We start from the raw sequence: 141,363 nt of genomic DNA, 5'->3' as shown, positions 1-141,363 counted from the left end.
GATCAATGAATTGGGCATGCAACTGAAAAAGCTAGAAAAACAACAAATTGAAAATCCCCAATTAAATACCAAATTAGAAATACTGAAAATCAAAGGAGAGACTAATAAAACCGAAACCAAGAAAACAACTTAATTAATAAATAAAACAAAGAGCTGAAACAACCAATACAATTGATAAATCTTTGGTCAATTGGATTAAATAAAAGAAAGGGGGCAGAGCCAAGATGGTGGCTGGAAAGCAGGGACTAGCGTGAGCTCCCCACCAAGTCCCTCCAAAAACCTAGGAAAAAATGGCTCTGAACCAGTTCTAGAACTACAGAACCCACAAAACAGCAGAGGGAAGCAGGGCTCTAGCCCAGGACAGCCTGGATGGTCTCTGGGTAAGGTCTATTACACACAGAGCTGGGAGGGGAGCGGATCAGAGCCCAGCGTGAGCCGCACGGACCAACTAGATGAGGAGCTGGGCAGAGCTGGCCCTAGCACCCTGAATCAGTGAGCTGCGGCAGTTACCAGACTTCTCAACCCACAAACACCAAAGACAACAGAGAAGGTTAGAGGGAAAAGCTGCTGGGGACAGGGTGATAGAGTTGGCAGTTCAGCCACCACCCTGGGGACAGCGGAGGTGAGGCAGCTACGGAACTACAGCTGCAGTTGCTTCCGGCCCCAGGCCCACCTGGTGGGAGGAATTAAGTGGTGAATCAGAGCAGGAGTGCAGAGCCTGCTGAAGATCTGAGTCCAGTCCAGGTTGGGGGTTCTTGGGGGAGGAGGAATGCTGACATGGCAGAGCTGGCTGTAATAGCTCTGAAAACAACAGCGCATCCCCTCAAGCTTGGAACAAAGTACTCTTTACTCTTCAAGCAGTCATACCCCACTGAAAAACTCAAGGGTCAAGTAAGTTGGCTGGGAACATGGCCAGGTAGCGAAAACACACCCAGATTCAGTCTCAGACTTTGGAATCTTTCTTTGGTAACAAAACAGACCAAAACATACAGCCCGAAGAAGTCAACAAAGTCAAAGAGCCTACAACAAAAGCCTCCCAAGAAAAATATGAATTGGTCTCAGGCCATGGAAGAGCTCAAAAAGGATCTGGAAAAGCAAGTTAGAGAAGTAGAGGAAAAATTGGGAAGAGAAATGAGAAGGATGCAAGCAAACCATGAAAAACAAGTCAATGACTTGCTAAAGAAAACCCCAAAAATACTTCAGTAAAATAACACCTTAAAAAATAGACTAACTCAAATGGCAAAAGAGCTCCAAAAAGCCAATGAGTAGAGGAATGCCTTGAAAGGCAGAATTACCCAAATGGAAAAGGAGGTCCTAAAAGACCACTGAAGAAAATACTACCTTAAAAATGAGATTGGAGCAAGTGGAAGCTAGTGACTTGATGAGAAATCAAGATATTATAAAACAGAACCAAAGGAATGAAAAAGTAGAAGACAACGTCAAATATTTCATTAGAAAAACCACTGACCTAGAAAATAGATCCAGGAGAGATAATTTAAAAATTATTGGACTACCTGAAAGCCATGATCAAAAAAAGAGCCTAGATATCATCTTTCAAGAAATTATCAAGGAGAACTGCCCTGATATTCTAGAGCCACAGGGCAAAATAGAAATTGAAAGAATCCACAGATCACCTCCTCAAATAGATCCCAAAAAGAAATCTCCTAGGAATATTGTCACCAAATTCCAGAGCTCCCAGATCAAGGAGAAAATACTGCAAGCAGCCAGAAAGAAACAAATTCAGTATTGTGGAAACACAATCAGAATAACCCAAGATCTAGCAGCTTCTACATTAAGAGATTGAAGGGCAGTGAGTAGAGCACCGGCCCTGGAGTTAGGAGGACCTGAGTTCAAATCCAGCCTCAGACACTTGACACATGTACTAGCTGTACCTTGGGTAAGTCACTTAACCCTGACTGACCTGCCAAAAGAAAAGAGAGAGATCGAAGGGCTTGGAATACGATATTCTGGAGGTCAGTGGAGCTAGGATTAAAACCAAGAATCACCTACCCAGCAAAACTGAGTATCATGCTCCAAGGCAAAATATGGACTTTCAATAAAATAGAGGACTTTCAAGCTTTCTCAGTGAAAAGACCAGAGCTGAATAGAAAATCTGACTTTCAAACACAAGAATCAAGAGAAGCATGAAAAGGTATTCAGGAAAAAGAACAAGAAAAAGAAATCACAAGGGACTTACTAAAGTTGAATTGTTTTGTTTACATTCCTACATGGAAAGATGATGTGTATGATTGATGAGACCACAGTATTAGGGTAGCTGAAGGGAATATGCATATGTGTGTGTGTGTGTGTGTGTGTGTGTGTGTATGAGTGTGTATACACACACACACACACACACATATATATATATAGAGAGAGAGCGAGAGAGCGCAGGGTGAGTAGAAGATGAAGGGATGATATCTAAAAGAAATAAAATCAAATTAAGGGATGAGAGAGGAATACACTGAGAGAGGGAGAAAGGGAGAGATAGAATGGGGTATATTATCTCGCATAAAAATGGCAAGAAAAAGCAGTTCTGTAGGAAGAGAAGGCAGGTGAGGGGGAATGAGTGAATCTTGCTCACATAAGATTTGACCTGAGGAGGGAATACCATACACACTCAATTGGGTATCTTACCCCACAGGAAAGAAGGAGGAAGAAGATAAAAAAAAAGTGGGGGATGATAGAAGGGAGGGTAGATGGGAGAGGAGGTAACCAAAAACAAACACTTTCAAAAAGGGACAGGGTCAAGGGAGAAAATTGGATAAAGGGGGATAGGTTAGGAAGGAGCAAAATATAGTTAGTCTTTCACAACATGAGTATTGTGGAAGGGTTTTACATAATGATATGCATGTGACTTCTTAGGGAGGATGGGTGGGAAGAGAAGAGGGGAGAGAATTTGGGACTCAAAGTTTTAAAAACAGATGTTCAAAAACAAAAAAAAAAAAAAAAGTTTTTGCATGCAACTAGAAAATAAGATACACAGGCAATGGGGCATAGAAATTTATCTTGCCCTACCAGAAAGGAAGGGAAAAGGGGATTGGAGCGGAGTGGGGTGACAGAAAGGAGGGCTGACTGGGGAACAGGGCAACCAGAATATATGCCATCTTGGAGTGGGGGGAAGGGTAGAAATGGGGAGAAAATTTGTAATTCAAACTCTTGTGAAAATCAGTGCTGAAAACTAAACATATTAAATTAAATAAACTAAACATCTTGACATTCTAAAAAAAAAAAAAAAAAAGAAAATCAAATTACCAGTATCAAAAATGAACGGGTGAATTCACCTCTAAAGAAGAGGAAATCAAAACAATAATTAGGAATTATTTTGCCCAGTTGTATGCCCATAAATTTGACAACCTTAGGGATATGGACAAATGTCTGCAAAAACATAAACTGCCCAGGTTAACAGAAAAGGAAGTAAAATTTCTAAATAACTCCATCTCAGAAAAAGAAATTGAGCAAGTCATCAATGAACTCCCTAGGAAAAAATCTCCAAGGCCAGATGGTTTTACATGTGAATTTTATCAAACATTTAAAGAACAATTAATTCCTATACCTTGTATAGGAATGGGAAAATAGATGAAGGAGTCCTACCAAATTCTTTTTATGACACAAATATGGTACTAATACCCAAACCAGGTAGAGTCAAAACAGAGAAAGAAAATTATAGACCAATTTCCCTAATGAATACTGATGCAAAAATTTTAAATAAAATATTAGCAAAAAGACTGCAGCAACTTATCACGAGGATAATACACTATGACCAGGTAGGATTTATTCCAGGAATGCAAGGCTGGTTCAATATTAGGAAAACTATTAGCATAATTGACCATATCAACAACAAAACTAGGAGAAAGCATATGATCATCTCAATAGATGCAGAAAAAACCTTTGACAAAATACAACACCCATTCATATTAAAAACAGTAGAAAGCATAGGTATAATTGGAGCCTTCCTTAAAATTATAAATAGCATCCACCTAAAACCATCAACAAGCATTATTTGTAATGGGGATAAGCTAGATGCATTCCCAATAAGATCAGGGGTGAAACAAAGATGTCCATTATCACCCCTACTATTCAATTTGGTATTAAAAATGTTAGCTGTAGCAATAAGAGAAGAAAAACAAATTGAAGGAATTAGAATAGGCAAAGGAAAAACTGAATTATCACTTTCTGCAGATGATTTACTTACAGTATCCTAGAGAATCAAGTAAAAAACTACTTGAAATAATAAACAACTTCAGCAAAGTTGCAGGACATAAAATAAACCCACACAAATCCTTGGCATTCCTATACACTACTAACAAAGCCCAACAGCAACAAATAGAAAAAGAAATTCCATTCAAAGTTACAGTAGACACTATAAAATATTTGGGAGTTCATCTGCCAAGACACAGGGACTATATGAGCATAATTCCAAAACACTTTTCACGCAAATAAAGTCAGATCTAAATAAATGGAAAAATATCAGGTGCTCATGGTTAGGCCGAGCTAATATAATAAAAATGCCAATTTTACCTAAATTAGTTTATCTATTCAGTGCCATACCAACTGAACTACCAAAAAATTATTTTACAGAGCTGGATAAAATAATAACAAAATTCATCTGGAAGAACAAGAGGTCTAGAATATCTAGGGTATTAATGAAAAGAAATGCTAGAGAAGGTGGCCTAGCCATACCAGATATTAAACTGTACTATAAAGCAGCAATCATCAAACTACCTGGTACTGGCTAAGAAACAGAGTCATGGATCAGTAGAACAGGATATGTACATAAGATGGAGAAGTCAATGACTATAGCAATCTACTCTTTGATAAACCCAAAGAATCCAGCTTCCGGGATAAGAATTCACTATTTCACAAAAACTGCTGGGAAATTAGAAGATGGTAGGGCAGAAACTGGGCATAGACCAATATCTTACGCCATATATCAAAATAAAGTCAAAATGAGTTCATGATTTAGGAATAAAGGCTGATAATATAAGCAATTTGAGAGAGCAAGGAATAGTTTACCTATCAGATTTATGGAAAAAGAAAAGAATTCGTGACACAACAAGAGATAGACAGCATTACAAAATACAAAATGGATAATCTTGACTATGTTAAATTGAAATGTTTTTGTATAAAAAAAGCCAATGCAACAAAGAATAGGAGGGAAGCAGAAAATTGGGAGAAAATCTTTACAACCAGTGTCTCTGATAAGGGCCTCATCTCTACAATATACAGGGAACTGAGCCAAATACAATACACAGGAATACAAGTCATTCCCCAAATGAGAAATGGTCAAAGGATACGAACAGGCAGTTTTCAGAGGAAGAAATTAAGATATCTACAGACATATGAAAAAATGCTCTAAATCACTACTGATTAGAGAAATGCAAATCAAAACAATTCTTAGGTATTGCATCTCTCCTGTCAGATTGGCTAAAATGATAAAACAGGAAAATGATAAATGCTGGAGAGGATGTGGGAAAATTGGAACATTGTTACATTGCTGGTGGAGTTGTGAACTGATCCAGCCATTCTGGTGAGCAGTTTGGAACTATGCCCAAAGGGCTATAAAAATGTTCATATCCTTTGACCCAGTAATACCACTTCTAGGGTTGTATCCCAAAGAGATCACACAAGTAGGAAAAGGATCCAAATATAAAAATATTTATAGCAGCTCTTTTTGTAGCAGCTAAGAACTGGAAATCAAGGGGATATCCCTCAATTGGGGTATGATTGAACAAGTTGTGGTATATGAAGGCAATGGAATACTATTGTGCTATAAGAAATGGGGAAGATACGGACTTCATAACAACCTGGAAAAACCTATATGATATAATACTGAGTGAGTGGAGCAGAACCAGAACAACATTACACACAACCACAGACATATGGATTCTGTGAGGACTAACCCTGACAGACTGTGCTCTTCTCAGCACCACAAGGTGAAACAATTCCAAAGGATTCACGATGGAGAATGCTATCTACATCCAGAGAAAGAATGCAGATTGAGGCACACTTTATGCTCGCCTTTTTTTTCACTTTTTTTCTCTTTTGTTTTTGTTTTAGGGGGTTTTTTTTGGTTCTATTTCTTCTTTCTCATGATTCATTCCACTGGTCATAATTCTTCATCACAACTTGACAAGTGTGTAAATAAGTTCAATGCAAAGTTATACGTAGAAGATATATCAGATTCCATGCCGTCTTGGGGAGGGAGAGAGGAAGGGAGGAAGAAAATCTGGAACTCAAAATTATGTAGAACCAAGTGTTGTAAACTAAAAATAAAAGAAAATAAATAAAAAATTAGATTGGAGCAAGTGAAAGCTAGTGACTTTATGAGAAATCAAGATATTATAAAACAGAACCAAAGGAATGAAAAAATGGAAGACAATGTGAAATATCTCATTGGAAAAACCACTGACCTGGAGAATAGATCCAGGAGAGACAATTTAAAAATTATTGGACTACCTGAAAGCCATGATCAAAAAAAGAGCCTAGATATCATCTTTCAAGAAATTATCTCATGGTTGACAAGACCTGAAATGAATGCACCTAATACACCTTTAAAAGTTAGCTTCCTCACTTTGAAGTCCCTCCAATCAGGTGTTTTTCTGCCTCTCCTACTTTCATTTTAGCCATTACTCTAAAGATGAGTGAGGAAGTATTAGATTTTAACATTCACTACAACTCCCACTAAAGAGATCTTCTTGATCAGCAACAGAAAATTGTATTGTAAAGAGTTAAAAAAGAAGCACCATAGCATGATGGTTAATGATAAATGCATTTAATGCCAACTACATGATTGTGTAAGTTTTATAGGAAAACTTAAACTGATTACAAAACAAAAAGTAAAGTTGATGCTAATTGGTTAGGCACTCTGTGCATGTCAAGTACCATTATTAATATTCCTTTCCACACATATTAAGCAGTAAAGATGGTGTGTCCTACCAGAAGGAATGTAACACTTGAAATAAATATTTTTAAATAAATAATTTTAGTGTAAAATAAAAAAAAAATAAGAAATTATCAAGGAAAACTACCCTGATATTCTAGGGCCAGAGGGTAAAATAGAAATTGAAAGAATTCACCAATCACCTCCTGAAAAAGATCCCAAAAAGAAAACTCCTAGGAATATTGTCACCAAATTCCAGAGCTCCCAGATCAAGGAGAAAATACTTCAAGCAGCCAGAAAGAAACAATTTCAATATTGTGGAAACACAGTCAGGATAACACAAGATCTAGCAGCTTCTACATTAAGGGATCAAAGGGCTTGGAATATGATATTCCAGAGGATTAAAACCAAGAATCACCTACCCAGCAAAACTGAGTATCATGCTCCAAGGCAAAATATGGATTTTCAATAAAATAGAGGACTTTCAAGCTTTCTCAGTGAAAAGACCAGAGCTGAATAGAGAATCTGACTTCCAAACACAAGAATCAAGAGAAGCATGAAAAGGTAAACAAGAAAGAGAAATCATAAGGGACTTACTAAAATTGAACTGTTCTGTTTACATTCCTACATGGAAAGATGATGTGTATAATTCATGAGACCTCAGTATTAGAGTAGCTGAAGGGAATATACACATATATATAGACAGAGGACACAGGGTGAGTTGAATATGAAGGGATGATATCTAAAAAAATAAAATCAAATTAAGGGATGAGAAAGGAATATACTGAGAGAGGGACAAAGGGAGAGATAGAATAGGGTAAATTATCTCGCATGAAAGTAGCAAGAAAAAGCAGTTCATTGGAAGGGAAGAGGGGCAGGTGAGAGGGAATGAGTGAATCTTGCACTCATTGGATTTGACCCAAGGACAGAATAACATACACACTCAATTGGGGATCTTATCCCACAGGAAAGAAGGCGGAAGGATATAAAAAAGGGGGGACAATAGAAGGGAGGGCAGATAGGGGGAGGAGGCAATCAAAAACAAACACTTTCCAAAAGGGACAGGGTCAAGGGAGAAAATTGAATAAAGGGGGATAGGATAGGAAGGAGCAAAATATTGTTAGTCTTTCACAACATGAGTATTGTGGAAGGGTTTTGCATAATGATTCACGTGTGGCCTATGTTGAATTGTTTGCCTTCTTAGGGAGGGTGGGTGGGGAGGGAAGAGGGGAGAGAATTTGGAACTCAAAGTTTTAAAAGCAGATGTTCAAAATAGGAAATAAGATATTCAGGCAATGGGGCATAGAAATCTATCTTGCCCTACAAGAAAGTAAGGGAAAGGGGGATGGGGGGGGGAGTGGGGTAACAGGAGAGGGCTGACTGGGAAATGGGGCAATCAGAATATATGACATCTGCGGTGGGGGGGAGGGAAGAAATAGGGAGAAAATTTGTAATTCAAACTCTTGTGGAAATCAATGCTGTAAACTAAAAACACTAAATAAATAAATAAAAATAGTTTTGGGGAAAAAAAACCAGATTGGTTTAGAATGGTGATAACACCTCTCTGAGCTGCAATCTCTTCTTCAACCTCTGATTAGAGGAATTCCACATCCTCTGACTCACTTTCCTGAAGCTAGTCCATCCAGGTGAGTGACCTAGTCAGACCAAAAGAAGGGGTGATCCAGGAAGAACAGAACAGTCAAAGAAGGTCCCATCAAAGAAATGGGACTCATGCAGGACCTTGAAGAAGTCAGGCTTAGTCTAAGGGGAGGACAGAGGGCTACTCCAAGGGGGTGGTGTTTCAATCAGTAGAAACAGGAGGAATAAAGGCAAGAATTCATCCAGAAAGTATTTATTGAACAGCTATAATGTTTAAGGCTTTGTACTGGGCACATAAAGGAGTGCCCATGGTAGGTGCAAAGTATAATAAACTAGTCTGGGCTGGATGTGGAGGGTACATGTGGTGACATGGTATTTGATAAGGCAGGAAGTAGATTGAGACAGACTGGCAAGGGCCTGGAATGCCAGGTTGAAGAGTTTGGACTTCCTCCTACAGGGAGCTAGAAAAGAAGGAAGGTTCTTAGCAGGGATGAGTGAGAGGGGATGGCCTGATGGCAAAGTAGTGCTGCTGAATGATAGGCCTCTCAAGTCAGTGAAAGGCAGGTCAAGGGCAAGAAAAAAGACTGCCAATGGGTGTCAAAAGGAAGCTCAAATAAGGGATAGTTGCTTGGAGAAGATGGGTAATGATAACAAAAAGCAAGACAGCAGATTTACTCGCTACAGACATTGCTTCACTTCTTTTCCTCTATCAAAAAGAACCATATTTAGACTGTGAAGGGTAAAACAAAAAGAGTAAACATGGAGTTGAAATCTAGGCAAAAAGATGGTAAGAAAATACACACTGGAACTTGACAAAATTCACACCACTATTTCCTAGAGTAAAAGAACCTGGCTTCAGCTTCCTCACCTATAAAATCACTGGGATACCCCTAACTGATCACTATGGGTCTCTCAATATTTAAGTCTAAAGATTCTTACATAATTGTAAGAAACAGCTGTCTAAGTCCTCGAGGAAATAAGATGGAAAAAAGCTAGGGAGTATAAGACTGCACTATGCAACTGTGAAGAAAAATTATTTGGTGGGGGGTGGGGGGTATGTATGAAGTTTGGGTGTGAAGTGCTTGAATCTGGCAGGGTGCAAGAAAGGCGCCAGGGGTGGGGAACCTGTGGCCTTCTAGGTCCTTGGGTGCAGCCATATGACTGAGTCCTAGTTTTACAGAACAAATCCACCTGAGGCCACCACATATGGCCTCGAGGACTGAGCTAGGCCAACAGAAATGAAGTAAAGAGTGTGACTGTGTTCTAAGTGGAAGCATATGACGGATGTAGAAATCATACAAGAGAAGGGGCAGAGTTGTCCAGTGTAAAGAACACTGGATTTGGAATTGAATGTCTGGCCTTTGAAGCCCAGCTTTTCCCAAATGCCTGTGTGACCCTGGGCAAATCATTCTACTTCTCTGAGCCCCACTTACCTCTAGAGGAAATTACACCAAAAGACCTTTAAGCTTCCTTCCAGCTACATATCTATGCTCCTGTATGGTTGCTGAGAGGCCCTCAATGCTGTCTATAAATCCTAAATAAGAGAGGGTAGGGCTGCTGACAGGGAAATAAATGTTAACCCAATTCTCAAAAAAAAAGGAAAGAGGGTAGAGCCTCAAAACTCTAGGTCTGTGAGCCTAACTTCATTTCTTAGCAAAGGTGTGCAGGCGCAGGTAGGGATGGTGGGAGGTGGGGGGAGGGGTGTGGGGGTATGTGTGTGTTTGTGTGTGTGTCTGTGTCTGTGTGTGTGTGTGCACGAGTGTGTGTATTGTATGAGTCTAACTTCTTAGCAAAGTTAGTGAATGTATTGTGAAAGGGACGGTGGGGCTCACCAAAAACTAACATAGCTCTTTTAAGAAGAGGTCATGACAGATTAAACTAAATTTCTTTTCTAGAAAGGTTTCTATACCCTTGATCAGGAAATTCTCTCTCTCTAGAACACCTTTATTTCAGCAAAGCAATTGGGAAAAATCTTTCATGCTACCCACATGGACCAGATGAAGAGAGGACTACAGTTAGGATTCTGGAGCTGGTTTAATGACCAGAGTCAAAAAGTAATCATTAATTGATTGTGGTTAACCTGGATGGAGTCTCTACAGCAGTGCCCTAGGGATCTGTCCTTGGTTCTATGTTGTTGAGCATTTTTATCAATGCCTTGGATAAAATCTCAGATAGTTAACTTCCCAAATTTGAAGACAACACCAAAGGAGGGACAGTTAATATGCTGGGTGACTGAGTCAGAATGCAAAAAGCCCTCAAAAGTCTAGAACAATGGGACAAATCTAATAACACAGAATTGCGGAGAAAGAAATTTAAAGTTATAAACTTAAGTTAAAAAAAATCAACTCCAGGAAAAATATGACAGGGAAGGTGTGGTTAGACAAAGAGTTCATATGAAAAAGATCTGAGACTTTTGGTGCACAGCTAGGTAGCACAATGGATAGGGAGCTGCGCCTGGATCAGGAAGATTCATCTCCCTGAGTTCAAGTCTGGCCACAGACACTTAACTAACTGCATAACCCTGGGCAAGTCACTTCACCCTGTTTGTCCCAGTTCCCCATCTGTAAAATGAGCTGGAGGGGCAGTATTCTATGTGGTTGTCTTCCTAAGAAAACTTGAGAGAACCCCAGGAAAGATTTGACCTTAAGGGGCACAGGTCTGGCCTGAGTAAAGCAAAAGCCTCCAGGGCAGCTCCATCGAACCAATGAACAAGCAGCTCAGGGGACAGTTGGGTCTGGAAGGCAGCCTCTGCCTCAGGAACTCTAACAGCACAGACACTATGGGAGTGAGACAGTTGGGGGGGGAGGGGGAGAGATGGGACAGGACTGAAGGACCCTCTGCTGTCAAGGGGTGCTATGCACAGGTGTGCTGACTAGATATGGTCTGCTTGGCGTGGACCTTGCTGGCTGTGGGCACTTGCAGGACAGTAGAGTCCCTGGTTTCAGCACCAGGGCAGAGGGAAGAGCTAAAGTTTGTAGCCACTGGAGGGACTGCTGGGAACAAGAGTATTTATCTAGCAAAGCATGGCTGGGAGCCCTAGCTGTGGCTTAGGGGTAGAGAGAAGTGCCCAACGTTGGACCCTAGAGACAGCTCAGAAAATAACAGTAAGAAGGATCTGAGGCCTGGGGCACCATTACTCACACCCTAGGACTATAGCCAATTACAATAATAAGCTGCTAAAAATAAAATAAAACAAAATAAAAAGGAATAAGCAAAGGAGAAAGAACCCAATCACAGACAGCTACTATGGGAGTAAAGAAAAACTGGGTTCATAATTCAGATAGTAAAGTCAAAAAAGCCACTCCTAATTCAAAGAGAAAAGCCAAATGGTCACAAGCCCAAGAGAGTTCTTGGAGGAACTAAAAAAGAATTCAAAAAATCAAAATAGAGAGATTGGGGGGAAATAAGAAAAAAAATAAGAGCAATCTGAGAAAATTATGAAAAGAAAGTTATCCAATCGGAAAAAGAGATCCAAAAACTTAAGGAAGAAAATGACTCTTGGAAAACTAGAATTAGACAAGGGGAAGCTAATGGCATTACAAGACACCAAGAAATAAAATAAAATCAAAAGAATGAAAAAATAGAAGAGAATATGAAACAATCTTATTAGAAAAACAACGAATCTGGAAAACAGATTGAGGAGAAATAATATAAGAATTACTGGATCACCTGAACGTTACAACCAAAAAAAGAATCTTGATATAATATTACAAGAAATTAAGGAAAATTGCCCTGAAGTTTCAGAATGAGAGGGTAAAGTAGAAATAGAAAAAATCCAATCATCACCTGAAAGAGATCCCAGAAAGTAAACTTACAGGAATATCATAGCCAAGTTTCAAAGTTCCCAGGTGGAGAAAATACTATAAACAACAAGAAAAAAACAATTTATATACTGCAGAGCTACAATCAGGATTACCCAAGACAGATCTGGCAGCTTCTACACTGAAAGACCATGGGTCTTAGAATATAATATTTTAAAGAGCAAAAGAGCTGTGGTTGCAAACCAAAATAACTTACCCAGCAAAGTTGAGCATAATCCTGAATGAAAAAATCGGTATTCAATGAAGTGAAAAACTTTCAGGTATTTATGATGAAAAGACCAGAATTTAATGGAAAATCTGATGTATAAGATTAAGGATAAACATAAGATAAACATTTAAGCCCAACTATAAGGGATTCAATAAGCTCAAACTGTTTACTTCTTATAGGTGAAAACATTGTCAGTACTCTTACAACCATCATCAGTACTTGGGTAGTTTGAAAACAAGGCTTAGGTTAAGCTGAGTATGATAAGGTGTTTCTGAAAAAAAAAAACTGAGTAGAGAGAGAGAAAAAGGAGCAATTATCTCAAACAAATGAGACACAAATATGATATAAAAGATGCAAGTGCGGGTGGAGGGCTGGTAATGCTGGAACCATACTCTTATCAGAACTGTAGGAACAACATATACATCTAAGAGGCTCTAAATGTCTTCTAAATTTATAAAGAAATAAGAAGGTGAGTGCATAGGATAAGGGAGGGACTTTTAGAAGGGTGGGTAAGTTAAGGAATAGGAGGGCAAGATAGTGGTTAGAAAGGAAGAGGGAGAGGGGATAGGGTAAACAGACGGAGAAAGATAAACAGTGAGGAAAAATAGGATGGAGAGAAATATAAAGCTAGTAATTATAACTCTGAATGTGAATGATACGAATTTATCCATAAAACAGAAATGGACAGAATGGATTAAAAATCAGAAACTAACAATATGCTGTCTATAAGAAACACAATTAAAAATGAGTGATACAGCGTTAAGATAACATACCTCAGCTGATGTAAAAAAAGCAGGGGTAGCAACTGTGATTTCAAAGTTAAAGCTAAAATATATTTAATTAAAAGAGATAAAAAGGGAAACTACACTATGTGTCACCAATATTATTTGGAAACGCTAGCAATAGAATAAGAGAAGAAAAACTGAAGGAATCAAAATGGGAAATGAGGCAAATAAAGTATTTCTTTTGGCAGACAATATGATGATATGTTTGGAAAATCCTAAAGATGCAACTAAAAAATTAGTTGAAACAACAATGTAGCGAAGTAGTAGGATGTAAAATAAATCCATATATATATCACCAGCATTTTTATATATCACCAAAAAAACCCTGCAAGAAGAGATAGGAAGAGACACCCCATTTAAATGAACTGTAGACAGTACAAAACACCTGAGAGTATGCCTACAAAAACAGACCCAAGAACTGCATGAACATAATTATAAAACACTTTTTATACAAATAAAGTCAGATTTAAATACCTGGAGAAATTATTTGTGGTTAGGCAAAACCAATATAATAAAAATGACTATCTTACCTGATATATTCAATACCATACCAATTAAATTACTAAAAAAAATTATTTTACTGCATTAGAAAAAATAAAAACAAAATTCATTTGCAAGAACAAAAGGTCAAGAATTTCAAAGGGGGAAAAATGTAAAGGAAGGAGATTCATCAGTACCAGACCTATATTAAAAGGGAGTAAATATCAAAACTATTTGGTACTGGCTAAGAAACAGAAAGGTAGATCACTAGAACACAGTACATATACAATACACAGTAGTAAAGGATTATAGTAACCCTGTGCTTGACAAATATAAGATTTAAGTTTTTGGGATAAGAATTCATTATTTGCTAAAAATCGTTGGGAAAGCTGGAAAACAGTCTGGCAGAAATTGAGCATAGACTAATATCTTAAACCATGTACCAAGATAAGATTAAAACAGATACATAAGCTAGACATAAAGGGAGATAGCACAATAAAGTTAGAAGAACATGGAACACATTACTTATCAGCCTCATGAATAGGAGAACAATTTATGAACAAACAAGAGATAGCACTGTAAGGTGTAAAATGGATAATTTCAATTATATTAAATTTAAAAGCTTTTGTACAAATAAAACCAATGTAGCCAAGATTATAAAGAAAGCAGAAATTTGGGGGAAATTTTTCATAGGCGGGTCTCTCAGATAAAGGTTTCATTTCTCAAATACATAAAGAACTTTGCGAAATTTACAAGCATAAGACTCATTTCCCCAGCTGATAAATGGTCAAAGGACATGGACAAGCACTTTTTTGATAAGCAAATCAAAACTATATACAGTCATATTAAAAAAATGCTCTAAATCATTATTGATTAGAAAAATGAAAATTAACACAGCTTGGAGAAATATGTTATACCCATTAGACTGGCTAAAATGATAGATGCCCTTTAATTGGGGAATGGCTAAACAAGTTGTGGTATATGACTGTGATGGACTACTACTGCATTACAAGAAAGGAGGAGCTGACTGACTTGCATGAAAAAGTGCAACGAGCAGTACCAAGAGAACAATGTACACAGAAATAGAGACGCTGTCCTAAGGACAACTTCGAGTGATTGCCTAATTCATCTTGAGTATCATCAGCACTCAAACCAACTCCAAAGGACCATGAAGGAAGATGCTACATACACCTCCAGAGAAAAAACTAACAGATGTATAGTACAGTTTTGCATATATGTATATGTGTATGTATGTGTATATATACATTTATATGAATATGTAAACATATATATTCATGTTTAAATTATAGCCTTCTCTAGGGTGGGGTGGGGAGGGAGGAAGGAAAAACAATTAAAAGTGCCCAGCAGAGAACAAAAAAGTTAGAGGGAAGCACAGAAAAGCTGGGTAGCTTTGAAACCAATGTGTAGTACGTATTTCATAATTTTTTGAAAACAACAACAAAAAAACCCCCCAAAACAACCAAAAAAAATTAAGTGAGCTGGAGAAGGAAATGGCAAACCACTGCAAGTATCTTTGCCAAGAAAATCCCAAAAGGGTCACAAAGAGTAGGAATGACTGAACAAGAATAGCCACATGCACAATGAGTCACCAAAGGGACTCGGCAGCTCCCCCCAACAAGTAATGCAAGATTAAACTGCACGAATAGAGACTTAGCATCTAGAATTAAGTGATTAGTCCCAATGCACGGTGCCCTGGTTAACTATGCTCAATCCATTTTGGAAAGAACTCTGATAAATGGAAGCACATCCAAAAAAGGGTGACCAGGATGGTGAGTAGCATGGAAACTATGCCGTGACAACTGGCCGAAGAAACTAAAGTCATGTGGCTAGGTGAAGGGGAGACTTGAAGGAAGACTACATCGCTACATTAAAATATTTTAAGGGTCATTATGGCAAACTGCTGCTTAAGCAGAAAACGCAGAGCTATGAACAAAGGGTAGAAGGTACAGAGAAACAGATTTCAATTCAATGTAAGAAAAAACTTCCTAACATTGAAAACTCTCACCAAAGAGAACAGGCTGCTCTGGGAGGCAGTGGGTTCCCCATTGCAGGAATCTTCAAGTAGAGGCTAGACAACCTTTGATCGTTTGGTATGCGTTAGAGAGGACTCCTGCCAATGTAATGGATTAGGATCTGAGATTCTGGCATGCAGCAATCTAGACATGAGGGGGTAAGTGCTAAAGATGGCAGAGACGGCAGAAATGGAAAAAGATGCCCAGTTGAACTGGGAGGCTAAGAGGGTAGCAATGCCAGCCCTGAGATGTGCTTTTGAGGAGCCCTGAGAAGAGTTTCCATCTAGTTCACATTGACTCTATCTTCTCTTCTCTTTCTCCTTTGCTCTAGCCAGGCCTCTCCTCCCCCCTCTACTGTGATGTGCATCCTGGGAATGGGATGATATCTTGAAAGGTTTTCCTGAAATTTTCTAGGTCCCTTTTCTCTCTTTTCTCTGGAGTCAGAGATGCCTGTACTCTCCTCTCTTGCCTCTGGGCTTCTCCATAGCATTAGCCAAGCATGTGGCTCCAATACACCCAAGGCCATTCCTCTTAACCAACCTGGGGAAAGCTCAAGACACTAGACCCACCTCTAGAGGGAGAAGAAAAGAGCAGACAACTGACAAGTGTGTGTGAGCTTCCTAGAAGGGCAGGAGGCTTTCCTGGAGCTCGACAGTGACTGCAACCCCCAGATCAAATGTAGGCTAGTGACAGGACAGAGCCTGAGGTCAGAGACGGCAAGAAAAGAAAGGACTCACTGCATGATGATTCTGGTTTGTTAGTGGTTTCTTTTCCACTGAGTCAATAGTGATCGTCATGGCTGACTCCAACTTTAGCTGCTGCTGGAAGCGTTTCTGCAGCTCGAGCAGAGACAGTGGCAGCTTTGGGTAAGATGCGGGCTCTTCCTACAAACCCAAAACAGTAACACCAATTACACATCACAGAAGTTAACTCTCAACTACCCGCACCAATGGGGGAGAGGCACAGATGAGACAAGAAGGCAGCCAATTGAAGCCAGAGGTGGTTTTATATGACATAGAAACAAAGGGTCAGCCTGCAGCAGACCAAGACTCTCTCCTTCTGGAAGGAGCCCACCTATGACAACAAACACCAAGAAGCAAAGCTGTCTTTCGTAACAGTACCCTTGAAAACTTCAGCTGTTCCTCAAACACTCCAGATTTCTCTTACGACAACCTTTTACAGCTCTGTCATCCATACCCTTTATCCTAACCCTTTCTGAGTCTCTGTGGTATTGATCAGCATGACCCTGAAATGACCACCAAACAGCTTCTCCTCTTTATTCATATGCTCTGACAGTCTAAAAGGACCACAGAGATAATCTGATCCAACCCCTTGTTTTAAAGGGGAGGAAACAGGCTCAGAAAGAGGAACGAGCTTGCTCACGATGATAGTGCTAGTAACAGGAAGAAGCTGGACTCGAGCCTAGGTCTTGAATCCAAGCCTGAGGCCAGAGCCCTTCAGCTTCTCCAAAAGGAACAGCCTCTAGACAAGGCCCATTCAAAACATGGATTCACTGTAGAATGAGCTAAGTGCCTTCATAGTCCTGAGTGAAGTGAGTCAAAGGGACACCCATAGTCACCTTGGAATAGAAGTCTCTAAGGAGAGGAGATATGGCGATCTTGCGGGAGGATGCTGGGGGGGGTGAGAATCCGGGCTCCACCTTCTGGATGGCTTTCAGCACCATCATCCTCTCCTGCCTGTGGAGCGCCACCTCGTGGAAAAGGTTCTTCAGGTGCAGGCCATCCTTCGCCATCTGATTCAGACAGCTGTGTGCAAAGGCAGACAAATGTTAAGCCTGGGCCAGTGGTTCCCTCCTTTATAAATTTCATGTTCCCTTACGACAACTTAATTCAGCAAATAGTAATGAAACTCCTACTATGTGCCATAGGCACTTTGCTTTACACTGCAAATAAAAAGCCAAAGGCAGAATAATCCTTGCCAGTCCCATAAGGAGCTCACAACATAAAGATTCCTAGACAGAGAAGTATAGGATAGGGAGTGAAGCGAAGACATCCGAGTACTTTCAGAATATCTGAGGAGGAAGAGCACTATTTGCTAGGGAAATAGATGGGAGAGGGGAAGAACTTGAAACAAAAACTTTATTTTGTTAAAGGTACAGAAAAAAAAGACACTTTCCAGTGTGGCCTGGTGGACAGGGTACTGACCACAAATTAGGAACACTGAGGCTCAACTCCCTCCAGTGACAATTAGCCAAACGATCACCCCCAAGTTAGTTAACTTTTCTAGGTCTCAGTGTCCTCCCCTGCGAAATGCAGCACCTACTTCACAAGAAAATCATAAGGCTCCAACAGCACTTTGCAAAAATGTCAAGTGCTGGGATGGGGAAGGGGCTCAAAGAACTACTGTGTCCCAGAGAGGGCGGGGTCAGGACAAGATAGGGAGAGAATCTGGCAAAGGCTTCCACTGGCAGAAAGAACAAGGGCAAGCAGGTGAGAGAGGACCCCAGTCAAGTCACCCAGAAGACTTCCTACCACCTGCTCTACCTTGAATGTGCTCCCCAACAGCAAGAGCTTTTGACCCTAGTGTCTGGTACTGACCCAAGCGCCCACCAGCAGGCAGAAGCCCACCCCACACCTGAGGCTCCTGGGAACCACTGTCCCTCCTGTCAGCTATTCTTGCTACTGCCACAATTAGGGCAATCCCAAACAGTTCCCAGCAAAGTCCTTTCCCTTCCCTCCTTCCTCAAAACTCTCTCTACCCTGGGATCCCAGGCCCCTCAAGGTATAAAGGAACAGGACCAGAGGACACTGAAGCTGGAAAGAGAGGCCCCATGCAGCAAGTCTAGCCCCTGACATCAGTCTTTGGGGAGAACATTAAAAGGGCCCTTTGAGGAGGGAGAGAGCACCAGATAGTAAATGACCAAAGAATAGAGACTCAGATTACCTGCAAGACTTGTGGACTGTAGACCCGAGCCTAGGCAGGACTAAAGAAATGCTCAGAGGGGGTGACAGGGCCAAGTAAGCCACCACCCAGGCCCAACATGTGTGCCCAGTGAGTAAGTTGCTGGTAAGTTCAGATCAGAACTAAGAGCAGCCATTAAAGTCTGGATGGGAGTTGTGGAAATCTGGGACCCCTGGAGGACTGGGGAAGTAGTACTTCAGTCTAATTCCAAGGTCCTTCTGTGGAGAACCACTGGCTTTGGAATCAGACGACCTGGGCTCAAATATTGGCTTTTCTATTTGTGTGATCTGGGCTCAGTCACTTCATTTTGCGCTTCCTCACCTCTAAAGAGAAGGGACTGGCCCAGGTGACCACCTCCAGATCTCAGCACAGAGGGAGTAGAGAGCAGGATGGCATAGGGGTGTCATGCACACACTGCACTGATTCCCAGGGAGATACAAGACATGCTTGACCAGAGAGGGAACCCTCACTAGGCCCAGGGGCAGCTTTACCTCTTGATGATCTTGAAGTCTGCATTTGCTCGACACATACACTCCAGAACCGAAGCATAGGAAACTAGGTCAGGAGTCAGCCCTGACTTGTTCATCATGGAAAACAAGGTGCTTATTTGATGCAAGGAGCCCTGAGAGAAGGGAAATCAACAAAAGCCCTGAGCTCTTGGTCACAGAAGACTTACCCAGGCCCTTGGTGGAACCATCCCTTTCCAACAATCCCCCCAACATTGTCCACTGCCCCTCACTCAAGTGATCTCTGTGCTCTGCCCCTCTCCTTAACCAAATTTGTAAAGTCACCTGGGTTCACACTTGTCTTAATGACTCCCCTCCCCTAAACACTACCTGCCCCACTCTCCTGCCAAAAACAGAGAAGGCAACATGCTGTCAGTTAGAGAGCCCAATCTACGCCGCAACTTTATTTGCTTCCATAAAGGATGTGGACATGGGCACAATGGAGGTAGAAGCAAGAGGAGGTCACTGTGGGGAAAATGGGCTGGATGGAGGGGAGTGGGCTACCCAGGCAGGAACATCCTCCACCTGCACTGGGCAAGGACTGAGGAGGCCTCTTGGTGCAGTTATGGGCAAAGGTCGAGGAGGCCTCCTGGTGCAGTGCTGGGCAGGGGCCGAGGAGGCCTCCTGGTGCAGTGCTAGCCAAGGGCTGAGGAGGCCTCCTGGTGCAGTGCTGGGCAAGGGCTGGTTAATTTTTCTGAACTTTAGTTTCCTCATTTGTGAAATGGGGATATCTACCTCATAGGGTTGCTGTAAGTCTTAAATGAGAAGGAAAAAACAAGGGCTTGGGGAAGCAAAGACTTAGATATACATTAAGAAGCTACTGTTACTTTTGGGGGATGACATGAGAGCATTCTAAAAATGTACCCAGTAACAGCATGCTAAGGAGATTTAGTAACACGGAGGGGGGGGAGCAGCAAGGGGAGACTTCGGCGAAGCTTTGAGTACAAGGTGATGCCAAAGGGCTGCCCTGTCCTCAGGGAATACACTATCCACTGACCCCAGGAGGATGCCCAAGCTACCCAAACATGCAGCCCAGATTCCAGGGCAGGATTTAATAGGTACCAGTGGCAACCTGGGCAAAGAGAAAGGGAGAGCCTACCCACTGCCAGTCTCCTGGGGAAGGAGCCCTGGCAGACAGTCTTACCTGCTTGGCCCAAGCTTTCAAGACGCTGTTGTACATGGGCAGAGTCAGCAACTTCTGGCTACCGGGGCGATGAAAGTATGACAGAAGCAGATGATTGGCTTGTGTCACAAGGTCCTGAGAGAGCAAGCACTCCAAATAGTCCAGAATTAAAAGCTGTTTCTTGGAATGTCTAGACACTTCAGGCATCAGCCTGGAGGAGTCCAAGTCATCAACAGAAGTTTTATTTTCCTTCTGAACTTTCAAGGCCTTAAAAGACTCCTGTTTCTTACTGTGATGTGGAGTCTCCCGCCCCACTACGGCTTTCTCTTTCCCAATATTAGGCGTCTGTTTGTTTCCTTTCAGTTTTCTGGCAAGAAACTCTTTCTCTCTCCTCTTGATCTGGGATTCACAAAAGGTCACCTTCTTGAGCTTGCTCTCCAGGATCTGCTGTCTCCTGTGCATTTCATTCCTTTCCTCAGTAAGCCTCTCCATCCACCGGAGGGAGGCCTTCCCCGCTTCGGTGGCTGCACTGCTGGCATCTCCCTTGACTCTGTCCTCCACCAGTTCAAGGGCCTGCAAGTCCTTCTGACTTACTGGTTTCCGTGGCGCCACTTCCACTCGATTTACTGTCACTTCAGATACATACTCGTTCTGGAGTTGTCTTACTCGGGCCTCTAGCACTGGGTTGGAGAGAGAAGAGAAGACACAATCACAACAGTGCACCTGAAGCTCGGGGCTTTGCCCATAGCACCTAACCCTTCATCCACAGGACATGTCTTTTAAGTTGCTCCCCATACCTAGGGCTGAGATGTTTCCTCAGGTTCAATTCTATTTTGGATGGCCTTGACAGCCTAGTGACTTAGAAAGCACCTGAGCTGAACTCAATCTGCCAGGGCTCAGGCCTAGCCCTCTATTCCTACCCTAAATTGAAGCCAAAGCCAATTAGGTCCTGGAGGCAATATGAAATAGGTACAAAGTCATTCACCTCCTAGAATTCTAATCTTATCTGATTCATTTCAAGAACCAGCTTGTGACTTGGTCCATGCTTAGCATTATAGGAAACACTTCAGGGAGAATACAAAAAAAGAGGAAAAGGCAAAGTCCCTGCCCTGGCTGGACATCTGATCTAGTTAGTGTGTCAACCTCACTTATACACAACCTTATACTCCCCTTTCTGGTCCTTCTCCTTTCCTCCCTTGACTTCTGTGATGACACTGTTCTCTCTTAGTTCTCCTCCTTCCCGTCCGACCACTTCTTCGCTGAATTATTGCCCATCTTCTGCCCCCAAACAAAAGTATCCCCCAAAGCTCTGTCCTGGGCCATGTTTTCTCTCTGTGATCTCATCAGCTCCCATGAATTCAGTGATCTATTCAATACAGATGATGTCAGACCTATATATCCAGTCCTAGTCTCTCTCCTGACTGGGGGCCATCTCCAGTCACCCGGTCACTGGCCCCAGATGGCTCTGGAGAAGAAAGCAAGGCTGCTGACTTTGCACAGCCCTCCTTCATTTAAATCCAATTCACTTGCAAGTCATGGCATCACCTCCCTGATGGTGCTCTTCAAGAAACAAAGGTCAAACAACAAAACAACTTCTCCTGACCTCCAGTCTCACATCACCAACTGCCAGCCGGGAACCTAGACTTCTACGTCTTTCAATGTGTCCAAAACGGAAGTCCTGATCTTTCCCTCGTACCTTCCCACCCTCTGCTGAGGGCCCTGCCATCTTTCCAGGGACTCAGGTTCCTAGCTTAGGGGGGAGTCCTCTTCTAGACTGTCAGTCCCATTCTTTCCCCTCACACCACAGCTACCCTAGTACAGGCTCTCATCGGCTTTCCCCTGCACACGTACAACGGCCTCCTGACCGGGCTTCCCGTTTTCAGTCTTTCTCCTTTCCAAACTATCTTCTATCCTGGGCCACAACAGTTTTCCAAAAGCACAGGACTGACCTTGTCACCTCCCTCTTACAAAATCCCCACCAGCTTCTATTACCACTGAAATGTCCTGCTTTGGCATCAAAGGCCCTTGACAACCCGGAGCCATCCTGTCTCCCCAGACATAGTTAACACTTTCGCTTCACGTACTCCACGCAGGGGCCAAAGTGGTCGCTTGTTGTCATCTTTCCCCTCCATCCCTTTGCACGCCCCATCTCCTCAGTCCCACCACTTAGAATTCTTAGCTTCCCTCAAGGCTCAGCTCCAGAGCTCCCCCCTCCGTCGGGCTTGTTGGTGCTCCCTCCCTCCCTCTCAAATTAGCTTGTATTTCCTCTTCTATTAACATGTTACATACCCCAAGAAAATGCGAACTCCTTGAAGACAGGTTTAGGCCAGGGCCTGGCACACAGGAGGCGTTTACTATATGCTTGTTGAACTGCACTGTACAGTGGAGATAAGGCAGCTCAATACTCCAAAGAGGCACGATTTTCTCATTGTAGGTCCTCTCTCCACTGATACACACAGCCCCTTGGCAAAAGGTCTTTGAGAATGTCTTGGCTCTAGCCGACACCTCTCTGAACTTAGCAGGGGCAGGTCCTTGAACAACAGACATACAGGCTATCACTGTGGGTGCTAAGCCCATGAGGGAAACCTTTTCCACCTGGAAGGCTCTGCTGGCCCAGCCTAGGGGAATGAGGAGAGTCCCTATGTCCAAAGACACATCAGCCAAGCCCTTATTAAAGCTAAAATGTGCAAGAAACAATCACAGAGGCTATACAGCAGTTCATACGCTATAGAGCATTTATCTCACAGAAGCACTGATATGAAGAGAGTACTTTACAGATAAAAAATTCAAAGAAGCTGAGGGGTTCCTCTGTTCATAAGGCCCAGAGGGAGGCTCCAAGTTCTGTTTAAAAGCAGACAGCAAGAAGCAAGTATGAGACTGTATGGGAAGGATGAGAAAGGCTACAGAGCCCAGGAGAAGGGAAAGACTGCTCTGGGCAGTCAGAAAAAGGTCTGGAAAGAAGACAGGAGGTGCCCTTGAGCAAAGGAGGAGGAGGAAGGGGACCTTCTGAGCACCTCCAACTTATTCCTTCCTTCCTTCCTTCCTTCATGTATTCAGCAAATGTTAAAAAAAGTGCTTATGTGCAAGGCTCTGGGATACAAAGAAAAAAGGAAATCATTCCTGCCCACCAGGAGTTAACATTCTAATGTGGGGAAAAAATAGAAACACATATCAGTGTAAAATAATTTGTGGGGGGCGGGGAAGGGGGAGGAGAGACGCTAGCAACTGGGGGGATCTAGAAGTTGAGCCTTGAAGGAGTCAGGGAACCTGTGAAATCTAAGTGAGGGGTCAGTATGCTGTGAGCATGGGGGAGACAGCTCATGCAGACAGAGGCCAGTTCAGAATATAAGACTGTGTGAAGGAAGGCCTGGCTGAGGCCAGACTGTGAAGGGCTTATCCTAGAGGCAGTAACTGGGAGTCACCGGAATGACATGGTCCAGGCATATTTATGTATTAGGAATGCCAACTGGGCAGCACTACAGAAGATGCGTTGAAGTGGAAAGAGTCCAGGAGCAGAGAAGCCACCTTCATTTGCCATTAATTATGCATGGCCTGTATGGTGGTGGTTGTTTTCTCTGCCACCATAAGTGTGAGTATGTTATGTGTGTGATATCTCTCCAACAAGAAATCTCGAGAGGATCCCATAATACTCCGATCCCATACAATACCATGCACAGAGTTTACAATGAAAAGTAATGAACTAGTGTTTGGCCAATCCAAGGACCTTGACTACTAGGGTAAAGACATGTCATCCAACAAAAACTTCTAGAAAACTGGAAAGCAGTTTGGCAAAAACTAAGTTTAGAATAACATTTTATGCCATGTACCATAGTAAGTTCTAATATATATGTCTAAAAATATAAAAGGTCATACAGAAAATGGAAGGAGGTACCTTTGTACAACTATACCTAGCAGAAGAATTCTTTAATCAACAAAGGATAGAGGTGTTCCCAGGAGATACAATAGACGGTTTTGACTGATTTCAACAAAATTGCAAAGTTTCTCTAAGAACAAAATCAATGCAGCTGAATTAGAAGAGAAGTAATTCATTGGGGAAAAAATCTTTACAGTAAACACATACAGTTGATCATCAGTGGTCACACATTTAGCTTTCTCCACTTCAAGCAGTCATGTGGCTGTATTAGTAACCTCATTTTCACTTTTGCATGGGCAACTTTGCACATTCATGGCTATGCACAGTAGAAAAAAAAAATGAGCAGTGCGAAGCACCCTCTCACCAAAAGCGCCAGCATCTGCCCTGGCACGTGCTTTTCATCCTGGAACAGTTCAACCACAGAGCCAAAAGGGGGAATAGAAATGGCAGGATGCTCCTTTGCCTTTTTCACCTTGGGGTTCTTCTGACATTGTACTACCCCTGCCCTTCCCCAACCAGGATGGAGTTGCCTCTCCTGTCCCCTGCATTTTATGGGTTATTTCATGGTTGCTGTGTTAGGAAAAGTGCATGTTATCAGAACTGATGTTTTGTTATAAAGAACTGTATGCAGAAAGTGTATCTTCAGCAATCTCTAGTGAAAGATAACACTTTTTGGTGGTCATGGGTACCCAAACCCCCATTTCCCAGAGTTTGATGCAACATTCACATTTTTTACTTTTGTGCTATTTTCTAGGAATATTACCACCTGAAAAAGTTGAGGGCTGACTGTGTATTAAAGGTCTGATGTTCAAGATGCACCTGGAACTGGTACAAATCCATAAGAACAAGAGCTATTCCCAGCAGTTAAGTGGTCAAAGGATATGAATAGGCAGTTTTCAAAAGGAGTCATATAAGCTGTCAACAATCATATGAAAAAAATTCTCCAAGTCATTAATAAAAAAGAGAAATGGAAATTAAAACTGTGATTTTTTACAAATTGTATACAGTACTTAGTATGGTGCCTTGCACACAGCAGTTGTTTAATAAATGTTTACTGGAGCAGCAGCACTGTGTGATGACCAACTTTGATAGACTTAGCTCTTCTCAACAACACAACGGTCTAAGGCAATTCCAAAAGACTCGTGATGGAAAATGCTATCCACATCCACAAGAAGAACCATGGAGTCTGAATGCAGACCAAAGAGTACTATTCTTTTTTCTTCCTCGTGGTTTTTCTCTTTTGTTCTCATGCTTCCTTCACAACATGACTAATGTGGAAATCTGCTTAATATGATCATGTATGTGTAGCCCATACCAGTTTGCATGCTGTTTTGGGAAGGGGAAGGGAGGGAAAAAATTTAGAACTCAAAATCTTATAAAAGTGAATCCTGGATACTAAAAACAAATATTTTTTTAAAAGGAGATTAAAAAAATAAAAAATAAATGCTTACTGGATGTTTTATGTTTCAGTTCATATTCGTCAGATTAACAGAAGACTGAAGTAGTAAATGTTGGTGTGGCTATGGAAAGATAGGCTCAGTAATATACCATTGGTGGAACTATGAATTGGTTTTAAATTGATGTGACTATTCTAGAAAACACCTGTGGAATTATACTAAAAAAGTCATTAAACCATAAAAAAGAGAGGCAAATATTCTATATGTACAAAAATATTCACAGCAGTAGTTTTTGTAGTAGTGAAAGCTGGAAGGAAACTGTGTACCTGGAGACTAGGAATGGCTGACAAGTTGTGGTATATGAGTATTATTGTGCTATAAGAAATGAGCATAATGAATTCAGAGAAACTTAGGAAGGCTTGCATGAATGGATGCAGAACAAAGTAAGCAGAACCAGGAAAAAGTTCATGGAATAACCACGATAATGTAAAGGAAAACCACACTCAAAGACTTGAAACTCCAACTAATGCAGTGACCAGTCATGACTTCAAAAGACTGACAGTAAAGCAGGCCAGTGATGCGAGCACTCCTCAAATCCATCATCAGTATGAAAGAAATCTATTTTGAGCTTGTCTCTAGAGGCAAATGGGCTACCCTGAACTAAGCCTTCCCAAGGAATAATGAGGCCTGGAGCCATGAAATATTGTCTGTTCAGTATCATCAGTTGTAAAAGTAGGGGGACAGACTAGCTGGCCTCCAGCTCTGGGGCTATAATCCTGTGATCTCCATCTTTCCTGGGAGGCACCTTCTCCAGACACCTCTAAAATGGCTCCTTAGCCAGAACTCTCCCCTCCTTTCTGCTTCTCTCACTTTCCTTTAGAGTTCTGTGTGTATGTGTTTTTCCTTGATTAATCAAAACCTGCCTGAAAGGAAACTTTGTGCCTCATCTTTCTGTCTTCAACATCTGATTCAGGACCTGGTACATAGGAGGCACTTAAGCAAATAGCTGAAGTGAATGAACAAATGAAATCAATAAATAATTAAGTGCCTACTATTTGCTTGGAACTGGGGATACAAACAGAGGATTGAGACACTCTGCCCTCAAGAAGCATCCCTTTAGGGGATAAAACAGCTAGTTAACACAGCAGAGAGAGTCAGGAAATCTGAGTTCAAACCCAGCCCCAGACACTAGCTGAGCGATCCTGAGTTAACTTGTTTGCTTTGGTTTCATCTGTAAAAATGGGGATGGTAACAGCACTTCCCCCTCAGAGTTGTGAGGATCAGCCGAGATGTTTGCAAAACTTTAAAGCACTCCATAAATGCCAGTGCTTTAGAAACCTTGTCCTTCCTTTTCGAAGAGGACCATGACACATCAAGTATATGAACTATCTATAACTACATAAATGTTGGCTATTATTATGTTCACAGATTATCCGGACATATGCAAAATAAATACACAGGGAAGGAGGATTGGATGGGGCCAGCCCAATCAGAGGAATGGAAAAAAAGCCTTTTGGAGGAGAGGAAGATCTATCTGTGCCAAGGAGGAAGCCAAGAGGTTCTCCAAGGTAGGAGTGAGGACATGGGAGAAAACCCACAGAACGGGAATGGGAATGCTGCCTAGGGGGAACAGCAAGCACACCAGCCCGGCAAACACTCAGCACGTGTGAGGGGTGAGGGGAATGATGTGCAGTCAGCTTGGAAACAGACGCAGAAGCCTGACTGTGAAGTCTGCACCTTATCCTAAAGGTAATGGGGAGGCTTTCAGGCTCCCACATCTGCACTTTGAGACTAGTGATCAATGAATGGTGACATGTTTCCATGAAAACTGTTTTCCCTCGGGAGCCTCTCCCAACTCCCAGGGTCCCAAACTTACCTTCCAATAGTTCTACCTGCCCCGCATCCCTCCTCCTATCCCGTTCGGGAACGTTGACTGAGTACCTTCTGCCCCGAGTCCACCAGGCTCCTATAGGAAAAATGACTATTAACTCCAGAGCCTCAAAGAGGGCAGACTGAGTCCTTTTCTGCCTCCAGGCTCCTTAATATTTGTAAAGTGCTTAGCACACTGCCCGGCATATAGTAGGCACTTAATAAATGCTTGCTCCCTTTCCTCCTCCCTCCTCATCTGGGCCCTGGCATCACCAGGCAAGGGCAATGCCACACAACAGACAGGATGTGGTCCAACGCCGACATCCAAGACCTGATTCTTACTGCTCATGTGATCTTGGAGAAGTCACTTCTCCTCACTTGGCTTCAAGTCTCTTCAGCATGGTCAGCCAAAGGGGGAGGGACTAAACCGTTACACCTCAAAGGCTCTAGACCTGTGGTTCTACGACCTGGTCCCTGGTTCCCGAGGCTGACGGGCAGACTGGGGAAGAGTTCAGGGCCCAGGGCCCAGACTGGGAGCTTAGGTGACCCTGGGGTCAGCTCCAGCGATGTCGGAGGCTGTGCACATGGAAGGAAACAATCACAGCCCCGACCTCCCCGGGCTGCTGGGTGGATCAGATGAGAAGGCAGGGTTTGCAAAGCGCTTAGCTCAGCTTTTAAATGCTTGCTTCCCTCCTCACTGAGTACCTACTATGCGCAGGGCACTGTGCTAAGCGCTTTGCAAATTCTAGCTCATCTGATTCCCCACAGCAACTCTTGGAAGCAGAGGCTATTATCAGCATCATCGCCACTTTACAGCTGGGGAAACTGAGGTAATCAGACGCGAAGTGACTCGTCCCCAGAACCATACAACTAGTAAGTGTCCGGGGCGGAATTTGAACCCAGGTCTTCCTGTCCACTCTAACCTTGCTGCCATGGGGTCAAAGGTAACAGGCTTCCCAGAAGGTGACGGACATCGGGGAGAGAATAAAAGTAGGGGCCAGTTTTAGAAAATGGGGGTTAAAGTTCAGAGGCTAGAAAAGTCCGTGCCGAAGTCAAAGGTCAAGGCTCCTCGAACCTGAGGGTCCTGAAGGGCTGGGAGTTCTTGAACTTTAGGGCCGAAAGATCTGGGATCACCAGACACCTGACCCGCAGGGTCGGGGGTGGGTGAGGGGTCAAACGGAAGCTGGGGACGAGACTGAAAGGCTTTTCCTAAGGGTCAGAGGTCACGGACCCAGCGTCCTGACAGGAATTCGCGGGGCTCCCATTTACCTTTCTCGGGACTGGGACAGGAGCTGCCCTCGGGCCGCAGGGCTCCGCCGAGCCCCGCCGCGCCCCGGCTCAGCAGAGAAGCCCTCAGCCGAAGCACCGACATGCCGGCGGCCCGGGGAACCCCGGAACAGCACGAGGCTCGGCCAGACCGCCCTCCCCGCCGCGAGCCCCGGACCGGACCGGCCTCTAACGCGCAGGCGCGCGATTCGCGCTGGCTGCTGGGAGTTGTGGTCTCCGCTTCCTCGGGGAAGTGCGACCCCAGGCGCACCGGGTGGGGCACCAACACTACAAATCCCATAGAACCATGCGGAGGGCTGGGTGGGGCGGAGGGCGTCCAGAATATGACTTCTGATTGGCTGTGCTGCTCATCCGTCTTCCGCTAGGAGAGCTATGGAGTGGAGAAGTCTGTGTGAGGAAGGCCGGCTTCCAGGCCTTTGCCTACTTCCGGGCCTGGGGGAGGCGCTGTTTCAGTCCTCCAAGTGGTCTCCCTGCTTCAAGCACACTCCTTCACGAGATTGCCCTGAAGCCCTGATGATAACAGTGCTTGAAGTTTACGTACATGCTACCTCATATATGCAAGCCCCAGTCTTCCTAGGGAACTTTGGGTCTCTCCACCCCCACCCATCCGTGTGCCCTATTCCACTTGGCTGAGTTGATGTTGATTAAACTGAAATGTCCTTAAACAGTCACTTTTCCACCTCTATATCGCTAGAACTGAGCATGGTTCCTAGTACACAGTAGGTGCTTACTAAATGCAGGATGAGTGAGTGAGCCACAGTAACCCAGGTGCTTTTGGTGGGGACAGGGATTGTTGTTTACCCTTCCTTCTCAAAGAGGACATTGACATGCAAATGAATTTGGATTTAAGTGAGGGAGGGCTGTGCAAAGTCACCAGCCTCACTTTCTCCTCCAGCGCCATCTGGGTCCAATGGCCAGGACAACTGGAGATGGCCCTGGATGCAGGGGGAGATCTTGGCCTTTTCAAGCTGAAGTCTTTTCCATGTCTCAGTTTGACTAGGGGAACAGTGATTAAGGCTGGATAACAAATGAGGCAGAGAATGACCTCTTCACCTGGTGAGAAAAAAAAATCAATCTGGGAGGGCAAGACCCTCAAGGTTTCTGGCTAAAACAGAAACAATTGTAGTTTACATTCACTCTGGGCCAATGTGGGCCCAAACACTGACCAGGTAGTGAGGGGGTTTAGACCGTGGGAGCCCCCTTGAACTCCCCTTGAATCTTGCCACTAGATGAGGCTTCTTGTCTGAGATCATAAGCCTTTGATTATTGCTAGGCCCAAATCTCTAGGCTAGGTTACTGAAACCTAGCCTAGCCCTCCACTGTCTGGCTAATTTCCACTCTTGATCCTATCAAAGTGTCCATGCCCAAATCTGTTACCCTTAAACTAGCCAGACAATGGAGGGCCAGGCTAGGTTAAGAGTAACCCAGCCTAGAGATTTGGGCCTAGCAATAATGAATCAAGGTTTATGGCCTCAGGCAAACGTCTCATCTGGTGGGAAGATTCAAGGGGAGTTCAAGGGGGCTCCCACAGTCTAAACTCCATCATTAGGGCTTGGCCAAGGACCTATTGCCACAGTGATTTGGCTTTAAGGAGAGGTCCTTAAAGAAGAAAATAAGGTTTCAGGGATCAAAATTTTCCTTTGGGCAGAGAACCTGCAGGTAACAGTATGATGCCCTATGTGAACTGAAGGGGAGAGGGAGAGGGGGGGAGAGAGAGAGAGAGAGAGAAGAAGAAGAAGAAGAAGAAGAAGAAGAAGAAGAAGAAGAAGAAGAAGAAGAAGAAGAAGAAGAAACAGAGGAAGGAAGGAAGGAAGGAAGGAAGGAAGGAAGGAAGGAAGGAAGGAAGGAAGGAAGGAAGGAAGGAAGGGAAGGAGGGAGGGAGGGAGGGAGAGACAGGGAGGGAAAAAGAGGGATTCCATGATTTTGAAAATGAAGCCCTCTACTGTCCTGCCCTCAGATAATCCTGGGTGGGAGGGGGAGACAGGGAACTCCCTTCAGGGGATAATAGGAGATTTAAACTAGTTAACAGTGTTTCCCCCAAGGCTATATGGGACGGGGCTCCAACCTGCCTGGATTTAGATATCCTGGCTCATCACACAATAGCCTGAGGTCTTCCCCAGTTAGACTTATGTTAATGTCCCTCCCCCCACTCCTTCCCCCCTACTTCTTTCCCCTGGAGAACAAGGAAAATCCAAGAGACACCCTGTTTTATAGATGGGGAAACTGAGACCAGAGGAATAAGCCACAGCAGAGTGGGATCCAGACCATAAGCCTCCTGGTTTTTAGACCTGAGCTTTGCCTCTCATTCCACCTAGACTCACCCTCATTTCCATCTCTGGGTCTGGTACCAAACTGTCTTGAGCCTTGGGCACCAAAGCAGAGAGCTGCTGAGACGCAATCCTGCCATCCCACTCTGCCGGTTGGGCTACTCATGGGTGTCACCAAAGCTACTGCCAGGGTATCACCCATGCCTTCACCTCTTTGCTATTTAAAGAGCCTCCCCCAAGGTGGGGGGAGGGGACAGCTCAGACCTTTCACCCTTCCCTGGCCACTTGCCCCACCCCAGAGCCAGCCTGTGTGAATCACAGACTTATAGGTAATTGATACGTGTATTCAGGGAGCTTAGAAACCTGATCCTCAAATTTTACAAAAATGGAAACTGAGATCTAGAGAATTGAAGTGCTGTCCATGGCCGTACTGGAAGGTGCAGAATCAGGATTCAGACCATGCCTCTTATCCCAAATCCGGAGCTCTTTCCACCATGCTACAATATCGTCTTCTAACCTAATGACTCGCACCCATTTATAAACAATGATCTTGAGGGAGGCCCAACCCCACCTTCTTCCAGGCTCGGAGGATCTGGACCTATAAAAGTCCCACAGGTATCACCTCGTCCATTTTATAAATGAGGGCACCGAGGCCAGAGAGCAGAAGAGACTCTTCTAAGGTCACAGAAAGCCACTGAGCCAGGATTCCATTTCCCCATCGGTGAGATAAGGAAGCTGGCGGGTCCTTGTTGGAAAGCCCAGATCTGAAATGCTGGAGAGCTGGGGTCTAGCTCCCCCTCTGCCACTGATTCACTTAGGTGACCCTGGCCAAGACCCCTCCATTTTCAGGCCTTAGCTTCCCCCCTCTGCAAAATGAGGTATGAGGTCTTAGCACTCTGAAGTCCTGTGAGGACCTTCCTGACTCTAGCCCAAGGGGACAAGTACACGTGAGATCCCTCCATCTAGTCACTGATGTAACAAACACCCACAGACACAGACACACACAGACACACAGACACACACACACACACACACACACACATACCTGTACACATGCGTGACTTGCTTCCTGACAGATTCGGCCTTTGACACACATGGCCCAACAGACAGACGGACAAACACACCTCCACCTCCGCCACAGGATCACATCACACCTTCATAACTGCTGAGCTGCCACATCTGCTGCTGGGCACACGCATGCAAACACACACCCCCACACAAAAACACATAAACATGGCACAGTCAGAGACACCCACGCTAATAGAAGTCCACTCTCCTGCATCATGACCCTTATGGCCTGGGGGTCTCTCTCTCTCCCTCCTCCCCTCTCTCTCCTCTCCCTCCTCCTCTCTCTCCCTCCTCTATTTCTCCTTCTCTCTCTCTCCTCCCTTCCTCTCTTCTCTCTTTCTCTCTCCTCTCTCTCCCCCTTTCTTCTTCTCCCCCCCTCTTCTCTTTCTCCCTCTCTCCTCTTCTCTCTTTCTCTCCCCCTTCTCCTTTCTCCCTCCATCCCTCCCTATTCTCTCTCTCCCTCTCCTCTGCCTCCTCTCCACCCTCCCTCCTCTCTCCTTCTCCTCCTCTCCTCTTCTCTCTTTCTCTCCCCCTTCTCCTTTCTCCCTCCATCCCTCCCTATTCTCTCTCTCCCTCTCCTCTGCCTCCTCTCCACCCTCCCTCCTCTCTCCTTCTCCTCCTCTCCTCTCTCTCTCTCCCCCTCTCTCCTCCCTCTCTTTTCTCTTTCTCCCTCCTCTCTTTCTTTTCCCTCTCTCTCCTCTTCCCTCTTTCTCTCCTCTCTCTCTCCTTTCTCCCTCCATCCCTCCCTCTTCTCTCTCTCCCTCTCCTGTCTCCTCTCCTCCTCCCTCCTCTCTCCTCCTTCTCTCCTCTCCTCCCCTCCCTCTCTCTTCTCTTTTTCCCTCCTCTCTTTCTCTCCTCTCTCTCTCTTCTTCCCTCTTTCTCCCCCTCCCTCTCATTTCTCTCTCCCTCCCTCTTCTGTCTCTCCTTCTCCTCTGTCTCCTCCCTTTCCCCCCTCTCCTCTTCTCCTCTCTTCTCTGCCTCTCTCCCTTCTCTCTCTATCCTCTCTCACTCTCTCTGGTTTTGTACCTGTTCCTGTCTTGGTCCCTTTCTCGATCCCGTTCCTGATCCTGCTTCTGATTTTATTCTGTCCCTATCTCTGTCTCTGCCTTGGTCTCTCTGAATCTCTCAATCTCGGTCTCTCATTCTCACACACTCCCATCCACGCTCCCTTACCCCACCTCCCCCCTTCACTAGGACCCTCAGGGCAGAAACACAGGCCAGTAAAGCCCAAAGAATTTTGTGAATGAGCCCCCACCCCTGACTCTAGCCTGGCATGGCTCGTCCCCCTTCCCCTCCATTTGTTCAGTGGGGAAAGCCCCACCCTAGTGGGAGGGGCTGGTTTGAATCAAGCCTCCAAGATTACAAGCCTTCGGTAGAAGCCAGTGGAGGCTAGAGCCAAGAGCCAAGAGCCAAGAGCCAAGAGCCGCCTGGCTGAGGGGACTGCGAAAGCCAGGGAACCAGAGACACCTCTCTTGCTTTCCTTTCCTTGTAGCTGCCCGGGACAAGGGGATTCTGGTGGGACCTCCCAGGAAATGTCTATCTAGATTTTCTGAGCCAGAAGGTACCTCCTGGCGTGTCCAACCTGCCCATTTCACAGAGGAAGAAACTGAGGCCCGGAGCTAGAGAAGTGACTTGCCTATGGTCACACAGTGAGTCGGGGATAGAACACCATCTTTCTGGATGTGAAGTCTTTAGGGAATCAGGAGCTGTGAGGAGGCTGAGAGGCTGAACAAGGACTACCAAGACCTGATCTCCATCCTGTCTTGAGCTTGACATCCTCCCCAACTGGCTGGGACATGGAGCACCAGGGAAGACCAGCCTGGTCCTGCGGCCTGGTCATCGAGAGAGAGTGAGCCAACCACCTCTCTACCATGCCCCCCGGGCCCTGGCTTTGCTTGGCCTTGCTCCTTGCAGCCCGGGCCCAGAGCTCCTGGGGTCTCCGGCCCAGCAGGCCCCAACCCCTGTGGCCGAGTGACCTCAGCATTAGCATCAGCGGTGCCCGTCATGCTCGGAGCTACCATCACCTGGAAGGTGACGTCCGATGGCGAAGGCTCTACTCATCCACCCACTTCTTCTTGCACATTGGGCCCAGTGGCAGGGTCGAAGGCACACGGCAGCCCCACTGCCCCAACAGTGAGTAGGGCAGCCTGGAGATGGAGGCCTGGCCTGGATGGGGTAGTCAGTCCCAAATTACAGGGGGGCCAGCGGTTTCCAGGGATGCTGGAGAATCCTAGAAAAAGGATGAATAAGAGGGACCAAGTCCAGAAGGGAAGAGAGAATTGGAGGAGGAGAACCAAGGAAAATCAGTGTTTGGCCTGAGGAGGGGGGTGGGGGGGTTCCACCAAGAGCAGGACCACAGAAGCCCGGGGTGGGGGCAGTGAGAAGAGAGCCCAAGTCAAAGGATGGAGGCACTTTTTTCTAAGTCATTAGTGGATAGATGCCCTTCCACCATCATATATTTTTAGACTGTCCAATCTAGAAAGAGACCTTTTCATGGAAGAGGAAACAGGCTGAGAGGAGAAAGAATTTTTCCAAGGTTAAACAGACAGCTGTGGGCTAGAACTCAGCTCTCCTGGATCCCAGTCTTTCCCTGTTGCTGTGGGGCAGAGGAGGCAAGGTGTCCTTGTTCTCAGTGACGGTGACCTTGCTGCTATCCTGATCTTATCTGTAGACCTCAGAGGGTAGAAGGACCAGTCCCTGAAGTATGAGCTGGAGAAAGGAAGAAGGAAGCCCTTAGGGACCCAACTGTCTTTGGGACGGATGGGGTAGGGGAGACACCCAGAACCGATAGTCCTAGATTGGGGGATCTGACTACCCCCAACACTGGACTCCAGGCTAATCACCTGCTGCTGTCTTTAATGAGAACCCAGTGAGTAATCACCGTAATTAAGGAGGATAATAACCCTCTGCCCTTCCCCAGCCCCTTTCATCTGGGGATCTCAAAGCACTCATTAGCCCATGTGCCTCCCTGGGTGAGGACAGAGGACAGGGGCAACTTGCTCACCAGATGACTCAGTGGTGGGCTTAGTGGCTGGCACCCAAGCATCTGGCTTCCCTTGGATGGAGGAGAGAGAAAGCTTCCTTTCACAGTCAACATTCTGAGAGGTCCCTTCTTAGAGATTTCGGGGGCTATGGAGACTGGAATCCTGGGCCCCTCCATGCACCGTTGGGCTTCCCTAGGGCATATCTGGCATCAGTGCTTTGGACATCTGGACAGGGAAGCTTTTAAACTCCAACCTGACCCACTGGATGCCCACTTCTGGCTCCACCCACCCCAGGACACATCTAGATGGAGGGAGAGTCGGTTCTCTTCTGGCTAGACTTCCCACAACCACCCCTCTAGCCCTGTCACTGCTGGTCACCTCTGACTGGAGGGGAAACTCACTGGACCATAAAGCCCACCCTTCGGCCTCAGGCTCTTCCACCCTTTAACCATCTCTGCCTACATTCTAAGGTGATACAGCATCAACAGAAGCAAAACTTCCCCAGTGAGAGACAAGGACAGACACTGATCAGGACTGCCTAGGGTACTCTGCTCAGTTCTGGGGACCCTTTTTAGGGAGGACAGTGAAGGGTACCCAGAGGAAAGCAACCAGGAAGGGAGCAGTGCCATAGGAAGATAGAAGGAACTGGGCATTTCTGTCCAGTAAAAAAGAAGACTTGAGCTGACTGAGGAAGCCACCATTTGGTGGCTCTTTTCAAGTTTGAGATCAACGGTCATGAGGAAAAAGTTAAGCTTCGTCCTGCTTGGCCCTAGAGGGCATTGTACGTTAGGGAGGGAGTCATTGACAGGAAAACCTCAGTTCAACTCTCTAATCGGAGTTGTCCAAAAATGGAAATCTCTAGTAAAGCAGAAAGTTCCCCCTCATTGTAGGTCTACAGCGATGTTATGGAGGTGGTTTCTACAAAGGTGTAAGGTGGACATGATGCCCTCTGAGCTTCCACTTGCCTCTGAGGTTCTATGAGTCTTTCTGATGGGGGCATGGAAGGGGGTGGAAGCTGGTCAGGATGCTCCAGCCCCAGCTCAGGTCCCAAGGAGCCACAGAGGCTGCCCTGTCCAGCCACAGCTAGCAATCCCCATCCCTTCCTCCCCAGACACAGCAAAGAGTGCCTATGTACATGAGTATGGAGGGAGTGATAAGTCTTAGTGGAAGGATGGGCTCAGATGTGAAAGTTGGTACCCTGGACCTCCGGGAAAGAGGAAAAGGAGGCCAGAGGCTGCCAGAGGTGGACGGTGCTTTCTGCTTCCTCAGCATGGGCCATCCATCAGGGCCCCGGGAACCAAAGCCCTGTCCTGTCCCCAATTCTCCAGTTACCTTTGGGGAAGAGTAGGCTGTGGCCACAAGGTGTAAGGTGTGAGTAGGGAAAACCAACAGTGGGCAGCAGGACAAGCCAGGGGGCTGGTGAATCTTGTTCTAGTCTTGCCCCTGGTAGATCCTGTGCCAATCCTTTCTCCTCTTTGCCCTTGCACTTCATCCACTGTAAGGTGAGGAGATGGTACTAGATATTCTCTCTGGACCTTGTCATTTCTGATAATCTGTGAAGTTCTATAAACTTTTCCTGATAACAGGTTCTATTTCCCCTTCCTGGGAATGGAGAGAGGGCAAAGAGCCAGCAGAACTGAGTGTCAAAGTCACTGGCCATTTCCAGAGGAGATACTGCAGGGTGGGACTGGGTGTGTATGAGGCAGAGATAGAGAAAGGGATCACCAGCCAGGAGTGGAGGGAGGGTCCCTAGAGAAAAGCCCTCCACCAGCTAGCTCTTTCCCAAAGAGATGCAGAATTTTAGAGCTGATAGGGATGTTATAGTTATGACTTTAGAGCTGGAAAGGACCTTGGAGACACTGTCTGGTCCAGTCTCATTTTACAGATGGAGAAAATGGAGGCCTAAAGAAAGGAAGTGAAGTCATCTAGCTAGTGAATGCACAAACCAGGTCTAACTCTAAAAGCAGGGCCCTTTTCCATGACCATGCTCCCTTACAACATAGAATACAGTGCATCCAAGTAAGAAGGGTCCTTAGAAATAAGCCAGCCCCCTGCCTCTCATCTCACAGACTCAGAATCCAAAGACCATGGTTTGAATCCTCACCCCATCCCTTACTGGATGAGTTTGGGCAAATTAACCTGACAGAAAAATGCAGGGTATTTCAGGGGACTGAAGTGAGACCAGTGTGACTGAAGCAAAGGAGCTGTGCATAAAAACTTTAGCAAGGAAGAAAAAAGATGGATTAGGGAGGACCTAAAATGCCCTCTTTGGACTTTCCCCTGTGGGATGTGGAGTCTCCAGAGAGACGCCTGAGAGATTTAGGAAGACAGCTCTGGCGTGTTGTACTAAAGAGATTCAACAACAAGAGAGTGGAGTCAGGGAAATGAAAAGTCCAGGCCAAAGGAGACTTGGGTCTGAAATAGGATTCAAGCGACTTTTATGGATCTTCCATTAGAGATCTGTGCCTTCGCCCCAGTCCCAGACAGCCGCCCCCAAGTGTCTGCCATTGCCCCCAAGGGCAACCAGGTCATTGAGTGTTGGATGGCTCAAAGCAGATCTCTCCTATGGCTGGTGGTGGCTGCCATTTTCTGATTCAGAGGTGGGGAAAGGGCAGATTTAGGTCATGCTAAAAGAGTCAGGAGACCCACGTTTCAGTCTTGGCTCTTCCTCCTGCCTGGCCTCAGTTTCTCCATCTCTGACATGAAAAGGCTGAACATGATGGTCTCTAAGACTCCTTACAGAACTGATGCTCTCCTAAGGAAGAATGCACAGGCTACCAAGTGCCAGGGTACCTACTCCTTCTCTCTTTGCTCCTTAGGGCCATCTCTCTCTGCTGAGATGGAAGACAGATTCTCTGGACCTGAGATAGGCAGCTGAAGAGTTAGCGAGACAGAGCAGATAGAGGACAGAATTTGGAGTCAGGAATTCCTGGGTTCTGATCCTGCCTCAGATTCCTACTGGCTGTGTGATCCTGGGCGAGTCATTTAACCTTTGGGCATCAGTTTCCTCATCTGTGAAACACGAAGGTTGGACCCAACATCCCCCCCTGCTTCCCCACAATATCCATTTTAGTTCTAAATCTATGATTCTGTGTTAGATTTTGCCTAGCTGAACGAGCAGGGCTTTACTTGTAGCTTTCAGTGTCAGAAGCCAGATGTGGTGGTGTGTTGATGTGCACATGTGCGGGGAGGCACCAGTTTGTGAAAGCCAAGGACCTACCCCATTCTACGGCCTGGCAACACTGTTGAGCCTTGGGGATTGCTAAGGAGGTGGGAAATAAGGTTAGATAAATAGGCAGGTGGAAAGTTAGACAAGGCCTTGAATGCCAGTCTGACAAGTTGGGACTTTTTCCCGTAGGTAATGGGAACCATGGAATATGAACAGAGAAGAGCTAGAGAATCACAAAACACTCAATATTATCTGGGAAGGACTTCCTAGTATAGAATAGAAACTGTCATCACTCAGAGAGCCCTTAGAATACAGACAGAGCTGGGAGGGCCTTTAGAACATGGAATGGCAAAGCTGGGAGGGCCCTGAGAACGTGGAATGGCAAAGGTGGGAGGGCCCTGAGAACGTGGAATGGCAAAGCTGGGAGGGCCCTGAGAACGTGGAATGGCAAAGCTGGGAGGGCCCTGAGAACATAGACTATCAGAGCTGGGAGGGTCCTCAGGACACAGAATGGCAGAACTGGGAAGGACCTTAGAACACGGAATATCAGAGCTAGAAGGTGCTTAAGGGATCATATAATAATTGTAGTAGCAGTGGTAATAGTAATGAGAGAATTTTTCTAGCACTTAACCATATACCAGGCTCTGTGCTAAACGCTTTACAATTTTGATCTCACTTGATCTCACCACAACCCTGAGAGGCAGGTACTATTATGATCTCCATTTTACAGTTGAGGAAACCGAGGGAAACAGAAGTTAAGTGACTTGTCCAAGGTTATATGAGTACCTGAGGCTGAATTTGAACTCAGGGCACTTAATCCACTGTGCCACCTAGCTGCTTCAATGAAATTTAACAGAAACCCCTTTACCTGACAGATAAGGAAACTGAGGCCCACAGAGTGAAAGGGACTTTCTCAAGATTACAGAATGAACTAATTGTAAAGCCAAGATTAGAACCCAGGTCCAGGGCTCTTCCTGCTCAATTTAAATGACTTTCCTATCAGGATAAAAAACCTCAGAATTGTTCAATCAAGTTCCTACTCATGTGATTGTAAGGCTGCCAAGTAGAGGAGCTGAGCAGTAGGAAATAAGGTCAAGTATGAGGTCAGTCCCCTTCAATCCCCCCTTTAATCCCCACTTCCTTCCAGCTACCCCCTCCCCACGTCAGATAGACTTCACCAGTTCCCCCACCCCCAAGCTGGCTTCCTCGGTGCTTCCTCCACATTCCAGCTTGCTCCCACGCCCTGGGTCCGGCTGTCCGGCCCTGCTCGCCTGCCCGCATTCCTGTGGGAGCTGGGCTCTCCCAGAACCTGCCCTATGGGCTGCTAGCCTCAGCCTCCTCCCTACATCTTGCCCCAGCCCAGGATGACCTGGCTATGGGACAAGGAAGATGGCCAGTGGACCTGTGGTACCCATGACCCTTCCCCTCCTGCCCACCACTGTGAAAGATAGACTGATGAGACAGCTTCCTGGTTAGCGGGATGCAGACACCCATGGTCCACCCATCTAGGAAACGGCTCCTTCCTCTTTTACTAGGATTTTAATTAAATAACAGCACTTCCCATCTCAATCCCCTTTTGAGGTTTACAAAGTGCTTTTCTCATAATAACTCCATAAAGGAGGTAATGTATTAATATTCCCATTTTAGAGATGGCTTGCTCACTGAGCCAGTCAGTGACAGGACAGGGATCGGGTTTCCTCGCTTCAGCTCCAAGGCTCTTAAGCTACATTGATGGAGCATTTTAACGTTTACAAAGATTAGCAGTTCACCTGTGTATGGTGGGTGTTTCACAGTTTACATGACAAACCCAGGAAGAGTAGAGGCCATGTGTTATTACCCACACTTTAAGAGAGGGGAAAGGCTTTTCCCAAGACCACTCAGGTATCACTAGCAGAGCTGGGACCTAGACTCAGACCCCCATCTTTCAGTTGCTGACCCGGGTGCAAGAATGCTGACGGCTACCCACAGTCCACCCCAGTGTCTTTTCTCCTCAGGCATTGTGGAGATCCGCTCCGTCAGAGTGGGTGTTGTGGCCATAAAAGCAGTCTACACAGGCTTCTACTTGGCCATGAACCGGAGGGGAAAACTTTATGGGACGGTGAGTATTCACCTGGGGGGGGTGAACAGAAGGGAGGACCCCCACAGTCAAGAACAGTTCTGGAAGGAACCTCACTGGGTAGGGCCCCAAGGTAAACAGAAGTCTCACCATGTTTCTTGGGTGTGGAGCCCCCTTACTTTGAGGCACTGGGTTACTGGGAAGACGGAGACTTGGTTGCAAGCCTGGTACTGCCCCTTGCTTCCTCTGTGACCCTGGTCACATCCCTCTCTGGAATTCTGAGGAGCCTTTTGGGGCCTTTTGCCCCCATCCTGTCTTTCTCTTCCGCAGAGGGAATACAGCCCCAACTGCAAGTTCATGGAACGGATTGAGGAGAATGGCTATAACACGTACGCTTCCCTTCGCTGGAGACACGAAGGCCGACAGATGTTTCTGGCCTTGGATGGACGGGGTGCCCCTCGCCAAGGGGGCCGGACCCGCCGGCAGCACCTCTCTACTCACTTCCTACCCATCTTGGTCTCCTAAACTTGAAGAAAGAGCCCCTGTGTATAGATATGGATAGATATATATATTTTTTCTCTATTTATTATTTTTTAAAAGACAAGCAAGGGAAAGGAAGATGCCTTCCTTTTGAAGACCTGGGGGAAAAAAAGGCCTGGAACCTTCTGGGAAGCTCCCAAGCTGGCAATTGGAGAATGTAGAGGCCCTGAAGATTCTGGGATGCTCAGCCCCCAGAGAAGGGCTAGTCACTGCTGGTTCCAGGCCTCTGAAAAGGAGACCGTGTATTTATTGTACAAATACTTGGAATGCAAAAATCAAGGATCAGTGTAGTCGTATTAACTTGCATTTCTACAATGCCTTAAGGCTTACAAAATATTTTCCTCACAACAGACCTACGAAGTAGAGAGTACAAGTGAAATTATTCCCATTTCACAGAGGACAAAAATGAGGCCAGAAAAAGGAAGTGAATTGCCTAGGTTCACACAACTCATCATGACTGAATCAGTAGTTAAACAAACCCCAGTCTCTTGACTTTAAGCTTGCTGTTTTCCTCTGTGCACTGTGGTGTAACCCAGTGGCACTGCGTCCCCGCTTTCCTTAGGAGAGGAGAGGGTGGGGCTCAGGTTCCGAAGGAGATATCGGCTATCCTCCAAGGGGGCTCTGGGCTTCAGAGTAAGCAGTGTGGTAGCACCATTGGGTGGAAGGTCCAGCTTTGCCTTTAACTCATAAATGGAGCTATGACCTTCCTCACTGTGGGCCTCAGTTTTCCTATCTATACAGTGGGAGATGTTGGACTCTGATTTTTGGCATTCTTTGTTCCATAGGCTATTAACACTCTATATTCTCTGCTCCAAAAGACCTTCTGACTTTGACCTTCTATGTTCTACTGGCCTTCCAGTTCAGATATTCCATATCCTTTGTTCCCTGGCCCCTCTTGACTCTGACCTCCTGACTCTGACCACACATCCCATGTGCCTGTAAACTCTAGCTCTGATGGAGGTTCTAAGGTCCTCTCCAGCTCTGATGCTCTATGCTGTATGTTCTAAGGAAAAAAAACAGCAATAAGGGCAAGCCCATTACATGAAAATCCAGATTCATAAATGAAAATTAGGATTTAAAGTTTTATAAAAAAGACATTTGGAAGAGACAACTCCCTTAGGGACTTTAAAATAGGACTGAATTTACAGAAATCCATTTTCCTCTCTACCTTACCATGTATCTGCCAAAATATAAGCCCAACCTCTTTTATTTCTAGATGACTGGGGCCCAGGCTAGACCTGGAACAGGGCAGTGTTATGCTGGCAAAGGTTTAACAACCAGGATTTCTAGAGGGGAAAAAAAAAGTATGCAGGACACACTTTTAAGTTTAGTCTGCATCATTACAATTGTCTCCATCACTTTCTTGAGTCAACAAAACAATAAATTAAGTGATCTATAGCAATTGTCCGTTTCTAAGGAATAAATAATCACAATAAAAATTTAACAATCAGGTCTTGAGAGCTGGTTAGAACTAGTTTTAACATACCTCTGGCTGGACTTAACCTAAAGTGCCTCTGAGAACTGGGTGCCTCCTAGCTTCCTTTCCATCATGACAGGCCCCAGGAGAAGGCTGAGGTTAGGTGAGGAGATAGGCTAGCCCTAAGGCCAGACACATAGTGACTATATATCCTTCCCTGGGGGAAATGCTTATGCTTTTTCCTCTGAACTTCCACTACTTCTCTACAATAATGCTACTGAAACTTGGAAGGGACAGATCGGAAAAAGAATGTCAGAGCATGAAAGGTCCTTAGCTTCACTAAACCCTCTTCATCTTATAGGCTGATGCCATTCAAAGACAAAAAGTACTCCCCCCTGAAAAACATCTTCTCACTTCACACTTCTCCCACTGTCAGGTCCTGAGATAAGTAAGAATGACCTTCTATTTGTGAGCTTAGCAAAGTGGCCATCCCTTCCATTCTAATATGTTTGCATCAGCCTGATGATGAAGACAGGACATGAATTACTACTCTTATTTTACAGATAGGTATGCTAAGGACCCAGAGCAGGGAAGGGACTTAGCCAAGGAGTCACATATCACGTTAATGGTAGATTCAGTACCATAACTAAAGGGTAGGTCTTATTTCTCAGAAAGATGCAACTCAAGAGTTAGAATTAGGCCCCAGTTCTGGTTCCATCACTTACTTGTTGTAACCTTCAGCATGTCATTTTCTCTCTTCAATGCCTCAATTTCTTCCTCCATTATGGAATGTGTGTGAAATAATACTAGCACAACCAGCCTCACCTAGTTGTTGTGAGCTTTCTAAAGTGCTAATGAAAGACACATGGGTGGCTATTACAAATTCATGGCTTCTTCTATTATTCTACCATTACTGAAACTTGGGAGGGACAGATAGGAAAAAGAATGTCAGAGCAAGAAGAGGTCCTGTTGTCTGGCCCTCTCATTTTATAGTGAAAGAAACTGAGGCCCACAGAGGGAAAGGGACTTACCCATGGTTGCACAGTAAATTAGTGCAGAGCTCATGCTAGAACCTCAGACTCTATTCCCAGTCTGGGGCTCTTTACATTCAATAGACAGCTTACTTACCATATATGGGTAAAACCACAGGGTTTTATTCAATTCAATTTCAACAAACATTTATTAAGCACTGACTGTGTACAAATGGAGGCTCCGTGCAGGGGATACAAAGTAAAAATCCAAAACACAAACTTTTCTCAAAGAACTTATATTCCTTTAGGAGTTTCTGTCTGCTCAAATGAAGGAAGCTTGAGAGCAGGAGAACCCAAGCAATAATTTTGTTTCCTTTTTACCTGTGGTTATTCCCTTAATTTCTTTATATCATCTCATTGCTATAGTAAGCATTTCTGGCTCTCTATCAGATAGTAAAGGATGGTAGTGGACATCCTTGCTTTACCCCTAATCTTATCAGAAAGGCTTCCAGTTTGTCCCCATTACATGTAATGCTGGCTCTTGGTTTCAGATGGATGATTTATAGTAAGGAAAGGTCCATTTAATCCTTTGTTTTCTAGTGGTTTTACTAGGAATGGATAGTAACAAGAACAAAGCTGGAGTGAGGTCCCCACTCCCCCACACCTCCATCTCTCCTTTCTTACCACCCTTCAGCTACCTCTACCCAGGCCCACAATCCTATCACATCACTCTCCTAGCAGGGAGAGAGGATCTTGAGTCTAGGCCACATATTACCTCAGTTCTGAATTCAAACTCTTCCCTCCTCTCTTCAAGGGAGAGGCCAAGGGAATTTTTTCTCTACTCTGTCCAAAAGGAAACACCCATATTAAGACTGGGGCACATACTTGGGTACCTGGGGCCTGAATCACCAAGAAGCCAAGGCCCTTCCCAGGGAGACAATGGGAGGATGTGGCAAGAGCCCAGTAGGAACCATTCTCCTGAAACAGCAGGTCTGTCTGGCATTTGGTACTCAAGCACAAAAAAAAAAAAAAAAGATTCATTTCCATTAGATTGTGAGCTCCTTGAGGGCAAGGACTGTCTTTTGCCTCTTTTTTGTATCCCTAGCACTTAGCGCAGTGCCTGGCACATAACAGATGCTTAATAAATGTTTATTGATTAATTGATTGATTCCTAATTCTAGGCAGCCCAGTGCAGATATGGGTGTTAGCTACGGAGACCAGACTGGAAAATGCACTGAATTTGAGCAACCAGAATCACGTACAAGTCGTCTCACCAGTCAGAAAACTTCCTTTGATGTTGACTACTGGGAGGTAGTTACCTCCCTCAATCACAGGCCTTCCGAAGGCTAAACTCCTGGCGCTCAAATGTTCTACCATAGGGAACGAGGAGATAGAAGGTTTCCCGGTTAATTAAGTTAATTCAAAAAGTACCAGGCATTGAGGAAAGACATCTTGCCCTGATGGACCTCTGAGTCCCTGGGCTCCAAGTTTCCATTGTGAGCTGAGGCAGAGGGGAGGGAATTGACCTGAGATGGAAGGACCCCTTGTATAGAGAAGAAGGCTGAAGACCTGAAGCCAATCTTACATGTGGCTCATCTTCATCCTGAAACACGCCCCCTGCTGCTTCTATTATTTCTACCTTTGGTAATGAAAGTTTAGCACCGGCCTATCAGTGTGGGAGACAAAATGGTAACACTGAGCAGGGACCTGTCAGAGGTACTGGGTTAGTCTTGGAGCTGCCACTGAATGAGCTGCATGACCCTGGGCAAGTCATTCCTCATCTCTCAGACTCAGTTTCCTCATTTATAAGAAGATAGTTTTATGTAGCAGATGGGGTGCTGGACTTGGGCTTTAGGAAGCCCTGGGCACAAATCTCACTTCCCAGATGTTCAACTCATTTGACCTCCTTTTTCCCAAAATGGGGACAATTTAGTAACTAGAGGCAAAAACATGGCTGAAACACTGGGCTTGGAGTCAGGAAAACACAAAATAAAATTCTGAGGGTTTCTTGTGCCTCCCAGTCTGAGGTCTCCAGTAGAATTTCATACTTGGGATCCTATCCGGTCTTTCTCTGAGACTTTTAAAATCTGTTCTTCCCCCAAAGTTAGCGTGCGTGTCAGACAGTGCCCAGCCCACCTATCCCCTATCACGAATTCTAAGATGGGACTCTAGGCAAGTCACTTAAACTCCCAGCCTCAGTTTTCTCATCTGTACAATGGGCAATAACAGCATCTACCTCCCAGAGTTGTCATAAGACTCTAATGAGATAATGCATGCGAAGCTCTCTGTAAACCTTAAAGCACTATGTAAAGTCCTATTATTCTGTTATATCAACCTGTCGTAGCCTTTTAAGATAGATGGCTTCACCTTTCTTGGATCCATATTTGGGTAGTAGAGTATAAAAAAAAAATCTGTGAAAAATCAGAAAACGCAGAGAACTGAACAAAATTATTCTGAGGGGAAAAAATAGGTCCTGATAAATAATCAAGCAAAGTGAGATCGTTCAGCCCAGAAAACATTGAGAATCTGAAGGTTTGCTGGGAGCAACTGTATTACATATCTAGGGATAACCAGAGAGGAGATCAGTGCAGGCCTGGCACACAGTAGGTACTACATAAATGTACTAGAAATTGCTTATTTAAAGCAAGAGGATATGTAGCTGGATATGTGGAGGAGAACGGCAGAGCTGGGAAGGATCTCAGAGACCGTTAAATCCAGCTCTCTCCCTGTACAGAGAGGAAAACTGAGGCTCAGAGAAAAAGAGAGAGGGAGACCTGCCCAAGGTCACAAAGCCAGGGCTTTGGACTGCCAAGTCTCTTGCTCTTTTTGGTCTGGACTGTAATTCCTGAACCTTCGCTAGCCTGGATGTGAAACTCCTTCTAGATCAGAGTACTAAATCAGGTCATAAAATTTTTTGATCATCTGTGCTAAGGAAGGAAAGGAAGAGCATCCACCTAAAGGCAGTTCTAGGGTCCCTTTCTTAACTGTCTTTGCAACTGCCACCCTCTCCCCTCTAGAATCGAAAAGGACAAGTTTAATCCCTCTTCCATTCTGGGAGAGAGGGGAAGGAGAGGAGGAGAGCAGCCTCCCGGGACTCCTGCCTTTCTTCAGTCCATTAGCATCTGGGATAATAACATCTAACACACATAGTCCTTTAAGGTCTGCATAGATCATCTCATTTAGGTGCTATTATTATCTCCATTTTATAGATGGGAAGCTGAGGCTAAGAGAAATACTTGACTTTTTTTTTTTAACAAGTACTTAAGGCAGGACTTAAATTCTGGTCTTCCTGACTCCAAGTCCAGTACTCTATCCACTGTATTACCTGCTCACTACCTTCTGGATTTCCAAGTTTTGCAAAAAGGGGAACCTGGACCCCTGCCCCAAAGTAGATTCTCCATCTATATCCTTTGAGCTAGCAAAAGTTGAGTGGGGTAGGGAATGATTGTCCCATCATGATCAAAGACCCGTAGGCTTGGCATTGTCTGACATGCACCCTAACTTTTGGGGAAGGACAGATTTTAAAAGGCTCAGAGAAAGACCAGATAGGATCCCAAGTATAAAATTCTACTGGAGACCTCAGACCGGGAGGCATGAGAAGCTCCAAGAGGGTGAAATTCTGACGGCCAGGTGTAATCCCAGCTACCAACGATGAGGCTAAGGCTGGCAGATCCCTTGAACTGTGGAGTTCTGAGCTGCAGTGTCTGAAACAAGTTTGGCATTAATATGGTGAGAGGGAGGAGGGTGGCTACAAGGTCACCTAAGGAAGATGCCAACAGAAGATTCCAATGAGGAAATAGGTCACTGACTAAAATAGATTGTTTAAAGACCTATGTAAAAGGTAGAAGCAAGGACGGGTCATGGAACAATTCTCAAAGAATAGCAGCAGGAATGAGAAAGCTTGGAATTAGCTAAAACAGATATGAAATGCTAAGAGAAAAATGTCTCTTTTTAGTGATACTGAAAAAACCAAATAGATCAAAGAAAGAACAGCTCCTCGGGGTGGAGTGGACAGTGCTACTAGGTGAGAGAAACAGTTTTGCTTCTCTTTACCTCTGGCAAGAATAACTTTGCAGAACAGACCAAAAATAAATGAATTCCTCCTCATCCTTCTTAGAGCCCAGGAAGGTACCCAGCTGCCTGCAATAAGTTCAGGTTAGTTGACCTGGGTGGGCTACACTCCAGGTTACTTAAAGAACTGCTCCCTGCTGAGCCAACTCGCTGTCCATAATTCTCGAGACATGGTGGATGAGAAACAGAAGGGACAGAAAATGTCCAGATTTTCTAAAAAGGGAAGAAAGCCTGTAGTTTACAGGACATTGGGTATGATTTTGGCTTCTGAATGTATCAGGATAGTGTAATATGAGGCCAGAATTTATAATTTCAAAAAGAATCATATATATGTCTGAAAGGTTCGGAACCGCTGGATATAAGGAATTCTCAAAGTAGGAGGCAGAAGAATCAAAGCATATATTTAGGCTCCACAGTAACAAACCCACAAACCAGCATCCCCATTTTGATATTTTGATCAAAAGCTTCCAGGCCCAATAAGTCCGCCTCACAAGAGTAACCAGGAGGCCACAGAGAAGCATGATGGTATAAAGCAAAATCATATACATGCTTCCCCTCTATGGTGAAAAGACTACCCACTGGCCTCAAGTCCTTGTTCAGCACTCCTCAATCCACATGCAGGTCAGCTCTGCTACCAGCAGCTCCTGCTTCAGCTTTGGCTGTAGCTGTAGCTGTCTCTGGCTCCAACGGAAGCTGTTTTTAACCATCTGGCTAGTAGCTTCTTCGGGGTTGTAAGGTATGCCGGGGAAAGCACAGGTTCTTTCGATCTGCTTAATCAAGGAAAGCAAGGTGAAGGGGCCGACAAGCTTACTTTAATCCAACATTCAGTCAGTTCAGGGGAAAAAACCAGCACCCCAAACTTCAGAACATTCATTTAGATCAGGGGAAAAAGCCAAACTATTCAAGGGCACTTGTTGACTAAGTGCTAAGGAGCCCATTTTTGGTTACCAACACAGATAGCTAGTCACCCTTGCAGAAAGAGAAGCAATGATCTCTACAAGTTGGTATTCTCTAGACCTGCCCTCCCTCCCAAGTCCCCACTTCTTTGAATAAGGACACAGCCTGCAGATCAGGGAAATGTCGTAGCTATCATCAGTGAAGCATCCCGGACATCCTTATGGATGGGATGAAGAGATGTGGGGATCAGGTGATGGTGATTACGTCTTGAACCGGTGAAGATCTCTAGCAGCCAGAGTAATCAGTCATTAATGGGTTGGTAGCTTGGAGATTCTTAAGTGGAGTTTTTCAAGGATCAGTCTTTGCATGATTTTAACACTTTTATCAATGATTTGGATGAAAGCAGAGGGCAGCATGTCTGTCAGAGTTGCAGATGACTCAGAGTTCAGAGAGACGACCAATATAATGCATTACAAAGATCCCAAGGGGCTAAAAATATGAGCCAAATTTAACATGGGCTTAAGGTGAATCAATTTCACAAGTACAAGGAGGGGGGAAGGGTAGGCTTGACTACATGAGTTTTGGTTAAAAAAAGGGTCTGGGGGCTTCCGTGGGCTGGAAGCACAACAGGAATTAAGAGTGAGACATGGCATCTGAAAAAGGGGCAATCTTAGGCTAAGCTGAGAGAAACCCAGCATCCAGAAAGTGAGAGCTAGCACAGCTGCCCTGCCCTGATCAGAATATATCTGGAGCAATGTGGCTAGCCCTGGATGGCACACTTTAAGGATGTGACCAAGCTGAAGAGTGCCAAAGACGGGGAGGGGCCTGGATACTATGCCAGATAAGCCTTGTTGCAAAGATCTGGGAATTTTGAGTCTGAAGAGCAGACCTGGGGGGAAAGGGTGGGGAGAGGGGGAGAAAGAAGACACATGATAGCCTTCTTCAATTATCTAAAAGGCTGTGATATGAACTTGTCCTGTTTGGTTCTAGAAAGGAGAAGTATGAGATGTAGGTGGCAATTGCAAAGAGGTAAACTTCTGCTTTAAAAAGGAGAAACTTTCTAATTCTTTTTCTCCAAGTGGAATGGATTTCTCTTCACTAGAGGTATTCAAAAGGCAGCCAGAAGTCCACTCCCTGAATGGGCTGTATAAGAATTCTTGTTCAGGAAGAATGGCCTCTAAGATCCTTTCCAACTCTGACTGGGTGACTCTCCTCCCAGGCCCCAGTACCAAATGGTGCTATAGAGGGCACCTACAGCTGCCTGGCGCCACCTAGAGGCACTGATTGCCAGGAATCCCAGAATCTCAGATTCCCCCAACATGTATTCCCATCCTCCTCTTCCTCTCCACCCCTAACAGGTAAGGATTCTATCATCTCCCTGAAAACCTCTAGGGATGAGGCAATCCATTTCATTGTGGAACGTGTGGCTGTTAGCCCAGCTTAGGCTCCTAGCACCTCTTGAGTGGACTATGGCAAGTCTTCTGACTGGTCTCCCTGAAATTTCTCCCTACTCCCATCCCTCCTCCATTCAGCTGTCAAAGTGATTGCCTTCTTTGAGACTGGATCTCTCTAGCTCACCCAGGCTGGAAATAAAGTGGCTACCCATGGGCCCAGCCCCACCGTTGGTCACTATGGGGGCTTTGACTTGCTCCATTTTAGAACTGAAATGGTTCATCTCTCTTTAGACAGTGTGGTTGCCCTCTGTTCCCTGGGGGCTCATTATATCAGTCAGCGCTGGACTTTAAGTATCAGCAGCCAATTAAGAGGCTTCACTCACTACAGCTCAGTCCCCAAGCTCAAGCGATCCACTAGAGTCAGCCTCTTGGGTTTATAGATGAAGTGCATGCATTGCGCAGGTCTTATAGATGAGGTGCGTGACCACAACTGGCTGATTCTTCTAAGGCATGAGTCTGATCATGTCTTCCACGTCCCTCCCCCCCCCCCCCCCGCCCCAAACTCAGGAGCTCCAATGGATCAAATATAAACTTTTGTTTGGCATTTAAAGCTCTTCATAACCCAGCCCCTTCCTATCTTTCCAGACTTCTCGTTATTACTCCCCTCCATATGTGATCCAGCTCCCACAGAGAACCATCTCCTGTGTCCCTGTGTATGGCTTCAGGACTTGGCTCAAATCCCACCTTCTACAGAATGCTTTTCTCTTTCAGATTTATGTTCATTCATGCTGTATGTATCTTGCATATGCCTAGACTGTTGTTTCCATCACAATATACATGCTCTTTTAAAATAGGAACTGGTTTTTGGTCTGTGGGGGGGTATCCCAATATTTAGCGCAGAGTAGGGCAGGCACACTTCTTTATACTGAGACTAAATACGCTTCCCTGTTCCATCCCATTAGTCCTAAATCTGCTCTTTGCAAAATTTAGAAACCTAATTAAAAAATCAAACTTATCTCTAATCATTCTGCCCTAATTGCCTGATCCTAACCAATCCCTAATCAAATGCCAAACTATTCTGCCCAGTGTTCCTTGCCACCTTTTCTCATACTCAACCTAAGTCATCATGTTTCCCCATTCCTGCAATCCCCGGTCTTCTCCAGGCTCAACACCCATTCCCTCGACCAATCTTCATGCCAAGCAACTGGATGACTGTTGGTAGGACTGACTCAGGAGAGCTAGGGTGAAGCTGATTCCCAGATTTCCATGCCTCCAATCCTAGCTGACACTTCCTAGAGGCAGCATGCTACGGTGAAAGAATGCTAGAATTGGGGCCTGAGGCCCTTAGGGTCTACCACTTACTAGATGTGACTATGGGCAAGTTGCTTTCCCTCTCTGGTCTTAGTTCTTCTGTAAGAGTGGAAACAAGGTCCCTTCCAGTTTAGTTTAATGGCTGTCAGGGTCTCACTGAGCATTATAGGATGGTAAGCATGATTCACCTGGCTTTCACTAGGAAACCCTCATGAAAAGTATTTTTCTAGCGCCCAACAATCTCTAAGCAGTTGAGCCCTCTTGGAGAGCGAATATTTACTTGGAGCCAGAACCTCTCTGCCAATAATCCTAGCATTCCACAAGAAGCCATGAAATCATGAGGATGATAAAGACCCCTTCCCTAAGGGCCACTAGGGGCCCTTAAAATTACCAGAACCCACATTAAATCTATTTGGCCACAACCAAGAGTAATGAATAGAAGCTACAAAGAGGTCGGTTTAGGCTGGATGGACGTCAGGAAAACCTTCCTAACAACCAGAGCTGTCCCAAAGTGGACAGGGCTGCCAGAGGAGGTGGTGGGTTCCCCTAACTTAGGAATCCTGGAGTGGATGCTTGCCAACTACAAGTCAGGAGTGGTGGGGTGCGATGTCCATTCATGGATGAGCTGGCTGGACTACAAGGCCACTGAAGTCCCTTCCAATTCTCAAATGATGTGGATAGAATATGAGAAGCAATGGACTCAGGAACAAGGACAGTTTGCATCTTGGCTCTGCAAATTGGGGCACTTAACCTGAATCTCAAATAGGTTATGTGTAAAACAGGGTTGTGTAACTTACACTGTTGTGAGGCTCAAGAGCTAAAACAAGCCAATGTCCTTTACAAACCAGAAAGCACCAAAGAGCACACAAATTTGATAACACACACACACACACACACACAGTTGCCAGTCTTGGTCATGGAGCCTGGGTAACAAGGCAGGGCAAGGGGAAAAAAAAGCAGAACCAGAGCTGGGACATCAAAGGGGGTGAGGGATGGCAGGGATGTCTTCCCAAGAATAATGATGATGGGGATCATGGACCCCCAAGGGCATGGTTACCAGATGGAGCAAACAGCCAGTACACCTCCAAATAAAGAAGCCTTGTCTCAAAGCTCTATCTGCAACCTCTGAGGAAGCAATTGCTAACATCTGGAGCTTTCCTCCTGCCAACCCTCAATGTATCTGGGAAAAACTAGAAGGGTGATGGAAAGGAAGGGGTAAGGTGTAGGGTGAGGTGTCAACTATATGGCTGCAAACCAGTTTCAAGAGCCCAAGATCACCAGGGTCAAACCTAGGAATTGAGAAAATACAGGTTCTGTTCCCAGGCTCTGACACTGATCCCTGTGTAACCAGAAACAAGTTACTTTTCCCTTTTACACCTGTTTCTTTATCTAAAAAATTGGCTTTAACAGCTGACTTGCTCAGGCTAGTGTTGTAAAAATCAAGTGAGATGTGAAAAGGTTTTGAAAAGCATCACACATTATACATACGAAGTGACATTTTTAGAGTTAGATTCCTTATATGGTTCCTAGATTGGACTCCCCCTGGGACCAGGAACGAGGGATGATTGGTTAAAGACTGAGCTCTGTTCCTAGAGCTGAGTGCCTATCTCTGGGGAGGAGAGGGAGGGAGAATCTAGCCTTGGTAAGCCCCCAGTGGCCATGAAGCAGCAGGCCTCAAAAACTCCTGGCTAGTAATGGGAAGATATTGGAAGACAAAATTTCTTCATGCTACTTCTGGCTTCTAAATGTGACCAAAGTACCTGGTACTGAGAAGCAGTGGCCAATGAACTCCTTTAGACTTTAGATGCTCACTGACTTACATTTGTGCCAGTGAGCCAAGGCAGGCTTGTGATGATAGCATTCAGATTTAGGAGACAGTCAATGCTGTAGCTAATCCTGGGTCAGAGCCAACCACGGGGGCACCATAAGCCTGGAGAGGTTCCCATGAGTAACAATCATAAAACTGCCTCTAAGTTGGAAAGGGCCTTAGGAGGCATCTAGTCCCATTTCATCCCTAAGGCCAGAATTCTACTTCTAATAGAGAATTTCAGAGCTGATGGGTACCTGAGGGCTCACTCTTCTATTCAGCCTGGTAATCCTCTCTCCAATGTCCCTGAAAGTCCCCAGGCCTTTGCTTGCAATAACAGAGTCTGGACCACCTCATGTGGCTGGCCTGTTCTGATATTAGGCAGCTAGGTGGCACGATGGATAAAGCGCAGGGCCTAGAGCCAGTAAGTTCTGAGTTTAAATTTGGCTTCAGACACTTACTAACTGGATGATTCTGGGGCAAATCACTTAACCTCAGTTTCTTCATCTGTTAAAAGAGCGTAATAACACCTACCTCCCAGGGTTAAGGATCAAATGAGGTAATTGTAAAACACTTGTTAGCACACAGCCTAGTACACGGTAAGCACTATATAAACATTAACTATTACTGTTAAGCCTGGCCTTAGGCACTCACCAGCTGTGTGACCCTGGGCAAGTTACTTAACCTGTTTGCCTCAGTTTCCTCACCTGTAAAATAGGGACCATAACAGCATCTACCTCCCAGGGTAGCTGTGAGGATCATATTGGGTTTCAGTGATTGAGTGTGAGTAGTGATGGAGAGTGTGTCCCCAGGCTGGGAGCTAGGGATGCCACGTTGGCCACAGAGCATCCTGAAGACATGTTCTCAAGCTGTTTCTAAGAGTCACATGTCCCAGAGGTCCAAAGAGGTAGAACACTCCGCAACCATCTCAACAGACCCAGAGAATGACTTATACAAAAGCGCCGAGCTGAGGCAGAAGACTATGAATCTGCTGTTTGGAACAACATTTAAGAAAGAGCTACAGACCATTAAATGGTCAGAAAACAGAGGACAGCTCAAAGAACCATGTGTTAGAGGAAGTTAACGAGCCGCTGCACCTGAAGCTGACTGAAAGCCAGGGAGAGCTGAAGGTGGAGCTGCTGGAAAAATTTCAGGATAGCTACTTGGCAATTTTGGACAGTTGACAATATTGGCCCAGTTACAGGAACCACCAGATCCTGGAAAACCAGCAAGAAACAATCAAATGTCGGAGACTGTGTTGCTCCTGCAAAGTCTGAAAGATGAACTGAAGCTTTTTAATTAGACAGCTACAAAGCAGATGGAGGAGTTGAAAGTGGCGATGGAAGAGGAGGAAAAATCTCATTTCCTAGACAAAACTGGGCAGCACTTAACAACTAAAGCAATGATCTCACAGCCACCCTTGAACACATGGAATAATTACTAGCACTCTGAGAAGGGGGTTCATTCCTTCGGGTAAGGTCAAACTATAAGAATGTTGTTTTCCCTAGGACAACTAAAGTATCTTCACAAAGAAAACTGGAATCATCCAAATTTGTACTGAGGGGCATTTCTGCCTTGTAAGCATGTGCTAGTCAAGCAGCTAGATATCTGAATCAACTGTTAGCAGACAGCTTAAGATTCAACAAGGAAAGAGGATCCTAGGCTGCCCAGCTGTAGTTACCACACAGCAATTCAGCTCAGGGGCAGAATCAGAAATTTAAATGAAAAACAGAATCGAGAAGGATCATTCTCAGATTGGGAATTGGAAACATTAAAAATGGTTCGTAGTGTGGACGAAAAGCAAAGAGCCCCGAGTCCCATGCTGTTGTTCTGATTTGAGCCATACTTTTTTGGTTAGACCTCCCTAGTTGGGATTTGAGCATATCTTATGGTATGAACTCTGACCTTATGCATCTTCCTTTTTACTCTGAGTAAAATTTCTCTTTTTTAAAATTTTTTGGAGGGGGGAAGGCAAGGCAATTGTGCCAAGGTCACACAGCTAGTAAGTATGTCAAGTGTCTGAGGCCGGATTTGAACCCAGGTTCTTCTGACTCCTGGGCTGGTGCTCTACTCACTGCACCGGTCTAGCTGCCTCTCTGAGTCAAATTTCTGAACTTGAAATGGGTTAGCATAGATTTCCCTAAATGAGGAGGGAGGTATACAGATGGATGAATAACATTTTCCTGAAATAACCAAATAGAATAGTGGACTTGAAATGAATTTGTTACTGTGATCCTCTTGATCTAGATCACCTGGTGTTTGTTCTGTTTTATTTTTTAAAGCTAAAATACTTCTATAAATATTTCTTGGGACTGGAAAAACACGAGGTCCTATTTATAGAGCGCTTAGCACACTGCCTAGCACATAGTAGGTGCTATTACTATTGTTTTAGGAAGTTCAGCATCTCATCTATGAACTGAAATATGGCTCTTGAACTTTCTCTCACTACTCCAAGTTCTGCCCTTTGGAATCAGACACATCTTCCTTTTTCCATGGAGTATGTGAAGATGTCAATCATGTCCCCCTGAAGTTTCCTCTTCTCCAGGAAAAAGATGACCAATTCCTTGCACTGATTTCTACATAGCATGGTCTTTGGTCTCATCGTTCTGGTCAGCCCCCTCAGGACATGCTCGTTTCAATATCCCTTCTAAAACATGGGCCCCAACCTGAGCACAGTATTTCAGAAGAGGTCTGATCAATCCATAGCATAGAGGATTATCACTTCCTTCCTCCTATACACCAGACAGCAGCTGCATCTCTTTTAGGATAAGAAGGGTTCAGAGGCTTCAGTTGGAAGCATGAGTCAAATCTTGTTCTATAAAAGATCATAAAGCTTGTCTGGCTGTTCCTGGAGAAAGAAGGCATGGAACCAAATGGACTGACTACTTCCTGAAAAGTTAGGGGGAAGGAAGGTATGGTCAAACGTTGAACAGGTTCGAATGTAAGAATGTCAGCCCTGGAAGGGTCCTCAGAGATTCATCCAAGTTCAATTTCTTCATTTTACAAAGGAAGAAACCGAGGCAGAGAGTATTAACTTGCCCAAAGCTACGCAAAGATTCAGTGCTCTGTAGAGATGAGATCAGAAACCCAAGTCTCCCCATTTTCAGCCCAGGTCACTTTCCACTATATTAGAAAACCTCCTCAAACATGAGTTCCTTCCTCAGCTTCCACAACTGCTGAAAGGAGGAAAGGATGTGTGAGCAAGTCAGTCTTTACAAGTTCAGCCATGGTCACCTGGCTAAGCTTCATCAGTTTCACCCACCAGCTGCCTTACCAATGAGAACTCTCACTCAGGTCTTCTCAGCCTTCAAAGACCTAGGAAACCCCAACCCACAATTTCTCTTCTGTCTTCTTCTCAATGAACTGTGGCTCTCACCCCTCCATCAATCGGGGGCTATGGATGGCAACTTTGCTCCCAGGGTTTCTACCATCCAAGTACTTGACTAGACACATTTTGCTATTGGAGAGGCAGGTCTTGTGGTATAGTTTGGAGCTGGGAAAATTAGTCTACCAAGTCCACCTTGTTCAGCTTACAGTTTAAGCAAAACTGGACTGAGGAGGGACTGCCTGCATGCCCCTCCTGGTAAGAAGTCAGGGTGGAGATGCCCAGGGAAAGCAGAGGGGCCCCGTCAGAACAGGTGGGCCTGATGGACCCGAGACAAACACACACAACACGACCAGGCTTGACAAGAACCTGGTGTCTAAGGAAAACTCCAAAGCATCTGCTTCTCGTTTTGAAGTAGCTGTATTTTTAAATAGCTTTCAAGATACACATTTCTTTCTTTCTTTAAAAAAACAAAACAAAAAAATCTGTAAGAGCAACTGACCACTCGGGCAGTTTCTTTTTGCTGGTCCTTGTTGTGGTCCCAGTCCCAGTGCTCGACGTAATTCTGAGCTCATCCGAGCAGTGAGGCAGGAGAGGAGGGGCAAAGGGGAAGGGATGACTGGGGAATGGAGAGATGTCAGGGAGAAGAGGTTGGAGGAGGTTAAATGCCAGACCCAAATGGGTTCTTGGCTTTGTTCCTGGGAGCCAGGCATGGTGGAGGCTGGGGAGTGACAGCCTCTTGGGCTAGCAGCCGACAACTGGGCTGCACTGCCCTAGGAGAGTCTTACCCTGTTTTCCACAAATCATGCATCACCTCTTGTTGAGCTAAAACGTCCATTTATTTAATAGCAGTAATAATTTAAAATTATAAAAACCCTTTCCGTTGTTGAGCATTAGAGGGCGAGGTTATAAAGACAGACAGGATGATGGGGGAGAGGACAGCTGAAGGGGGAGTGGACAGTTCGCATGTTGGATGGCAATGAAACAGCCACACTCCACCGGCCTTCCCACCTGGGAGCATTGTCTATGTTCCCTCTGAGGGGGTTACAAAGGTTAGGGGGGCTGTTGGGGAGAAAGGGGAAAATGAAAAGTATCTCAAATCCACAACCACAGAGATGGCCTAGCCACATCCACCCTTCATTTCAAACAACCTGGTACCTGCTAGGATCCAGACTGATGAAACACAGTTAATGTGACCTGGGGGCTTTATAGCCAGCGCAGTGGTAGCCATCAATTGGCAGGAGAGACAGAGCTTCCCTGGAACCGTCAGATGAGTTGGGGACTGGCGGGCAGAGAGGGGGGGAACAGGTCTAAAGGCCTTTGGTGCTTCCAAAGCTTGTTAAAAAAAAAAAAAGGAAAGAAAAAAAGGGGGGTCTTGGGGTCTCTCCCGCCCCCTCCCCCTTCCCCCCACTCTGTCTCCTGGGTTCAGTGTGGGGTGGGGGAAGATTAGCTGCTCCCTCTGACCAGGAAGCAGATGGGCAATGGACAGGGTAGGATTGGGGGCAAAGGGGAAAGAGGGAAGAAGGTCGGGGGTGGTTGGTTGGACTGGCTGGTGGTGAGATTCACGAGTTGTTTGTTGAATTTTCATTACTTGGCGAACTGGAGGAGGAGGAGGAAGAGGAGGAAGAAAAATTCATTCCTGTCAGTCCCGGGGGATTTGTGGCAGTGTTCTGTCCACTTAAGCTTTTCCGACACACTGGGCAGGTATCATGCTTTGAGAAGTGGAGAGTGGGAAAGAGAAAAAAGAATTAGAACTCATATCTGAATGAAAGTGAGGCTTCAGGATGCTAAAGGTTCTTCATGCAGGGGTTTGGGTGTGGGTGGCCCCAGATGCCAACTTACCTGTTCCAGCCAAGGGACTATGCAGCCGTCGTGGAATAAGTGATTGCAAGGTAACTGCCGGACATTCTCACCCAGCGTATAGTCATCTTTGCATACGGGACATTCTAACCCTGAACCTGAAAGCAGGAAAAAGGAGACAATTAGCATGGAGACCTCATAACCCCAGAACACAACCTCAGATTCCCATGGTTAAAAAGACAAAAGATAACCCCATTCCTTGCTGGCTCCCCAGTTCAATTCTGTCCTACAGGGTGGTTCAACAACTCTATTTTAAACTCCCAGAAAACCGGCGGAGGTATTGATTTTGAAATAAAAGCTCCATCCATCTGTCTCCAAAATCAACACTACTGACATGCTCCATGTAAGCTAAGTCAAACCACTCAAGGCTTTTGAGGAGCCCCAGGAAGCTGCCAATGATGGAATGTTAGAGCTGGAAGTAACCTTAGAGAGCCAACCCTCTTGAAAAGGGTCCAACCTTCTTAGAAGTAGTCTCAGAAGGAGAAATGCAATTGAGATCTAAGATGAGTTTCCCAATTCCTAGCCCCATGCTCTTCAATTCAGTAAGCTACTCTCCCCCAGACATCCGTCCTGACCTACCTCAAAAGGACGTTATGGGAATGTCTTAGTAGAAAGGGTCTATTAAATTGGGATATCTCAAAATACAACTAGATATTACATCTCAGTCAGTGAGGTGTTTACCTTGCTCTACCAGAGAGCAGAGGGAAAAGGGCAACATACTCCAGGTTAAGGGAGACAGAAAAACCAACACAACTGATTAACAATAGTCTCCTCAGGTTTCTGGACCCACTAAACTGCTCCTAACACTGTCACTGTTCAAAAACAGGCTCCAGACCAAAGAATCACACACCAGTGGAGCCTCCATAGACTATCTGTCCAACTGAATTTTATAGGTGAGAAAACTCGAGTGCAAAAAGGGGAGTGGACCTTGCACAAGGCCACACAGAGCCAGGTCTGGACCTTCGCTCTCCCTGTTCCCAGGCCAGGGCTTGCTTGGCAGCATCTTCAGGCCCAGCCTTCTGCCTCCAAGGTGCCCCTCCCGGCTGAGGCTGGGGTACCTACCTACGTGTTCCTCTGTGACTTGTATGGTGGGAAGGGCTTGTATTTTCTCTTTGTCTGCTGGTGGGGGACCGGTGTTTTCAAACTGATTAAGGAGCTGAAAGACAAGAGGCGAGAGTGCCGAGATCCCTGGTCTGGGGCATAGCTTCTTTTGCCAGAAGAAATCAGTTCACTGAGCTCAATGTGTCTGGGGTCTTGCTTTTGGCCATGGATAGTAACTGAGGCAATCCTGCCACCTGAATCCCAGGGAAGGCCTCTTCCTGGGCCCTTCTGGAGTCAGTTTAGGCTCTGAAAAGCAAGGACAGATTGCCTGCCAAAGCCCTACAATCTGCTACGTATCCTTTGCCCAAGTCTCTGGGAAAGCCTGCCTAGCAAAACAAAACACTCTTCTGTTCACGATCAGGGGAGTAAGCTTCCGGAATCAGCTGGACCGAGCTGAGCTGACTTTTCCAATTTAGTCTGGGGTGCTGCTAATCTCACCCAATGAAACTGGCCCCTGCTCAGCCTCTAGTTACCCAGGGTGTCACAAAGAAGAGGAGGGCCACCATCTGCCTTTCCCAATAAAGTCGTGAGAGACCCTGGGGCTACTTCTTAGGAGCCAGGGTAGTTTTGCAAGAATTCCAAAGGGTTCAGGCCATTTGTTTTCCAACAACAGAACTTTTCCTAGAGGAAGAGTTACTGAAGATAAAAGGGAACACAGCATGTATCTGAACAGTCATTTTCCTTCAATGGAAAGAACAGGAAAGGATTTCAGTTTGGGGGATGGGGAAGGAAGTTCAATGTGGGGATCCCTTCCTGTCCTATGATCCCATAGCTGTAGAAACCTCCAGGGTATTCAGCTTCCCTGCCCCAAAGAAGGCCCAGTGCCAAAAGCCAGCAGCATGCAGCAGCCCAGCGAGAAGCTTGGCTGATTCAGTGTGCCCCCATTGCCTCTTCCAGGGCAAGGAGACAAGCCCCAGGGTTTGAGACTCTGCTTTTTACCTGTGTAATGATCGCATCCAGGCCATTAGCACCCCACGCATAGTCCATTGGATTTGAATGCAAAACACCCCTTAAGAACAGAGAGAAAAGACGGAAGGTTAAAATGGATTTGAGGGAGAGAAGAAGAAGAGAGGCACAGCCACCAAAAGCTCACATTTGATGCTTCCTGACTCACCAAGGGCCCAATCCCAGGTTTGGTATTGTTGCCGGTGCAATGATTCCATTGACCAATTGCTGAATAATCCTAAAAGAAAAAAAAACAGCAAAGGAAAAATCAGACTCAAAAGAGAAAGCAGCCAAAGGAGCCTTTCTGAAAGGCTGAAAATTTGAAACCAAGAGGAAAGGCAATGTGGTATGATGGAAAGAACACTGGTTTTGGAATCAAGCCATATGATCCTGGCCAGATCACTTCCTCTCTCTGGGCCTCAGTTTCTTCAATGTCAAAATGGGAACATTAACACTTGTCTTGATTACCTCCGAGGGTCGTAGGCTCAAACGAGATCACAAATGTAGAGTGTTTTTGAAAACTGGAAAGTGCTATAGAAGTATAAACTATTATTACTGTGCACCCCAAAGGTGGGACGCTATACCAACAGTTGGGAATCACTGCAGATTTTTTCCTGAGCCCCGATTCTCACCCTTCTAACGTTGGGACGCCTTCATGCCTGCCTGCAGCACGCCGTGCAGTGAGGCGGGCCCGTGGCTGCCGTGCGCCATAGCGGTGGCGGGACTGGTGTTCTCTCTCCCGCCTGTTCTCCGAGTCCCTGGCGTCCTCAGACTGCACCCCAGAGCCGAATGTGGGAAATTCAAAGCTGTCATCAAAAATCCCAAAGGCAAACTGGCCATAGCCCTGTGGCAAGGTGAATAAATGCTGATCCACATTCTACAGAGGGGGAGAGAAGGTTAGGTGAGAGGAGCCTGGTGGGGTAGTGATCATTTTAACAATAAATTAAAGCCAACAAACATGTTTTAAGTGCCTGTAATATGTAAAGCACTGTGTTTTGACAAGGAAAGAAGACTGAATCTTAAGAGTGGTAAAGGATTTGGAAGCTCCCCTAGTCCAATCCCTCAAAGTGCACGATCCTCCATCTTCTGAGCAAGTGATCATCACTGGCCTCCAATCAACCATTTCTAGCGATAGGGCACATGCTGTTTCCAGAAGGCAGGCCCCCCCACATCACTGACAGATAGTACTCATCTTTGGAAACCTGCCTCCTGGTGATTCTGCCAGGTTCTCCTTCTGGCACTCACCTGAGACCACACAGAACAAGCCTGATTCCTCTTTCTCATGAGGGTCCTGCCTTCCGATATTTGAAGATAGTAATCATGTTCTCCTAAAACTTCAATTAAGCCTAACCCAGGTCCACTCCATGGAGCTCTAAATGCCTGTGGCTCCCTGCATGCATGGCTCTCCCTTTAGAGCTCAGACCTGACAGAGAGGATGACTCATAAGTAGTCTGGAGGGTAAGACCAGACCACTGGACTACCCTAGGGCAATTCTGTGGGTAGGAACACAAAGACACAATCTAAGAAGTCCTGCTCATCCAACTGCTGGTGTGCAGCAAGGGGCTTAGAAGATGTGCCAGATCAAACCTGTGAGGTCTACGTTCTATTCCCACTTCTGGCCTGGCTGCTACCGAAGTCTCCAACCTTCTCTCTCACTGTACTCATGCTGATCCCCTCACTCTAGGCAAACCGGGCAAATTCACTGATCCCTAAGGATGTCTAATATATTTCTACCTCCAAACTCTGTTTCCATGAATCCCTTCTTTCCCCAGCTCTCTCTGTACCCCCATCTCCTCCTTTACCTCTCCTGCAAAGTCTTCTCTACTCCACTCTGCTTATCTAAGTTCATCTCATTCTTTAGGGCCCAGTTATCTCCTCTCTGGAGCCCTCCATCTGTGTGACTCACTAGGCATCACATCTATTCCATACGGTATTTGCCTTTGTGTCTATGTTCTATCTCCCCGAGTAAAGGATAAGTCCCTTGAGAATAGGCATTTTCCCCAGCATCTGCACATAGTAGGTGTCCAACTGATATCTGTTGATGGTGGTGATGATATAGAGGTGGCCATACTGAAAAGGGTCCTATGGCCTTGATTCGTCTCATCAATGAGATAACAATAACAGCTCACATTTCTATAGCACTTTATGGTTATAAAGCACTTTATAATCCACTGATGCTCAGAGAAAGGAAGTGACTTGCTCAAGGTCTCATACTCAGGTAAGTAGCAGAGCTGGAACTAAAAGCCAGGTCTTTCCTGACTCCAAATCAAAGGTTCTTTCCACTATACTGAGCTGTCTCTCTGAAAGAGAGAGGAGTAGATAAGAGGACACAGACAAATCAGGACTGAGTTTCAAATGCCAAGTCATTAAAACCACTAAACATCAAGTGTTGTCCAAGGTATCATACATTGGCCTAAAAGGTTAAATATGGCGAGAGATTCTTCTTGTGGAAGAATGTTGGTCCTTCCCACCTGATATATTTTGAAACATGCCTGGATTTAGATGTCACTCAGCCAAACTCTGATACATGACACAGAGATCCATTCTCAGAGGATGATACCTAGGGCAAATACAGGTGCTGGCTCTGAGTGGGTGACTTGGGATGACTGGACACTTCTCTTCCCTCAGGGGAGGAAGGGCTGTGTGGACACGCATGTGTGCATGTGTCCGTGTGCATGTGTGTATGTGTGTGTGTGCATGTGCTGGCCAAACCTGCCAGAAGGAAGCTGGGGGGGTGGGGGTGGGAAGAGGGGGCGCCAGTTTCCCACTTACCTCAAATGGTTGTCTGTTCTGATCCGTGGGAGCTGTAGCAGAGTTGGAACTATTTTCAGTATTTCTGAGGAGAATGATATCACATGTTAGAAGGGATTATGAAAATACCAAGTCAGGGCAAATTGAAACACTCTTTCTTCCTCCCCTCCCTGCATCTACAGCAAGAGCTGTGGGATGACGGGAATCACACCCAATACTAGCCCCACGCAAGCATCTCCTACCACTCTGAACACCGTAGCTGTTTTCCCTTCTTTGGCCTAGACACAATTATTCTGGTCTTTTGAGTCCGCTTTCTTATTTTTCCATGGGCTTCTCCCTCATTTTTGTTCAATTCTTTGTTGCATGTGTATTTACTTAACTAAATTTTATAGAATTAGAACTGAGATAGATCTGAGGGCATCTAGTCCAACTCATCCATCAGTACAAAATCTCTCTATAAAGCCCCTAACAAGAGGTCATCCAGACTCTGCCTGAACATACCCAGTGATGGAGAAATCACTCCCTCACAAAAGTCTATTTAGTTGAAAAGTTAGCTCTGAATGCTATGTAGTTATATGGAGCTGAAATTGCCTCCCAATTATTTTCCCCAATGATCCTGGTTCTCCTCTTTCCTGCCTCAGGCAGAGATCTGCTCTCTTCTATTTGACAGTCCTTTAGCTAAGTAAAGAGACAATCGAGTTCTTCAACATCCTCAACTTAAGGTAATGTAATTTCAATAAAAAACAAATGGTCACTCTCATGAACAATGCTACTTCTAGCTACAAGTGTTCAGGTCCACTTAAAAGAATAGTGCCTTGCACCCATTAAGTCAACCTTGGGAAAAGGTTGAAAAACACTTACTGCTTAAGTGCCACCCCACCCCCCACAATAGCCAGAAGGTCAAATAGAGCCCACTCCATTGTTGGCAAGCATCCATTTTTATCTAAGGTATCATCTACCAGCTATACCCAGACAACCAAGTTTACACACATAAGCACTTTTTACTTCCCTGCTCTTTCTGAGGAGGACCAAAAAGAAAGGAAGGCCAAGTTCAGAGAGATGTGTGGCAATGTGTGTGCCTGGCTAAGGAAAGGTTGCTCTGCCTGGCTGCAGGGCCCTGCTACCCAATCAGCACCACTTCCCTGGGCTCCTAAAAGGTGCAGAGGGTCCTCATGTCAGGCCACAGTTCTGGTGGAGTGGTGCAGCATCTTCCAGGGGGGAAGGCAGCTCACTTGAGGTGAGCTTTTTACACACTTTTCTACACACAGCACAAAGTGCACTCATTTCTTTTCATGACAGCTACACCTGGGCTTAAATGGACATTTTAGGGGAAATATCATTTCCAAGGTAGGAATTCCCTTTATAGCATCCCTCTCCCTGAACCCTCTTCAGAACTTGGTGAGACTAATGGGTCAGCTTTGGCTTCTAGGGAAAGAGGAAAGAGTCTATCAGGCATCCTTAGCCCGAAACAGGGATACTTTGTCTTCTCTGGGAAGGCCATGAAAGAGAACCACAAAACTGGGAACCTTGACAAAGGGCAGGATAATGACCTGGACTCTTCCGGAAGCTCTTCAATAAAACCAGACTCACACCTTGGGCAGATATAATCCTGGAGGAAAGAGACACAGAAAAGTGAATGGCAAAGATAATTAGTGGACTTTCAGTGAAATAACCTGCTTCAGTCACCCTGAGCTGCTGGGTTTTCCCCCACCTTGGTTCTGACAGGGGACATGGCAATCAGTGTGACCTTAAAACTACTTAAAGGGGGCAGCTAGGTGGCACAGTGAGTACAGCACCGGCCCTGGAGTCAGGAGGACCTGAGTTCAAATTCGGCCTCAGACACTTGACACACTTACTAGCTGTGTGACCTTGGGCAAGTCACTTAACCCCAACCGCCCTGCCTCCCCCCCTCCAAAAAAAAAAACCTACTTAAAGGCAAAGTGTCCCCAAGAAGACTATAAACTACAGATAAACTGCCAATCAGCACCAGTGGAAGGAGTTTTCCACACCACTGAAATCAGAAGTTTTGACAGTTTCATCAGCTGCCATCCCGCCAAGCGGGCAAAGCAAAATAACTAGACAGAGAACGCTCTCTATAACTAGTCTATACACCCAGGGGCCAGAGGAAGCTTAGGAAAAATGTTGCTAGACAGACCCTGAGGCTGCTGCTTCTTCCCAACGCAGCAAGCACCAAGGGGAGCTTCTCGACAGGAGAACAATGGGCCTGAAATCAGAACAAGCTTCCAGGGTTACTTTCCTCAGCTGTATAAATGGGGCCTACCCAGCTGCTTTCTTATGAACTATCCAAGAGCCAAATGAGAAAATGGATGTAAAGCATTTTATGACCACAAAGAACTCTATTGACATAAGCTATTATTTAATATTAGGCTCCTGAGAAAAGGCAAATACAAAGAATTTTACAACCTATAATCACACAATTTCATCTTGACAAGTTTTAGGCTTGTAGCCTTTTCCATGGGCTCAAGCACTCTATGTCACTTGTTGGGCCTCCTGTGCAGTGGCCCTTCCAGCACACACACTCTTACATTAAAGGATCGTAATGCTTCCAAAACACATATGCACAAGTCAATTCCTTTAAGACATTATTCTGGCACTTCTAATGCTCAGTCTCCAAAGTCAAGGGACTCTGACGGTAGGCCTTCAAACAATTTAGAGTTAAGTCTTTCTGCCCTATACCTTCCTTGGAATTATGTTTAAGACATACATATCCTGGCAAAAACCTGAAATGTGCACCAGACTGAACACTGATTGAGAAAGCCAATAAGAAAACTACAAGAAGTGACTTCTTGCACCCCAGAAATACACAAAAAGTCAACCAGAACCAACAGGAAAGGAGGTCACCAGCAAAGTCACCCCAGAGCACAGGCAAACAAGCCCAGACTTCCAGGAAGACCAAAGGGCCAGAGACAAATGTAGCCTACTGGGCTATGTTGACTGTAGGTAGCAAAAGTGGAAAGCTCCCCCGAAAAAGACCCAGGGAGGTCAGAGAGACCCAGAGTGGGGTCCTTGGAAGACCCAGGGAACAGCAGTGACCAGAGAAACACGTCAGTGCTCAGACTGGGACAGGCCATACTCCAGGGCTCTGAGGTCTCTAACACTCAGTCTTAAGAGGGTCTTGAAGACCCAATACTGAATCTGAGAGATCTAGGAGGCCTGAACCCTGGAAGATGAGGTCAACACAAGAACCCAGAGTAGAATCAAGCAGGGTCACACCAAAAGTACAATAGGGAGTAAGGCCTAGTTCTGTCACAAAGCCTCAATTCAGGAACTAAAGCTAGAGAGATAGTAAATCAAAGAAGCACAAATGATAATTGTTGATTTAGACATCCCCCCAAAAGGAGGAAGTAGCTATAAAAACTACAAGCAGTAACTCTAAGAAAAAATGGAATTTCTACAAGGACTACATGAAAACTTAGAAGAAATGAAGCAATTAAAAAAAAAAAAGACATAAAAGCTCTGGGAAAAAGATTATGAATAGAGAGCTTGGAACAGAAAATTCTTAAACAATTTACATATTCCCTAAAACCCAAACAGACTAAATATAAGTTGATGATTCTATGAGAAAATAAATATTAGAACTCAAAGGACTGAAAAAATATTACAAGTAAATATAAGATAATTTGATATAATAAAAAATAACTGACATGGGAAAACAGGTCAAGGAGTGATAATCAAAGAATTGAAAATCATGATTTTAAAAATCCTGGAGATGAAATTATAAATGAAAAAATTCTGGAATTAGGAGCCTAGAGGGCAAAGTGAGGACCAAGTCCTAGGAATGTAACAGCCAAAATCCAGAGTTCTTACACAAAAGAAAAAAGTACTGCAAACACCCAGAAAGAAGCTAGTTCAAGTACCAAAGGAACCAGTCAGGATCATGTAAGACCTGGCAGCTTCTACTTCAAAGAGGAGGTGATCTTGGAATACAATATTCCAAAAGAGAAATACAACAAATAACTTAACCTGTAAAGCTGAATAGTCTTAATGATCTTTAATGGAAGAGAGAACTTCTAAGCATTTCAGATGAAAAGAGGAGCACTGTGTAGGAACTTTGGAATACAAAACACAAGCCAAGAGAAACCCTGAAAAGTACATTTATTTGAACAACTGAAAAAGGCTGTGTGATGTGAACTGTATGATGCAGTGTTAGCATCCTAATAAGGGGAGAATAAATAAAAAGTACCTTTTGAACTTTAATGTCTTTAAGGGGAACTGAGAGTTAAGTAAGAAAATTAGAGGGTGGATTGGTTCTGTTCTGACCATTTTAAAAGGCTAAAGAGAAGGAAGGTAAAAGGAATATATGACACACATGTGACCACTCCCTGGAATTCATTATTCACACTAATGAGGAGCTCTCTGGTGTGAAAAGAAGGAAGCTGGTAGGACTTGCGCAAGTCCCAAGAGGAGACAAACATGGAGGAAGAGGTGTGAGGAGTAGGCGTCAGAGAAACTTCATTCTTTGCTGAAATAGACTGTGGAGGGTTAAATACATATGAGGTTGAATTTTGTATAGAAATGCATCAAACTCAACAGAATGAAGTGAGATAAACCAAAAGAACAATTTATACAAGGCCAAAAATACTGTTAAAAAAAAAACTGTGAAAGACTGAAGAACTCTGATTAATGCAATGACCAACCAATATTTCCAGAGATCCACCTCCTGATAAAGGGACGATCACCTCAAGGCACAGAAACACACATTTCTGGACTAAGCTACTATATTTGTTTTGTTGTTGGAGTATGCTTTTTTGTTACAAGGATTTTTTTCTTCTTTCTCTCAATTTTTAATTGAGAGTGTGCGGGGCGGGGGGGGGGGGGAGATCTGATAGAGAAGAGGAAGAAATAGTGATGCAAAAAAGGGCCATTAAAAGAAAGGGAGAGGAGAGTTTTGAAAGTAATATGTGGCATTTATTATGAACTCTTATAAAGCAAGCAGAATAAAATGTAGATTTCCAGTTTTATATGGAATCTTCTTTATGTATTCTCTTTTATATATGGAAACTCTTTTGGGGGTTTAAATTGTGAATATAATTTTAAATTACTATTAAGGAGTCCCAATTTTCCAACTTTTGTGCACCTGAGCTGACAACTCCCATAACTGCATATGGGTTCCTCTTTAGAGATAAGAATGTCCTGCTGAACCTCTGCAGTGTGGACAACAAATGCCATTTCTTTTGACTTCAGAGGATGAGCCCCTAATACAGTCAAGATAATAGAAAAAACATGAGGTCAGACTGATTCAGCCTAGGGAGGGAAAAAAAAGAAGCATGCTGTTGTGAGGCCAGGTAGAGAGACCCTCCCAGTCCCAGAGGCTATCCTTCACTCCCCACCCACTCCCACCCATATCCAACAAGAGGCCAAGTCCCGTGGATTAGAACTTTGGTAACATCTCTAGTATATGGCCCATTCTTTCCTTGGATACTTCAACGACCCTGGTCCAGAGCTTTATCACCTCATGTCTGGACCATTTCTGTTTGGTCTCGCCATCTCCAGTCTCACCTCACTCATGGTCCATCCTCCACTCAATTACTAAAGTAACCTTCCTAGAGTGTAGGTCTGACCAGGTTATCCTCTCCCTACTCAATAAACTCCAGGGATACCCCATGGCCTCCAGGATCAAATGCAGAACCCTGTGTTTGGCTTTTAGAGCCCTTCACAGCCTGGCTCCTTCCCAGCTTTGCAGTCTTCTTCCATCATATTCTTGCAGTCAAGGGACACCAGCCTCCTTGCTGTTCCTTACATAAGGGCTGTTGGCCATGACTGGAATTTTCTCCCTCCTCATCTCTTCCCTGGGTTGCTTCAAGTCCTAGCTAAAATTCTACGTTCTACAGGAAGCCTTTCTGATCCCCCTTAATAACAGTGCCTTCTCTCTGTTGCTCACCTGCAATTTATCTTATATGTAGCTTGCTTATATATAGCTGTTTTCATGGTCTCTCTCCCATAAGACCGTGGGCTCCTTTGACAGCAGGAACTGTTTTGTGTGCCTTTCTTTATATCCCCAGCACCTGATACAGTGCCTGGAACGGGGTAGGCACTTAATGCTTGCTGACTTGACAAGCCTTGGTAAGAAGCTGGCATTGCACAGATCCATTGTAACTGAAAGCACACCTTCCTGAAGCCCAAGAGTTGATTCACCTCGAGAATGTTTCTTCAACATGGCTTCAAGTGCCACCTCTGACACAAACAGTCTAAGGGACTGGAGACAAGTCATTTGACCCTCCGTGTCCTAGGCACGCCTCTAAGACTGTCGATTGGAGTAATGGTGCTAGTTGGAACTGCCACATCCAGAAGTTCCCCACGTCAATGAACTTATGGGTGTAGCAGTCCCCATCCCAACCTATCCCTTAATGACATGAGCAGAGCACTTGGTGTCAGATGACCTGGGCTCAGATCCAGCATCTATATTTATTGTCTATATGCATGACCTTGGGCCAATCAACCCCCTTTCTCTTGAGTGTTTCCTTTTCCATAAAATGAAGAGGTTGGGCTAAATGAGCTCTAAATTCCTGTTCAGTTCTGAAGAATTAGTTTTAGGAATTTAAAATCATATTATTCCATAAAAGTAAAAATCCTATCATTCTATAGAAGTGCTTTCCTTTGCCTTCAGGCAAGATCCTTTCTAGAAAGTCTGGGAGAACAAGATTTGCCAGTCTGTGGCAGGTGCCATATCTCCACAGAGAAACACTCCCGAGCCTGTGCCAACGACAAGGTGGCACAGCATGCAAGGCAGCCTAATTTTCACCAGAGTTCTTAAAAGGCGCTGGTCCCTGCCAGCCACATAACTCGTGAGAGCTGGATAATCTTGTATGGTTGCAGTTAGAGACAAGCCAATGCTCTGGGAAGAGGCCCTGACTTGCTGCAAACAGGCTTCTTCAGCTTTACCAAAAGCACTCCCATCAAGCACTGGGAGCAGGACCTGGCACTGAGGGACAAATACTAACCTGTGGCTGGGCATCAGGTCTTCTCTGAACCCCCACTGCCACCGACCTAGCTTGGGCCCAAAATGTGGCCCACTGGGACTCAGCTGGTCTCCCCACCTCAGGTCTCTCCTTCACAAAGCTGTCCACATAATACTCCTAAGGCACAGGAAGGAATGACCAGGTCACTCCCCTGCTCAACTGATCAATAAACATTTATTAAGCACCTACTGTGTGCCAGGCACCGTGCTGAGATACAAAGATGCAAAAGACAGTCCCTGCCCTCAAGGAGCTCCTGCTTTAACCTTGCTGACTCCTTAATTCTTTCAGAATAAAACACAAACAGCTGAGTCTGGCTTTAAGGCTCTTACTCACCTTTTCAACCTTATTTTATATTAATCCATACTCCGGCCAAACTGAGTTACTTGCTGTTCTCCATACTTAACACTGCATTTTGTGGCTCTGAGCATTAGCCCTAAGCTGTTGCCCATACCCAGAACTCACTCCCTTTATCAGGAGCTTTCTCTGCCCCTCCTAGATGAGCAATTTTCCTAAGGCTGATCTGGACCTCTCCTTTGCCCCCATCAACCTTATTACATACAGGGTATCCCAAGCCCTATGGTAGCCTTATGCCTGTTAAAACTCATTTGTGTAATAAGTCACACATTCTTTGTAGGGCTGATGAATGGTTCCTTGAGGGCGGGGACTGGACCATTTCTATCTCTGAATCCCTACCATCTAACAGTGTCCTCCTGCAGCACAAAGTACGTGTTCAATAAATGTTAAATTGGAAGGAGAAGGAACAAGCCATGGGACTGATGACCAGTTAGGATTTTCAATTCTACCATATTCAAACACTATGTTTTAATGATCAAAAACAGCCTGTTACTCATCGATTTGGACATCCCAATAACCAATGCAGGTCACAGCCCACCCTGTGAGAGACTCTTATGCATGTCTTTCCTTTGGGTTGCCATAAGGAATCCACCCAACTTGCTAGAGGCCTTTCTCCATGGTCTTTTGACAAAGAGGATACTAATACTCAGGCTGTCCACCACCCTCACCCTCCCTATGTGATTTGTCCACCTTTATCCAGATGATGTATTTCCCTGATAATGATCTTTATTCTAGTATCTAGTTCAATATCTTATGTAGCCCTGTGTAGTGTAGTAGAGAGGCTACTGGAGCTGGAAGAAACCTGAGACCACATAACCCAACCTAAGCAGAAGACCTGGGTCCAAATTCCAATACCTCCACTTATTAAATGTGAATTATTGTACAAATATGACCTTGGACAAATCTCTTACTCTGCTCTGAAACTTAGCTCTAAGGTCCCTTCCTCCTCAAAAACCCATATATACATCTCTATAATTGGGTTTTGTTCATGGTTTTGTCATTAGATAACTAAGAAGGAATTACTCAAGTTTTTCTCCAAGGGAGTAAGAGGATTGGATGGAAATTGCAAAGACACTGTGGTATAATATGTGGTGGAAAAGACATTAATGTTAGAATCAGACCTGGGTCTATACCCAGTCCTGCTATTAATAATCTGTGTGACCTTGGTCAAGTTACTTCACCTCTATGCACCTTTTTACTCATCTATAAAATGAAGGGGATGGACTAGTTCTAGGTTCTTTCCAACTATAAATATATGATTCTTTAATCTGTAAAGTGAGGCTACTACCAACTTCACAAGGATGATCAAAGGAGGAAAAAGAGGTAAAACACAATATGAATCAACTACTCTATCTGACTTTAACCTCAAAAGCATCCTGAGGCAAACCAGAGGGTGCCCTGCTACAGACAGGAAGTGGTTGTCAGACCAAATCCCATGTAGTCCTTGGCTCTGAAGGGCAGGTCGAATAGCTGTGCTGTCTCGTTTGATGCTCAGGTCAGCCCTGTGAGGTAGGTGCTATCACTGTCCCCGTGTGTCCAAACATACACTCACTGCCTGAACCGGAAGAAACCTTGAGATCATAGTGCAAAGCCCTTGTTTTACGAATGAAAAATAGGAGGCTCAGAGACTCCTGACTCCAATCTCCAACTGAACATCTCGAACTGATGTCCTTGTAGTCATCTTAAACTCTGCATGTTCAAAGCTGAACTCATTATTCTTCCCCTAAAACCTTCTGCAGAGGGCACCAGCATCCTCTCGGTCACCTAGGCTCACCACCTAGATGTGTCATCCTCAACTCCTCACTATCACTCATCCCCCATATCCAAACTGTTGCCAAGTCTGGCCAATGAACTCCAGTGGTTCTCTATCACCTATAAGAGCAAACAGAAAATCCCCTGTTTAGCGTTCAAAGCCCTTCATAACCTAGTCTGTCCCTACTTTTCCAGTTTTCTTATACCTTACTCACTCCCACGTTTTCCGTGATCCAGTGACATTGGCTTTGTCTCTGTTCCTCACACAAGACATTCCATCTCCTGACTCTAGGCATCTTCAGCTGTCCCCCATGTCTGGAATTCTCTCCACTCTCATCTGTCTCCTGGCTTCCCTGCCTTCCTTCAAGTTCCAGCTAAAATCCCATCTTCTATAAGATGACTCTGCAGATGACTGAGCGGAGCAGAACCAGGAGAACATTGTACACAACCACAGACATATTGATTCTGTGATGACTAACTTCTCAGCAATACAGACTCATGATGAAGAGAGCTATCTACATCCAGAGAAAGAACTGTGGAGTCTGAATGCAGGTTGAGGCAAACGATTTGCTCTCTTTTTTGGTTTTGTTTCTTCTTTCTCATGAGTCATTCAATTGGTCACTACTCTTTACATCTTAAGTTTAATGAAAAGGTACATGTAGAAGATATATCAGATTCCATGCCGTCTTGGGGGGAAAGGGGGAGGGGAAGAAAATCTGGAACTCAAAAACATGTAGAACTGAGTGCTATAAACTAAAAATAAAAAATCTTAATTAAAAAAAAAAAAGACTGCAGAAACTCCCTAATGCTAGTACTCTCCCTTTGTTGACTGGGTCCAATTTATCTTGTATATATCATGTTTGTACATATTTGCATATTGTTTCCTCAATTAGACAGTGAGCTCCTTGAAAGTAGGGACTGATTTGCTTTTCTTTTTATTTCCAGTGTTTAGCACATAGTAGGTGCTCAATAAATCTTCATTGACTGTCTGAAAGTCACAAAAGTAGGAAGAAATAACAAATCCAGGAGGAGAACCAAGATCTATGGACCCAAGGGCCCAGCTCAGGCTCAGGATCATTTTATTTTATCACAAGGCCCAATTCTTCAGTGATGAGGAACAGAGGAATGCACACCATCCTGAGAACAGTAGGTTTTGCAGGTGCTCCCCCAATGACATTCTCTATGACCTCATTATACATGGCCAAACTCCACAGAAAATCCTACATACCTCTATTAGTGGCCTTTGGGAAGGCTGGGGGAAATCACCAATCCTCTTTATGGAAGTTGGCCCAGAGGCTCACTACTAGATGACAAACTTTGGGGTCCAACAGCCTTCCAGTAAGTTTACCAGAAAGAACTATCATGTGTATCACACACCATCCACAAGGAAAGGGACTCCTGTGGATAACACTTAGAAATTTACAGCTGAAATGGACCTTTAGGATCATCCAGTCCAAAGCTCTCTTTGATGAGGACACTACAACTCAAGAGAGAAGAGATTTGCCTCACTACAGGTAACAGTGATTAGCAGAGCCCTGACTGAAATAGGTGCTCTGATCACAAATTCAGTGGTCTTTGCATAGCAAGTGATGGCCCAGCCTCCGCTTAAAGATCTCTGGTGATGGGGAACTCATTATTTCCAAGGCAGCCCATCCAGCTTTTGAACAATTTTGTTATGAGTTCTTCCTTATACAGAACCAAAACCGGTCTCTCCAACACTTCCACAGAGGGCTTTAACCTTGCTCAAAGTACTTTCCAATATACTCTTTCACTTGAGTCTCACACCACCCTGTGTCCAGTGATGCAGTCACTGTCATCCCTATTTGACAGAAGAGAAAATGGAGAACCAAAGAGTTTTAGTAACTTGCCATAGGTCATACACCTAACATTCATGCTAACTTTATTGCTGGAAAGAATCCTAGAGACTACACAGTCCACACCATGAGGAGCCAAACCCCAAAGAGGTTCAGAGACTTGCCCCATGTCAGGTAATAATAATCAGCAGCTCTGAGTACTCAATCCCAGGCTCTCTAGTTCAAAGGTTGAGCTCTTTCTACTCTGTGTCACCATGATGGCAATTTCCATCCATTCCTAGTCCCCTGAAGGAGGACTTCATTTATTCCTCCTCAGCTGACTCATGAGAAACCCAGACTGCTTACAAAGGAGCAAAATGGCCCACGTAGGCAATGGAGTCAGTGGAAGCTCCCCTGCTCTGATAAAGAGTGGGATATCTAGTCAGCAGCTGAGGAACTCCCAGCCTGGGGGAAGACAGGCAGCTCCAGTTTCCTCCTCCCCTCAGAAAAGAACGTTAAGGACTCTTTCTATAATACCAGGTTGAGTTTTTTCCTGACAATACAGGAATGATGAGGAAGAACACTGAAAAATTTAAAGTGTTACATAAATATAAGAGATTATGTGTGCAAAAAACTGCAGGACAAGTCACATCTGACAGACCAGGGATCTCCAAATAGATAAGCCATAAAAATGTCAGCTAAGTCAAAAGCCTTTCTCTACTCACCATGACTGCAGAACTGTTTAAGATGAAATAGGTATTCTCACTCAAAGGGGATCTCTTTTGGGGATTCCTTAATTCATGGAATGAATGTATTCTGCACCTTCCACCTGAGAAAGGCAATTCCTTCGCAGGACCTCTTTCCTTTACAATTTTTAACAGCCCCAGGTATGAGGAAAGACATTGAGGAAGAGAGGAAAACAGACTGCTGAGCCAAATCCTGTGACAAAGAACTCTAAATTCCCTGGGTCTTGACATTTTTGGCATATTCATCAATCAGTAAGTTCACAAGTGTTTATTAAATGCCTAATATATGCCAAGTACTAGTCTAAAAGAGCAGACAACACGCAAAAAAACTATGTACAAACAAGACATAGGATAAATTGGAGATAGTCACAGAGGGATTAGCATTACAGAAATCAGGTGGGATTTTAACTTGGATCAAAGGAAGCTAGGAGACAGATGAAGGAGAGAGAATTCCAGGCCTAGGAGGTAAACAGGGATTTGTGTTATAGTGAGACTGTTTTGTCTTTTAGTAGCTTTTCAGTTGTGTCTGACTCTCCATGACCCCATTTAAGGTTTTCTTAGCAAAGATACTGGAGTAGTTTTCCATTTCCTCAGCTCATTTTACAGATAAGAAAACTAAACCAAACAGGGTCAAGTGACTTGCCCAGGGTCACACAGCTAGTAAGTATCTGAGGCCACATTTGAACTCAGGAGGGAATCTTCCTGACTCTAGGCATGATAGGCACTCTACCCACTTTGACCCTTAGCTGCCCATGTAATGGGATTACTATTCGCTTTATGGATTGATAACAGACTAACCCACTTTTGGAGTTCAACTTACAAGCTTTATATTAACCTTCCTCCTGTTAATCTTGGTTTAGTGGAAAGGTTAGAATCAGGAGACCTGGTTCAAATCCTGCCATGTCCTAGCTATGTGGCTTTGACTAAGACTGAGGAACCCTGTCTTAATATTACATTTGGCTTCTAAATGACCTCCTTTAATAACAAAAGCTAATATTTTATACAACGATTCAAGGTTTGCAAAGTGCTTTATTTTATTTATCTTACTTGGTTCTTCACAGTAATCCTGTGAGGGAGGTGCTATGAGCCCCATTTCATAGATGAGGAAATTGGGATCAGATAATTAAATGACTTGCCCAGGATCATACATGTCGCATATGAGGGGGATTCAAACCTAAGTATTCCTGGCTCCATGTCCAATATCTCTAACTGCCCTCCTTTCATGCAGCCTCTCCTTTCCAACCCATCCTCCAAAGTGACAGTCCTAAAAGCACAGGCCTGTACATGTCCCTTAGCAGATCAAGAACAGTCTCAGTAGCACCCTACTGCCTCTATGCTGAAACATCAATTCAAATCATCTGGCTTCCCCTTCACTTGGCAGGCTGATGCCTCCCCCAGACATCCTCGACATTCCAGCCAGATTGGCATGACCTGAAGGCTCTAGACTTCTAGTTTCTTTAAAAGGTCAGCTCAGTTGCCTCCTTCGATGGGAGGACTGACAACCCCGCCCCCCCCACCCACCACACATAGTGGTGAGCACTATAGTGCCCACCAAGGTCCTAAAATGACTGCATTTAAGTGGTCTCCATTTCGTCCTGAACCCTACCAAGGAATGGGAACCATACCAAGAAAGTTTCCCCTCCCACCCCTCCTCACAAGTTAATAATCCCTCTTGAACCTTGATGACATTCCTCTTCTCCTTAAGCACCTTCAATGGCCCCTTGCTACACTCACCCAAGACCTTCCATGATCTGTCCTGTCTTCTACTTTGTCTTTTATTACTGCTTAACTTCGATCCAATTAGTGCCCTCTAATTCTCCAAACATGCCCAGAACTTCTTCAGATCTACATTTATGTTGACCTTTCCCTTTGCCTACCCTCCATCCCATTTAAATCTAGCCTTCAAGGCCTAGCTCCAATACCGGCACCTCCTTTCCTAAATTCCCAAACTAGAAGTGACTCTTATGTCAAAGTCCACTACTTGTCTAATGTAGCAAGTACCCAATAAACATATTAGTTCATCAAGACTTGCATGAGTAACTCAGGTAATCCATGCCCTGAAGGTCTTAGGTGCATGTATATGTGACATGTTGATGGGGATAATGGGTCGATATCAGAGGTTTTTTTTAAAATTCAATTCCTTTTATTAGGATGTAAAACATCATTTATTCCAATTCTCACAGTGACAACTTTGAAACCCATTCAACTATAAAAAACAGACACAGTTGGCATCAACACAAGAATCAGTTAAAAAAAAAACAAATTGCAGACTAGCAGAATTTAGAGGTATTCCTAAGGATTTTAAGGATTTAAATTTTACATTGCTTAACCTAATTTCTTAAGCTAGAAACTTTTTTTCTTAGAAACCAGACTAAGTATCATATAGCCATCATGAAATCATTCCACAGAACAATTACTCCTCTAACCACATTCCAAAAAGAAACACGGGCTGAAATATCCTTATTTCAGAGGTGGGTTTTTTCCCTGGGTGAGGCTGTTGGGACCTGGGACATTCCTTGGAAGAGAAGTGACTACCAGCAGGCTAAGCATCCTCTGAACAAAACAGAGGTCATTATCACCCCCTCCATCTCTTTATAACTACCCTATTTTTGTCAAGGACATCACTTTTCTTTCCATTTGTCCTTTCCCTCATCCCCATCTCTCCACCTCACAAGACCACATCACCTCTTGAGTCAACTACTGCAACAGCCCTTATTAATCCATCCTTCACAGAGCTGTCAAATTTACAGACTCAAAGTACAGGTCTGATCACGTCAGTCCCTCGCAAAAGAAGCTTCAGTGGTCCCCCAGCTGCTTGAAGGGTAAAACACAAACTTATTCTTATGCACTTAAGTCCTTCAAAATCTGGCTCTAACCAATAATGAAGCACGTTACCCACCTCCCAGAGAGGTGAGGGACTCAAGATGCAGATCAGACATAATTTTTGGCCATAGCTAACTCAGGAATCCGTTCTGCTTGATGATGAATACCTGCCATGAAGGTTGGGGTGGGGTGTTCCCCAACTGGGGGGAGGTGATGGGAGGGAGTCAATCAGTAAGCATTAAGTGCTTCCTATGTGCTGGGCACTGCCCTAAGTACTGAGTATACAGAGAAAAGCAAAACATAATGTTCCCAAGGAGCAATATACTAAATAAAAAATAAAGCTTGGAATGGAGGCACAAGCCATGGGCACAAAGCATGATGGTTATAACTACTGAATGGTGTTTTAGTAACTATTAATCTCCCATTTCTGAGACGTTATTCTGCCTTTTTCTTTTTGATGCCTGGGAGTTCTACTGGCATCTTTGCAACAATTGTTCATAGTCTATTGGAGGAAACAACCTGCAAACAACTATGAACAAACAGAACATATAAAGAATTGGAAATAATCTCAGAGGGAAGATAAGGAAGACTGGGAAGGCTTTTTGCAGAAGGAGAGACTTGAGAAAGGGAAGCCATGAGGAAGGAGGGAGGGAGATGGACTATTTGTTGTTTGAGGAATAAATAAGCAAGAAGACCATGGTCACTGGATCATAGAATACAGGGAGGGAACGAAGGAATAGGAAGATAAGAAGGGGCCAGATTATAAAGGGTTTTTGTTCATTCATTGAAAAAAAAATTCAATGAAACTTTTAAAAATCTGGCTCCAATCGCTCTTTCTAGATTAATTTCACATCATTCATCTTAACACAAGGAGTCCCAACCAGGCTGGCCTCATGGCCATTCTCCCTACAGGCCCTTCTCCCTCAACACTTTGGCCCAAATCTGCAGACTTCTCTTCTAGCCTCAGTTCTACCTCCTGGGCATCCCCAGCTCCTCTTCAGGTGCCACCTTCTAGGCCTTCCTCTTCCACCCCTAAAATGACTTATTTACTTTGTACATAATTCATATTCACTGGTTCACACTTGCTAATTAATATCCCTATTTCAGGGATGAGAAAGCGGAGTCAGAGAGAAGTTAAGTCATTTGCTTAGGGTCACACGGCTAGCAAGTGACTGAGGCAGGGTTTGAACCCAGGTCCTCCTGACTCCCACTCCGAGGCTCTAGCGGCTATAACAGTGCCTTTTACTTTAAGTAGAACATAAGCTCCTTGAGGGTAGGGGCTATTTCATTTTTTGGTCTTGGCATTCCTGAGTGCCTCTCCTTGCACATAATACACAGATGAAAACACAGAAATAAACAGATTTTCACTGTATCCTCTGACACTACTGACACCTTTTAGAGCTTAGGCCTAAATAGGCAACACACTGGTGAACAAGCCTGCAGCTCCATTTCTCAGCCATCAGAGTACTTTCTGGGCCTTTCACTGATCCTCTGCCCAAAGAATCCAGCCTCGGGGGTATGGCTCAGTGAAGCAGCCAAAGCTGGTCCCCCAACAGAAGGACTTATGCCCCCAGAAACACAGCCCTCTACTCTGGGGGGGTCCGTCTCCCAAGCCTACAGCCAGTGCCAGGAAGCCAGAAGGAGTTCTCATAGATCTCGGGAAATACTAGGAAACTAACACGCGTTTCAAGTAAGTTACGCAGTTATTCACACCCTTGATTCTCCCCACTTCAAATTTTTAAAAGCCGGAGAAAGTGGGGAGGGAAGGAAGCTGGGCCTGCAAAAAGGAATGCAGGTCGAGGGAGCCCGGGGGAGTGACCAATCTTGAAGGACCCCCCGCGGGAGGCCTGGAAGGTGGGAAGGGGGAGCTCGCCTGGGGCTGGGCAGACTCACCCCCGGTTCCCTAAGCATTCCTGGGGGCTGATTCACCTCCAAGCGGACCAGCTCCCATGCCCTGGAAAGGGGGGGGGGGGGTCTGGAAGTGAAGGGAGAAGCGGCCACACTTCTGGGCAGGGGACAGAAGCCACCCTCCCACCTCCTCCCAGCCCGAGACACTGCTCAGTTCCTAGCCATCCCCCCCGAGGGCCCGAGGGAAAAATGGAGGAGGTCCAGGAGTGAGGGGTGGCTAGAAGAGACTAAAAAGCTGGTCCTGGGGGGGAGCCCAGAAGAAAGAGAAGGGCCTGGGCGCTTGGAGCTAAAGGAGGGGAGCGGACAGGCCTGGGTGGGGGGGGAGTGAGGAGAGCAGGCTGAGGGGGGGGCGGGGTGAGAAGGGCAGGCTTATGGGGGTAGAGGTGAGAGAGGGCGGGAGGGAGGAGAGGGGGAGAGGGCAAACAATTGGGGGAGGGGAAGGCAGGCCCGGGAGCGTGGGAGGTCAACCCCGGGCAGGAAGCCGGCAGGCCAGGGAGGGGGTAGGCCTGGACAGCGAGGAGGGGGGGCAGGCCTAGGGAGACACGTGGGAGGGTGCGGGGTTAGGAGAGCTGCAGGTGGGGGGGGGGGATGAGAAGGGACAGGCGGGGAAGACAGACATGGGGAGGGACAGACCAGGAGGTGGCAGACGTGGGAGGGGACGGGCTTGAGGGTGGGAGGGGGCAGACCCGAGGGTGGCGTGGGAAGGAGCAGGCCTTGGTGGGAGACAGAGCGGGCCGGGAAGAGGGGGGGTGAATGGGGAAGAGAGAAGGCCTGCGGAAAGGCAGAGGACTCAGGCCTATCAGGCCCCGGCCCGAGGAATGGGGGGTGGTAGCCTGGTCCCCGGTGCTGGTGCTAGTCCCTGACCCCTGAGCTCACCGGCAGCCGTGGGGAGATCTCGGCCGAACAGCTGTGGCAGAAGTACCGTCCGGGCTGCGGCGAAGCCTCCGCCATTTCCCTTCCCCCCCCACCCCTCCCCCCCCGGAACCCCAGCGCGCACGCGTAGCGCCCTCGCGCCCGCCCGTCCTCACGTACGCACGCACGCACGCTCACGCTTTACTCGAGATTTCTCGCCTGCACGCACGCACTCGCCTTGTCCCCCTTACGTGTACACGCACGCACGCGCGCGCACACCCACGCATAGAAGGAGCTCGAATAGGCGGTGCCGCCGAAGCGTTGAGCAAGTAGCGAGGAACGAGGCTGCTGACGCATATATGGCAGCCGGAAAGGACCAACTAACATCGGAGGGAGGTTCCACGCGCCTGCGCGCCTGAGTCCCTTACGCGAGCGGATGGACAAACTTGTGCGTCCCCTGGCGGAGGACCTTGGAAAAGCTCAAGGGAAAGCACGTGGCTGGGGAAGGGCGGTTTGGAGGATAGGACCCAGAGGGAGTCATTCCTCTCCAACAGCCTCAGGGAAAGTTATTACTCCTGGTCGGTTGTGGATGCGGAAGCTCTGAGGTTAAAATAATTATAAAAATCTTAGTGTCTAGGCTCCCTCTCCCAGGGAAACTGAGGCCCAAGGAGGGATCTGGAGCCAGGCTTTTTGCTATCCCAGTGACCCCTATGCTCGGGCTTGCCCTTCCAGCGTCACCTTCCAGAGGGTGCCCTTGGTGACCCGCTGTCATTCATACATTCGCTCCCAGCGTCCAGCAGTACCCTCAGCCTGCCTCCTTTTCCAGATGAGAAAGCTGAAACCCAGAGAAAGGAGAGGACCTGACCACGGTTATAGAAATCATCTCCCCGGACCCTCTCATTTTGCAGACGGGGAGACAGAGTCACAGAAATCTGCCCAGGGTGACTGCCTAGTGGCACGGCCAGAGCTTGAACCCAGGTCTCCTGTATCGGTCCAGGGCTTCTCTGCCTCCCCTATTATGAAAGACCATCGATCATTTCCCGGAACCATGTTGAGCCCCCAAATAAGGTTTAAGCTGTCTTTTTGGTTGCTGTTAAGTGGATTGTGAGGGATAATTAAGAATTTTGGCTTAAAAGATGCTTTTCCACTGTGGGTTTCCCACAGTGCCCGTTCCTGCTCAAAGTGTCACTTATTAGAAGATCGATCAAGCATGGATGAAGCGCCTCTCACGCTCCGGGCACTGGGAGGATACGGAGACAAAAGCAGCTCTTGCCCCTAGTGACCCTACCTTCTAGAGAGGGACGAAGCAGCCACAGCTAAGTATAGACAGAAAGGTGGCCGGGCATCGGACCTGCGCCTTGGCAGAAGCGTCCCGGAGTGAAGAGATGAGGAGGAGGAGCGCTCCTCGGGGAGACGTCAAGGTCGTGGACCAGCTCTTCCTTCAGTTTGTACACTTTCCAGTGGGGGCTAAGGTTAAACTGGAAAGGTAACAACAGTTTGGAGCCAAATTGGGGGGTTGGGGGGAGTGGGGTGCTGTGTTCAATGCCAGGCTAAAGACTTGTTTTTTTTGTATCCTAGAGACAACGGGGAGCCATTGAAGGTTTTTGAGTCAGGATGTTATAAGGTCAGATCTGTGGCTCATGAAGATTGTTTTTAGCAGCTGCATGGATTGGGGAGGGGAGAGCCTGGAGTTAGGAAAATCAGTTGTCCCTAATAATCTGAGTGGCGATGAAAGCCAGAGCTAGGGTGGTTAATGAAAGAAAAGGAGGAAGATGTATGGAACTAGAACTCAGTAAGACAGAGTCTGATGGCAGTTCGGGTGCCCAGAAGGACAGTGGGGCACTTAAGAGAAATAGGATGTCTGGAGGACAGGGTTTTAAGAAGAAAGAAGGTAATCAATTCTGTTTTGGACATTTTGAGTTTGAGATACCAGTGGGATAGAGAGGGCAGATTGTCCAACAGGCACTTGGAGATAGGGGACTGGAGTCCAGAAGAGATATTAGAGCTAGATATATAGATCTACATAGAGATGGCGCTTCAGCCCATGGGGGTTTATTAGATCGCCAAGAGAGGTAGTCAAAAGAAGGCCCAAGTTAGAGCCTTGGGGGACCAGTCAGTCAGTCAACAAACATTTATGAAGCTCTTGCTATGTGCCAGGCACTGTGAGAAGAGAACCAAGAGAAAACATATGTGTTAAATCTAGGAAAACCAGGAAAAAGTGGTCATCAGTGACAGAAGTAGCAGAAATATTAAAAAGCGTGAGAGCTGAAAAAAGGTCTTTGGGTTTATCAGCAAGGAGATAGCAGGCAACTTTTGAGAATGCAGTATCACTATACTCTTGTGGTCTGAAGCCAGATTCCAAAGGGTTGAGTAGGGTCAGGAGGAAGTGTGTGTATAGACAGCTAGCTCTCTAGGAGTTCATCTGTAAACAGGATTAAAGATACAACACAGTGGTTTCAGGGGATGGTTCTTAGTCTGATTTCATATTTCTCAAACTTTCCACGTTCAAGTCCAGTCAACAAGCATATATTAAGGGCCTGCTAAGTGCCTGGCACCATTCTAATCACTAAAAATACGGAAGAAAGGAAAAAGGCAATGCCTACTCCGAAGGAGCTATCAGTGTAATGGGGGAAACGGCATGCAAAGAGCTACGTACAAACAAGAAGAAGACAGGATTTGTTGTTCAGTCATTTCAGTTGTGTCTGACTCTTTGTAACCCCATTTGGGGTTTTCATGGCAAAGATACTGGAGTGGTTTGCCATTTCCTTCTCTAGCTCATTTTACAGGTGAGGAAACTGAGGTAAACAGGGTTAAGTGACTTGCCGAGGGTCACTAAGCTACTAAGTGTCTAAGCCAGATGTGAACTCATGAAGATGAGTCTTCCTGATTACAAGCCCAGTGCTTTATCCGTTTTGCCACCTAGCCCCAGAGACAGGATAAATTGGGGATAATCAGGAGAGGAAATTAAGGAGGCCTGGGAAAGGCTTTTTGAAGAAGGTGAGACTTTATCAGAGTCTTGAAGGAAGCCAGGCTTCATTCCAGCCAAAGTAGTCACCCAACCAGCATTTATTGAGTGCTACTAATATGCCAAGACCTAGGCTTACAAACAAAGGCAAACATGGTCCCTCCTCTCAAGGAGCTCACATTTTAATGGGAGAGACAACATACATACAAGATGCATACCGGGGTGTAAATGGAAAGCCATTTCAGAGAGAAGGCACTAACAGGTGGAGAACCTGCAGCCTCAAGGTTCCCCACCCCCCCAATAGCAGATGGAGAGGACCAGGAAAGATCTCTTACAGAAGGTGGGATTTAGGTGGAATCCACTCTTGAAGAAGTCAAGGTAAACCAGGAGGTGGAGGGGTGTTGAGAGAATCTTCCAGGTACCAGCAGTAAAAAGCCGTAGAGTCAGACTATGGAGTGTTGTGTGTAAGGAGGTCAGCGTCTCTGCACTGCAGGGTATGTGGAGGAGAGAAAAGGGTCAGAAAACTGGAAAGGTGGGAGAGGACCAGGATTGTATATTTTCTCCTGGAGGGAACAGGGAATCACTGGAGTTTTATTGACTACTGGGCATGAGGAATGGGGGTGGGGGTGGTTAGATCATGCTTTAGGACAGAATGGATTGGAACGGGGAGAGACGAGGCATGGAGACTTAACAAAAGCTAATTTCAGGAGTCCAGGTTTGAAGTGATGGAGGCCTGGGACCAATGATGGTGGCTGAGTCAGCAGAGACAAGTGAAGGGAGAAAGAAAAAAAAAACCCACACAATATTTTAAGGGTTTACTCTGTGCTACTGTGTTGAAACGGCAAGGCTTGGCAGCAGATTGGATTTGTGAGGTCAGAATAAGTGAGAAGTCAAGGAGGATGCCGAGGTGACTGCAAGAAGGGTGGCGCCCTCAACAATAATAGGAAAGCTGGGAAGAGAAGAGATTGGGGTGACTTCGAAAGACTATGATTTTGTTTAGACATGTCTATAGGACATCCAGTTGGAGAGGTCCAAAATGTGGCGTTCTCAGGAGACAAAACAGTATCTGGATCTCTAAATCTGAGAAGTATCTGCTGCTCCCCTCCATCCACCCCCACACGTCACATTCCATCTCATGTCTGCCGTGCCCAGGATGTTCTTCCTCCTTGCATCCCCACCCACCTCCCTTGGAGGCTGAGTCCAAGCACCACCTTCTACCAGAACGCTTTCTTCATTGGACATTTGGAGCTGTTAGCAGTCCCACCTTCAAAATTACTTTGTGTATACGTTGAATTTTTTTTTAAATCTGTGAACACATTATTTCCTCCCGATAGAAAGTAAGCTCTTTGAGGGAAGGACTGCTTTTGTTTTTGTCTCTGAATTCCCAGTGCCCCAGAAGTGCCTGGCACGTAGTAGGTAGTCAGTATATCAGTCAGTCAGTCAACAGTAACAATAATAATAGCCAGTAGCATTTACATAAGCGCTTTAAGGTTTGGAAGGAGCCTTATGTTTGTTATCTCATTTGGTCCTTACAGCAGCACTCTGAAGGCGATGCTATTATCAGCCCCATTTTACAGAGGAGAGGACTGAGGCTGAAGGCAGATAATTGACTTCCCCAAAGCCAGACAGCTAATTTTGAGGCCGGATATGAACTCAGATCTTCCTGTCTCCAAGTCCGGCGCTCCATCACACCACTTGTCTACCAACAAGCATTTATTAGGCACTTACTATATACTAAGCACATGTATGGTAATAATGGCCAGCATTCTGTAAATAGCTAGCATTCATATAGCGCTCTAAAGTTTGCAAAGTGCTTTGCAAATGTCTCATTGGATCTTCACAACAACCTTGCAAGAGAAGGGTGAAGTTACAGTTACACAGCTAGTAAGTGTCTGAGGCTGAATTTGAACTCGGGTCTTCCTGACTCCAAGTCCACAACTCTCGCCCACTGTGCCACTTATACTAGGAATGTAAAGAGAACGAGCTCTTGATGATCCGAATCAAATTGAGTGACATATGTCTTCCTCACCTTCCTTCCCTCTTGTCCAACTAAATGCAGTTCAACAACCACTTATTAAGCAACCCTATCAGGGATATAAAGACAAGATGAAGAACAACCCTGCCTTCAAGGGGCTTATGTTTTAGGGAAGATAGGGAGATACAAAATATAAACACAGGTTCTATGATAGGTTCACACCATCTGTCTAAAACCCCTTTGACAGTGTCATTGGTTAGCCTCCATTATATTTTGCCTTTGTCCTCTCAGTGAATTACCCGGCTCTGTGTCTTCCTTTCCACCCCAATGCTTGCCCTCACCCCAGAGGATTCCAGTATTGATGTTAATGTCCTGTAAGAAGCTGGGGGTGGATGGGTGGATGGGGAGTTGATCTAGGGAGTTCCCTTAGGTAAATTCAACTTGATGCCAAGGGAAAGAAGCTTTGGGATATTCAATGGGTGCCTCCCCATGGTCATGCCCATTGGCAGCTAATGGCAACCCCTAATTAGGTCTCAGGGACTGGGGCATCACCAAGATGAATTGACTTGGTCAGCTGTGATAGGGCGGTGAGATACTCTCTGATCGGCATTGAAGGTCTAGGAGGAGGAAAAAGAATTTCAGAAACAGGACGAGTTACAAGACGGTCTGTTATAAACAAGTCCCACAGACCGTCACATAGGCTGTAATAGCTAGGTCCTCTGAGTCCCACCAGAGATCTTAAGTCTCCCAGTTAATCAACTCTTTTTTTTTAAACTCCATTCCCGTGACTATCCTGTATGTCTCCCCTAGTCACCCACGGTGACAGTAACCTTAAGAAACTTCACCATCATTCAAACCTCGTTTACTGAAGTTACCCCCTCCAACCACAGCCTCCGGTCCTTCCTTTTTTTCTCCTGCCTCCACTCCTCCTTTTCCCCCTTTTATTCATTCCTTAGCTGCATTGTATCCAGAAGAGGATAACCGGAATGGTGAGAGTGACCTCGAGATCCCCAGTTGAGGGAACTGGGTATGTTTAGCCTGGAGGAGAAGGACCCTCATTTAGAAGGGGAATTTGGCATTCAATTTGGCCCCAGAGGAGTGTGCTAGGTGCGGAGGAGGATTTCACCGAATTGTTAGAAAACTTTTCAAAGTCCAAAATGAGACTAACTTCAGAGGGGGAATGGGCAGCCTCAGGGAGCAGTAGGTTCTCCCTCATCGGACGTGTTTGAACAAAGGTTAGGCGGCCACTTGTCGGGCACATTGGAGAGGGAATTGTCGCTCAAAGTTGGGTTCTGAGGACCTCAGACGGATCCTGAGGTCATTTCCAGGGCTGAGGTTTCGTGATTCTGTGACAGAGATGGCTTTCTTCTTCAGACAGGGGCTCCCCAGGGGTTGAGCCACTTTTCCATCTCAGACTGGGGGTTCCTTTAGATCAGAAGCCACACCCCACCTTGCATGGCCTTCACCTCCCTACCCCAAGACTGTAGGCTTTCCTAGGACAGGGCTTATGTTTCCTCTTCAGAATCATTTATTTCTCCCTCAAGGGCTAGGGCTCAGTGGCCCCATCCGATTCAGGCAGCCATCCCTCCATCTCCTAGGCCTCCTTCCTGCCTGCCTGTCTTCACCCCCGCTTCCCCCCCCCCCATCCCTCCTACTGGAGCCCGGCTGTCTCTCTTAAGTCCCAGTCTCGTGCTGACATCACCCCGTGTTTACCAGAATCCCAGATGTGCGTCCACGTCGGCACAGCCCAGCTCAGCTTTGGGTCTTTCCAAGGGGAGGTTCCCTCTCTGGCCCCTCAGCCCCAGCTCCTACAGGCACAGTGCTTGAGCCAAAGCCTGTCAGTCCCAGCTCTTTCCCCGGCAGCCAAGGGCAGAGACCTGGGGATTTCTAGGACCCTACGTCAAGAGCCCAGGGAGGGATCTCAAGAGGCCACAGGGTCTTGCCCCTGCCTTGTGGCCTGGCTGAAGACCAACCCCTCCCCCCAAGCTCCCTGCATCCTCTTCTCCTCCACTAGTTCCAGCATTTTCACCTCTATAATCATAGAACATAGAACATAGAATGTCAAAGCTGGGAAGGACCTTAGAACATATGCAAAGAGACAGATTCAGTGTTGACATAAGGAAAAACTTTCCAACAATTTGTACTGTCTAGAAGAGGCATAGGCTGGCTGCCTGGGGAAGGGTGTGGGCAGCCCTCTCATTGGAGACCCTCAAGTAAAGTGTGGATGATCCCTCATCAGCTCTAAAGGGAGTGGGGGTCATTTTTCAGGTATGGATTGGGCTGGGTGATTACTGAGGCCCTTCCAAGCCTGAAATTCTGAGATTCCATCAACACAGACCATGGACTATGAGAGCTGAAAGATGCCATAGGACACCGGATGTCATTACTAGAAGGGCAGACCTGAATTCAAATCCTTCCTTGGATACTTGTTAGCTGTGTGTCCCTGGGAGAATCACTCAATGTCTTTCTGCCTCAGTTTCCTCGGCTGTAAAGTGGGGATAATAACAGCACAACCGCCCAGAGTTGTTGTGAGGCAGGGCAGGACGGGGAAGGAGGACGCCGAGACATTCTCTAGTCCAACCACTTCCTCTTACAGATGGGAACAGCGACCCCCCGGGGCCAGGAAGGGATTTACCCCAAGGACACCCACCCAGATTAGTGGCTGAGCTGGGACTTGAGACCCCAGGCTTCCAGCTCAGGGTCCTTTGTCCCAAATCACTCTGCCTCAATTCTCCACTCTGCAACATCAACGGCTAATTCTCTTCCCTCCTTCGAGAGCGTTTATGTAATTAGGGGTTATGAGAAGCAGGTGCCACAGTGGAGAGAACGGCAGATCTGGAGGCTGAGGACTCAAATTCAAATCCTCCCTTGAAAACCTTTCCTTTTCTGGGTCTCAGTAAAAGGAAGGGATTAAACTAGATTACCTCTAGAGTTCCTTCTGTGACTCTGTAAGGGCAGTTGGGTAATGAGGCGCTGCATTTGGAGTCAGGAAGGCCCGAGTTCGAATCCTCCCTCAGACATTTAGTAGCTGTGAAACCTGTGCAGGTCACTTACCCTTGTCCAGCCTCAGGTTTCTTTATCTGTAGAATGGGGCAATAACACTGGTCTCCTGCCTCCCGGAGTTCTGAGGATCAAAGGAGAGGACACGCGGCTAGGTCTTCGCTAGTGAAGCGGCGCATCTATTTGAATTCACAGTATTCAAAGTTATAATTATGGGGTGGCTAGGTGGTGCAGCCCTGGGGTCAGGAGGACCTGAGTTCAAATGTGACCTCAGATACTTAGCACGCGTACTAGCTGTGTGACCTTGGGCAAGTCACTTAACCCCAAATCCCCCCTCCAAAAAAAAAGTTATAATTATGTAAAATATGGTCATTGGTTCCAACCCAGTGGAAAGATACAGCGGGAATTCCCACTTACTGAGACTTCACCGTGTGTACGCAGCAAACCTTAAAACAGCATATGAATGCTGATCCGTCTATGAAATAAGCTTTAGGACAAGCCCCTGGACAACTTTTCACGTTTTATCTCTCGAGTCATAGAAATACAACTTAATTAAAAAAAAAAGTATTAAGAACCTACTATGAATTTGGAGCTCAAAACTTAAAAACAGTGATAGCAGCGAATGTTAAAAATTGTTTTTACGTGTAATTGGGGGAAAATAAAGCATTATTTTTTAAAAAACATATTATGGGGGGAGAAAAGAACCTGCTATGCACTAGTACCTATTCTAGGCAAAGGGAATTAAAAATCAGACAAAACTGATCTCAGACAAAAGCTAGAGACAGCTTGTTCCATGACCCTCTGATTATACATATCAAATGAGGCATAAAACAGAGGCTGAGGCTTCCCCAAGGAACGGAATGAGCTTTTTATATGATGCCTACTGTGTGCTCAGCACTATTGTAGGTGCTTTTTACAAATACTATGTCATTTGATTCTTTTTGTTTGTTTTTGGGGTGTTTTTTGCAGGGGGGAAGGCAGGGCAATTGGGGTTAAGCGGCTTGCCCAGGATCAAGCAGCTAGTGAGTGTCTGAGGCCAGATTTGAACTCAGGTCTTCCTGACTCCAGGCCTACCAGCTGCCCCAATGCCAGGGCCAAGTCAAGAAGAAATTCCCAATAAAAGGGAAGGTACTCCAGGATGCTCCAGTGTGCAGAGAACAGCATTTCCTCCTTTTTATATCACCTTCATTTCCAATTACATCCCTCTCCTCAAAGTACTATCCCTCAGGATCAAGAGTTAAAAAACAGTTCTGGAGGCAAATCGGTTAAGTCTGTCTAGATAACGCTGCATACCAGCAGCTGTCCACTAGGTGGCACACTGAACAGAATGCTGGACTTCGAGTCAAAAAAGAGCTGGGTTCAAATTCTACCTCAGATACGTGCTAGCTGTGTGACCCTGGACAGGTCATTTAACCCCTCTGTGCCTCAGTTTCTTCACCTGTAAAATGAGATGGTTGACCTCGATGGCTTCTAACGTCCCTTCCAGTGCACTGTCTATGACGTCACAATAGTCTCCGCCCTATGCGGAAGGAGGAGTTGCTAGATGAGGTCCATGACCACAGTTTACTCGGCCATTTATCAACATACCAAGTGCATCAAAAATTCCTATTGTCTATCTATGAATGTCCTTCCACGATATGACTCCGGTCTCTTTGGGCCTCCTAGGAGATTTAATCCATTCAGCTTTTGTCAGAAATGTGCCGGTGCCAGATCTACCAACTACGGAGAGCCCAGTGTTAAATTTTCAGTGTGAGCACGTATATCAGAAATCAGCAATTGCTACAAATGGAGGCTTGATTCATTGTTTTAAGCTTAAGAAAGTGATGGGGAAATGTTGAAAATGCAAATTAAACTTAAAATGGTGTTACACATGTCCTCCCCTGCCTCCTTCTGGAGAGCTGGTTGTTAAATATTTACCTTTGGTACCACCATCCTGGGGCTGTGTCATCCTAGCACATGAGCATCTATATCTAGCCTGCTTCAGGCCCTAGACCATATTTCTCATCCCATCCAACTACCCACCCTGGCCATGTACCCAATTATAGCTTGTAAATAGCCATTCCCTTCCCACCTCTTTCTCTGGACAGGGGTGAGGAACCTGCAGCCTCGAGGCCATAAGTGGCCTTCTAGGTCCTCGGGTACAACCTTTTGACTTAGTCCAAGTTTTACAGAACAAATCCTTTTATGAAGGGGATTTGTTCTGTGAAGTTTGGGTTCAGTCAAAGGGCCTCACTTGAGGGCCTAGAGGGCTATTTGTGGCCTCAAGGCTGCAGGTTCCCCACCCCTGCTCTGAGAACAGTAACCAAATCACTACCACCACCATTCTGAGAAGGATGACCCCCTCTAGTCAAACCATCACTGAAAGCAGGAGCCTGAAGTCACTAAAGAACACGTGAGCCCAGCCTGCTCTTTCCCTCTCATTCATTTCTGGGCCCGGCTCATTATTCCTTTGCAGTGCCTGTCCAAGGTCTACGTATTGATGTATGGATGAAGGAATGAATGAAAAGCATTTATTAAGACCTCAGTGCTAGGAACAGTGTTAAGTGCTGGAGATATAAATACAGAAGCAGCCCCTGCCAATAAGGAGCTTACAATCCTCACCCTCCTGCACCTCTCTGTGGCCTCTGAGCTGTTGGCCACTCTCTCCTCCTCGGTCCTGTCTTCTCTCTAGGGTTTCAGGACGCTGCTCTCTCTCATTTCTCCTCCTACCTATCTGACTACACCTTCTCCATCTTCTTTGTTGAATTCTCCTCCAGAGATCCTTCGATTCTTTTGTTGTTTGGTCATTTTTTTTTAGTCTTGTCTGACTCTTCATGGCCCCATTTGGGGTTTTCTTGGCAAAGATACTGGAGAGGTTTGCCATTTCCTTCTCTGGCTCATTTGACAGATGAGGAAAATGAGGCAAATAGGGTTAAGTGACTTGCCCAGGGTCACACAGCAAGTAAATGTCTGAGGCTGGATTTGAATTCATAAAAATGAGTCTTCCTGATGCCACTCCTGGCACTCTATCCACTGTGCCACCTAGCTGCCCATTCCAGGATTCATAGGATTCTAGAGTGCTGGACTTGCAGTAGGGAAGAATGGTTCAAATCCTCCCTCTGACATGTGTTAACTGTGTGGCCTTGAGCTACGTGGCCTTACCCTCTCTGCGACTCAGTTTCTTTATCTGTAAAATGGGAAGGTTGGACTAGATGCAATCTGAGGTCTCTTCTAACTCTAACCCTAGGATCCTATGACCATAGAATAGCAAAGAACTGGAAGATGACCCAAAGAGCAATGGAGAAATGCATTGTGGGAATGAACAAGCTGTAGCATCTTACAGATAAGAAATTGGGCAGAAGTGATATGAAGAATATCATCAGAGAAATATGGGAGGAGAGGGACAGAGAGGAAGAGGAAGAAGGGTGAGCCATTCCAGTGACCTCCCAGAGCTTAGAATAAGACCTTTCCTCTCCCTCTTCCCTGAGGCCTTCTCACTTTTGGAAGATGCCTCTACCTCTCTGGGGGCTCCCTCCTTCCTTCTGGAGTTCCTCCAGAACCTCCATTTTTTTTCTTTTGAACAGTATTTTATTTTTTCCAATTACATGTAAAGACAATTTATAACATACATTTTTAAATAAAATTTTGGGTTCCAAATTTCCTCCCTCCCTCCCCTCCCACCTCCCTAAGATGGTAAGCAATTGGATAGAGATTATATATGTGTGATCATGTAAAACATATTTCCTTATTAGTCATAGTGTAAGAAAAGAAAAAATAAAAAAACTACAAAAAAAATAAAGATAATGAAAATAGTATGTTTCAATCTGCATTCAGACGCCATCCATCAGGGCTTTCTCTGGAGGGGGATAGCATTTTCCATCATGAGTTCTTTGGAATTGTCCTGGGTCATTATATTACTGAGAAGATCTGAGTTATTCATTGTGGATCATCCCACAAGGGTGCTGTCACTATGTATAACATTCTCCTAGTTCTGCTTACTTCACTTTGCGTCAGTTCATGTGAGTCTCAGAACCACCATTCTGAAGAAAGGCCCACTCTCCTGTCTGGCTCCTATCTCTCCAGACTTTTCCACCATGCCACCTCTTTTCAGCTCTGTTTTATGTGTTCTTTTCCCCATTAGAATATAACCTCCTTGGGGGTAGGATCTACCTTTCTGTTTGTATTTCCAGTGCTTAGCACAGTGCCTGGCACATAGTAAGCCCATGATGAAAGCTTACTGACTTGACCCACACAAAAGTGGTATTTACTAAAGGTTTGTTGAACCGAATTTGTTGAATTAAAAACTTTTTTTTTTTTTTTACTGAACCTAGATGTTTCTGATTTGTTTATTTTGCCTGCTTGAGGTGGATGGAAGACCTGTTCCTCAGATAGGAAAAGGTTGGGACTTGGAAGCCCCAATTGTGACTGAAAGGAAAGAGGGAGGGAAGAAGGCAGGGAGATCTGGGGGTTTTAGACAAGGAAGCCCCAGGGAGGAGCCGAGAGGACCCTGAGATTCAATGAATAGAGTGTAATGATTTGGGAAACTTGCCTGGATGACTTGGCTCACTTTCTACCTGACCTTGGCAGGAACCCTCCAGGTTCCTCAACTGTAGAGTAACTTGTTAACACTCATATCCTGGGGCTGTTGTTAGGAAAAACGCTTGACAAACCTTTGAGCACTCTAGAAATGGGAGATTTGCAGACCCAAGGAGGAAGAATCACAGGGTCCAAAGCCAACTTGTCGCCATGGGTCCAACTCACCAGAAGCTCCGACATCTGGCTTTGTTCTATTCACTACCTGGGCTTTGTTTCCTACCCTCAAGCCCTGATCTCATGTTTGGGAAAAAGTCACAGGATGAAAAAACTGCAGCATTTCAGAACCAGAAGAGGACGTAGAGAGCGTGCAATATGTCCCCCTCATTTGATAGGGGAGGGGAAACTGAGTCTCAGAGAAAGAGGGGGAATGCACCAATGAGAAATTAGAAGCAAAGATGGGATTCCAGCTCTGGTTTTTGTATGTCCAGTGGCAGTACTGGGGCTGATGGTCATACTGAAGGAGGCTACGCCTAGAGAAAGGCGGGGGCCAGGAGAAGATGGGGGCAGGTTTGGGATCCCCGTAACTCTGAAGCCATGCTATGAACCTAGTTGGAGGATAATCCAGTGAGGAGGCAGTCAGCCAACAAGTACTTATTAAGCCCCTATTACGTACCAGGAATTGTGCTAAGTTCTGGGGCTTCAAAGAAAGACAAAAACATGGTTCCTGGCCTCAATGAGCTTCCATTCTAAAGGAGGAGAAAACATGCGAATAACTACATACACACAGTGTGAGTGCGAGTGTGTGTGTGTGTGTGTGTAAAATGGAAGGTAATCCCAGAGGGGCACTCACAGCTTGGGGGACCAATAAGGCTACCTACAAAAGGTGAATCTTGAGTTGAGTCTGAAGCCAGGGAAACCAAGAGGCAGAGGGGAAGATGGAGAACATCTGAAACCCAGGGGATAGTCTATTAGTCAGTCAACAAGCATTTATTAATGCTTGTGCGAAGCACTGTGCTGAGCCTGAAGATATAAAGGCAAAAACATGGTGCCTAAAGCTTGTACATAGGTCCTAAAAATCACAGCACTGCTCTGGCTTCATTAAGTATATCTAAAACAATGTATAGCAGAATCTGGTGGTTAGAATCCCAGGAGGTAAATCGCTGAGGGAGCAGGGTATTGTACCCTTTAAAGATTACGGATTGGACCAGAATATCGGCGAGTCTCAGAGCTGATAGAGACCTCAGAGGACTGAGGTTTAGCATTTGATGCTGAAAGCCCAGGCTCTCTCATCCACCTGCCCAGCATTATCCCCCATCATTTCCCTTTCCCAGACAATGCCAAATCTCAGCATCTTAAAGCTGGGGGAGCAGGAACAACTTTGAGCCTCCCTCCCTTGTTCTCATCCTTCCCTTGAAGAGATCCCCTTCTCCCACCTCCACCCATTGAAATCCTTGCCTTCAAGGTCAAACCCAGATGCCTACCCCATGAAGCCTTCCCTGGTGATGCCCCAGCCCCCTAGTGAAAAGGATTTGTTTCTCCTGAAATCAATATAGCACTTCACCAGGACCTCTCCTTTGGATTCACTTTATTCTGCCTTGGGTCAATGACTTGTGCACTTGCTCTTCTCTCCATTAAAGTAGAAAAAACTCCTTGGTCTGGTGTCCATCTCTTTATCCCTAGGGCCAATTGTGAGGTCTTGAACACCGGAGTTGACTCATGTTTGTTGACTGAACCTTCCTGCCAATGCGCCTCCAATAACGGGGAGCTTGAGCCCTCCTCATTCCAGCCCTGGTTGTTGGAATGTTTTCCCTTACCTAAACTTAAAAGAAAAAAAAAACATTCTATTTGGAATCAGAAGACCTAGGTTCAAATGTTAGCTTGTCCATCGATTACCTGTGTGACCTTGGGTGAGTCACTTCCCCAGCTTGAGTTGCTCCTTTAAAGGAGCATCTGTAAAATGAGAAGGTTGGACTAAATGACCACAGGCCCCTTCTGGCTGAATCTCTCTTCCTTTATATATTAGAATGCTTCTTTTCTGTAGGCTTTTCCATCAATAGTCCCTATGGCCAGGTTGCTAGTCCTGTATCATTTGGCCATAGGCTCTCATCACTCTTCGGTAGCCTCTCACGGAATGCCAAAGGGGCGAGGGTGGGACAGTGAGTCAGTCTCTGGCCTGGAACTGGCCAAACTCCGAGCTCGAATCTCTCTGGACTCATCCAAATGGCCTTGAATCCCAGAAGGGAGGACAGGAACATAGAGCACACCCTCTGGTTCACAGTGTTTCCCTCTCGGGCAGGCTGACTCCCTGTCCTTGAAGCTCTGGGCAGAATTTTGCCTTCGGGGTGCCGAGAGAAGGGGCTGAAAGGCCTGGTGGTCCAGAATCCCTGGGGCTGGAGGCCGTCACAGAGGTCATCTTGTCCACCCCTGCCTCTTCTTCTTGTCTGCCCCTCCTTTCCTTTCTCCAGGTCAAAAACCGGATTGTGGCTTTATAAATTTAAAGGACACTAGCGCGCGACTTAATGCAGTCTATCGTCACAACAAGCCCTAAGTGTGTGGGGACTGATGATTTCCTTGAAGCTCCTCCTTACATTGTCATTTGGGGTTGCCTGAGGTCACACAAATAGTGTAGGAAATGAGATTTGAACACAAGTCCTCTTGATTCCAGAGCCAGTAGCTTCTCAAGGAACACCAGAGGGAAGGAGCACCGTATTTTGGCAAGAGACTACACAACCGAACGGCATTCGGGGTTAAGTGATTTGCCCAGGGTCACACAGCTAATAAGTGTCTAATGTCAGATTTGAACTCAGCACCTCCTGACTCCAGGGCTGGTGCTCTATCCACTGCAACACCTGGCTGTCCAAGAGACTTGGATTCCAATCCTGGCTCTGCCTCCTGATTCAGTTTATGGCCTTGGGCGAATCCCTTTCCTGTCCTCAGCTTTCTCATCGATTTAATGGGCATGGTTAGACCTCCTTGGACAAAGTCACCATACTGCTTTGGGCCTCAGTTTCCTCACCTGTAAAAAAGAAGGTGCAAGGGGAGTGGACTAGATGTCTTCTAAGGTCCTTTCTATCCATAAATCCCATGATGCTAAGAACCTACCCTTTGTGGCTGCCAGGGCTGTTGAGAGGAAAGTGCTTTGTAAACCTAAAATAATTGTATAATTGTGAGTTTTTGTAATTATTTCTTCAGTTGATGCCTTCGATTTCCCCACCAGAGGGAAAAAAAGACTTGAACTAGCTGGAATTTCTTACCTCCTTCTGGAAGCTCTTTGCAAAGCAGAGAAGGGGCTGGTGGGGTCAACCTGTCCTTTGGGATTTCTCTGATAGTGAAGGATGGGGATCCATCCCCGGACCAGAAGGAGACAGAAAGCAGCCTCCCTTCCCCAACTCTCCTCCAGCTTTATTCTAGGGAGAAAAGTAGGCCCCGGAGCCCTAGGTCTTTCCTCCCCACTGCCCTGGCTGGGGCCCTTTCTACAGGAGGATTCACGTACAACCCAGGATGGAGAGAGAGGTCAGGGAAGAAGGAAAAATCTCCTTCCCCAAGGCTAGCCAGCCAGTCAGCCCTGAGTCTAGGGCTCTGGCCCAATATCTAGGGTTCAGTCTCAGATTCAGTGCTCAGGCTCAGTGCCCAGGGTTCAAGCCTAGGATCAGGGACTCAGGTTGAGTAAAGAGGCTTAGGCCAAGTGCCCAGGGTTCAAGCCTAGGATCAGGGACTCAGATTGAGTAAAGAGGCTTAGGCCAAGTGCCCAGGGTTCAAGCCTAGGATCAGGGACTCACATTGAGTATCCAGGGCTCAGCACAAGACACTGGGGTTCAGTCCCGGTGACAGATGCTCAGGCTTAGTATCCAAGGCTCAAGCTTAGTTATCCAGGGATGAGGCCCAAGTATCAGAACAGCTCAGGATAACTGGCTGAGGCCCTCTGGCTACGTCTCCTGACCATCTTCATTAGGACCCGAACCCTTGCTATTCTAGACTCAGCAGAAAAGGGCCAACAAGTAGGTTTTGCCTCTCCCCACCCCTGTCCCCCCAGATCACTTCCAGGCACAAGTCCCCAGAACTGGGGGCAGTGCTGAGGCAGGAGGGAAAGAGATGAAGAGAACCAAGGTCTCTGCCCTGGCCCAGACTATGGCGCCAGCTCAGTGACCTCGGTCCAAGGCACGGGTCCAGCCCCTGAGAAAGGCCAGGCAGTCCAGATGGGAGCTAGATAGTGATGGGGGATGGGAGTTGGCCCACAAATGAGAGAATCTCTCTCTCCCTATCTAGGCCATGAAAGTGAGAAACTGTGTTTCTCTTCCATGTAAATAAAATCACCAACTCCTAGACTCTGGGAGCTGGAGAATATGGAGTCCAGCCATCTCATTTTAAGGATGGGGAAATTGAGGCCCAGAGGGATCACCTGTCCTGGGCCACCCAGAAAGTAAGCCTGTCTCTCTCTGACTCTCTCCACTCTGGGTCTCTGTCCTCTCTGTCTCTCTCTCCTTCCTATTTCCCACCCTTCTGTCTCTGCCCATTCTGTATCTCTGTTTCTCTCTGTCCTGTGTCTCTGTCTCTGCCCTCTTTGAGTCCCTGTTTCTTTCTGCTCTGCGTCTCTCTCTGTCTCTTCCCAATCTGTCTCTGTTGTCTCTGCTGGGTCACACATATTGACTCAACCATCTCAAATTTCCAAACAGCTCCAGGCCCCTCCCCAGCAGGCTCAGACAGGGGTGTGTCCCCGCCAGTCCCACTCTGGGCCCTGCTCCAGCCCCAGCCCCAGCCCCTGCCCCAGCCCAGGTCCCTCCCTCTCCATCCCTCCTTCCAAGGACAGCGGCTAGTGGCCTGTATTCTGCCCAGGACAAAAGGAGAACACATATCTGGAGGACTGAATAAGTTTGCCTTCCTCAGGCTGGAGACCCAGAAGAGTGGGGGGGGAGGGGTGGCGATGGGGGCCAGAAGGAAATGGGAGCACAAGCCCCACCCCCTCCACCCACTCCCTCCTCTCCTTCTGTCCCCTGAGATAAGGCACTGGGGTCTGGATGGGGTTGGGTGACCCTCAAGAAGCCACAGATACACCCAGACACACTCAGAAAGTACCCACACAATACACCAAGGCATTCACGACATCACGGAAGTTACCGACATCACACACTTGGTGCTATCTCCTTCCTCTGGGATTTTGCCTGGGCTGGTTTCCCAAGTCTGGAATGTACTCTCTCCTCATCTCAGCCTCATGGAATCTATTTCATTCAAGGATCAGCTCAGGTACCACCTCCTATAGGAAGCCTGTCTAGATCTTCTCCAACCACACCCCCGCCCCTTCCATTGTCGGGGTTCTCTTCTTCCTCAAATTATCTTGTAGATATTTATCTCTTTACATACAGAGACACACTCATATACTGACCTCCACAGCCATATCACACAACACTTACAGACTTAAATTCTCTCACATGATCTCACTGACATGCACATGCAGTAACACTCACAATACACATTACACTCATGAGCTATTTGGGAACCTGAGACAGTAAAGTCAACTGTGGAGAGACAGAGAGACAGAAACAGAGAGACAGAGACAGAGAGATTGGGGGAGAGAGAGAGAGAGAGAGAGAGAGAGAGAGAGAGAGAGAGAGAGGAGAAAGAAACTGAGACACAGAGGCAGCAGAGACAGAGACACACGCCTGAAAGGTAGAGATGTACCTGGAAATGCAGAGGTAGAGGAGTCAGTGATATAGAGGATTGAGATAAAGACAGAGAGGAGAGACAGAGATAGAGAAATGTTCCAGGCTCTCATGGCCATAGACGTACACCCATTCACATGCACAATTACATGCACTACTCACAATACCAAGTACACATTCACACACAGGTATGTGGAGTAACAGACATACACAGCTACACTCTGACACACAAACTCTCTCACACGGGCGTGTACACACCCATACACACAGTTACACTCTTGTACGAGGACATACACAAGCACTCAGTCTCACAGACACATAGAGGAACACACTTATACACTGTTAAATTCTTGTGCTCACCCTCACCCACCCACACACACACACACACACACACACACACAGTGTTTCACAGTCATACTTTTACACACACACACACACACCCTGATACACACACACACACACAAATATAGTGTCTCACAGTCACACTTTTACACATACTCTTCCTGATACACACACACACACACACACACACACACACACACGCTGCCCCACTGACCCATCCAAGAACATCCTCATACACACACAGTTCCAATCTCACACACACACACACACTCTCACACACACTCACACACGCTCACCCTCCCCCTGGCCCAGGCTCAGGCCCCGCCCACCCCTCCCTTGTTCCTCCACTGAGCAGGAGGGAAAAGTCTTTATATAGAGAGGCTGAAACTGGGGCTTTAAGTCAGCTCCACAGTCCTGGGGAGGCGGCTGAGCCCTGAGCCCCCCAACAGGCCCCGCCACCTGCGGGTGCCACCCCGCCCTCCACCTGCTGCCTGCCCCTCAGGGTCCCGCGTTCTCCCTCGCTCCTTCAGCCATGCCGCTGTGGTTCCTGCTCCTGGGGGTGCTCTCCTGGCCGACAGTCCAAGCCGAATCTGGCCAGGGTAAGTGACCTCCCTCATCCCAGGTTGCTAACACCCTTCCCTCTCACCCTCTCAGGCCCCGACCTGTAACCCCCTTGGCCCCTTGGTCTATCCAGCACCATGATCATACCAGTCCCCTGGCTCCCCGACCATCCCATCCCCTGACTCCCAAACCCCAGGATGTCTGGACACCAGAACCTGGGACCCCTTAAGTCCCTGGCCTCCAGATTCCCAAATCTGTGGCTTCTGACTCCAGACTCAGACTCCCAATACCCTGGTTCCCTGGACTCCTGACCCCCTTTGCCCAGATCTCTTAATATTCCATCCCCTTAATCCTCAGTCCCTCAATAATGTGGCTCCTGGAAGCCAAGGATGCCTAATACCCTGGCCTCCAGAACTCTCAGATCTTGGAACCCTAATACCTTGGCCCTAGAACCTCTAACAGCCAGTCCCTTGACTCAATTGGACCTGAACCCATGACCATTCCATTACCTGGTCTCTGGACACCTGAATTTCAGGCTACTAGATTCCTTGAGCCCCCGGCAGCTTGGCCTCTAGACCCCCAAACTTTGGGCATTTGATGCCACAGAACCTTAATTTCTCAACATTGTGAACTCCCAAACCCCCTTGAATCCAGGCCCTTGATCATCATATTCCCCCGAACCTAGATACCTAATCCTTTGTCATTTAATGCCCTGGCCCCCAGAGCCCTCAGATCCCTGACATCCTAGTCTCAAGAATCTTCAGATCCTGGGCCCCCAACACCCTGAACCCCCAGATCCCTGAGCCTCTTATAACCAGACTTCTGATGCTCACCATCCATAGGGACCCCAGAGCTCTAATTCTGTCCCCCCAAAACCTTGACCCCCAAACTCTAAGCCCCTGACTCCTCAGTACTCTGCAATCCCATACCCAATACCCTCATACCCAGACCCCTGGTACATTCCTATCCTCATGGACCCCAAATTTCTAATCTTTGGCTTCTCTTAACCTTAGACTCTAAGTCCCTACCTCCTTTGCTAGTAGCCTCAAACCTGTATTGTCTAACCCTAGAGCTCATTCCTCAGACTGGGGAGAGGAAGGCAGTCTGGCTATATCAGAGTCAGGCCTATGGTGGGGTGCTAGATGAGCAGCTGGGGCAGCCCGGGATCCCAACTTCCTACCTTTGTGGGACTCTATGGCTTCTCCATCAGGACTAATATGGATTTGGTCTGGCTCCTTGTAGGCAGAGCTCTCTCTGACAGCTCCAGAAGGGGGGAAGATGTGTAGAATATGGCGGCTAATGTCCTGGGATGGAGGGAAGGGAGAAACCAGGAGCTTGGCAAATGTCCTGCCCTACAGCTAAGCCTTGGCAGCATTTTGAAAGTTGGGGCACCCTAGTGCCTCTATCCCCCTCGTCCACTCAGCCCCTCATTTTCTTATATCTCTTCTTCGCTGTTCCTCTTCCCGTCTGGGAACCATCCAGCTTCCTACCCCTACGGTCAGGTGCTAGAGATCAGGTCCTGTTCACCCAGGAGGTTCCATCCTCTCACCTGGCCCTGTGCAAATCCTAGAAAAATGAGGGCCCCATCCCCCTGCAGGGCCAGGATGGGCGATGAAAGACCATCCAGGACATGGCATGTATCTCCCTGCACCCCCCCCCCCAACAGATAGATGAGAAAACTGAGTGTCAGTTATAGTCACATAGTAACTCTCTAGGAAGAGTAAGGACTAGAACTCAGATCTCCTTACTCCCAACCAGGGCTCATTCTGGACTCCATATTCTCTCCTCAGGGTTCTAAGGGACACTCCAGGTACCCCCAAAGACCAGGAGTGAGCTTCTTATTCCCAAGCTGGAGAGTGGGATGGGTGGGGTGTGTTTTGCTAGAGTCTCCAGCCAGGAACCACATTTCCCATCCCTACCCGCACCCTATCCCCCAGTGACTGAGAGCCTACCCCCCCCCGGGGCTCCCAGTGTGGTGACTGTACTGGGGAGACTCGTGAGCTCATGCTAGGGGAATGTTCCCGGAAGGCTTGGGTGACTAAGAGGTTGGGGAGGAGGGGGCAGGAGGTGGGCAGGAGCACAGGCTGGGTGAGGAGCTGGGATCTTGAGCTGGGGTTGCATTCTATCCCCTGGACCTCAAGGCCCCTGCCCTAGCTTCAAGCTCTGGCCCTCAGATTCCCTCCCCCTCTCCCCCACCTCTTACCCCTCCCACCACCGTGTTCTTATAGTGCTAAGATACTGGTCCTAATCCCCAAGGTCCCCAACCTGGCTCCAGCCTCAGGCAGATTCCTCCTGATTCACGAGTGATTAAGTGATTTCTGAGTCCTGGGGAGGTGAAGGAAAAGGTATATCCCTCAGCTCCTGAGGCAGAAGTCACTGCTCCACCAACACCCAGGCCCAAAATGAGGTCTTAGGGAGGGAAGAGGTGTTCTCGGGTACCCTGAGATCTTCAGGAAAAGGGTCCAAAAGAAGAGATTTGGGGCATACACAGGGCACGTTAGATTGCGATATACATTAATGATTATATCGTGATATACGTTAGATTGTGAGCTCCTAGAAAGTAGGGACTGTCTTTCGCCTTTTTTTTTTTTTAGGCATTGGAGTTGAGTGACTTGCCCAGGGTCACAAAGCTAGTATGTGTCTGAGGCCAGATTTGAACTCACGCTCTCCTGACTCCAGGGCTGGTACTTTATGCACTGTGTCACCTAGCTGTCCCTTTATTTTTATTTCTGAATCCCCAGCACTTAGTACCATACCTGACACATAGTAGACATTTAATGAAAGTTAATTGACTTTGGACTGACTGTCCTTTGATATTTCTTATCCCTTCCACTCTCCAAAGACTCTTGCTGACCCCCGAATCCTGGCTGGGCTGAATTCTAATGCCCAGGCATTGAATTTGGAGTCAGAACACCTGGGTTCGGATCTCTGCTCTGCCACCACTCCACTGCCCGTGTGACCTTGGCCAAGTCCATACCCTTCTCTAAGCCTTAGCTTCCCTGTCTGTAAAATAAAGAGATTGGACAAGATAGATGGTCTGGGAGGTCCCATCCCAGTCCTAAATCCTCTGATCCTGTGTCTCCCTGGCTCCAGGTGGCATCTGCTGGCTTCGCCAGGGCCGTGAGGCTCAGTGCAGCCTGATCCTGAGGGCAGGTGTGAGCTGGGAGGAGTGCTGCTCTGCGGGTAATATAGATACCGCCTGGTCGAATTACACTTATCAGGGTAACAAGATCAGCCTGCTGGGCTTCCTGGGCCTGGTGACCTGTCACCCCTGCAAAGGTAGGCGCCCCTGGAGCCCGTCACTGCCCAGCTGTGCCCCCATGGGAGGTAGAGTCGGGGGAGAAGGGGGTGGGATCTAGCCTCCCAGATGTTGGAAGCGGCAGCCGCCGAGGCTCAGTGGTTGAGGATGGTGATTAATCCCAGCTCTGCCTGGCTGGGTGGTCTCTGAGAAAACACTCTCCCTCTCTGGGCCCCCGCTCTTCCCTCCCTCCCTCTTCCCTCCCTCCTTTTTCTGTTCCTGCTCACTTCCTATCTGGGGGTGGCTTTTGGGAATGGGGATAGAGGCGGGAGGGGAGGGGGAAAGGAAGGGGAGAGAACGCAGGTGGCTTTGGGATAAGACAGGGCCAGGCTCCAGCTGGAGATTTGAAGATGGATCCTTCAGGGTCCTCCGGGGCTGGGGATGGAGGTGGGGCAGGGAGGGGGGCGTGGGCGGGGACTCGGCCTGTTGTTCTCTCTTTTCTCCAGTCCAAATCTAGACTGGGAGAGGCTCCAGCTGTGTGTGGCCAGACTCTGCCAGATGTGTGGGAGCTGGTGGCCAGGTGCAACCCACATGTGAGGAGCCGAAGGCCCCTCCTCTCGGTCAGCCTCAGGAACCTTCAGGGAGCTCAGAAGGGTGGGAGAGGGGGCCCTGAGGACCCCGGAAGTATCCGTCGGTGCAGGGGAAGGGGCCAGGCGGGGAGTTTCAGTCCCTAGCCAATATGACCTTCCCCGCTAGATCCCCCTATTTTCTCATCTCTGAAATGAAGGCTCATAGGTCACATATTTAGCGCTGAGGTCACCTAGTCTAATGCTTTCATTCTTCCGATGCAAAGAAAAGTGAACCCTGATTTACTCAGGGTTACACAGTAAGTAGCAGAGTCAAGATTTGAACTCAGTTCTTCTGTCTCTGATGCCAGCCCTCTTTCCACCATGCTGTACTGTCTAGGCTAAAGTGTAGTGGCAAGAGCCCCTGAATAGGAGTCAAAAGACTCGGTGACCAGTCTCAGCTCCAACATTTACATACTATCAGGGACAAATAACTTCACAATTATGTGCCTCAGTCTCCCCATCTGTAAAAAAGTGCTAATAATGGGCATCACAGAAACATGGACTTCAATTATTATTGAGTTCAACCCCCACAGTGCCTTGTACCCTAATAGGTACTTAATAAAGGTCTAATTAGATTAAATCGAATTTCAGTTAGTCCTAGGGACTGGGCTCTTGGGCTATGGAGATCTTTCACCTCTCAGAAATGGGCAGGCAATCAGGGAAATCGAAATTAAAAGGAGGGCACTAGCCTTCTCCTGTCTGACTCAGTTATCAGTCTGCCAGGCTTTCAGGGCCAAAGTCAAGGGTCAGCCTCCATTCAGTCCAGTGAAACTAGAACAGAGAAACATTCTGTCCCTGGTTAGAGGCTGACCCCTGATCCTCACTGCCCCCTCCTTTAACCACAGAACTGCAGAATCCAGTGCCCAGAGCAAAAAACAAAACAAAACAAAAAAATCTGCCCTAGAATTGTTTTTTGATTAATTAGGAGGTTTTGGTTTTTGTCTTTTTGTGGGAAATTTATTTGTTGTTTTGCTACATTATTCAATATAATGAATTATGTTTCCCAGTGTTTGCTGTTTGGTAATATTCACCTTTTGTATTATGTAGACCAGGGGGGTCTCAACTTCAAATAGAGACGGGCCACCAAAGTACATAAAGATCCCTGCGGGTGCATATTAATTTAGTTTTAAAATATATTGTCTCCGCTTTAGTTTGTGTTTATGTATTTTTGTTAAACATTTTCTAATTACATTTTAATCTGGTCCTGGCCGCATATAGCCTGCTGGCTGCCTGTTTGACTGAACTATCAATCAACATACACTTATTAAGCACCTATTATGTGTCGGATGGACAGCTGGGTGGTGAAGTGAATAAAATGTGAGGCCTGGAGTCCAGAAGACTCATCTTCTTGAGTTCATTTGTGGCCTCAACACTTACTAGCTATGTGACCTTGGGCAAGACACTTAACCCTGTTTGCCTGTAAAATTAGCTGGGGGCTGGGAGTCGACCCGAGTTAAAATCTGACCTCAGACACTCATTAGCTGTGCGACCCTGGGCAAGTCACTTAACCCTGTTTGCCTCAGTTACCTCATCTGTAAAATGAGTTGGAGAAGGAAATGACAAACTGCTCCAGTGTCTCTGCCAAGAAAACCACAAAAATGGGGTCATGGAGAGTCAGAAATGACTAAACAGCAACAGTGTGTTGGGTCCTGTGCTATAAACTGGGGATACAAATAAAGGCAAAAAATGGTCCTTGCCCTTCTGTTTTTTGGTCCAGACCTATGTAATTTCATGAGTCAGGAGAAACTTCCAACGTAGAAACTCTACCCACCTGGACTCTGTCCACCGATATCCTCCTGTTGACAGACGAGCAGCAATTCATTTGTAGTTAATTGTTTCAGAGAACTGCTCATTTAATGGAGGTAAAGTGATTTCCCCACAGTTACACAATCATGTTTTGAAGGCAGGACTTGAACCCAGATCTTAATGACTCTCAAAGCTAGCCCTCCACCTCCTAACTCCAAGATGTCTCACCTTTGAATTTGTCAGAGGCAGCTAGTGGCACAGGTAGCCCTGAGTTCAAATTCGGCCTCAGATATTTAACAGCTGTGTTACCTCGGGCAGGTCACTTAGCTTCTATCTGCCTCAGTTTCTCAATTTGTAAAAAAAAAAACAAAAAATAATAGCACCTATGCCTTTCAGGGTCTGAGGTTGGATTTGAACCCAGGTCTTCCTGACTCCTGACTTTTGTACCAGCTGGTATATTGTAACACACTGACCATCTGTCAGATTGCTTGAGTCAATCAATGCGCATTTATCAAGCATCTACCATGTGCCATGCACCTAGATACAGAGACAAAGCTGAAACGGTCCCTGCCCTCAAGGAGAGCATACATACACTCTTTCCAATGGCACCCAGGTCTGCTATAAATTGATGTTATCCAATCTCAACCAAGCCCTCACTGCAGCAAAGCAAAAAATTAATTTCTAATTGATGCTATTTATTCTTGCCTTTCCTCAAGCTTCCCACAGCACCTTCTCCACCCATCCTCTCTCCTGAGCACCCCACCTCATACTCTCACCCGACTGAGACCAGACAGGGAGGGCTCCCTCTTTGCCCCTGCTCCCATCTCACATCATTTAAACATCTTCTTCCACTACCTCCTCCATCATTCCAGCCTAGGATAAAGCAGTGGCCCTTCTCCTTGCCAGGGCCAACCCCTCTACAAGCATCCTCAATCCCAGCCTCTCCCAGAATTTCCAACAAACTCTTCTGATCTCCTGCTGCCAATAAACAAACCCAAGTCTCCTTTAATCCTTAAGAAATCCTTCTCGATCCGACCATCCGGACTGGTTGTTGTCCTAAATCTCTTGGACCCTTCATGGCTAAACCCCTTAAGAGAGCTGTCTACACTCGTTGCCGCCCTTTCCTCTTCTCTCTCTCTATTCTAAACCCTCAGCAAGCTGACTTCCAACTTGACCATTCAATTGAAGTTTCTCTCTCCAGGGTTACCAATGGCCAAATCGAATGTCCTTTTCTTAATCTTCATCCTTCTTGACCTCTCTGCCACTTTTGACAAGGTCCATCACCTTCTTCTCCTGGATACTCTCACCTTTTGAGGTCTTTGTGACTCAGTTCCCTTCTGGTTCTCCAGCTGTCTTTCTGATCACTCTTCAGTCTCCTTGGTTGAATCTTCCTCCAGGTCATGCCCACTAAACTTGCGTGTCCTTCAAGGCTCTGTCCTGGGCGCTCTTCTCTTTTTAATCTTATTGTTTATTTTATTTTAAAATAAATATAATATAAATAAATATATTTTATTACGAAGTATTTATTTTTTATGTTTAAATATTTTAAATTATATAATAAAATATTTTATTAAAATATTAAAATAAAATTTCATTTTAAATATAAATAAAAATTCAAAATAAATAAAATTGTATTAATAATAAATTAATAAAATTAAATTTTATTTAGTATTATTAATCAGCTCCCATAGTTTTAATGATCACTTCTAAGCAAGATGATTGCCATATGTGTATATTCAAGCTCTCTTTTGAACTACAGTTACACATCACCAACTGCTTCAGTGACATCTTGAACTAGATGTACTATTTGTGGTTGTTCAGTCATGTCTGACTCTTTGTGACTCCATTTAGGGTTTTCTTGGCGAAGATACTAGAATGGTGTGCCATTTCCTTCTCCAGCTCATTTTACAGATGAGGAAACTGAGGCAATCAGGAGGATCACACAGATAGTGTCTGAGGCCAGATTTGAACCCAGGAAGATGAGTCTTCCTGACTACAGGCCCAGCACTCTATTCCCTGTGTTACCTAGCTGTACCATAGGTACATCAGACTCAACACATCCAAGACAGAACTCAGTATCCTTCCTCTAAAACCTTCCACCCTTCCAAACTTCTTCATTATTGTTAAGGCATCACCATCGTCCTAGTCACCCAGGCTCACACCCTTGTTATCCATAACTCCTCATTCTCACTCAACATATTGAAACCATTGCCAAATCTTGTCATTTCTACCTTAATAATAGCTAGCATTTATTTTTAAAATAATATTTTATTTCTCCCCCAATTACATGTTAAAACAATTTTTAACAATTGGTTGTGTTTTTTTTTAAGTTTTGAGTTCCAAATTCTATGCCTTCCTCCTTCCCTTCCCTCCCCCCTCCCTGAGATAGTAAGCAATTCGATATAGGTCATACATGTGCAGTTATGTAGAATATCTCTGTAGTATTCATTTTGTGCAAGAAGACTTAAACAAAAAAAAAGTAAAAAATAGCAGACTTCAATATGTATCCAGACAGCTCCAATTCTTTCTCTGGAGGCGCATAGCATGTTTCATCATGAGTCCTTTGGGATTGTCTCGGATCATTGTATTACTGAGAATGGCTAAGTCATCCACCATTCTTCATCCTACAATATTGCTGTTACTGTGTACAATGTCTTCCTGGTTCTGCTCACTTCACTTTGCATCAGTTCATGTAAGTCTTTCCAGGTGTTTTTTCTGGAATCATCCTACTTGTCATTTCTTATAGCACAATAATACTCCATCACAATCATATACCACCGCTTGTTTAGCCCAATGGATGGGCATCCCCTTGATTTCCAATTCTTGGCCACCACAAAAAGAGCTGCTGTAAACAGTTTTGTGCAATAGGTCTTTTCCCCCTTTTTTGCTCTCTTTGGGATACTGACCTAGCAGTGCTGGATCAAAGGGTTTGCACCATTTTATAGGACTTTGGGCATTGTTCCTAATTATAGCTAACATTTATATTGCATTTACTATGTGCCAAGCACTTTACAATAATTATTTCATTTGATCCTCACAACAAACCTGTGAGGTAGGTGTATTATTATCTGTGTTTTATAGATAAGGAAACCGAGACAGACAGGGTTAAGTGACCTGCTCAGGGTCACAGTTAGTGTCTGAGGCCGAATTTGAACTCAGGTCTTCCTGACTCCAGGCTCAGCCACAACCCCAGATCAGGACCTCATCCTCTCTGTTCAGAACTTATAATAGCCTTCTCACTGGTCTTCCTGCCTTGACTCTCTCCCCATCCAATTCATCCTCCACTCAGCTGCCAAAGTTATTTGTCTGAAGTTTAGGTCTGCCAATGTCACATCCCACCTCCACCCATGAGCTCTCGTGGCTCCCTATTACCTCCAGGATCTGGCATTTCAACTTCAGCATAATCTGACTCCTTCCTACCTTTCGAGTGTTGTTCCACTTGACTCCTTCCCATATGTTCCATGATCCACCTACATTGGCTTGCTTGCAGTTCCTCAGCCGGATCTTCCTTCCATGTCCCCTCTTTGCATTCGCTATCCCCCAGGCCTAGCATGCTCTGTCTCCTCTTTTCAGCCTGCTGGTTTGCCTTGCTTCTTTCAAGACTGAACTAAAGTCTCACCTACTGCAGGAGGCCTTTCTGCATCTTCCATGCCCCTAATGCCCTCCTCCCCTAGAGATACCTTTTACCTACTCTATCTACCTACTCTATCTATCTGCCAATTTAAATGTTGTCTCTCCCATTAGAGTGAGAATGTGAGCTCTGAACATGGATAACATGGAAATATGTTTTGCATGACTTCACACGTATGATTGATATCAAATTGCTTGCCTTCTGGAAGAGAGAGGAGGGGCAGGAGGGAGAGGGGGATTTTGGAACTCAAAAGTTTAAAGAATGATTGTTAAAAAATGTTTTTACAAGTAATTGGGAAATATTTAATTATGTATATTTAAACTATATATACTTATATACACACATATATGTGTGTATATACATATAGATATGTGTATATATATATATATATATATATATATATATGCTTCTTGAAGGCAAATACTGTTTTTGTCTTTATGTCCCTAGCACTTAGTAAAATAAACGCTTAATGCTCGTCTGCTGAGACAAGTAGATGTAGAGATAAACCTAGAGTCAAGACCTAGCTTTGAATACTACCTCCCATGCTTCTTCTTGTTGTTCAGTCATTTTGGCTGTATCTAACTCTTCCTGACCTCATTTGGGGTTTTCTTGGGCAAAGACAGTGGAGTGGTTTGCCATTTACTTCTGCAGCTCATTTTACAGATGAGAAAACTGAGGCAAACAGGGCTAAGTGACTTGCCCAGGGTCACACAGCTAATGAGTGTCTGAGGCCAGATTTGAACTAGTCTTCCTGACTCCAGACCTGGTACTCTATCCACTGGGCTACTCAGCTGCCCCACCTATTTGTTAGCCCTCCTAGCAAATCCCTTAACCTCTCTAAGCCTTAATTTCCTCATTAGTAAAATTGTGATAACACTTTTTTTTTTTTACCTAATTGCCAGGAATGATATGAAGAACAAATGAAATAAAGCATATAAATGGCTTTGCATATCTCAAAGCACCATAGAAATGTTAGCTTTAAATATTATTTTTTTCATTTTGAGAAGGATAGAATTTGTTTGGGGAGATCCATCTTTTTAAAAATTCACCTATTATTATTATTAGTCATTGGTTAGATTGTATTTCTCTATTGTATCTGTTTTTATAAAAGTTATGTGTTTCTAGATTAGCCATGATTTTTGGACCGTCAGTGATTGGAGAGGTAGTAGGAGGTGGTGGTTAGAAAGCTGCCCCTCTTGGGGCTCTAGACAACTAAAAATTGGTTGCCAAAATCAATGAAATTACAAGTACGCCTGTGGTTTAAGATTATTCACAGCATTAAATTATCTGTGGTTTGTTTCAGGCAGGATTTGAACGTTACGTTTTTGTTTTTCAGTTTGGCTCATTAGAAGGGGCCATTCTGCCTCTGCCAAGCCCATTGTGTCTCCCTCTGTCCCCAGAGACCTGTGAGGGAGTGGACTGTGGTCCAGGCAAGGTGTGCAAGATGCACAGCGGACGGCCCCACTGCGCCTGTGCCCCGGACTGCTCAGACCTTCCCATGCAGCTGCAAGTCTGTGGCTCTGACGGGGTCACCTACAGGGACGAGTGTGAGCTGCGGACAATCAAGTGTCAGGGGCACCCAGACCTGGGAGTCATGTACCAAGGGCATTGCAAAAGTGAGACCCCAGCCTCGCAGCCGGGCACCTCCCTCTCTCACCTTTTCCCATTGGCAGAAAGCTCCATTCTTCTCACTGAGAACCAACCCCCCACCCCTACCCCATTAAGACAGAGAGGTATCAGGGTGGAGAAAGCACTGGATCTGGAGTCAGGAGGACCCAAGTTCAGATTCTATCTCCGACCCTTACTACTAGCGGTGTGTCCCTGGGCTGTCTCAATTTTATCATGGGGATAATAGCACCTACCTCTCAGAGTCAGTGTGAGGATCAAATGAGATATTTGTGAAGCATCTAGCAAACCTTAAAGTGATCTGTATCATTCTTAAGTCTGCCATACTCTTCACTGAACCCCTCACTCTTCCTCATTGACCTCCCATCCCCCTCACTGAGCACCCATGCCCTTACTTAGCCCTCCATCCCCTTCGCTGACCCAGCTCTTTGGATGCCTACTTCTTCCTCAGAGAGCTGCTCCCTCGTGGTGTGCCCAGGGACTCATACATGCGTGGTGGACCAAACTGGCAGTGCCCACTGTGTCATCTGCCGCTCTGCCCCCTGCCCTGTGCCCTCGAGCCCCAACCAGCAGCTTTGTGGGAACAACAATGTCACCTACGCCTCTTCCTGCCACCTTCGTCAGGCCACCTGCTTTCTGGGCAGATCCATTGGCGTCCGGCACTCCGGGAGTTGCACAGGTGGGTTTCCTGTCCCGGGGCTCAGGGTCGGGAGGACCCGGGATCCACCAGTCTTAACACGGGGGCATTAATTAGCCTCGTCCTCAGGAACCGCCGGGTCTGAAGAGGAGATTCAGCCCTAGCGGGGACACATGGCCCTATCCTTGAGGAGTCCTCAGCCTTAGGGGGAGACCCTGCGCCTCCCAGCTCCCTGAGTTTCCCTCCCTCCTCTCTTCCCTCGCAGTCAGCACCACGTTTGCTGGGCTTTTGGCGGAGGTGGAGGATAACTCCGTGTGACGTGACGCCGCAGGTCCTGCACAGAGCCAAGGCAACCCTATTTATTATGAAAACGGAGGCATATTTATGGCCCCCCAGACTCCAGCTGTGTTCTCTCTTCTAGACAACTCCCAGAGACCCTTGTTGAGGAGGGGAGAAATTGGGAGGATTATTACAGCCTGACCGGAGCTGCCACGAGCCGCCGGTGGTGGTGGGAGGGGGATGGAAAAGGCGAATACCTTGGAGGGTCCCAAAGAAGGCGAGCTAATGGTGGGGGTGGTGGTGGTGGCTGGCAGCTCTGTGAAGGGAAGGGGCGGGGTATATGTTTCAACATTCCATGGGGCCATCAAGGGAGCCGCAGAGAAGGACAGAGACAGACTCCCAGCTGGGGTTTCACAATCCCTCCCGCTTAATGACCCTACTGATGCAATTCTGGGCCCTAAGGGCTCTGCAGAGGGTGGAATCCATGAGTATATGTTCCCCCTCTCCTCCTCCTCCTAGAATAAGGGACAGAGATCTACCTAGTTCTTGAGCTTCAGTGGGACCCAAATGTGTAATGATGATGCTCTCAATTTTGGAGATAAAAGAGGTGTGTGTGTGTGTGTGTGTGTGTGTGTGTGTTGGAGTTGGGGGTAAGGGAAGCCAGGTTCAATATGGTGCCCTCCATGCCATAGGCCTTCAGACTTTTCTTGGGAGAGGGATCCCCAGCTTCAACCCTTGGCCCCACTCCATCCCGAGATTCAAAGTTCCCAAGCCAAATTCTTTCCACAAAGTTAGACTGTCTTTAGAAAGGCCCCTCTGTCAGAGGGGAGGTATCCTCTTCCCCACCCAAGTGCCAATTATCTGTTCTCCTTTCTCCTTGGGGGAGGGAGGAGACTCGGGGTCTTCAAAGTTCACTGGGTGACTATGGGTTAATCCCTTCCCTTCTCTGGTCCTCAGTTTTTCTCTCAAATCAGGACAAGAGCACATCCCCCTGCCTGAGGATCATGGGAATGTTGGTGATTTCCTTTGGAAAGTAAAAAGATCTGTATAAATGAAGTTCTCTTGTTCTCATTCCGAGTGTGGGGGTTGGACGGAGTCCAGGGCTGGGGGTTAAGAGCCTGGGGTTCTGGGACTCCTTTTGACTCTGACTGGTAGTGTCCCCTTGGAAAAAATCACTTCCCTTCTGGTTTAGTTTCCCTGTATGGAGGATGATAGGTGTTGATAGTCTCTAACAGGCCTTCCACTGTGTGATCTGGCTCGTTTCTGGGCTGGGTTCCTCGAGGAGGGTCCAGGGAAGGGGACAATGACCAGGACTCAGTTACAGGGGAGTGGGATGATCTAGCTAAGGGCTGCCACCTGGTGGCAGGCTGGAGAATATGGAGAAATGGGAATGAGGATGGATGGGGAGGGAGATAGAGAAAGGGGAAAGATGTAAGACAGACAAAGATGAGAGAGAGACAGAGAAAGAGAGAGACAGAGAGAAGGAATGGGAGAGGCAGAGAGATAGGGATGGAGAAAAAGAAAGCAGAAGGTGGGAAAGAAACAGATGTAGGGAGAGAGAAGAAAGGAGGGAAGACAGACATGTGGGTAGCTGGAGCTGGGAAGTCCTAGTAGCCACAGCTGGTATCCCCACAATCCAGGTGTTTTCAGTTGTCAAAGCCAAAAGGGTTGGGGTGGGGAGGTGGGGGAGGTGGAAAGGTCCTGGATAACAGCAGCTTGGGATATTCTCCAAAGAAGGAGAAAATTGGGAAAGTCAGATGCCAGGCCGTTAGCTCTATGCATGATCTCATTGGCATTGAGGGAGTGCCCTGCATATAATTAACATGTAATTTATACACACTTATCTTTGTATCTTGTTTGCTTCAGGCCAGGAACCATGTCTGAGGCTAGGCTGGGGAGGGATTAAAGGGGTAGCAGTGGGGCCTATTTGGAGTTCTGGATCACACCCTGGATCCAGGTGATGTAGGCAGAGACCAGTGTATAGACATCTGGGGTCCTGGGGTCTCCACACCAGGTGCCGGAGAAGGAGACAATGCCCTGGGCTTGTTTTCCACAGATCAGGGGCCCTCCAGAGTCCGCCTGGCAGGGAGAAAGGTCCTGCTGGTTAGAATGCTGACACTGGGGGTCCCATCTTGGCACCTGGTGCTACTCTGGCATGGTGCTATGGGGGCTAGTCTTAGCTCTGTCCCTTATCAAAGCCTTTCCCTCTCTTCAGGGTTCAGTTTCCTCCTTGGTAAAATGAGTAGGTTGGATTCAATGATCACTAAGACCCCTTCCAGCTCTAAAGTTCTATGGCTCTCAAGTGCCCTGATCTGTAAAGTGGGAATAATACCTACCCTGACTCCTCACAAAATCATAGATTTTGGGAACAGTCTTAGAGATAATCTAGTCCAGGGAGTCTTAACTTGGGGTCCAAGGATCTAGTCCAGCAATTCTTGACCTAGGACCCCCCTCCAAGGACTCCAAGGGTCCTTATGGATAGATTTCAATGGAATCTATGAACTTGGATGGAAAAAAAAAATTACAACTTTATTTTCACTAACCTCTAACTAAAATTGGGTATTTCCTTCAAATAGGTATTTTTTTTTAAAATCATTATTCTGAGAGACATCCATAGACTTCACTGGATTGCCAAAGGGGGTTCAGGTCACTCAAAACTCAAAAGGTCGCTCTTATCAAATCCAACCGCTTCATTTTACAGCGGAGGAAAATAGTCAACCAAGCTAGGCCCAAATCCAGTATTGTCCTGTTTTGGGGTCCCACCCTCTATCTCTTTTGTTTCTGTCTCTTCCACTTGTCTCTGTCTCAGTTATTTCCACATCAGAACTAAGACTAGTGAGCTTCAAAAAGTCCTAAGGGAGGGAGAAGGGGAAGAGAGCTGAGCAGCACATCTATCTACCTTGAGGCAGGACCATGTGCGGACGTGACCAGTCGGGGAATGGAAAGGTCCTGGGAGGTGGGGAGCCCCTCAAAGTGAGTGCCTCTTTGAGCCCCCTAGCTTGCCCATGTTGAATCAAAGGACCTGGGTCCAAATCTCACCTACAATGCTAGCTGTGTGAGCAAGTTACCTTACTTCCCTGGGACTCAGTTTCTTTCTATGTAAAAATGAGGAAGTTGGACTAGTTGACCTTTGAGGTTCCTTCAAACTCTCGATTTCTGATTCCATGGTTCATATGGGACAATAGGGCAAAGATTCCCTGGGCCAGGCCTTCTTTTCCAGGAGCTACAGTGTTAGTTGGGCTCAGTGACCTTTAGGGACATGGCAGGTCACTCACCGTGCAGAAACCATTGTGTCTCCAGCTCCCACTGTTGGCACAAAGCATTGTGCTGCTGACCTGGCCTTTCCAGGAGCGGTTGCAGGTCTCCCGACCCAGCACACTCACGTCTGCCTCCATCAGGCCCGGTGGAGGCTCCCCGAAGTCAGAGAGAGAGCCCCAGCCTGACACCAGGCACTTTGTGCCCTGCTTGGGGTCGACACCCGCTGTGGGCAGCTTCAGCACTCCCACTGAGGAGCTGAGGACAGCCTTGCGACTTAGCTGGGGAGCAGAGACAGGTGGCCGCCGATCAGGAAGCTAGCTACGGGTCATGTCATCCACAGCATGCACCCCCAGCCCCCACCCGCAACAGAGCACCTGCCACTCAGCCACAGGAAAAGTCTCCTGAATTCTTGTTTAAATACCTCCTGTTGTAATAATACCTGGCATTTATACAGGGTTGTAATATTTGAAAAGAGCTTAAATTGAAGACATTATCCCACTTGACTGCCTAAGACTGGGTCTAGGGGTATTATCATCACTATTTGAGTCAAGGAAGGCCCTCAGCACCATGGATGGACCCCTTGTAGTGAACTTATGGGAGAGCACATAGGAGAACTGCATAGGAAGGATGGACAGGCATGGATGTGTTATGAGATGCGTATCCACATCAATGAGATCACAGATGCATTGTAGTGCTGGAGTATAGACTGGGAAACTGAGGATATGGAAGGTTAACTTGACTGGTCTCACTGTTGGGTGCCGGGGTAGGGTTGGGGAGCAGGAATCAAACCCAATTGTGTCCTTGATCTAGGTTCCTTATTCTTCTACTTCTAACAAGCTGCCTCTCTACAAATCCCTGCCTCTACTGAGAGGTATCCGTTTATGAAGCAGCTCACTCTGCCTACAGCCCTCTGTGTTCAGTGATACTGGTTCTTATAGCCACTCACTTTGTGATCTTGGGGAGTCTTTTCTCTTCTCTGGGGCGATATTCAAACCAAAGGGAATTGGACGCTATAATCTCTAAGCGCCTTTCCAGCTCAGACTCTCTATGGTTCTATGTGCCAGGGTGCCTTCCAGCCCTGACGTTCTGTGTGTGTGTGTATAGGACAATAACTGGACACCGGGAAGGGGCAGAGAGGACCTCCCTGCTTCTGGGGCTTACCTTCAGCAGGCAGATGTCGTTCTGATGGGACACAGGGTCATAGGCTGGGTGCAGGATGGAGCGCTGGATGCCGAACACCTGCTGAGTGGGCTCAGGGTTGCTGGGGGAGTGGGCACCCAGCACGACCAGGCCAAGGCTACTGTCTCTGTGTTGAGAAAGGGAAGAGGTCACTGGGGGAGCTGGCCCTCTGGGGAGAACTCAGAACTCCACTTCTTTTTTCTCTTGTCTACGAAGCACTTGGGAGGGAGGGAGGGAGTGCCAATAGAAGTATCTCTATTTTCTAGATGAGAAAGTTGAGGCCCAAAGAATGAAATAACTTGTTCAAGATGACATAGCTAGTAAAGGTTGGGATTTGAACTCAGGTCTTCATGTCTCCAAGTCCCAGGTCTTCGTGTCTCTAAGTTCCAGACTCTCTCCTGGTATTCAGATGGTAAGGACAGGAGTCTTACAGGGGATCTGGAGTGTGGAATTCTTAACTTACGGGCCATGAACTTGTTTTCAAAAGATATAAGGGCACTGGCCCTGGAGTCGGGAGGACCTGAGTTCAAATCTAGACACTTAACCCCAATTGCCCTGCCTTCCCCCCTCAAAAAGAATAAAGAAGTAAAAGATATGATAACTATTTCAATAAAATTGGTTTCCTTTATAATCCTCTCTGTAGGCACTAGGTGGTGCCATAGTGCATAGAGTGCTAGGCCTGGAGTCAGGAAGACTCAGCTTCCTGAGTTCAAATCCTAGCTGTGTGATCCTGTTTGTCTCAGTTTCCTCAATTGCAAAATGAGATGGAGAAGGAAATGGCAAACCGCGCCATTATGTCTGCCAAGAAAACCCCAAAAGGGGTCTGAAAAACAACTAAGCAACACAATCCTCTGCATTTAACTTCACGCATTTAAAAACATTTTTCTGAAAAAGGGACCATCCATAGGCTTCACTGTGGAAAGGGAACTAGGTCACAAAGTGGTTAAAAATTCCTGATCTAGACGGATGTAAGACTATCTAAGAATAAAAGACAAGGGTATGCATTGTTGGTACGCCTGCCAAAAATAACTGATATTTGTCAGGTTGGCAAAATACTTTATAGGCATTATCTCACTTGAGTTTCACAGCAAAAGTGGGAGGTAAGTTCTATAGTTATTAGTCTGTTGGTTGACAAGCATTTATTAAGCACCTACTATGTGCCAGTCACCTCCCTAAGCTCTGGGAATATAAAGAGAAGCAAAAATAAATAAATAAAAATAAAAACCCAGTCCCTGCTCACAAGGAGATCTACGAGCTGCCTATTATTGGCCAGATGATGAAACCGAGTCTCGTGGAAGTGAAATGATTTCCCGGAGGTCCCACAGCTGGGATTTAAGTGCAGGCCTTTCTGACCCCAAGTCTGACACTCTACCCACTGTTCCACATTTTGAAAGCCTGCTATGGGAGGATCAGAGACTCCAGAGCTGGAAAGGATCTCAGACATGGTTGAATTCCAATCTCTTTCCCTCCAGCCAACCCCCAGTGTCACAATCCAAGTGTGACAAAATGGAAGGGGTGTTGGATTTGAAACCCAAGAAAACACGGGTTCCAATTTCATGTGACTTTGGGCAAATCTCACTGGACTTCAGTTTCCTCGTCTGTAAAAGAGGTGATTTGGGCTAGATGGCTTCTAAGTCTATGATTCTGTAACCCTAAGAATGGGGCTAATCCTTGCCTCTTAACTTTCCAAAGGTTGCTAAGTCCTGGGCTGATGGTGTTCTGGGGAGAGGTCAAGGAATTTGAGGAGGGTGGGTGCAGGGGGTAACCCTGGGTTTTCTGGACCTCAGTTTCCTCATCCGTCAAATGGGAGAACCGGGCTCAGTGAAACTCCACAGTCTCCATAAGTTCTAAACATGACCTGTGAAATTTGTCACTCCTGCCTCTTTCAGGTGGGGAGTGAGAAAGCTGACGTCTCTTTCACAGGTAAAGACGCTGACTTAGAAAAAAACTTAGTGCGGTCACTTTGGGTCACACGGTCATTAAAACCAGTAAGTGGCAGGATGAGGGAAAAGCTCTCTTTACGTGAAAGTGTTCTCTTTCCCTTTGAGACCCTGGCCAAGTCTGAGCTCGGTTCCTCATCTGTAAAATGGTGCTTATACCTGCAGTAACTGACAAAGAACCGTCATCAATGGGCTCCGATGAGATAATACAGGTAAAGAGATTCTCATACTTTGAAGGGCTATACAAATACCAGTTATTATTATGTGAGGGGGTCAAAAAGAAATCTGGAACCTCCTCCTGGTACATTATTCCTGGGTTTTACATTCTGAACCCTTGTCCTGATGCTGCCACTATTTTTACCGGGTAGATTTAGGCAAATTCCTCCCCCTCTCTGTGCCATGGTTTTCTGTAAAATGAGGTTTTAACTCAATGGTTTGGGAGATCTCTTTTAGCTTTGACAGTCTTAGGAGTCTAAAAGATAGTTGCAGGAAATCTCTGAACCCCAGAGAGCAGAACAGGTTCAAGATCAGGTGGTTCTGGGGGCTTTTAGTTCAGCAGTTAAAAAGGGGTGAAGGGTGAAAGCCTTGGGGAGATTAGCTGGGTTCCTCCCAGTGGGGGGCCTGGGAGCCAGAGTAAGAAGGTCCTTCTCACCTGTTGAAGAAGCAGTGGGCCGCTGTCAACACCCACTGAGCCATGAAGAGCACCCCTCCGCAGTGGTGTTCACCCATAAAGCGCACGGAAGCCATATAGGGCCTGGAGTGTGGCTTCACCTCCCGGCCCCCAACAATGCGACTGCCCTTACAGTCAGGGAGCCCCCAGCCAAGGAGGAAGGTAAGGATACCTATCAGGAACCAGGAGAGGGGAACACAGAGTGTTGAGAAATTGGGACTCTTTGTAAAGGACCAAGGAAGTCAGAGGAAGAGGTGGAAAGAGAAGCCAGGTTTCTTGCTTCCCAGTCCCAGGTGAAGAAGGAAGAGAAACAGCAAGAAGGTAGAAGGCAGCAGAGAGAATTAGGAGCAGACAGTGGGTGACTGAGACAGAGAAGGATGTGGAGAGGGAAACAGGGACAGAGAGAGATGAGGATGGGGATGGGGAGGGGGATGGAGATTGGGGTCAGGGAGCATGATGGGGCTAGGTACAAGGAGAGATGAGGTCAGAGACAGAGATGAGATATGGTTATGGGGAAAGGGGTGAGGATGGGGAAGAGGCAGAAATAGGGACTGGCTCAGGGATGAGAGAAAGATACGGGAGGACATGGAGCCAGGGAGAGGGTGAAGGAGACAGGGAAGGGAGCCAGACAGGGATAGATGGAAGGGAAAGAAAGATGAGGTAGAGGACCCAAGGGTGCCCCTGTCCAGGATTCCTCAAATTCTGGGAGCTCCTGCTCACCTAGAGGGTCTATGGGAAACAGTAGACTCAGTGCCAGAAGTCTGGAGCTCCAGCCCGGACCCATCTCCCCTCCTCAGCTCCTGGGCCTCCCGCTGGTTTGGTGAAGGAAGGGACGAGGGAACAGGGCTCAGGAAGGAGAGGAGGGCCTAACCCTGTGGTTAAGGTGCCCCACCCCAGCCAATGTCTCCTGCCCTCTGAAGAAACCTAACTGTCTGTGTGACCCAGGGGAAAGCCTCTTCCTGTCTCTGTTCCTTGGTTTCTCCATCTAGAAAGAGAGGAGGGGAGTGCGGTGGATCAGCTGAGCTCTAAGGTGCCTTCAGATACTAACATTCCAGAATTCTGTAGTAAGTCTCAGGATTGTGAGTGGTCCTTCTATTTAAGAATTCTAGTCAGGGGAGGGGGGCAAATCCTTGGGAAGGAGAGCCTGCCCATAAGAGACTCTGGTATCAGTGGAGGACCCTTGGTTCCAAATGACTGCCGGAGCCCAGGGGCCTGGCTGAGCCCATCTGGACACATCGAGGGATCATAATCACAATCTTCCAACCCTTTGATGATTTCAAAGCGCCTTTTAGACATTAGATATGTGGTAGATGCCTCTCCCCTCCCTCCAAGTGGTCACTAGGAATGTTCCCTGAGAGTGTTCCAAAGTTGGGCAGCAGGGAGAGGAGGAAGACTATCTAGTATAGGTGGGAAGCCTGAGTTGCCAGAGAAATGAGGACTGAGTTAGAAAGCATCACGAACAGAGCATCAGAGGGTCTGTCTTCCAGGCCCAGCTTCACCACCGACTCACTAAGTGACCTTTGGCAGGTCCTTTCCCCTCTCTGAGCCTCAGTTTCTTCATCTGTGAAATGGGTGGGGTAATCCTTGCCTGGCCTTCCCCCTAAGGTTGGGACTAGGTATGTGAGGTCATGAATGGTGCATCAGAAGATCTGCTTTTCAGGCCCAGCTTTGCCACAGACTCACTTAATCTGGTCCTTTTCCTTCTGAGTCTTAGGTTTTGTTTTGTTTTTTTTAATCTGTGAAATGGGAAGGGTAACCCTTGCTTGGCCTCTCTCCTCAAGGGTAGGGCATCTTCTCACCATATTGAGCTATACTGATTGGAGGAAGAAGCATGAGATTGGGAAAAAGTCTTTATTCAAAATTAAATTCCTCTTATAAACCAGGAAAGTGAGGCAGCTAGGTGACACAGTGAATAGAGCATTGGCCCTGGAGTCAGGAGGACCTGAGTTCAAATATGGCCTCAGACACATGATACTTACTAGCTGTGTGACCTTGGGCAAGTCACCTAATCCCAATTGCCTTGCCTTCCCTCCTCCCCCCAAAAAAATAAACCAGGAAAGCCCAGTTGAGTCCCCACTATTGGTCCAGCTCAGTGGACCAATCAGAGGAAGGTCCCTTCCTCTCTTTTGGACTAGGTTTCCCCCTGTGAGATTGCAGGGGGAGGAGGCTAGATCAGGTGGACCCTCAGGGCCCCAAAGTCCTGAGTTTGTTCGTGCTGGACACTGCCAGTGAGATCAATAATGCTGTAGCACATCATAGATCCAGGCCACAAAGGTGGAGACGCGAGCATAGACATCAGGATAGCGTGGATCCCCACAGATTTTGGAGGAGAAGGACACCACACCTTGAAGCCTCCCTCGGCAGATGAGTGGTCCCCCGGAGTCTCCCTGTCAAGCAAAAGGGGACAATATGAGGGCAGAAGAAGGTTAAGTAAATATTGAGTCAATGGTTTGGAGAGAGAGACAGAGACAGAGACAGAGAGAAATGAGGATAGAGATGGAGTTAGATATAGTGTGGCCAAGTCAACTCATCCTTCAAGTCTACTGGGTCTGCCCATTCCCTAGGCCTACTAGGGAGTCTCCCAAAGATCTTCCAGTCTAACAGATTAGTACTGAGAGAATACTAACAGCTAGCTTTGGAGAAGCAGAGAGACAAGGACAGAGAGAGAGAGAGAGAGAGAGAGAGAGAGAGGAAGGAAGGAAGGAAGGAAGGAGAAGAGAGTAAGAGACAGAGAGAGAGAGAGAGAGGAAGGAGAAGAGAGAAAGAGAGAGAGAGAGAGGAAGGAAGAGAGAGAGACAGAGAAGAGAGAGAGAGGGGAAGGAGAAGAGAGAAAGAGAGAGAGAGCAAGAGAGAGACAGAGACAGAGAGACAGACACAGAGGAAGATGAGCTTTTAAAAGACAGAGAAACTGGGCCCCAGACTAAGGCAGGAACTCTCCCAAGGTTACTCTGCAATGAATAGGGGGGCTACAATGCCATCCTCCTGCCTCCCATGTTTCCATTCCTCACAAGCCTCACCCCACAGACACCCTGGAACTGGCTCTTCCTAGAGCCAGAGGCGCAGACCATGTCCTGGTTGATGTTCCCCCTCCAGGAGCTGTTGCAGGCCTGCCGGGCCATCACCACTACAGACATCTCCATGAGTACAGTGGTGGGATCATCCCGGCCCGGAACATCCCCCCAGCCGCATACCAAGCACCGAGTCCCTGGGCGAACTGCTGTATTCCATCGGGGAAGGCTGATTGGTCTCACTGAGCGCGTCATCGATGCACTGCCATTGAGCTTCAGGGGACAGGAGGGGCAGGGACAGAGTTAAAGATGGGGGCAGAGAGAAAGACATATGAGTTGTTCAAGGGGGCAAGAGGCAGGGATAGAGATGAGGACAGACATGGGGGGAAGGACAGAGATAGACAGGGTTTGAGACACTGATAACATTAGAGGGAGAAAGAAATAGTAAGGACAGAGATGAAGACAGACATGGGAAGAAGGACAGAGATAGGATTACGGACAGTGACAGAAAAAGAGGGGCAATAAGACACAAAAACAAAGATGGGGGAAGCAGGGAAAGATTCAGAGACTTTGTCTCCGGGACCCACTAAAGTAACCTCTCCCTTTCCCCAAAGGCCAAGCTCTTTCTCTCTCTCTCCTGCACCCCAAGCCTCATTTGGCCTCACTGGCTTCAGAGAGCGGGGGAGCTCTGGGTTTCCAGGGCTCACCTTGAGCAGCTGTAGGTCGCTGGTGTCAGCCTGGGCATCATAGAGCGGATAAGGGACAGCTCGAAGGATCCCAAATACCTGCTGGGTTGACTCTGGAATAATCAGGGAGTGGGCGCCCAGGACTACCTGAAAGTCAGCTAGATCGCTATAACCCCAGGGAGGGAAGGAGAGATGTTAGCTTCTAAGGGCTGGGGGATCCCTCCTCTATTCCTTCTCTAGTGGTCTCAGTATTCTTCCCCCACCTTGGGACCTCTCCTGCTGCATACTCCCACAGGACTGCCAATTAGCATCTGGGAAAACTGAATCCACCCCCCCCCAAAGTAAGGCATCTACCCAAGTTCACACAGTGAGTCTGAAGGATGAGAACCTTGATCTCCCAGATCCTAGCCAAGGCTTCTTTCCATCCTGCATTTTCTTTCTCCTTCTCCATTTTGTATTTGATGGGAAGGGAAACTGAGGCCCAGGGATTTGCTCAAGGTTATAGGACTGGAATTCAGTCCCAAACTAGGGTATACTGTCATATGATTTTGGTGGGTGCCCTGGGAGAGCTGATTGTGGCTGGGGGAGCCCTCAAAGTTGGGACTTTGGACAGGGTACAGAGGTCAGGGAAGAGGTAGTTCTCAGGGATGGACTCACTTGGAAACCTCACAGTGGGCAGCTGTGAGCACCCACTGGGGCTGGATGAGGGACCCCCCGCAGATGTGCTCACCCTGGTACTGGATGGAGACTGCAAATGGGTAAGAGTGGGGTGTTGCTTCTCAACCCCCCACAATTCGGCTTTGGTGAGCCCCTGGGGACAGAGACAAATGTCTGAGCCTTCTTCATGGAGTTCTACATCCCAGATCTGGGGGATATACTGTCTCTAGAAGGTGGTTTCATTTCTATGGCACTCCTGAGTGGGGTCAGTATTATCACAGGGTCCTGTCAAGGGATTCTGGGTAGATAGATCCCCAGTGGTGAAGAAGAAGAAAGGCTCAAATTGTCAAGACTGGTTGGCCTTCCAAAGTAATCTAGCCTTCAACATCTCAAGAAAAGTCCTCAAATCAGCCTCCTCTGTCTTCTCAGACACAGGGGCAGGGATTGAGACAGTGACAGAGACAGGAAGATACTGTACTGCTCAAGAAATGTTAATGGTTCCCGATTGCCTCTAAGATAGATAAACTCATCTCTGGGGTTGACAATCTGACTTCAACTGTCTTTCTAGACTGATCTCATGTCATTTCCCATGCCTACACTGCACGTTGTGTCTCTGCTCCAGTGGTCTCAGTATTTACCTGTGCTTCACACAGGGGCACTGTCCCCTCTTGCCTGGCAGGGGACTCCCTGGACACTGCACCTGAAAGAGTCTCCCTCTTCACCTCCCTTTGTTGGGAGTTTATGTGACATCTACAGGAAGTTTTTCCTGATTTTCCTTGTTGTTAATGCTCCCCTTGACCCCCAAAAGTACTTTGTAGTCACTCTATAGATACTGATCCGTGTACATGTTGGCTTCCCTCCCTCCCAGTAGTGGGCTCCTTGAGGGCAGGGATGGTTTGAGCTTTGTCTAGGTATCTCTAGCATTCAGCATAGTGCCTGGCACATAGTAGGCACTCCATAAATGTTTGTTGAATCCAAATTAATTTTATTTGGTGTCACAACTACCCATCTCCCCTTATCCCCCTTGCAAAACACACACACACACACACACACACACACACACACACACACACACCATGCATTGATGTGGTCGCCATGGATGGATGACACATTTTAGGGAGAGGACATTAACAAATCGGAGTGAACAAAAATAAAAAAGATGAATCAATTATACCAGAGACAGGGACTGAAATAGATGCATAGGCAAAGAAAGCTTGAGACTAGGACTGTCAGTCAACAAGCTATTTATCAAGCACCTACTATGTGCCAGGCACTGGGCTAAGCAGTAGGGAGATAGAGAAAGGCAAAAGATAATCCCTGCCCTCGAGAAGCTCACAGTCTAATGAGGGAGGCAAACAGCTGTCTACAAACAAAAACGGCAGTGAGGTGGCACAGTGATAGAGCGATAGAGTTAGGAAGTGCTGAGTTCAAATCCAACCCTGGACAAGTCACTTAACCCTGGTTGCCTCAGTTTCTTCACCTGTAAAATAAGCTGGAGAAAGAAATGGCAAACCACTCCAGTATCTCTGCCAAGAAATGCCCAAATGGGGTCACAAAGAGTGGGACAGGACTGAAACAACTCAGCAAAAATGATGTACAAACAAGCTCTATACAGGATAAATTGGAGATAATCGACAGGGAGAGGGCCGCAGTATTAAGGGGCACTTGCGAAGGCTTAGGGTAGAAGGAAGCCAAGGATGCCAGAAGGCAGAGATGAGGAGAGAGAGTAGTCCTAGCATGAGGGAGAGCCAGTGAAAAAGTCTGGACTGGAACTGAGGCTGGGATCAGATACCTCACCCCAGGGAGGAAAAAAAAAAAGGAGGCTAGGAGAGAAAGGAGATAGATCCCTGGGAAGAAGAAGCTTGGCCTGGGGTGGTGGTTGGTGGTGGTGGTTTGAAGGGAGGAGTCGTTTCTAAGAGCCTGAGGGGCGGCTGGTCCCCACAAGCATCAAACATTCCAATCCCTGAGCTCTAAAGGGCTTAAGCCCTGGGGAAAGAAGAGAGTCCTTCCTCAAAAACTTCCTCAATTCAATCCTAAAAGCATCCATTCCTTCCGTGATATGCAAAGCGTGGTGCTAAGTGCTGGGGAGAGATCTAGGTGGAAACAGCCTTTGGCTATTTAGGGAGGGTAGGGGAGGATATATATTGGAGGTAATTTGTAGGGGAGGGAGGGAGAGCCAGTAAAAAGCTGTGTGAAAGCCAGTAGAAAGGCGGATGTTGCCCATGGAATTGTGATTAGTCAATAGGAACTCTTCTTTCCCCCTTTTTCCCTATATCTGATACTCCTCATTTTTGAGCCTCTTTCCCTCTCCAGATGGAGAAACTGAGGCCCAAAGAGAAGGGAGTTGGTCAGGGTCACAACACGATTCAAGCACAGAGTTGAGGCCAGTATCTCCATCTCTTAGCTTCTCCTCTAGCACTACCCCTCATATGTGGGGACTGTCTCTCCCTAGGAAAGGGGCTGAGGTGTATTTTGGGGCAGGGGGAGTCTATTACCTGAGGAGGCCAGCTGGCCCAGGACTGCCACCCAGGACAGGAGCATGGAGATCCCAGGGGCCCTCATGCTGCTTCTCTGGGTCCTTGTTGATGTCTTGGTCCAGGACTGAGTCTGGGATGGCTCCAGTTAAGTAGTGTGTGTAGGGGCAGGAAGCAGGGGTTGGGGGGACAGTTATGGGGGGGGGAACGTATCTTTCCTGATCCCCCTTCTCCACTTCTTCCCTTTCTCTGGTTTGGCTTGTGAAATGGGGGTTATGTCATCACCTCTCAACGGCCCCCCAGGAGCTGCCAAAGGGGTCTGGAACCAGACTCAGCACCCAGAGCCCCTCAGAACTTGCTTGGGACTCCCAAGGACCCATCTCAGGTCTCAGAATTCTATGGGACCCACTAAAGTATCCCCTGTCCCCTGGGGTCCTTCCTAGTACCCAGAGCACTTCCAAGGATCCACCTGGAAGTTGCTCAGAGTCCCTTAGTATACCCCAATTCTAGGAACATCCCAGAACTACCCTAGACTCTGGACTCTGCCCCAGTTCCCAGAATCCCCAAGGATCCTCCCCAGTGCCCAGAACTCCCTAGTGTCCACCTCAGTCCTGGGAACATCCCATAATCTATGCCAGTCCCTAGAGTCCCTTGGGGTTAACTTCAATATTGCTGTTCTCCCTTCAGAATCTATCTCAACCCCCCCTGGGACCCACCTATGTCAAAGCCCAAAGGCACCCCACCCCCGGCTTCAATGCCCAGAGTACCCCAGGACCCTCCCTAATGCTCATAATCCAACTCGGCCTCAGGAACCTATGCACCAGAGTTCCCAGAGTACTCCTCGATTGGACCCAGTACCTGAAACTCCTCGGAACATCCCTTAATACTTGAGATCTAGAACTCTAGAAAATGACCCAGAGCCCAAAAGACCTACTTTAGTACCAGGACCTCCTCAGGTAATGGACTTCTCCTGCCCCAAAGTACACCTCACCCCTCTCCTAGGAGGACACAGCCCCCAGATATGGGGGGAGGGGTGCTAGATGAAACCTTAGGACCTTAACCTAGTGCCAGAAGCCCCCTAGGGCTTACCTCACTGAACAAATACCTTACCAGTTCTGGACCTCAGTTTTCCCAAATGGAAAATGGGGAAAATCCCCACTTCTGTTTCCTTAATATCCTAGAACCCACTGCAGTGTCTGAAGCTCTAAAGGATGCCCCCCCAACCCCGACTTCAGTGTCCAGAACTGACTGGTACCTGCCTCTGTACCCTGGGTCTCCCAGAAGAGATTCCAGTTCTCAAAATCCCTCCAGGCCCCACATCAGAAACTAGAGTTCCCCGGGTCTCTCTACAGAGCCTAGAGCCCAGTAGGATCTGATTCAGTGCCCAGTCATTGCCCAGAATCTCCCATGGGAGTTTCTGACATAGAGGATTCACATGGGCCTGGGAATAAGGAGACGAGTTCCAGGCCTGGGTCTGACCCTAAATTGCTGTGTTACCTTAAGCAAGTCCCTTCCCCTCTCTGGCCACCAGTATCCTCCTCTGTAAAATGCCTTCCAAATCTGAGAGAAGCTAACACAACAAAATAGTGCTCTTCATTGACTGAGCTCCAGATTCTATGCTGAGACTTAATTCAACAGACTAAGCACCCTTGAATCTGGATCCGTGACCAGGGACTCTAAGATGTATTCCAAGATGGAAAATGACATTTTAACTCAAAATCTTGTCGAACTCTGTCGTAAGACCTGGGTTTGAATCCCATTCCTGCCACCTAATATCTGTGTAGCCTAAGGTAGGTTTGAATTGAGGCAGCTAGGTGGCTCAGTAGATACGGTGCTGGGCCTGGAGTCAGGAAGACCTGAGTTCATATCTAGCCTCAGAAACTTTCTAGTTGTGTCATCTTGGGCAAGTTATTTATTTTAATTTCTTTTTTATTTTTAGTTTACAACACTCAGTTCCTCGAGTTTTTGAGTTCCAAATTTTCTCTCCCTCCCTCTCCTCCCCTCTCCCCACCAAGATGGCATGTAATCCAATATAGGTTCTACATACATCTTCATATTGAACTTGTCTACATAATACTCCTATTGTAAAGAAGGATTATAACCAATGGAATAAGTCATGAGAAAGAAGAAATGAAACCAAAAAAGAAGGGAAAAAAGAGCAAATAGTTTGCCTCCATCTGCATTCAGACTTCATAATTCTTTCTCTGGATGTGCATAGCTTTTTCTATCATGAGTCTTTTGGAGCTGTCTTAGAACCTTGCATTGATGAGAGGAGCCAAGTCTATCGAAGCTAGTCCTTACAGATACTGTGTCTATAATCGTGTATAGTGATCTCCTGGTTCTGCTCCCCTCACTCAGCATCAATTCATATAAGTCTTTCCAGGTTGTAATGAAGTCTGTCTGCTCCTCATTTTTTATAGCACAAAAGTATTCCATTACATCATATACCACAGTTTGTTCAGCCAATCCCCAGTTGATGGGCATCCCCTTGATTTCCAATTCTTTGCCACCACAAAAAGAGCTGCTGTAAATATTTTTGTACATACTGATCCATTTCTCACTTGTGTGATCTCTTTGGGATACAGTTGGACAAGTTATTTAAAGGAAATGGTGAGCCACCCCATTATCTTTGTCAAGAAAAACCCACAGACTAAGGTCTGTGATTGAACTACAACAATCTTAGGGTAGGTCACTTAACTTTTCTGTGTCTCAGATTTCCTCTCGTTAAAATGAAGGGGTTGGCCCCTCATTTTAAGGGGTTCTCTAAGGTCCTCTTCAGCTCTAAGTGTGTGATAAGCTCACCTTTACTGCTGTTCTAATGGTCCCTGCATCCCCACCTGTTCCACCTGCCAGTGGCTTTCAGGTAGGGTATTTCAGGGAGGAAAGGAAGGAGTTTGGGGGATGGGTATTGCCCCAAATTCTGAGGATGGAAATCCTTGGGAAACAAGTGCACAGTCCCGTTCAATATTCAAGAAACACTAGCCACAGCCATGGCTATGGTCCCAACACCCTTAGGATAAAATACAGGCTATTCATCCTGGCATTCGGTGCCTTCACAAGCTCTGCCTGGCCAAGATATAAAAGAATTCTGGTCTAGGAGTCAGGATACCTAAGTTCTAGTCCCAGCTCTGCCCTGGTTCACTGTCTGACCATGGACAAATCACTTCCCTTTTCTGGTCATCATTTTTTTCATCTATATTATCTTTTTCTTCAGGACTTCTTAAAGTTTTTCCGCTAATGACCCCTCCATGCTTCTTAAACTGTGGGTAGTAACCCCATCTGTGACCCACAGTTTAAGAAGCACTGAATTTATTCTTTATCATCAAAATGGCAGAGAGCAGGGTTGATTGGAGGACTAGATGAACTCTACCGTCACTTCCAAAAGGGGTAAGGGGCAGAGAGGAGACAGGCCAGGTTCAGGCTGCTCTAAAAAGTTTCTAAGAAGTCGATTTGTGCAATTCCCCTCCTTTCCTTCCCCTCTAGGAGGCCCCTAGGATTTCCTGAATTGGTCCGTTGGAGGAAGCATCTGGCCACCCTGCCGTTAGGGGGAATGGGGAAATCATGGGAGCTCAGAATCAGGAGCTAGATGGACTGGTGGAGATAACAGCAGAAGGAATGGGGCTTAACCAACTGACCGTGCTGCACGGTGGATGGAGTGCTGGGAAGCTCTGGATTCAGATTCAAATTCCACCTCCCACACCAGCCTATTCAACTATGGCTTTGACTTTTTCTGAGATTTTTTCTTCATTTGCAAAATGGGGAGACCGATACCTGTGATCCCTCCCTCCTAAGGCTGTGAGGCTCACAGGACATCGTGAGTATAAAGTGTTTTGTAAACTTCAGAGAGGCATAGAAACATCACTCATTTATTGTTAATGGATCATAGACTTCAAATCAGGGGGAATCTTGCTTAGAGATCACCAGATCAGAGATTTAGGGATGACAGAAATATAGATTGAGAGAGGGAAGAAATAGTAGATATTATTTAAAGAGAGAGAAAAAAGAAGAAATCGTAGATACCATTTAAAGAGAAAGAAAAGATCTTGGTGTTAGATGATAAGATCATGGATTTAGAGACTGAAGTGTCATTAGGGACCATCTAATTCCTCTCATTTTTCCAGAGGAGGGAATTAAGGCTCCTCAGAGGTTAAATGACTTGCCCAAGGTGTAAGCAATAGGTGGTGCCATAGAGCATAGAGCACCAGGCCAGGAGTCAGGAGCTCTTCCTGCGTTAGAATCTGATTTCAAACACTTACTAGCTGTGTGACCCTGGATGAGTCACTTAATCTGGTTTGCCTCAGTTTTCTCATCTGTAAAATGAGCTGGAGAAGGCAACGGCAAACCACTTTACTATCTCTACCAAGGAAACCCCAAACAGGGTCGTGAAGAGTCTGATATGACTGAAACAACTGAACAACATCTTCCTGAGTTCAAATACAGCCTGTATGACCTTGGGCAAGTCATTTAACCCTGTTTGCCTCAGTTTCCTCATCTGTCAAATGAGCTGGAGAAGGACATAGCAAACCACTCTAGGATCTTTGCCAAGAAAACCCCAAATGAGGTCACGAAGAGTCAGACATGACTGGAAAATGGCTGAAATTTGAACCCAGGTCATCAGACTCCCAAAACAGCCTTGCCTTTAATGGGTTAAACTGAAGTGGAGGACTGGAGATGGGAAGGATGTGCCCTGAATTTCTCCATAGCCCCAGAGATATCATTTCCCTTGTCCTTGCAGTTTTCTAGTCTGCCAGCTAATCCTCCTGGGGTCTCTTGAGAAGGAAGGAAGGTTTGAAGGTCATTGGAGAAGGTGGAAGAGGAGGAGGAAAAAGAAGAGGAGGAGGAGGAGAGGAGGAGGAGGAAGAAGAAGAGGAAAAAGAGGAGGAGGATATCCCTAGAAGTCATTCTAGTCTCATCAGGCCTAGGGCAGAAGTGGAAGATGGAACTGGTCCCTATCAACACTCACCTCTCCCAGGTCTCCTTTCAGAGTCCTCGGCAGGGAATCAGGAAATCTAGATCAGCCCCCACCTGCCACTGACTCACTAGGTCATGCTGGTCAAGTTTTCTCCACTATAAAAAGAGAGGAGTGGGCTAGCTGGTCACTGAGGTCCCTTCCAGCTCCATCTCTGTGTTCCTATCTTCCTCTTTTCCCTTCTCTGTTCCTCAGTTCCCCCACTTTTAAAAGTGGCCCAATGTAGAGGAAATGCAGCTAGATTCTATAATTTCTAAACTCTCCTCCAGCTCTGATGTTTTGAGGTTAAGGGTGTTTCTGGAAACAATACCCTACCCCAAAGGAAGTGTTCTATCCCCCACCCCTCTGCGCCGTAGGGGAGATGAAGAGGAAATGAGCCTCCTTCCTGTTTCCAGAGGAAGACAGATGGTTAAGGTGACTCTCTAGAGACTGGGGCAGTCAGGAAAGGCTTACTCCAGGAGTAAGACTTGGGCAGGAACTTAAGGGTGGAAGAAGATACAAAAGGAAAGATCTGGAACTAGAAGGGGGACTAACCCCATCTTGGGCTTTTGCCAAAATAATAACAATGGGCAAAACAAGCATTTCTATGGTCCTTTAAAGCCTGTGAAATATTTAAACTTTCACCATTCCCTGGAGGAGGAAGTGGTGGATGGCAGGAAAGGCTTGAGCTAGGATTCAGAATAACACAACGGACAGGATAATGGACTTTTAGAGTCAGAAGACCTGGGTTCAAATTCTACCTGGGCTACTTTCTACTTGAGTCACCTGACCTTTCTGGGCCTCAGTTTCTCTCTTTGTGAAATGAGGGTTGGATTTCATATTAGATAATCTTTTTCTAAAATTCCTCCCCATTCAATATGCATTGGTTAAACATCTACTAAGTTCCAAGCACAGTTCGAGGGAGGTACTAGATATACAAAGACAAAAGAGAAATCAGTTACTGCCCTCCAGAAGCTTCCACTGGAGGTTGGGGTGGGTGGGGAGAAACAACTGGTTGACCAGTAATGACACACTTAAATAGAAACAGATCCCTAAGAGTCACATACTGACTTTGAATTTTGCTGGCTGAGTGTGACTCTTCTGCGTTAGACAAATAAGTAAATAAATACAAAGTAATTTTGATGGGCAGCTAGGGGGCGCAGCGGATAGAATGCCAGGCCTGGAATCAGGAAGACCTGAATTTAAATCTGAGTTCAGATACTTCCCAGTTGTGTGACCCTGGGGCAAGTCACTTAACCCCGTTTGCCTCAGTTTGCTCATCTGTAAAATGAGCTGGAGAAGGAAATGGCAAACTACTCCACTAGCTCTGCCAAGAAAACCCCAAATACAGTCACGAAGACTCAAACTTGACTGAACAATAATTTTGATGGAGGGGAGCGTGTTTAGGGACATGGAGAGCACCGACAACCAATGGGATGAGAAGAGGCCTGGTGTTGGAGGTAGTAGACCTTGAGCTGTGAGCCTTCAATGGAGATGAACAGAACTGAGGAGGGAAAGTGTGCCTGGCATGGGGGACAGACAGTCTGCACAAAGGCATGGAGCCAGAGGATGGAATCTCCCCATGGAGAACAGCAATGATGGGGTGATGGGACCTGGACCCCTAAAAGGAAAAGAGCATGTCTTTGAAAGCAACCTAGTCTCTGAATTTTCCCATACATTTCAGCAGCCTGGGTCACAGGTGCCTCCACCCAAGGCACTGGGCCCACTCCAGCCCACCTAGATCACCTAATTAGCTTACTTGACATTCCTTTCACTGTCTTACTTGGCCCACCCCAGACTGCTAGCATATAGGGATCACTCCTTAGTCCTGCCTAGATCACCTAATTGGCTACTGGATATTCCTTTCACTTTTGCACCTGGGCCACCCCAGACTATTTAGCACCATCCCTTTTGTCTACAGGCACCAGTCTTCTCCCACCCCCACCCCCACTAAGTTGCAGATTCGCTAGGAACCCTGCCCCCTTCTATTGGCATTACAATATAATTTGCCCCCAATTGTCAGGCTTCAGTGTGTGAATTCATTCCAGGTGGATGTCTGCCCCGCTCCCCTCCCCCTCCCCGACATTTCAGGGTTCCCAGCAATCCCAAGCCACATCAGCAAGAGGGCCAGCTGAGCTGGAATCCAGAACATGTGAATAATAATAACATTCATATAACACATATTATGTCCCAGGAGCTTTGTAAATATTATCTCATTTGATCCTCGTAACAACCCTAGGAAGGAGTTTTATTCCCATTTATTCCCACAGCCCAGGAAACTGAGGCAGACAAAGGTGAAGGATCATACAGCTAGGAAGTATCTAAGGTCAAATTTGAACTCGGGTCTTCCTGATTCTAGGCCCAGCGCTCTAGGCTCCCAGCACTGTGCCACCTAGCTTAAGGGGAGCAGTATGAAATCAATGTGAAAAAATGGGCTGGAGCCAAATGATAAAGGGCTTTCAAGTTTGTGTCTCATCCAGGAGGTGACATGGAGCCACTGGAACCTTCTCATCAGGGGAGCAATTTTTATGACCGTTTTACATGGAAGGAAACTGGTTTAGCTGATGCAGTAGCTGAAGAGGCCTGTACCTACAAAGTACTAATAATGGCTCAGTTCGGTTATTTTTCACTCCTGCCTGACTCTTCATGACCCTTTTTGGAATTTCCTTGACAAAGATACTGGAGTGATTTTCCATTTCCTTCTCCAGTTCATTTTACAGATGAGGAAACTGAGGCAAACAGGGTTAAGTGACTTGCCCAGGGGCACACAGCTAATAAGTGTTTGAGGCCAGACTCTAACTGAGGAAGATGAGTCTTCCTGACTCCAGACCCAGCAATCTATCCACTGTACCACCTAGCTGTCCTAATAATAATGGCTAGCATTTATCATTATCAATTATATTAGTAGCAATAACTAATTATTAATAGCGTGTTATTATTAACTAATTTTATTAGAATTTTATAGATTAAAGAATTTTTCTAACGGACTTCCTCTGCCACAAAGAATGCCTCAGCCCCTCTCCTAGGAGGATACAAGATCATTGACGTGTACTGGATGAGAGAAACCAAGGGATGGGAGGGCACACTGGCCTTATCTCTGCTCTTGATTCATTACGTGATCCTGAGCAAGTTACTTCTCTGGGTCTTAGTTATTATTTTCTTTTAAAAATTGTTAGTATTTAAAAATTCCCAAGTCTATTCCCCTTTGAATCCTTACAATAATCCTGGAAGATTCTCTCCATTTTCTGGATGGGAAAACTGAGAACCAGAGAGGGAAAGGGATTTGCATAAGGAAGCACATTGGTGACCTCAGGAAAGAGGACCTAGGTGTCTTGCCTCTCCTCCCTGATAGGTTTTTCTCTGTGGTCTCCTCTTCTCATCCCCAAGCTCCTCAGACTCCTGGGAGGGAGGACCCAGGGAGCTGGGAAGCTGAGCAGGGAGGGCTCTGGAAAATATTGCTTTTTTAAAAAAAATTTATAGAGGGCTGACTTTGGCCAAAATACCTGGAGTCATGCTCTGCTTCTGAAACATTTTAGTTATTTGTTTAATCTCTAAGTGCTCAGGGCATCTTACTAAGATTCTGAATTATAGTAGAATTGCCGATCCTCGTCCATGGAGGACCATGAAATCACAAGTTTAGACCTTCCCCTGCCCTTCTCCACAACAGTCAGATGCTAAAGAGGAAAGTAGTAGTTGGAGAAAAGGAAAGGGAGTCAGGAATCCACAGGAGATGATTTTTTTTGGGGGGGAGGATCTTTTTTTTGTATTCCTAACATGTAACATGGTGACTGGCACATAGTAGGTGCTTAATGAATGTTTGTTGACTGAGTGACTAACACCCCCCTGGAGTCAGAGATCTATACCAAAGCACAAAGTGAAAGTCACACAGTAATTCAGACAACATAATCCCTCTGAGCTGAACCTGACAAAGTCAAATTGAATGGGTTTCAACCTAAAGTTGTATTCTTGGGTTAAAAGAAAATCTGCCATCGCAATGTAAGATGGGCGTGATGAGGCCCCAGGGACAACAACTCAAGGTGAAGTTATTGGTACATGGATGGATCTGGGAACCCCTGAAAGTAGCTCCTTTGTCTAATGGCCCAGATTAAAGCCCATCTGGGCCTTCCCATTTTGTGTAACTATCACGCATGGGCTCCTGTAATTCCTATACACGAAGTCCACCTTTCAAAGCACCAGGCGCCTTCCTCAGTCACCCGTGCTCTGTATTTTTAGGCTTAACTCTTCCAGAAACACTTTTTATTCATCTAACATCCTTCTCAATGCAAGTATTTTTACTTTTGAGAGAGAAATGTTAAAATGGCCATAGTCCCCCGTGCCTGTGGACATCTCTCTACTCCCAAGACAACAGATGATAACATTCACGCCCATGTTGTCTTCCCCGTTGGTTTTGGACCTCCTGGTGGGCAGGGACTGTTTTTGCTGCTTTGGCACATAGTAGCTGCTTGCTTAATAAATGCTGGTTGATGACTTAACATTCATTCACAGATACCTTGAACAAGAAGAGGAAAAGGAAAGGAAGGGGGCAAGCATTTATGAAGCTTCTATTATGTGCCTGGGAGCTTTACAAACATTATCACTTTTGATCTGCACAATGACCCTGGGAAATAGGTGCTATTATTATCATCCCTATTTTACAGATGAGGAAACTGAGGCAAACAGGGTTAAATGACTTGCCCAGGGTCACACAGCCAGTAAGTGTCCGAGGCTGGATTTGAACTCAGGTCTTCCAGATTCCAGACCCAGTGTTTTGTGCCCCCCTGGCTGCCTCTAGGAAGCTAGAAGTCACAATTATTTTTAATGATATTTTCCCCCCAATGACATGTAAAGACAATTTTTAACATTCATTTTATTGTAAGATTTAAGTTTCAAATTTTTCTCCCTCCCTCCTCCCTAAGACAGTAAGCAATTTTATATAGGTATATAAGTGCAATCATGTGAAACATTTCCATATTAGTCATGTTCACAATTTTTTTTAAATGTTAACATTAGGGCAGCTAGGTGGCACAGAGCCCTGGTTCTGGAGTCAGAAAGACTCATCTTCCTGAGTTCAAATCCAGCTTCAGATATTTACTAGCTGTGTGACCCTGGGCAAGTCACTTCACCCTGTTTGCCTCAGTTTCCTCATCTGTAAAATGTGCTGGAGAAGGAAATGGCAAACCACTCTAGTATCTCTGCCAAAACCCCCAAATGGAGTCATAAAGAGTCAGACAACATGTGAACATTCCAGAATAGTAAATAATAGTAGTCATTTCATCTGGAATTAGAACTACACCATTCTTCCTTTGACCCCTCCTCTCAAGGATAAAAAGGGGCTCCTCCCTATGATCAATATCATAATCCTTTCTAAATGGAAGAAACAGGACACTTCCCTCGAGTGGGTCACAGGCCTACTGCTTCAGGGGATGGGAAGTTGATAATCCAGACAAGACAAGACTACTTTTGTTCTAAATTAGGTTTCCGCCCATAATCCAGTTTCCTTAAGAAAGAACTTTTGTTCTTGACCCTACCCACCTTTCTAAGGGGACCAGTCTGGAAAGGGTTTTGAGACTAGAGAAATATTTGTTTCTTCATATTTCTAGAGGCTAGAGAAACTGAAAGGAAGGTTTTTCCGTATGCTTCCACACATCCTTTATGATTTTTGTTGTTATATTCAGTCATTTTTTTCAGTTGTGTCTGACTCTCTGGGACCCCAGTTTTGGAGTTTTCTTGGCAGAGATACTGGAGTATTTTGTCATTTCCTTCTCCAGCTCATTTTACAGATGAGGAAACTGAGGCAAAGAGAGTTAAGTGACTTGCCTAGGGTCACACAGCTAAGTAAGTGTCTGAGGCCAGATTTGAACTTAGTAAGATGAGGCTCCCTGCCTCCAGGCCCCAAACTCTATCCACCGTGCCGCTTAGCTGCCCCAAAATTTAGGCTATGCAAAAACAGAAGGGCAAAAATAACCACAAAAGATAAAAAAAAAATGTATTTTTAAAAAGTCAGCCTTGAGTTGTCTCAGTTACTCACCATAGTTTCTCATTTTTATTCTTTCTTCTAATCTAGTATTGATTTTATTCTGGACTTTAAAAAAGCCAGTGGAATTATTTGCGCACAAACAGCCAATTCGGAAATGATGACGCCATACTTGCTTCCTGCCCATTAAAATATAATCAGTTTCATTTTTTGTTATGTTATTTAATGCTTGCCACAGTTAGTGCTTCTGACTCTCTTCCTGGACCAAATCAATCAACAAGCATTTATTAAGTGCCTACTATATGCCAGGCACAGTGCTAGGTACTGGGGATACAAAAATTAAAAAATGAAACAATTCCTTTTCTCAAGCTAAGGGGAAACCACATAAACATAGAGAGGGATTCATTATACTCAGGCATGAGGCTCCTGTGCCTTTCACCTCTTTCACTTCTTACTCCTCACCAACATCTTCCAATGTTTTTTGTCCATTCTGCTTTTGAATTAAAATCAGCAAGTATTAAAGTAGGTGTCAATTACATGATTTATTTTTCAAAAGTTTAAAAATTTTGTTGACATTTTTCACCTTACATTTTCAGATAACCCCCATACAATTGTGAGAGCTCTCTTGCAGCATAGTAATATAATTAAGCAAAACTAATAATAGTAACCTCACCTGAAAGTGCATGCAACATTCCACACCAGTAACCAAGCTTTCCCTCCACTCCTGCCCTGTTTTAAAAGTGTTTATTGAGTGAACAAAAATTATTTTCTCTTTCTACCACCTCCTGCCCACTGAAAAAAAAGGGGGAGGGCTGGAGAACAAACATTTAAGCGATGATTATTATTCTTATTAATATTATATTTATTATTATATTATATTACGTTACGTTACGTTATATTACGTTATATTATATTATATGATATGATATTATATTATATTTATTAAGTACCTACTTAATGCCAGGGATAGCTAGGTGGCACAGTGGATGAGTGCTGGCCTGGAGTCAGGAAGACTCCTCTTCTAGAGTTCAAATCTGGTATGAGACACTTACTAGCTGTGTGACCTGGGTAAGTCACTTAACCCTGTTTGCCTTAGTTTCCTTATCTGTAAAATGAGCTGAGGAAATGGAAAACTACTCCAGTATCTGTGAGTAAAACCGCAAAAGGGGTCATGAAAAGCAGGACACAAGTGAAAAATGACTGAACGGCAACGTATGCCAGGTACTGTGCTAAGTGTTTTACAGATATTATCTCATTTGATCCTGAAGACTGCCCTGAAAGATAGGTGGTATTATTTCTTCCATTTTACAGTTGAGAAAACTGAGGCAAACAGAAGTTATTTGCCAAAGGTCACATAGTTAGTGGATGTCTGAAGCTGAATTTGAACACAAGTCTTCCTGACTCTAGGCCCAGAGCTCTATCCACTGCACCAGTTAGCTGTAATAAATATGAATAATCAAACAAAATAAATTTCCTCAACTATTATATGTGTGTGCACACAATATACATATACATACAATATACATATATGTATATATACAATATAGTATATGTATGTACATGGATGTTTATTGTACACATGCATATATAACCATTGAGGAAATTTGTTTGACTATGTGTATTTGTTACTGTTGACCAATGATGAAACGTTATCTATAGTCTGACTGAGATGTGATAGATATAGGGTGCAGTATCCTGTATCTATCACCTCTTAGTCAGGATGTGGATAACATGTTTCATCATCAGTACTTTGGAACCGTGGACGGTCGTTGCACTGATCACAAACAACTTTGAAAGATGTCAATTTAATTATGAGGAAAATATCAAATTTTTATATGATTTTTCTGCCTCTTCATCCATTACAATAGATGTTGGCAGTAAGCCGAAATGATTTTCATGGGAGTCTTTTTCCAAGTATGTATCATAAACATCCCAACAGAAGCTAAGTATACGAGAAACTGATATTGTGCGATGCCTTTGAACCCATGATCAAACCAGCTTTCCGAGCACCCTTATCTGTCATTTCAGCGAGCCATCTTTGGTTTCCTGGGTCTGTTTATAACAGAGCTTCTGAACTTTTTTCTGTCATGGACTTCCTTGGCAGTCCAATGAAGGCTATTGACCCTTTCTCAGAGGAATGTTTTTAAATAATTGAAGGAAAGGCTATATGGCAGTTTCGAGTTAGTGAAAATAAAGATGTAATTTTTTTTTCTCAACCAAATTCGTGGGTCCCCTGAAATCATCCTCGGACCCCAAGGTAAGAACTCGTTGATTTATAGCAAGAGTGTTGGGACTGATAGGATTTTCATTCCTCCAGTAGGGCATCTACTGGTCAGTCACAGAGTAATAACAGGAGTGCTAATAATATCTAGCATTTATATAACACTTTATCATTTGCAAAGTGCTTTTTGCAAATATTATCTCGTTTGACCCTCACAATAACTCTGAGAGATAGGTGCCGTTATCCCCATTCTACAGATGAGAAAACTGAGGCAAACAGGGTTAAGTGACTTGCCCAGGCTCACACAGTTAGTCTCAGGCAGAATATGAAGTCAGGTTTTCCTGACTCCAAAAATCTCACATTTAGAGCACCAATGATTAAATAAATGTTTGTTGTTTAGTCATTTTTCTATTGTGACTTCATGACCCCATTTGGGGTTTTCTTGGCAGAGATACTGGAGCGGTTTGCCATTTCCTTCTCCAGCTCATTTTACAGGTGAGGAAACTGAGGCAAACAGGGTGAAGGCTCCAGGGTCACACAGCTAGTGAGTGTCTGAGGCTGGATTTGAGATCAGGGCAGAGGAGCCTGGTGTTTTATCCACTGCAACACCTAGCTAGTAAATGTTTACAGATGGTCTAATAGCCGTGTGATCCTCCACATCTTCTGTCCTCATCACTGCAGAAGTGCCCTCACACGACTAAGGGCACTTGTATTTATACTCATTTCATGAGTCTCCATGGCCAAAGCATTCATCATCAGATTTCTGGTCTACTGGTAGGTAAAGAGATTCTCTCCTTTTGGCTAGCTTGGTTTTCAGCAAGCTGCCTGTTGCTGGACAGGTTCCTTTCCAGTACAGACCTTGCCATAATTGATTCTTCTAGCATGGTCTCCAAGAACTCAAGGTCATTTCCATACCACAATGAGGCATCCTGGGAGAACTTTCGTGCTGTATCTTAGCTATCTGATTTCTTCATATCCCAGTATCCCTTCCTCTGAGAGGCCTCTTCTGATCTCCCCAGTTATGGGTGAGCTCTCCCTCACTTTTAAAATAAATTTGTGTTACTTTGCCTCTGTTTTAAATTTATTTGCCTGCAGACTAATAGCTCAGTGAATAGAGTGCTGGGCCTGGAGTCAGGAAGTCCCGAGTTCAAATCCAGCCTCAGACTCTTACCCTTGGCAAGCCACTTACCCTTGTTTGCCTTAATTTCCTCATCTATGAAATGAGCTGGAGAAGAAAATGGCAATCCATTCTAGGATCTTTGCCAAGAAAACCCCAAATGGGGTCACAAAGAGTCTGACATGACTGAAAACAACTAAACAATGTATAGATAGATATCTATATTTTCCTATATATTATTTCAAATTATATATAATTATATATGTGTGTATGTATTCCTCTGGAATAGTGGTGGGTCATTACTTACATTGGTCAAGTTCCTAAGTGTTTCAGAGTTGTTCGTCCTTACAGTATTGTTGTCACCATATAAATTGTTCTCCTGTTTCACTTCACTTTACGTCAGTTCATACAATTCTTCCCAGGTTTCTCTGAAATCACACCTTTCATGACCTTCAGATTTTTAAGGATTTTAAGGATAGTGGTCTTATCAAAACTTTTGTATCATTCTCAGTAAGAAGGGTATTCTTCACATAGGAGGTACATAATACATTTTTGTTGAATTAAATTGAATTTGAAAAGGGCCAATGGTTTTTAATAAACTGCAAACTCAGTATGAGCCAACAATGGGATGAAACAACCAAAATTCCCAATTCAGTCTTGGTCTGCATTATAACAACCATAGTGTCCAAAGCTAGGGAGATGATGGTCCCATAGTCACACTACACAGAATCATAAGATCATAGATTTAAGAGACCTTCTAGGTCATGGGTTAATATCGGCTATAAATTGACCTGAGAGATAAAGTAGTTCAATTAATCCATTTTATAATAATAGCAGCGAGGAGGTGGGGCAGTGGATAGACTGCCAGACCTGGAGGCATGGAGACCTGGGTCTGACACTATTAGCTGTGTAACCCTGGGCAAATCACTTAACCTCTGCCTGCCTCAGTTTCCTCACCTGTAAAATGGGGATAATGATGGCACTCATCTCCCAGGATTTCTGTAAGGATCAAATGAGATCCTATGTGGAAAGTGCTCTGTTGACCTTAAAATGAAAGTGCTATATAAAAGTTAATCATTATTAAATGCCTTATAACCCCAGGCAAGTCCCTACAAGTTTTGAGTCTGTTTTCATTGTCTGTAAAATGAGAATTATTATATCTGTAATTGCTACCTCATAAGGTTGTCATGAAGTTCAAATGAGATAATGTCTGTAAATTGTTTTGTAATAAGGATAGGAACTGGACCTGTCATTCCAGAGGAGTCTTCCTGACTCCAGGCCCAACACCCTACTATATACTTCATCACCTGTCACTTTTTCAGTAGGCCTGCCCTAAAGCACGTGATTAATAAATGTTTATGGAATGACTGATTCTCATGGAAATGATCTTAAGACAAGTTGTGATCTTGCTGTTATCATTTTATATGTAATACTCTAATACTAATTCTATTAATTTAGTCGTATTAATTTGATATAATTTAAATCAATTTTAATATTCTTCTGTTAAATCTGATAGCTAATAATCATAATTATTGCCTTTATTTAATACACCAAACAAACTGCTTTCTGTAGTTGAATAAAAGAATCAGGATATAAGTTCTTTCTCTGTGGGCTCTGATGAAGTAGATTCCTCATCCTCAAACCCCAGCCTGTTCCCACAGGATTCTCAATGTTTCTGCTAGGTCTCTCTGCTGTGAAGCTTTTCATTCCATGGACCTTGAAGTCACGTAGACCTGAGTTCAAATCTAACCTCAGACACTTACTAGCTGGGCAAGTTGCTTAACCCTGTTTACCTCAGTTTCCTCATCTGTAAAATGAGCTAGAGAAGAAAATGGCAAACCACTGCAGTATCTTTGCCAAGAAAACCCCAAAGAGGGTCACAAAGAGTTGGACACAGTTGAAATGACTGAAACAATAATAATTTGGAGAATATGGTATAGTGATATCTTGGAAAAATTTTGTTCTCCTCCTTATGGACCAATGCTATATTGAGGCAATTTTAGGGAAGAGTTTCATCTGTGATAATGGTCTGATTCCAGTACAGTCTGTTAATCGAGTTCTCTTGGATATTTTGAGTTCTGTATGTTTAATAACGGGATTTGTCATCTGTCAGTCCCAGAAAGATAGTGACCTTCTGATGAATAATTCTAGCCCCCAGGTCACGTCTAGCTCAGTAATTACTAGTATTATTGTGATAATTATTATCTTCATTACACCATTCTCTCTCTTTCAGAGAATTAGGTGGGGCTGTCTCCAAGTATTTGGAGAGCCCTTACAGAGAAAAAGGATTACACTTGTTCTATCTGGCCCTCGGGGCCAGAGCTGGTAGCAATGGTGGGTGGGAGTGGGGCAGGAGGGAGAGCTGAGAGTTTCAGAGAGGCCCATTGTGTCTGGCTATCAAGAGGAACTTTACAACAGTCAGAGCTGTCCAAAACTGGAATGGATTGATTGTGGAGATACTTAAACTAAGGCTAGATTTAGGACTGTGGATCAACAAGCATTTA

The 141,363-nt window shown here is 45.8% G+C and overlaps 6 protein-coding genes and 1 pseudogene across 8 annotated transcripts in view; 3 read left to right on the top strand and 4 right to left on the bottom strand.

Moving 5' to 3' along the window:
• Window positions 1-28,970, bottom strand: part of POLRMT (RNA polymerase mitochondrial) — a 50,812-nt gene extending 21,842 nt beyond the window's left edge. The window contains exons 1-6 of the mRNA XM_036767471.1: window positions 28,767-28,970; window positions 27,505-27,594; window positions 20,379-21,037; window positions 19,220-19,350; window positions 17,386-17,572; window positions 16,544-16,690 (exon numbers count right to left, since the gene is read on the bottom strand). Coding sequence (XP_036623366.1) covers window positions 16,544-16,690; window positions 17,386-17,572; window positions 19,220-19,350; window positions 20,379-21,037; window positions 27,505-27,594; window positions 28,767-28,869 — 1,317 coding nt within the window. The 5' untranslated portion in view covers window positions 28,870-28,970. The remainder of the gene's footprint in view (window positions 1-16,543; window positions 16,691-17,385; window positions 17,573-19,219; window positions 19,351-20,378; window positions 21,038-27,504; window positions 27,595-28,766) is intronic.
• Window positions 28,971-33,990: 5,020 nt separating this feature from the next.
• Window positions 33,991-40,853, top strand: FGF22 (fibroblast growth factor 22). The gene is made up of 3 exons (XM_036741607.1): window positions 33,991-34,252; window positions 40,267-40,370; window positions 40,659-40,853. The coding sequence occupies exons 1-3, from the start codon at window positions 33,991-33,993 to the stop codon at window positions 40,851-40,853; spliced, it is 561 nt and encodes a 186-aa protein (XP_036597502.1).
• A 12,676-nt stretch (window positions 40,854-53,529) lies between these two features.
• Window positions 53,530-54,188, top strand: LOC118858052 (annotated as a pseudogene).
• A 2,277-nt stretch (window positions 54,189-56,465) lies between these two features.
• RNF126 (ring finger protein 126) lies at window positions 56,466-80,056 on the bottom strand. 3 transcript variants are annotated; one of them, XM_036741493.1, is made up of 10 exons: window positions 79,951-80,030; window positions 64,269-64,327; window positions 62,740-62,803; window positions 60,600-60,844; window positions 60,137-60,205; window positions 59,962-60,031; window positions 58,984-59,077; window positions 57,904-58,019; window positions 57,653-57,773; window positions 56,882-57,396 (listed from the first exon to the last, which is right to left on the bottom strand). In XM_036741493.1, the coding sequence occupies exons 1-10, from the start codon at window positions 80,023-80,025 to the stop codon at window positions 57,182-57,184; spliced, it is 1,128 nt and encodes a 375-aa protein (XP_036597388.1). In that variant the 5' UTR covers window positions 80,026-80,030; the 3' UTR covers window positions 56,882-57,181. The 3 variants fall into 3 exon arrangements, with proteins under 3 accessions (XP_036597390.1, XP_036597388.1, XP_036597389.1); XM_036741494.1 differs by having other exon boundaries at window positions 56,882-57,343; XM_036741495.1 differs by having other exon boundaries at window positions 56,466-57,773; window positions 79,951-80,056.
• Window positions 80,057-98,797: 18,741 nt separating this feature from the next.
• Window positions 98,798-110,954, top strand: FSTL3 (follistatin like 3). Its single transcript, XM_036737547.1, has 5 exons — window positions 98,798-98,979; window positions 102,035-102,220; window positions 109,586-109,801; window positions 110,263-110,490; window positions 110,714-110,954. The coding sequence occupies exons 1-5, from the start codon at window positions 98,913-98,915 to the stop codon at window positions 110,764-110,766; spliced, it is 750 nt and encodes a 249-aa protein (XP_036593442.1). The 5' UTR covers window positions 98,798-98,912; the 3' UTR covers window positions 110,767-110,954.
• A 1,696-nt stretch (window positions 110,955-112,650) lies between these two features.
• Window positions 112,651-118,558, bottom strand: LOC118830632 (serine protease 57-like). Its single transcript, XM_036737537.1, has 5 exons — window positions 118,495-118,558; window positions 117,757-117,946; window positions 115,147-115,291; window positions 114,003-114,263; window positions 112,651-112,806 (listed from the first exon to the last, which is right to left on the bottom strand). Exons 1-5 carry the CDS (start codon window positions 118,556-118,558, stop codon window positions 112,651-112,653), a joined length of 816 nt encoding a protein of 271 aa, XP_036593432.1.
• A 1,450-nt stretch (window positions 118,559-120,008) lies between these two features.
• LOC118857844 (serine protease 57-like) lies at window positions 120,009-124,687 on the bottom strand. Its single transcript, XM_036768358.1, has 5 exons — window positions 124,621-124,687; window positions 122,126-122,216; window positions 121,490-121,634; window positions 120,792-121,055; window positions 120,009-120,161 (listed from the first exon to the last, which is right to left on the bottom strand). Exons 1-5 carry the CDS (start codon window positions 124,685-124,687, stop codon window positions 120,009-120,011), a joined length of 720 nt encoding a protein of 239 aa, XP_036624253.1.
• Window positions 124,688-141,363: the final 16,676 nt, after the last annotated feature.

This window comes from Trichosurus vulpecula, chromosome 1 (genome assembly GCF_011100635.1).
Source record: "Trichosurus vulpecula isolate mTriVul1 chromosome 1, mTriVul1.pri, whole genome shotgun sequence".
NCBI classification, from domain to species: domain Eukaryota; kingdom Metazoa; phylum Chordata; class Mammalia; order Diprotodontia; family Phalangeridae; genus Trichosurus; species Trichosurus vulpecula.
The sequence above is the reverse complement of the archived record's forward strand: the minus strand, read 5'-3'. Positions and strand labels throughout refer to the sequence as shown.

What these genes read in the sequence shown, in the direction of transcription:
- FGF22 (XM_036741607.1), top strand. Translation starts at nt 33,991, where the DNA reads ATGCCCCCCGGGCCCTGGCTTTGCTTGGCCTTGCTCCTTGCAGCCCGG. An exon ending in GCAGCCCCACTGCCCCAACA is followed by an intron (nt 34,253 to 40,266) that starts GTGAGTAGGGCA and finishes TTTTCTCCTCAG; the next exon opens with GCATTGTGGAGATCCGCTCC. An exon ending in GGGGAAAACTTTATGGGACG is followed by an intron (nt 40,371 to 40,658) that starts GTGAGTATTCAC and finishes TCTCTTCCGCAG; the next exon opens with AGGGAATACAGCCCCAACTG.
- RNF126 (XM_036741493.1), bottom strand. Translation starts at nt 80,025, where the DNA reads ATGGCGGAGGCTTCGCCGCAGCCCGGACGGTACTTCTGCCACAGCTGT. An exon ending in AGATCTCCCCACGGCTGCCG is followed by an intron (nt 64,328 to 79,950) that starts GTGAGCTCAGGG and finishes TCTTTCCTCCAG; the next exon opens with GATTATATCTGCCCAAGGTG. An exon ending in TAGTCCCTTGGCTGGAACAG is followed by an intron (nt 57,774 to 57,903) that starts GTAAGTTGGCAT and finishes CACTTCTCAAAG; the next exon opens with CATGATACCTGCCCAGTGTG.
- FSTL3 (XM_036737547.1), top strand. Translation starts at nt 98,913, where the DNA reads ATGCCGCTGTGGTTCCTGCTCCTGGGGGTGCTCTCCTGGCCGACAGTC. An exon ending in CCAAGCCGAATCTGGCCAGG is followed by an intron (nt 98,980 to 102,034) that starts GTAAGTGACCTC and finishes CCCTGGCTCCAG; the next exon opens with GTGGCATCTGCTGGCTTCGC. An exon ending in GCACTCCGGGAGTTGCACAG is followed by an intron (nt 110,491 to 110,713) that starts GTGGGTTTCCTG and finishes CTTCCCTCGCAG; the next exon opens with TCAGCACCACGTTTGCTGGG.
- LOC118830632 (XM_036737537.1), bottom strand. Translation starts at nt 118,558, where the DNA reads ATGGGTCCGGGCTGGAGCTCCAGACTTCTGGCACTGAGTCTACTGTTT. An exon ending in GTTTCCCATAGACCCTCTAG is followed by an intron (nt 117,947 to 118,494) that starts GTGAGCAGGAGC and finishes GGTTCCTGATAG; the next exon opens with GTATCCTTACCTTCCTCCTT. An exon ending in GACACAATGGTTTCTGCACG is followed by an intron (nt 112,807 to 114,002) that starts GTGAGTGACCTG and finishes TCTCCCTGCCAG; the next exon opens with GCGGACTCTGGAGGGCCCCT.
- LOC118857844 (XM_036768358.1), bottom strand. Translation starts at nt 124,687, where the DNA reads ATGAGGGCCCCTGGGATCTCCATGCTCCTGTCCTGGGTGGCAGTCCTG. An exon ending in GGGCCAGCTGGCCTCCTCAG is followed by an intron (nt 122,217 to 124,620) that starts GTAATAGACTCC and finishes ACCCATTTGCAG; the next exon opens with TCTCCATCCAGTACCAGGGT. An exon ending in GCCCACTGTGAGGTTTCCAA is followed by an intron (nt 121,635 to 122,125) that starts GTGAGTCCATCC and finishes CTGGGGTTATAG; the next exon opens with CGATCTAGCTGACTTTCAGG.